Below are 144,179 nucleotides of genomic sequence, written 5' to 3'. Positions count from 1 at the left end.
TTCCTACTACTACTACTACTACTTCTACTACTTCTACCAGGGCCGTGCAGTGGAAAATGAGCGCCCGGGGCGAGAGTATACGACGGCGCCCCCATACATATATTCCAAGCAATTTTCCTCTTTTTTTTTCCTTTTTCTTCCAAATTTTTCGCCCCCTTACGTCGGCGCCCGGGGCTGTTGCCCCGCTCGCCCCCCCCCCACGGCACGGGCCTGACTTCTACTCCTACTCCTGCTCCTTCTACTACTTATATTATGGATCCGTATAGAAAAACTACATGCCTAATAACGTAATCTAACGTAACGTAATGTAATACAACCAAATATAACCGAATGCAGTACATTTTGGTACTTTTTTTCGATTTTCAAATTGGTCCGGCGATACAGCAGTAATGCCAAAGATTTATGTATGTGTGTATGTTCAATAACAACTAAAATATGTATGAAGTTCGTATTGTAAGTTAGATTATAATTAAGGAGTAAACAGTTTCTGAACGGGACGTGTTATCATCTCCATGATCTTCAAATACACTTTCAATAATTAGTCAGATTTTTAGCTCAGCAAGCCACTATCGCACTTCACATCTCTCAACAACTGGCGTTTCATGCTTGAATGAATTTTCTCTTTTTCCTGAAATCAGCATTGCAACCTTCTGTCTTAAGATAAAAAGTTTTAAATCTAAATCTTTAACAGAATAAGAAGATATCACTAATAAGTTTAATTTCGAGAGTGCACTAAGTAATACGAAGTACATCGCACATAATCTTATTATTATCTACCTAGTAATGATAGGAGACAAGACTTGAAACTTAAGGCTTTTATAAGATTGAGGGGTGGTAGTTTACTCTTGCGAGTAACATCTTTCTGGACTATCTTTTCAAACGTGAATCAGTTTTTATCAAAAGTGATTCAGATGATTCTGCTTATATTTCATAAATAAATATTTAAATCCAATAACACAAGAATAATGTGTAAAACAAATTATTATATAAAAAATATACAGGAAAGGTAATTTCCTGTTGGGGCTGAGCTTTTTTTCTAATACGGCATGTGATTTTATTAACACTTCGTTCAACTTGCAGAAATAACTCTGTTTGGGGTTGCAATACACCAAGTTCACGTGAGGTAAAAGAGGTAAATTCGCCCCATGGTGCACATTTGAAAATGCTCATACAAAATAATTTTCCATTGAAACCTACCTAATAAATTATTCGATTTTATTAAAATATGTGTACATTTATCTTCTTTATCGCATTCAAACAATCCTTACTTGTTACGATTGAAAATAGTAAAGTAAACGGGAGCAAATACCCCAGACTTTGGGATTTCCATAATTTAAATAATATAATAAGAAAATAATTTTCTGTGAAGACGTTCGCAAAAATTGCTCACACACACATATATGTATATATATATTGCTTGCGATTTAAATTAGTGAAGAATGGTGAAAATCATAGGTAGGTTATTCCGCTTGCACTTAAAAGTCTCTTCAATGGTAACTTGCGTAAAAAAAAAAGTGCAATATGTGTATCGTAGTATATAATTTCTGATGCCTCAAAGTTGTCACAATTTATATATATGTAAGCGAATACATACTTTTCACGAAAGTTATCGCGGAAATAACATTCAGAATATAGGGAGAGTAAGAGGGTCTTGATCTATTTTAACTGCATCCATTGGGATGTTTGTTAAGCCATAAACAAACTATACGCTTTATTATGTCAAAATCTAGCAATTTTTGCGAACGTCTTCACAGAAAATTATTTTCTTATTATATTATTTAAATTATGGAAATCCCAAAGTCTGGGGTATTTGCTCCCGTTTACTTTACTATTTTCAATCGTAACAAGTAAGGATTGTTTGAATGCGATAAAGAAGATAAATGTACACATATTTTAATAAAATCGAATAATTTATTAGGTAGGTTTCAATGGAAAATTATTTTGTATGAGCATTTTCAAATGTGCACCATGGGGCGAATTTACCTCTTTTACCTCACGTGAACTTGGTGTATTGCAACCCCAAACAGAGTTATTTCTGCAAGTTGAACGAAGTGTTAATAAAATCACATGCCGTATTAGAAAAAAAGCTCAGCCCCAACAGGAAATTACCTTTCCTGTATATTTTTATATAATAATTTGTTTTACACATTATTCTTGTGTTATTGGATTTAAATATTTATTTATGAAATATAAGCAGAATCATCTGAATCACTTTTGATAAAAACTGATTCACGTTTGAAAAGATAGTCCAGAAAGATGTTACTCGCAAGAGTTAACTACCACCCCTCAATCTTATAAAAGCCTTAAGTTTCAAGTCTTGTCTCCTATCATTACTAGGAAGATAATAATAAGATTATGTGCGATGTACTTCGTATTACTTAGTGCACTCTCGAAATTAAACTTATTAGTGATATCTTCTTATTCTGTTAAAGATTTAGATTTAAAACTTTCTATCTTAAGACAGAAGGTTGCAATGCTGATTTCAGGAAAAAGAGAAAATTCATTCAAGCATGAAACGCCAGTTGTTGAGAGATGTGAAGTGCGATAGTGACTTGCTGAGCTAAAAATCTGACTAATTATTGAAAGTGTATTTGAAGATCATGGAGATGATAACACGTCCAGTTCAGGAGCCGTTTACCCTAATAAAGTCGTTACCAAATGACAGACATACGGCGTACGTCTGAATCTGCCTGTTAAAACCAGTTGTTTAAATTGCTTTAATTGCCTATATTCATTAACACTGAACAATTCTCAATGCACCGGATTATAGAAACACATTAAATTTCAAATTTTCCAAAAAATATGTAAAATGAAATTAATTAAATATTAAGCTTAAAACTCGTGAAATTGTATGAGTGTCATTCTGGCGTTGATCCTATAACTTAAATTCATAGTTTTATTATGTCATTCTTCATGCTTCATTATGTCTTAATACCCAAGGTATATAAAATAACAGCTAGCTCCAGTTCGCGATTAGCGTTCTGATTAGCTCCCTGTCCGTGATGTCATGTGGAGGTATCGGTGAAGATGTTTGTCGCTTGTTGCACTTCGCGCTTTACTCGTAAAACTGGATATACAACATAATTATAATTATACGTACGCGTACTTCCTTTTCTTTGCAAATACAAATAATGAGATTTTTCTACTCACAGATGAGACAATGTAATTTAATAAATAAATAAATATACCGTCAATAATGATTAATTATCTATACAAATAAAAATGAATATAAGGTTTGCTCGCTAACTTATCCTAGACCTTTGGGCCGATTTTTATAATTGTTAGTACATGAGTTGACCTGGCGTAACTAAGCTTTTTTATTGCATTACTTTGATTAAAGGGCGAATCCTAAAGGGTTAGAAGAGGTTCAAAATGTGTGCTTAAAATACAGTATCTCACGAGCCTATCAAGTTAGAAAGATGAAACTCGGTATAGAAACTCCTCATTAAACCTAAGGGAAAACATGTTCCATTGTTTAGAAAATTTCCGTTTTAAGGGGGAAGAAGGGGCATTTTCTATTCATAGAAACAAAAATCAGTGTAACAATGTTTAACTGCAAACTCCTCCTCGACCAACTTAAAGTACAAAGGGTTTTTTTTTTTTTTTTTTTTTTGTAATTTAATGCACCCAGGCCTAAAAAAGAATCATCATTTTTCGGCTAGGGGGTGAGAAGAGATAAGAAGGAGACGACAAATGATCGAAAAATGCCGAAATTATAATCCAGTCCATATTTTTTTCGGGATCACTGTCCTGATACCATTTAAATAAACATTCAACCTCTTTGGGCATGGGGAAGGGATGACACAGTTTTGTCATTACGCTTTCACTAAAACGTGAATTATAAGGAGGGGGAGGAGTTCAAATACTTTCCACAAACCAATCCTCTCCATGAGAGCATTTCAAGTAGTAAAATACATAAAGCAAGCATAATTCAAAGTATTCAGAGATTCCGGGTATGTAATAACAAATTACGTTAGGTTGTGTTAGGATAGATTAGGTTACGTTCCAAATCTAATCTACCCTAACCTAAGATAACCGAACCTAACCTAACTAATTAGCGATACAGCAGTAATGTCAAAGGTTTATGTATGTGTGTGTATGTTCAATATCAACTAAAATATGTATGAAGATAAGATAAATATGATATGAAGATAAGATGTATGAAATATGTAAGATTATAATTAAGTCGTTACCAAATGACACAGACATACGGCGTACGTCCGAATCTTCCTGTTAAAAGCAGTAGTTTAAATTGCTTTAATTGCCTATATTCATTAACACTGAATAAATTCTCAATGCACCGGATTATAGAAACACATTAATTTTCAAATTTTCCAAAAATTATGTAAAATGAAATTAATTAAATATTAAGCTTAAAACTCGTGAAATTGTATGAGTGCCATTCTGGCGTTGATCCTATAACTTAAATTCATAGGTTTATTACGTCATTCTACATGCTTCATTATGTCTTAACACCTTTGTTCTCACAGACTAGAATACATACAGACGAGCAACTTCCTATATGCGCTATTGAAATCAGTTAGGATCGTCTGCACAGCTAAAGAACCAATCAACGCTCTCAGTGGACTAGATGTGTGTCGTCGTGTGTGGATGGCGCTGCCATCGGTTTTGGAACTTAACGTCATGGGTTGTCATAGTAACCGGCAGATTGTTTTCGTGTGCTTCGCATCTCTGTTAGATGTAGTGCAGAAAGATCAGATAAGCTAATTCACTTTTTCTTGTACTGTCTGTGAACTGGACGTTCTTTTCCAGCTTTTTTTTTATATTAATAGAGTTTTCTTCCTTTTAAAAAAGTTCACTTTGAAAATATCTAAGTTCCGTGAAGTACGTCAACAGAAAAACTGTTTCCCAAATGTATATATATATATAGAAATTCCTTCTGGAGATGTACTGTAATCTGACAAGTTCTTATCCAAACTTGTATCAGTATACACGTTATTCTATGTACATTAATTGACAAATATGAAAAGTATATTTCATATTTAATTATTAAATTTGTTTTTATAGCAGGAAGAATGGATACTAAATATCATAAAAATCTCATTATTTTTCTCGCAAGCAGCAATTACAAAATATTGCGTCTGCGGTGTTCTTCAGATTTTTTTTTTTTTTTTTTGAAAGGTGAGCAGCTACAGTAACCGGAAACCGAACTCATCATGATCAGTGGCGGCTCTAGAAGTTAAGAATGGGGGTGGGGGAAGCAAGAAGCCAGACTATGATAGGTGTGTCATGACTACTATAAACTTTCAAAAATATACAAGGAACAGCTGTGAGGTCAAATGAAGGCTGTTATATTGTAAAATTTAAAAAAAAACTATGAAGGTCGGATCCTACCACCAATTTGCTTTTAACCTAAGAATACATCCAACGGATATGTCGTGTAGGCTCAGTGGTAGAGTATTCACCTCTGGCACGTAAGCTTCCTGGTTCGATTCCAGCTCCAAATGAGTTCCAAATGAGTTTTGTAGTGGACATACCGAATGAGCAGGTTTTCCTAGGACACACTTACTTCCTCCTATTATTGTCCATCTCATTATCAGACTTCTGTAGCCTCGGAGCATGATTGTGGGTTGTTCAAAAAAGGAAAAAAAGTGCGCCGAAAGAGTGTTTTCATCACGTGTGGGCGTAGATGAGTAAAAGACAAAACTGATCTATGAATTAAATTTTAATGTTTCATAGTAGCCACAGTTCATTTGGCTCCACTGCAAGACATCCATAACACCAAAACGGTAGACACCAGTCAATTTACAAAGCGAAAAACCTAGAACAGTTAAGCTCAGAAGTGGGTTCCTTCTGATTAACATTTTTTGTGGCTCAGTGGTAGAGCGTTCACCTCTGGTGCTTGGGGTCCAGGGTTCGATCCCAGCCCCCGCCAAGTGAATTTTGTAATGGACAAACAGCGTGTGCGTGGATTTCCTCGGGGTTCTCCCGTTTCCTCCCACTTTCTTCATTCCACCATTTCATTCATTTCTCACCATCACCGTCTCCTTTAGCCTAACCGGCATAATTGTGGGACGTAAAACTTAAAGATTTCATTTCATTTTTCTGATTAACATTTATTAATTTCAATGGTCAATGATTTAAAATTTTAATTAAAAATACAGGTAGTGCAATGCACCTTTGAAAGTTCTTCTCAAACAATCGACAGTAGTTAGTAACGTATTTCTTCAATTTCCAGTACAGTTCATGTATTTCGGATTCCACGTTAAATTGTTGTCCCATGTTTAATATAGCCTCGCTGCTGGAAAGGACGCTAAACTCTTAAACCATCCATTTAGCAAGATGTTTTCCAACCTCCTATCGACCCACTTAGGAATGTTAAAATTTAGGGGATTAAAAAATAACCTCACACTACATTACCCATTAATTAACCAGTTTTGATAATTTAAATTAAATAGAAATGAAGTGTATATCGTCCTCAAAGGAGACTAAAATCATAAATTGCAATCCTATTCAAATCGACGGTTTTCGTTTCTTTTTAACGACAATATCGTACATTCACCTGTAACTTAAATTGAAATCAAAACTCCCACCAGCACTGAACTCGAGAACGCTAACTATTTATAAGCATAAAGGAGCATGCTGTTCTCACTCTAATCCAAAGAATATTCACACACACAATATTAATGGAAAATAGAGTAGCTAACATATTACACGTAATGTTAAATCTAACTGATAATTGAAATTTTATGTTCACCTGTTATTGTTATCCAAAAACCATTTGTGCACAATAGTACAGGTTCAAAACGGAACCTTATGACTCACCTGTCCAGTGGCTCTTAAGGAAAAGCACCACGATAAAAATTTACATATTCTCGATAGGAATTCACGACAGAAAACAAAGTATATATTAATTCTTGTATACAGTAATTACTACACATTTTAATTAAGCTTTCTTCCCTTATCTTGTAGCGAGAAAACTTTAATTTTAAGCAATGTGCCTTTCCCAAGTGCAATTCTGTACCAGCCGCTTGCAATTCACTAGGTTGAGAATCAGTGTTCTAGCATAAATACGAGGGCGGGGTGAAAAGTTCTCGGCCTGACAATGAAAGACTGCGAATTTTATTTTTCGACATAATCTCCCTTAACTTCAATAGCGTTTCTCCAACATCAGTATTCCTTCCCGGAAGTGAGGGTCTGGAAGGTTGTGAAAATAGTCATCCACGACCCTCTCAACTTCTTTATTCGATGTGAAGAGCTTTCCAGCAAGAAATTTCTTCAAGTTTGGGAACGGAAGTCCGATGGTGCCAACTTAGGGGAATATGAGGGATGGCCGAGCAAATCGTACCCCAAAACCTGCAGTTTTTCCATCGCCAACGCACCCTTGTGCACAGGTGTGTTGTCCTGGTGAAAGATGATTTTCTTCTTTTTCAAGCCAGGCGTCTTCTCGCGAATTTTGGCATCCAGCTAGTCAAGAAGGATGGAGTAATATTCGCCTATCAATTGTTCTCCCTTTTGCAAGGTAATCAATTAACAGGATCCCTTTCGCATCCCAAAACACACTCTCCATGACCTTTCCGGCCGAAACGATTGTCTTCGCTTTCATCGGTGCTGCACCACCGCCTTCCACCCACTACTTGTACTGCTGTTTCATTTCTGGTGTGTAGTGGTAAACCCATGTCTCATCCATTGTCATAAATCGCCGCACAAAATCGGTCGAATTCCTTTTGAATTGGTCCAAAGATTGCTGCAAAAATCGTTTTCGCATTTGCTTTTGGTCGGCAGTCAGCAAATGCGGCACCCACCCATCTTGCTCAGAGCTTTCGCATCCCTAGTTTTTTGTGCAAGATGTTTCGTACCCGTTCCTCCGATATCCCCACACTCTTAGCTATCTCAGTCACCTTCACTCGCCTGTCGTCCAACACGATATCATACACTTTTTCGATTATTTCCGGTGTGGTTGCGGTTTTTGGCCTTCCTTCACGTGGGTCATCTTCGAGGGATGTGCGACCACGTTTAAATTCAGCTGCCTACTTTTTAACGGTTGACATGCAAGGAGCAGTGTCCCCTTAAACTTTTGTCAACTTAGGATGAATTTTCGTAGGGATTAATCCATCCAAAAAGAAAAATTTGATTATCGCACGATATTCAAGTTTATCCATTTTCACACCTAATACGCAAGACGTCTAACTGCAGCAATGCCTGTACACAAACTATTTGAGAGAACAAGTTGACACTTGTTATACGAACAACTAAAAAGCGCCCCAGGCAAAAACAAAAAAATTTTGCTGATTGGAGTGCCATCTCTGGGTCAGGCCGAGAACTTTTCACCCCACCCTCGTAGTGAAGAAATAATATAGCACAATTTTACTTTAATTTAAATTTACTGACGAACAAAAACAAAGGAAGAAGAGAAACTCAGATCGGTCATTGTTTGTTACCCACAATCCTCTATTCCATGGATTCCAGAAAGTCGAAAATAGCAACTTTGCTTTGCAAAACGAAAACGCTTTTTGCATTGTTGAGTCTTGACTCAAGCTCAGCATATAGTTTATTGTGCCTTGAAAAACTGCAATGTGCATAACTAGCATCTTTCTAGGGGAAAAATTGTATTCTCATCATTTACATTATTAACAAGTATAATTTTTGTTTTCTGATTACAAGAACACTATAAGAATTCCTATATAGCAATATAAAGAAAGATCCAATATAACTTTCGTTTCGTATTGTAGCATATAACTCATTTTCGACGAAAATGTCACATAGTAATTTGTCGAAGCACGGCGACGATATAGTGTAGTTAGGGAATAAACAATAATAAATAAAAAAAAGGAACATTTTTTAAAACGAATTTTCGGAACATGATAATTCAAGGTAGATACTAGTACTTGTTATTTACTCCCCCAAAACTATATTATTTTTGTGTGCGCTGTATGAAAACACATTCAAAGTTGATTTAGAAAAAGTCTGCACAACTCTTTATAATACAACAGTAAAAGTTAAATAGGATTTCACATATTTCTTCATAAATATCGAATAAATCAAGAAAATGCCACACATCACTGCTATTCCAACTGCTTCCATATTAACACGGCATAGTAGCAGGAGGGATAATAAATCTATTACATGATACCAGTAATGTTTACCATGTATTTTTTTAAATATAAAAAACTCCACTAGGTCAAGTTATATGCAGAAGGTGAGACTGGGGAAATGCAAGACTGGGCTAAGTTTTGAACCTGGATTTCCAACTTATCGAGTCGATGCGTCAATTACTATCCTACTCACTTTTCCCGAAAAGTCATACATTCTATCACTCTTGAAGTCGGTGCTTAAATAATTAGACCGTACTGACTGTACCGCAACTTGTGTAGTACGTGGAAGGACAGTGTCTACACTACAGAACACCACTGATAGATTTATATATATCCTAAATGGAGGAAATAACTAATTTCATCTTATATCGCGTATATTTGTGGAGCTTATTATCAAAACGTCTCTTGTCCACTTGTTTTGAAAATCGAGATATCAATATACACAAAATCATCGAATAATTATTTACATCTTTGCACTTTTATTTCTGGTCAAAACGTCCCAGAACGCGAGAAAAATGGATTTGAAATGTGCACTTTTATTCAAAACGTCTCTTGTCCACTGCAAAATGGCGGACACCTTACAGCAATAAAGTTTCGAAGCAAAACGTCCTATTTCCATTCCCACTTGAACATGATTCTTGCTGTTTTATTTCAAACTGTCTCTTGTCCATGGATTTTCCTCAGCAATTACTTGACAAAAAAGTGCATTAATTATTGTTTTCTAGAACATTTAATGGATATTTAAGTCCGGTACCACTGGCTCAACCGAGATAATTGACAAAAGATTTGTGCGATAACTTTATATTTTATGGTGATTACATTGTTGAGGTCATATCAACCATATTGTTCCACTTATTTCTTAGCAAAATTGGTGCTTGAAGTTTGAAAGCACTTAGAAAAGTGATTTGTCAGAAGTCTGTGTAGTATCGAAGTTCATTTTCATAGATATGAGTGGTAATCAAGAAGTAGAAAATAATATTGGATAGTAGTATTTATATTATTTTAAGCAGTGGCGGCGGTTGGACGTTAAAAGTGTGGGGGGGGGGGCAAGACATGATCTGAATATTTGGATATAAATGTTAGTTTTCCTGCTTGTTTCTAATATTTTGTTTGACAAAAGGTTGTATATCTAATATGATACTATCTTTTTCAGTTAAAATACCAATAGAGATTTTCATTATTTTGTCCGATCAAATTGTCTCTTGTCCGATAAATTTGCTTTCAAAATGTCCCTTGTCCATTTTTTTTAGTTTCAAAATGTTTCCTGTCCAAATTAAATACCTTTATTATTCATTACTTGTGTCTTGAATAGTGGAATTTGTTTATAAAATAAGGCAGTAATGGTTTAAAGAATTTCTACACCAAATCTTACAATATTTAATAACCTTTTAAAATAATTATTAGTTTTTTCGATTTGCCAAATTTTTTGTTGGATGGACAAGGGACGTTTTGATAATAAGCTCCACATTTAATGTGACAAACAATCAATTATTCCCTCCAGTTATCAGATATAGCAGTGAAATTAAACCGTCCTTCCTTAAAATCATGGGCGTCGATTAGGGGGGCAAAGGGGGGCAGTTGCCCCCGCACTTTTCTGAAGTAACCCATTAATGTATATAGTTTCATTTAGAAAAGTAAAGTTTTTGTATGTATTTACTGGTACATAGAAAAAAATGGTGCCATATATTTGCCGTTCAGTGAGTATGTATTGGTTGTCTTCCCGTGGAGTAAAGAAAACTACAGGAATTGCGTTTTAATTGCCACAGATTATAACTCCAAAATTAATCTATTGGAGCACAACAATTTCAGCATACTCTCACTTCTTACAAGGGCTCGATATATTAGTCAGCCGCTTTGAAACTAATTCAGGGAGCATTTCGCGAAAGAAAAAAAAGTCTTTTACAAGTTATTTTTTAATTGCACAAAAATTGACAATTCCTAAAATGTCTTTTCTTCTTTCTAAAGTAAGGGCAAAAAGCGTAATAAGAAACAACTTCTATCTTTTCCATTGTTTTGTAGTGCAATATATGAGTGAAGTTGTGTGTTAGGAGTGTACGAGTGTATATACAATTAAATTTAGTGAATTCAACATAATTCTAGGTTTTAGTGTTATTTTGTATAACTGGAGTATGGAGTAATTCTAAGTATTGTTGTGTTTTGATGTGCTCCCTGAAAGTGAAAACTGCACCTAATGGCAACGAACATGTTTCGGAAAGTTGCAAAAGCAAATATTTCTTCAATGTCGTAGCATACGCTTGTAGTATTTACTACTGTCTTTCATTTTCTAAGAGTAATAACATACATTTAATAGCATGTGTGGAATTAAAAATTAAGTTGTTCATTAATCCCTGTTTCAATATGACTTTTGCAAAACAAGCATCACTATTTATTACTATGATTAATATTATCCTTTCTATTTATTTGTTTTGCAAATTTGTTGTTCAATAATGTGATCCACAGTTTTCCAGACAGATTTTTAAGATGTTCATGAGCAAGGAATCAAATCTCTTCTTACACTTTTGTTGTTTAATAGTAGAAAGGGCTACTACCTACTGGCGTTGCTCTTGCTCTTGTCAATTTACTTAATAAAATATGAAATACTATATAGGTATTTTAACTAAAAAAGATAGTATCCTATTAGATATACAACCTTTTGTCAAACAAAATATTAGAAACAAGCAGGAAAACTAACATTTATATGCAAATATTCAGATCATGTCTTGCCCCCCCCCCACTTTTAACGTCCAACCGCCGCCACTGCTTAAAATAACATAAATACTACTATCCAATATTACAATTGCATAACAAAATGGAAGAAAAATAAAGGAACAAAATTTCAAAAGGCAATGCATAAAATAAAATCCTGTACATTTATTGAAAATGATAGCAGTATTTACTCAGTTTTACATTTCTAGTACACAATATATTTAATGCGAATACATAATTAACAGAAGGCTACACTAATTTAATTTTATCGTATTTTTAAAGAATGTGTCATCTATTGATCCAATTTACAAGGTGAATGGCATTCTTTTATTCTTCTAGAAGACATTTTCCTTTGTAGATTACAATGCTAGTAATTCCAGTGGCGGATCCTGGGGGGCGATCGCCCGCCCCCCAGAAGAGGAAACTTTATTTTATATATAGAAATAAAACCCATCCCAGACTTTGGAGCTCTTAAAAGTAGCTCCAAGTAGCAGTATTACAACCCACCGCCCCCCAGAAGTCCATCCTGGATCCGCCCCTGAGTAATTCTAGTAAGAAGTTGCATATCAGAGGAAAAGACGGAGGCTGTTTATCCTTAAGTGTTAAAATTTAATTTATTCCCATGTCTTTTGTTCTTTCCTTCTTCTCTCATTTTGTTTAGCTTTCCATACTTTTTCGGTCTCTGTATGATGCGTATTATTCTTTTCGTTTCCTTTGCATTAATTCCTATCTCTTTGAACTTAACGTGAATGGAATTTCTGAGGATTTATCTCGTGATTGTTTCTCTAAGTGATGCTCTCAGATAGTAATACTTTTTCCTCCAAGTGGAGGAATATCCTGGCATGTATTTGCTGTCATGTTGGTTATCCAACTATCAGACATACAGTGAAACTATGCTGCTACTGGAAAAAGCTATAATTTCTTATATATCCAACCTCCACTTTCTAATGTTCGTGCCTGTACCTAGGTATAATAAACATGGCTGGACAAAGCAAGCACAGATAACACATAGATAGACAGAATAGAGATATAGAAAACAAACCTTGGGTAACCTTTCACACGATTTTCCCATTCCAGAAGGACAAATAGACTTTGCAATATTATGATGACACATTTCTCATTTTCCATTGCATATTGAAGGATTCACTTGACTTATCAGACTTGGTTGTTCTCAGGCCGGTTACACCCGGCCCGTTCTCCGCCCGGCTCGAGATTCGGGCCGGGCCGGGCACAGAATACAAATCCATCCAGGCCGGGCCGGGCCGTCTTCGGACCTGGGTTTGCAGGACTCTGTTGCTTGTAAAGCTCAATGACAATAAAATGTGGGACACCTAAAAATCTTCAACTAGGATTACTGTATTTATGTTTTATTTTGATAAATACTTGTCTTTTTGATAAGCTTGTTGTGCACAATTCTCATAATTGCAGGAGGAATGTTCATTTTGGATATTTTTCTAGTAACAATTATAAAATTGCCGAGTCGTACGCTTTTTAGAAATCACTGTCAATATTTATTTATCCTGAGTTTTCCAAACATCTACTATTAATGGTCCGATTTGCGTCATATATTGATGTTTAATTTTTTCTGAATCCCATTATATTATGTGGTAGAATTTGATTGTGTTGAAGAAATTGATAAAAAAAAAAAAAAAAGAGAGAGAGTAATAACCCGTCGCTGCCCAGTCCTAATTCACAGCCTGGATAAAAAGAGAGGAAGACTATGTCTTTTTATTTCACTGCCTATTATTCTCTGCTGTTATGCAAGCCCACAGAACAAATAACTAATATCGTCGCCTTCATGGCAGAAGGGCATAAGTTGCATTTTTATTTTTTTTACAGGAGAGGAAAAAAGATTTTACTTGATTTGAATCTCTCAGTACTCTCTCAGACTAGAAGCAATCTGAAATCTTTTTTGTTATTTTGATATTTAGAGGTCAAAGGTTATTTATTATGCCTTTTATCATGTACATTTTCATATATAACATTTTTTATTCAATTTCTACATGTTAGTGTCGTACATACGCCCTTATGTCATAAACAATTTATTTCCAACAAAGTACTTAAATGAATTTCTACATACCATTGTTGTTCACTTTAAAAAATAATAAAACGGTATAAAACTAGTTACATATTATAAACAATGAATTAAAAGCATAATTATAACAGCAGTCCTTTCCGCCAGTATTTTTTTCTATCAGAGGAATAGTAATTTTTCTAGATTGGATTTACCACGTTGTTTACAAAACCAAGATAACGAAAGAGATTGCAATACTTATATATATATATATATATATATATATATATATATATATATATATATATATATATATATATATATATATGCACTAGTGAGATTCAATAGTGCTGATTATTTTTTATCAATAACAAGATTAATTCCAATCTTCATTAGCGATTTCAGATTACGCACGTACTTTTACTGAGTGCCCGAGTAGGAAATTATGCCCAAGTAGTCCATAGCGTCATCGAATGTAACGGGACTTGCGAAAAAGCTGTGATACTCTTACAGTATTACTTTAGTGTTACAGAGTTTCATTAAATCATTCTTTATTTCCTTGGAAATTGGTAGCAGTCCTGAGTACAGCTGAAAAAGATTGTATTCCTTTCCAGGTATTCGCAAGGATCTTGAATGAGAGGATTCTCTAAAAGGCTCTGTCATCCTTTCCTTGAAGAGAACCTTATTTTCGTATTTTGTGAATCTCATCCATCGTAACTTTTGCCATGGAAAAGTAACACCGTTCTGATCTTTAAATGTAGCTAACTTATAATAGCTTTTTGCGGCATCAAAATTATAGAAATCTTCTGTTGTTATCGAATGATCCGTGAATGGCTACGGCTTTCGTCTTGCCATCTTAGCAACTATACACCAATCAGGTATATAAACATCTATGTTCTTCTTTGCGCGTTCTATGACGCTGTGCATGGAATCAGCTTCCATCTGAGTATGTTCTGGTTCAAGAAACATGTGGTCGATACAGGTTACACTTGTATTATAGCTGCATACATACACATTGCTGCAATGTTCTTGTTCAAATTCTGTCCACCACAACAGTCTAAATACATCGTCACTTGTTTACTCGAGGAGGTAAATTTCGCGAGTAGAATGCAGGAGGCAATTTCATCAGAACCTCTCTTACCCCTTGTTTCATCCCATATGTAACAAACCCCTTCGCGCGTGGCTAGATTGTAGATGGTGAGGTTGTGAACATTAAGTGTACGAACATAATACACAACACCCGTTTTACATGATGGCGTTGTCAAGACTTGTTGGAGATCAAAACAGATAGCTACATGAGTGTCGTTCTTTGTTGCTCCTTCTTTGTCTTTTTGCTCTACTTACCTTGCTTCTTATTTTCTTTTCAAATGTTATTCATAAACTAATTTCTCTTTCTTTTTCCTCAGAAGACAAATTTTTAAACTGACAAGTTTTATATTGATCTTTCTTCGGCTTGTGTATCTTGATATTTTTTTCTTTCAGAATTTCCCAGTACGAAGTAAGCCCTATTACACTTCCAGGTGAGACTTTCTTCTCCTTGCAGTATTCCTTATAAAGGTTGTAAAGCTCCACGTAAGACAGTTCTGCCTGAACATAGTAATAGCAGGTTGAAGATCGACAATAATAAGAGTCAACTCCGGACATCGATAGTACATACTCTTTTACAATATTCTTGACTGCTGATGTTAAACTGTATTTTGGTTTGTGTTTCCCTCGAAGCTTATGACCTGTACTTCCGGAAGAAAGCCCTTTCTGCAAAACGAAACGACACACTTTATCACTAACGTCAAGAGTATAAAGGAAAAACTGCTTGCAAACTAGTATCATTTTCCCATCGATAGTTAAATGATAGTCAACTGTGTATTACGTTCTGGACTTGGTGTTATATTTTCCGCGTAACTTTAAGCTTCGCTTAAGATAATTTCTCTGTCTATGAATGTCTCCTAGTTTCCAGTACAAACGATGCACAAATTTCCGTTTTTCCCCAGATAGCTAAAATGACTTGCAACGAACTTGCAGCAGATTTGCAATTCAAGTCTGGAAAACCTGCAGCAGGCTTGTGATGCAAGTCTGCAAGTTTGATGCAAGTTTAATGCAAACTTCCTAGTTGACGCTCTTTTAAGTTGCAGCACGCCTGCAGTGCAAGTGTATGGTAAGTTTGCAAAGCAATTTTCTGCAAGGGGTTTACTTGCAAAACAAGCCTACTGCAAGTTTCCACTAGCACTGCAAGTGCACACAGCAAGTCGGCAGCAAGTTAGTGCAGGTTTGACGCAAGTTTTTGCAAGGATACCACTTGCACTACAAGTCTACAGCAAGTTTGTAATAAGTCTTCTGCAAGTATATACTTGCACTACAAGTCTACAGCTGGTCTTCAACAAGTGAGTGTAATAAATCTTGTGCAGGTATGTACTTGCATTGCATTGTATGCCTTTTACAAACCGAACATTTACTGTATACGAACAATCACACAGTATATTTTTCTCAACAACTTTGTCAAACAGTACACGTTTAAAATATAAATTATCTCTTATACTGGATACTTACGTAATTATCTTAATTATTCACTTGTTTTAATGCTTCATACACTTCGTACCTACCACAAATGGCAGCCTGGCGGGGAGATTTTTAAGATTAGACTTTTGTGTCACCTGTTGATAGAAACTAAACGGTGTGACAAACATCTTGGCATTTGAAGGCGGCGCTCCAAGTTACCATTAAATGCTGCTAGCAAATGAGAGGCCAGCGGTATTGCCACGTTTATTTTGTACACATCCACGTCTATCCCTTGTCACCTGATCGCGCTGTAGTTTATCTGCTTAGTCATAGCCACACCCCTTTACCACTTGGCAACGTCGCGCGAGAGCTTGCGTTTTATTCATTCAGCTGAAATGCCAAGATGTTTGTCACAGGGTTTAGAACTGACACACGTGCTACAAAGCTGCAGCAAGCCTCCGAGGCAAGTAAAATCTAGCAAGTAAAAATCAAATTACGACATTTGCGGGTAACTCTTTCAAAAGGCCTGCAACAAGTGTACAGTGCACGGAAAGTCTAGCAAGTTAAAATCAAATATAGTGAAAGACTTGCAGCAAACCAACATGCTATTAGTGTCTTCTTTGATAATTTCTTTCCAACCAGAGGCGGATCCAGGACCGACTTCTGGGGGGGCGGTGGGTTGTCATAATGCTACTTTTAAGGACTCCAAATTCTGGGATGGATTTTATTTATATACATAAAACAAGAAATATTCCTCTTCTGGGGGGAGGGGGGCGATTGCCCCCCTGTTTCCAACTATATATGCATCTACATGAAACATTGGGTACTCTGCGCGAATCACGAATTTTGCCAGCACTGGTAACATATTTCTTACACAAATTACGATTAAGTTTGGCTTTCTTCTTCTTCTTCCAGTTCATAGGATTCATGGTATGTTCCTTGCTTTGGATGCATGTGATGATTTTGTGGCCACATTTATTTCTATTAGCATTTCATCGTTTGAAGTACTTTCATCTTTGTCCACCTCAAAATCCAGGTCGGCATCACTATCGTACGATAGTCTAATATCAGTAACGGAGTGTCCAGAGTCGTTTTTCTCCAAAAGCCTGGATATTTCCTGATCAGATAGCGAAACACCGTCCATCCTGATCACTCTCTTCATCTCAACTGCAAGATCCATACACACTACAAAACTAAAGAAAGGTCAATAATGCCACAAACTGCAACATTATTTAGTTTACTTATTCACCGCCTACAATAAAGCATTGGAGAGAAAAAATATATAATGTAATGCAGCTTCTTTTGAAGTCCCAATTGCTTTAATACGGATCTGAATGCAACTTACGCTCATCCATTGTATGTACGCTCAGGTATACGTTTCCGGCAATGTGAATATTATATTTCTGACGTAAGGGCGTAAGTGGACATAAGCCTTTCTGTCATGAACAACTTTGTGAAACACTCTGTTATGTCTTCCGAACTTTAAACTCTAAATCCGTTTTTATTGGGAATTAACGTACATCAATTTACCAGGTGCAAGAACGTAACATAATTGATTCAATGAGCGAAAAAAAATGCATTTTCAAAAAAAAATGTCACTTACGCCCCTCTGTCATGGAAGCTACGATATGGGGTTGTATCAAGACAGGGCATACTTAGAAAATTGAGAAACGCAGTTTTGGGTACCTCAAGGTGAAAATCGAAAAAAAAAAAACTGCTATTATTAGGTAACAAGGCTTGTTGTTAGATAATAAGTCAAATGGACTGCGCTTTCTCTATCTAGGTCATTTTAAAATCATTTTTGATCCTCTATATAAAGGGAAATATGTCCGAAATTGTGAAAACCGAGTTATCTACGAAGAAATCCAATATTTTTATGCACCAATGTGTATAGAGCAGTATTTTATGTTGTCAGATTGAGATTAGTGTCAGATGTCGTGTTGTCAGCCCACTTGAGATTAGTGAGCGCGAACCCAATCGAGAGAAGTGAGTGCGAGCCCAGTCAAGAGAGATGAGTGCGAGCCCGAGTGAGTGCGAGCTCAGTTGAGAAAAGTGATCGCGAGTGCTAGTGAGCGCGAGCCCAGTTGATACAGTTGAGAGAAGTGATCGCGAGTGAGTGCGAGCCCAGTGAAAAGAGATGAGCGCGAGCCCAGTTGAGACAGGTGAGCGCGAGCGAGCCCAGCAGAAAATGGCCATCTATTGTGTACAAAGAACAAACTTTAAATTTCATTTAGCTCGAAATCGTTTTTAGATTTATCTCAATTTACACACTTATCCCATATACTATATCAATATCGATTTCTTCATGGAACAGCGGGAGCTCATGCGGTTCGGATTCCACGTTAATCAGTAGGTCCACGTCTCATATAGCCTCGCTGCTGAACGGGACATTAAACTCAAAATCAACTCAACTCTTCATGGAACAGCTTGTTTCATCCCTTCTATACACCTCTAAGTACGATTTATATTGCTCTAAACCCTGCATCTTGTAGGAAAAAAATCCTTCGCTGCCTTATTGCATATAAGCGACATATCGTCTGTTCTGCAAGGGTGCGACGCCGTTCAACATTCAGTTGTAAGTGGTGAGGAATCTTTTCTTCCGAATGAACTCAAGCAGACACGAATATAGCGAGGAACGGAGGAAGCCAGAGAAAGCTGTGCGTTTGAATTGTTCCATATACTGTATTGGACATAGTGGAATTTAGCGCTTCATAAGTTCAGTCTGTTTATGTAATTTTAATTTCCCAAGGAATAAAGTGTTTTGTTCATCTTTTGGTATGTCATTGTGTGATATAGTATCACTTAAAAAAAAAGTAGGTGTAGGCTTCATATTCCTAGTTAAATCTGCGCAAATAAGATGACAAAGGAATAGACTAATGCTGTGAAGGTTCACGGCTTTGGAAATTTTCTTGCACAGAAATGAACCAACCAGTGTATGATTGACCACGTGAAATTGAGTTCTCTTGGTACACTGAAATTTTATGATAATGTAAGATTATAATAAATGGCAGACTTACCTCTCACCAGGCCTGTAGCCAGCCCAAAAATGTAGGGGGGGGGGGCGATCCAATCATATTATAGTTCATTTGCAAGTCTACCGTGAAAATTTTAGGGGGGCGGCCTCCTGTATACGGGCCTGCCTCTCACCTTACATAACTTGGAAAAACAAAATCTTACGGTAGACCTTTCAAAAGTAGTCATTATAATTCTACGAGTCGGTTAATTGGGTGTTCATTAAGCGATACATTTCCGTATTAGTTATATTTATAACTGAGAAAGAATTTGCAAAGTTTCAGAATTCAGTGATAAAAATATTTTTATGTAAGAAGTCGGCACCATGAATGGTGCCAACACTATCTCCATTCAACTACTACGTTAAAGATATTCGATTTAACAAGGACTGACACTCAAGTGAATCAGCAACATCAATGTAACATAGTTAAACGCAATGAAAATGTAAAAACGAAGAAATAAAGAAAGAGAATGTTTAACTAGTACCAGAGGTTTTCTTTAGCAAAACAAAAATTGGAACTTAGAAGACAAAGAGAGTAGCGAGTCAACGAACAAAAGCAACTACGTTCAACTGTTGAATTTTCAAAATATTATATGAAACTTACAAACCATTTAACGAACACAACTACGTTTGCTAAAGCATACACTTATCATAGGTTCGGGTGCATTGAATAACCACAAGAGGGCTGAACCGTGTGCCCACAGTCAGAGCCGTAGCTAGAGATTTCGGCGCCCGGGGCGAAGTAGAATTCAGCGCCCCTTTACACTCACCTTACCAAGCTTTTTTTAAAAAAAAAATGTAAGAGAAGCACCTTTTGTTGTTATGCTAAATTTTTATCAATCTTCTTGGACAAACCATTGCAACAGCCAAAAGCGATCATTATGTAACCTTTTACAAATAAGAGCTGCTTTCAAGATGCTTATTTTGTACTTTCTGCTTAACTTGACAAAACTACTTTTGGTTGTATACAAATCCATTTGCAGAACAGTTATGGAAAGAGCATGGAGCCAATTCTCCTACTCCAGGGAAACCGTGTTAGACATTTAGTTGGTGGACGCGGGTGGTGGCGTTGGAAATATCCGGTTTCCCCGAGCATAGCAGTAATGTAAGAAATCGAGCCTAGGCCCGGAGGCCCCAGAAATGGCCAGGTTTTGGGCGCGGGTTTCTTCTATTCGACTATTAAACATGGAGTTCTTGGACGCGGTAAATGGCGTTGGAAAGGTCCTAGATTTCTGAATACAGTGAACCTCAGAAATCAGACTCTGGCCTCGAAGCCTCAGAAATGGAATCTAGAAGTTTTGAGCCCAGGTCCCTTCTATTCCTCATTTAAACATAGAGTTGTTGGACACGAAGGGTGGCACTGGAAAGGTCCTAGACTTTTGAGTACAGTGTAACATCAGAAATCGGACCCTGGTCTCAAAGCTTCAGAAGTTTGATTCCGAAATATTGGATTCGGGTCAATTCTATTTGCCTATTAAAAATGGAGTTGTTGGACGAGAATGGTAAAGTAGGAAAGATCTGGGTCTTCTGAGCACTGCGGTGATATCAGAAACCGGGGATTGGGCCTCGAAGCCTCAGAAATGGGGTCCGGAAGTTTTTGGCTAGGGATCCTTTTATTTGCCTATTAAACATGGAGTTGTAGGATGAAAGTGGTGGCGTTGGAAGTCTTTGTCCCTTGAACACAACGTTGATAAGAATTGGTTCCGGGCCCCCATTTTTTTTTATTTGTGTCGTAAACCTTTTGTCTAATTTGATCTCAATACCTGATTGTGCAAGATAAAACCATATTAATAGATGAATTGATGGTTTTATCTCTCGCGATCAAGTATTGAGATTGAGCCATTGCAAAGGTTTACAACACAACCCAAACTTCGGGACCCGGACCTGATTTCTGACATCACCGCACTGCTCAAGGGACCTAGACCTTTCCAACGCCACCACCTGCGTCCAAACACACATTGTTTAATAGCCGAATGTAAGAGACCCGAAAGCAATATTTCGGAACCTCATTTCCGGGACCTTGAATCCAGGGCCCGATTTCTGACATTACCTCTGAGAGACAACCAGAACCTTTCTAACGCCATCACCCTCGTACAACAATTCATGTTTAATAGGCGTATAGAAAGGGCTCATGCCCATAACATCGGGACCCCATGGTGGGGGGGGGGGGGTTCCTGACCTCCACTGTGCTGAGGGGAACCGGATCTTTCCAACGTCACCATCTGTATGCAACAATTCCATGCTTAAACGAGAAATAGAGTGGACTCGAGCCCAACATTTCGGAACCTCATTGGGGCTTCGAGACCAGGGCCCAATTTCTGACATACCGCTTTCGTTAATATACCCCGACCTTTCAAACGCCAACACCCTAGTACAACACCATGTTAAATAGGCAAATAAACGAGACCCGAACCGAAACTTTCGGGACCTCAGGTCTCGGAGCTTTCCAACACACAATCTGTATCCAATAACTTCATGCTTAAAAGAAAAATAGAATGAAGCCGAGCTCAAAATTTCGGGACACCATTTTTTGTCCTTTGAGACAATTTCTGACATTACCACTATGCTCAGACGACACGAACGGTTCCAACTTCACCACCCTCCACCCACGTACAAATCCATGTTTAATAAGCGTATAAAAAGATCCCGTGCCCAAAACTTCGGGACTCCATTTTTCTGGAGCCTCATGGCTGGGGCCCGGTTTCTGATATCAGCACTGTGCTCAGGAGACCCGGACTTTAACAACGCCACCATCTGCATTCGCTAACTCCATGTCTAACACGGTTTCAGTATTGTAGGAGGATTTTAATGGAATTTTCTCCAGGCTCTTTACAACTATTAACAACGTTTCAAACTATCCATAAAAGGTGAAATTTCAATACATTAGACACTATGTTCTTTTAAAATGTTCAAAATGGGTGACAGCATTGATTTCCAGTAATAATTATAAACTTTCGTATTTTTATTCTCTATTTGAATAGTATTTTAATTTCGAATCTTTTACGGTAAAAAATATTTTTGTGAAATGTAACGGAATACGTTCGGATATATAATGTGTGTATATTTTGTATGTATGTAGATAGGTAAAAATATCACACAACTAGATACATATGCAGAAAAAAAAATATCCATGGAGAAATGATTCCAATAAAAACATTCAAATTGGAAGCAATTCATATGTCAATTGAATTTTAAAAAATCACTGGTAGTGATCAGTCTTTGGAAAAGACAAACTAGTTAGGTAAGTTCTGACCTTTTAAGCCCCTATTTTACAACTTCTTCAAGTTCGAAAATATTATTATTCTTGTTTACTTTCACTTTTAATATTCCCGCGCAAACAGCAGCTTGCATGTTCTCTTTACTCTACTTTTCATACCTTCATTCTCACCATCGTGATTAACCCGATTGGGTAGAAAGGTGTGATTAACTAAGCAAATTCATCACCATCAAAACACATTTCAGAATTTGACCGTTTGACTTTGAAAATGCTCCTGCGTAATCTATAAGACATTACTCGGCACATCGTCATTAATAAATCATATATAATAACTTTCTTTAATAAGTAAAAAACTTGTGACTGTTATTGAAACATTTGGGTTGCCAGCGGAGCGAGCAAGAAAATTTTCAACAAATCCATTTCTTTGCTAACCGACAATATCGATTTAATAGGGCGCCAGAACTTTTACGGGGCGACGCGTCGTTTATTCATTTCCAACACTTTTCCTTTCTTCTTGCTCGTTCGGCGCCCCCTTGCTATCAGCGCCCGGGGCGAGCGCCCCGCTGGCCCCCCTCTAGCTACGGCTCTGCCCACAGTCACTGGCGAGTCAAACATCTTACGGCTATTTTAATAATACATTTCTTATTGACCTTTTCAAAGAAATTTGTTGGAAGACAATGCTTACACCGGATGGTTGCAGTGAGAAAGAAATTACCTCTGCACTGCGCTACTTTTAATGTACTTTATCTATAACCTAATAAGATATTAAATCATGCACATGGTACAATACTTATCCTTTCCAACTAGTAAAAGAATAACACTAGAAAATATCTACAATAGCACTATTAACGTATTATCACTTGATTAAAAAATAGCATACGCAATAAATATTTTTAGTTTATATATTTTGACTTTTAAGAAATTAGGAACACACTGATACAACACAATATAATATATTCTGATTTTAAAAAATAATAACGATGATGGCCCTGGAGCACGATTTCGACACGCACGAATATTATGATTTCGATAATATACCGAAAGACAGTATGGGCCTTATGCAGAGTCGTTCTGACGTTTGATTAGTGCTATACTAATATGTTCGACTAACATATGTTTCCTGCTGTAGTCAGGCTTTTAGTATGATCCTAATCATATGTCAAAACGACTCTGCATAAGGCGGTATATTTCTTGAAGAGAGAACCAGTATTCTTCTTTTGCTGGCCATGTGATGAATTGTTTTCTCCAAAGGGGTCCTCGGATGCTCCTCCCATTTTCCAAGGCATACAAAACGTCGCAAAAGGACAATTTATTCACAAATCCTTTAATTTGTTGATAATTTGATAAATGTATTTTATATATGAACTAACTAGTAAAATCTATGAACTTTTCTAGGAATTTACATTCCTATAGTTAACACATATAGTTGTACTATACGAACAATAAGACAAATCAAGTGTTATTCCGTTTGTGTTTAGATCACGCGCCTCTTTTGCGCGTCACTTTTCTTGATGGATCCTTTCAGAGCGTATGAATATACTAGTGGAATAAAAAATAGTTCGCACAAAACATTGTTTTTATATAACTGTTTCGATAAGAAATAATTGATTATCACTTGATTGAGAGCACATTAATCATATTGACGCACTTAATAGTGTAAATAATTAATAATTTGCAAAAATGCACATTATGACGTATAATCCACTGCTGTTGCTCAGAAATTCAGCTTTGCGTGGGTGTGAGGGAACGAACAAATACCTTCCCAAATACGGTCCAGCGAGAGGTGCTGAAATGTCTTGAGAAAAGAGGCACCTTCTGGGTAGAAAAATTCCATTGTTTCGCTCTTCTGCGAACATCGACTGGCTAGGCGTTAGTTCCAAGAATTGGCATTGGAAATACAAGGGTTGGTTAAAAAGTACATATAACGATATCGTTATAACACGGCTCTTCCAATAGAGAAATATACATTTTTCGAGTCGAGACATCACTTTTACAGCACATTTTCGAGATGAGACAGCCACAAATCTTGTCTCGTATGCATCCCTAGGAAAAAAAGGAGGAAGAAACAGCCACTGGGATGGGGTTCTTGCCTTACCACCCTGTAGTGCAGTCATTGATTTTCAAGAACAAGTCAGGAGGCCATAGGGTCTTGATCTTTTACTTTTGATCGACCACTTCCAATCTGTTCAACTAGTCAAATGTCTTAGTCTACGCTAAGAAGCTTTGGAACCCGTCACGCGGCTTGCTGAGTGTCTGACTTCCGAGTTTGCTGCCTCCTTTGCTTCTTGGTTGTGGAAAGAACGAGTCATGGGTGGATCATAGAAGAATCGCCGTAGCCGCCTATTGCAGGAGGATAATACTCTCATTGGATCGAGACGGAGTATACAGCATTTGCAGTCCAGGTAGAAGAGAACCAAGAGTGCCAACTTCGAATCCAGATAGAACCAGCGAGACCACTTGACCCAAGTGACGTAATTTGATCAACTATTTTTGGCGCCACCCATAGGTATATGGGAACGCCACAGGATCCATCAAGTATCGGGCAATCCTTGTACTCCTTTCCCTCAAACAACCCATGTTTGTCTACTCACCTATCTTCTGCATACACCGTAAATTTGATTGTTGAATATAACTTACATGTTCATGATAAACTTACACCCTATCTATTTCACACGTACAGTTTACTAAGTTTAACGCTCTACCTCTACTACTGACTACATCTTCATTGAGGTAGAGAATTGGTTCCCTAGCTTCTTGCTAACCAGTCTCAAAACTTTCGTTTTGAGTATAGCTAAATGCTGAAGATGCTGGTCTCAACTTCAGTCGGGGTAGTCCCAAAAATAGCTACAATATTCAATGCAGTACAATTCTGTGTTTAAAAGTTACAAAATAATATATTTTGTCAGCAATCTCATTGAGTGATTTCAAATGCATTGATACAGGAACATTGAAAATCGATAATTCAAGTGTAGACCGATTACATGAGAAGCTAGTAAATGTAATCACGATTGATGTTTGGTTTCTTCATGAACTCTCAGAATTTCATTTGATAGCGCATTTGAGATATTCTCATTAAACGTGAGGAAACTGACCCTTCTTAGAAGCAACTGACAAATGGTAAGAGCGGATTATTTATAGAAGTAACAAAGGAAGTTCTGTCGATTTTTGTGGAGATTGTGTTCCATTGGACATCACACCATGAGTTGAATGCAAATGGAGATAAGGCGAAGGTTAGTTGTTGGTGTGCGTATATCTGAGGAACTATGCATTACCATTACCATTTTATGCATTACCATTTGTTGCCCAGCAAAAATCCCAGCGATTTCACATGCAGTGAGAATACGTTGTTCCTTTTATGCTTGTCACTGCTGCAGATTTGCAGCTGCAATTTGAAAAACCAGCTGTGGCATTTTAGAAATCGTATTCGACAAAACCATCGAACGGTGTGTGTGTTCAGCATGGTGTAATAATTGGATTCCTCATTGAAAAAAAAAAAAATGTTCTTAAATTGTGTATCCCGAATGCTCCAATTGTCTGGTGACTGATGTAAAAGCCTCTACAGTATACTCGATTATTTTCACAATAATTGGAGATGAAATATGTCAATACTTCAGCCCGTGTTAGTTTGGAACAACGCCAAACAAACTATCCCTATGAAATAATACAATGTTAACATAATTTACACTGCTTACGAGCCATGGTAATACTAAAATAACTAAGCTAAATCTGCCAATTTCAATTACATAGAAATCAATTAAGACCTTCATCTAATTTTATCTATGCGTATTAGCTAGTTTTCAGTGTTACACGGACACGATGAAGCAGTGGTAGATCTCTGGTTCTGTCCTACGCGTTTGTGGAGGACTCAAAACACTTAATATTATTCGAGATATCAAATTGACGGGATACTTAAACAGTTTCGAAACTCTCCTGAAGTTATGGTACAGGACTCGTAGTAAAAACCCAAACTCATTATTTAGAATAAAACTTCATCTTCCATTAAAACTTCTCTACTTTTTGATTTACAAGGCATCGGATTTTCTTCAAGACAAATTAAGTATTTGTCGGAAACTTGACATACACTATATGATCAAAAACATCCGGACACCTGGCTGAAAATGACTCACAAGTTCGTGGCGCCCTCTAAAGGTACTGCTGGAATTCAATATGGCGTTGGCCTATCCTTAGCCTTGATGACAGCTCTCACTCTCGCAGGCATACTTTCAATGAGGTACTGGGAGGTTTCTTTGGAAATGGCAGCCCATTTTTCATAGAGTGCTGAACTGAGGAGAGGTATCGATGTAGGTCGGTGAGGCCTGACACGAAGTCGGCGTTCCAAAACATCCCAAAGGTGTTCTATAGGATTCAAGTCAGGACTCTGTGCAGGCCAGTCCATTACAGGGATGTTATGATCGTGTAACCACTCCGCCACAGGCCGTGCAGTATGAACAGGGCTCGATCGTGTTGAAAGATGCAATCGCCATCCCCAAATTGCTCTTCAACAATGGGAAGCAGGAAGGTGCTTAAAACATCAATGTACGCTTGCGCTGTGAGTGCCACGCAAAACAACAAGGGGTGCAAGCCCCCTCCAAGAAAAACACGACCACACCATAACACCACCACCTCCGAATTTTTACTGTTGGCACTACACACGCTGACAGATGACGTTCACTGGGCATTCGTCATACCCACACCCTGCCATCGGATCTCTACATTGTGTACAGTGATTCGTCACTCCACACGACGTTTTTCCACAGTTCAATCATCCAATGTTTAAGCTCCTTACACCAAGCGAGGCGTCGTTTGGCATTTACCTGAGTGATGTGTGGCTTATGAGCAGCCGCTCGACCATGAAATCCAAGTTTGCTCACCTCACGCTGTCATAGTACTTGGAATGGATCCTGATGCAGTTTGGAATTCCTATGCGATGGTCTGGATAGATGTCTGCCTATTACACTTTACGACTCCCTTCAACTGTCGGCGGTGTCTGTCAGTCAACAGACGAGGTCTGCCTATACGCTTTTGTGCTGTACGTGTCCCTTCACGTTTCCACTTCACTATCACATCATACACAGTGGACCTAGGGATGTTTAGGAGTGTGGAAATCTCGCGTACTGACTTCTGGCACAAGTGACACCCAATCACCTAACCACGTTCAAAGTCCGTGAGTTCTGCGGGGCGACCCATTCTGCTTTCTCACGATGTCTAATGACTACTGACGTCGCTGATAATGGATACCTGGCAGCACAATCCACGTAATATGCAAAACGTATGTTTTTGGGGGTGTTCGGATACTTTTGATCACATAGTGTAGATCGATTCTACGCTATCAACGAGATGATACTTTGATATGAACGAAAAGATTGTCTGATAGAATGCTTTGAACTTACTAGGGATATAGGCACTAAGTAAACATATAAACCTTTAATTCTACAAACAGCAGGAAATAAAACTCCTTGCTATTGGGAATAATTATGGACACAATGGGTTACGGAATACTTGCACATACCTCTATACATAATGTTAGTTGTTATGATAGATTCTGTGCACACAAATCATGATGGATAATGAATTATAGGAATCTCTTGTACACGCTCTTTGATGGGATCTTCAATTATGTTCATGTGTAGTTCAGGCTTGGTTAGATCACGATTGAAAACAGAAACTGATGTGGAATTTGGAAGTATAGTGCAATAAATATCTCATTCGTAATCTGTGCATTTATGATGGTCGTTATAAGGTTGCTTACGCCTAACTTGGAGTTAAGGAACGTACTCTCTTGAATGCCTAGATTTCTCAGATTAAGAGTATTGAATAATATTAATGATACAGTTACAGTTTATATATTCAATCTGCTAATATAGGCTAATCAATTTTCAAATATTCACAATACAACCACTTTATAATAGCAGTATCACTTTTATTTACATAATCATAATCATTGTTTTTATTTCAGCAATTCTGGATCTGGAACCAACACTGATATTTTAACGATTTTAGAGAGAATAAAAGACCACTTTCTAATTTTATACATTTTATTTTTCACAAAATTCTTTGTGTCTGTGTGTGTGTGTTCGTGTTTTGTTTCGGAACTTATATAACACACTGCAATTCCAGAAAACAATGGATGAATAGGAATCTGATCAACGATTACATCTCTATTTCATTACAAAGCGACTTCTTTTAAAATGCTATTTACTTCTAATATATCTTTAATGTAAACACAGCATACAATTACAAAATAAAACAATTAACATTCATTTACTTACGATAAGAAAGTAAGTTTTGAGATACAAACTAAGCTCGAACGTAATACTTACCACGAAGTAGGTTTCGAAAATGACTTATTTCTCTCATCTTTATCCTTTTTCTGAGTTTTACTCTTATTTAAATATTTGTCTATATCATCAACGTTGTTTCCGGACACATCTTCCCCTTTATCGTGATTTTTAGCGTCTCTTCCAGGAGATTCACCATCTCCGTCTTTATCGGCCCATTTACCTTCGACTGCATAGTCAGGGGAGTCGCCGTCCCGGAACTCTCCTTCCTCTTCGTCCACTTCCTCACCTTCGCTCAGAGAACCGCTGCGTCGAGGCTTTCTTTCTACTTCCTTCTCCTTGCTATTACTATCGGCGATGTACTTGTTTATCTTCTCCTTTGCTTCGTCCACCTTCCTCATAGTTTCATCCTCCTCTCTGCTGTAGCTTCTACGGTCATCACTATCCCTTGATCGAGAACGAGATCTGTACCTTCTGTGGTAATCTTTATCACGGTAATTAGATTTATTGTAATTGAAGTAGCGTCGGCCTCCTCGACCTCTGCCCCTATTGAAGTACCTGCCTCTACCTTGCTGCATTCTATTGTAGTTTCTACCTCGATTGTTATAACCACCTCGAGGGCTTTTGTAGTTACCCTGGAAACGAGGACGGTAATAGGTGCCACGCTGTCGAGGATATCTGTTTTGATACTTTCTATAATCGTACTTCCGTCTTTCGCCAGACCTGCTACGGCTTCTGTACGAGGTTCGCGACCGACTTCGACTGTATCTGTCGTATGATCGGGAACGGCTTCTGCGTCTATCGTACGAGCGAGAACGCGAACGGCTTCTAGATCTTGATCCAGAACTGCGATATCTTCCATACGATCTGGATCTAGAACGACTGCCATATTTACCATAGGAACCAGACCTCGACCGACTCCTGCGTCTATCATACGATCGTGACTTAGATCTACTCCTACGTTTACCGTACGACCTCGAACGCGAACTGGAATCAGACGACGCTGAACGAGCCCTGTTGCGATCACGGCTGTACCTTCCACGCGACCGTGACCTGCTACGTGTCGAGCCTCGAGAAGATTTGTCTCTTGACGGTGACTTCTTTTTCTTCACTGAGCTATCACTATCACTATCAGTCTTAGGTCCTTTCGATGGAACGTCGCCATTGGCTGCTTTGGTGGTCGGACTACTCGGTGAAACTAACGACTTCTGTGAACTGGACAGTTCCTCCACTGCTGGTTCATCATCTTTTTTGTCCATGCGTGAACCAATTCGAAATCCACCTTGGAACTTTTCGTAGAATTGTTGCGTTTTACTCACACTATCATCATGATTCTCTTCAAATGAATCCTTTCTATTGGATTTCTCTGGAGTTACTTTGTCAGGAATGTCACGTTCTCGACTAATTTGCTTTCGAGATACAAATTTCTCTTCTGATTCCTGGGATTTTCTCTTCCTGGGATCATCGTCGTCTTCTCCTTCTTCACTGCTCTTACTTTGTGGTTCTTCCTTAATGTATATAAATCGTTTCTCCTCCATTTCTTCCCACGGTTCCTTGTCTCTGTCTAGGAGCTTTTCTTTCTTCTTTAGTCTGAAATGGTACAAAAAAATACTGAAGAATATTTCATACACTTAAAATGCATCGAAGTCTTACAAATACTAGAAACGACTCATCTTTACGTTTATTATTTTGTCTATAAATTAATTACACTCAATGACTGTGATTATCGTTAGCAGTGGAGGACGAAAATATGAAAGATAAGGAGATTAACTTTGATATAAATCTGTGTTATCTGAACGAACTCCGAATGTCAAAATTACCGAGAAATCAATATTCCTTTATGACAAGAGGTTGACCATCTACGATATCTCGGACATTTACTTAGTTATTCATTTATTCATTTTTATTTACTTATCTTTATTTTTTAATTGATAATTTTAAAAATAATATCATTAAGAGTATAAAACGACAACTCAGTACTTCGGTCTTTTTGAATCTGTTCAAATCTCACATGTATACAATTACCCAGCAAAACTCTCCTCATACCTTCACTTCTTCGTCGCGCGTGCTTCGTGTGGCCAGTTCAAATTATAAAGTAATTCTTTGAACGGTTCAAAAAATAACATGTTTTATCAGTATATTCAGCTACAATTACAATGTAAGTAATGGAAAATTCAGACTATATGCTTTGAAAAACTAACATCACGTGAGTAAATATTAGTAATAATATAACTTTAAAAGAAAGCATACAAGGTTATTTATTGCAAACTAATCTTCCCCATTACACACAACTCACGTTTAATGACACTCAGACACACAAATGTTGTATGCTGGAGAAGTTTCTACAAATCACTACTTACAGCAGAACTAGTGTTTTGGTATTATAAAATTCGGAAGAATCAATCTTTATATTTTTCAATTATTTTTGATTATGAGAACATCAATAGGAAGAAGTATCTCAGAGACATCTGTTTGGAAGACAGCTGCTTCAGCCAACACAAACCGCTCACCACGCATTTTATTTTTCATGCGTGGGAACATAAAGAAGTGATTAGGTGTTAAATCGCGTGTCATTAACTCGACATTATTACTGAAAAATTTAACAGTTTGGTGTGCTGAGTAGCAACTGGCATTGTGGTGGTGAAGAAATGTGTGATAATTTGAGTTTATTTTACGCAATTCATGGAGAATCTCTGGAAAACAAATTGTTATCTACCACTCAGCACTTACGTTTACTCATAGCACAGTTTGGATATCTCAAAAACGAGGCATCGAAAATGGAGTTAGTTGCATATACGCAAAGTTTAATGCTAATACGAGTATAGTGATCATTGGTATTACTCGGCCTAACTGTATAACTGTAAAAGTTAAGAGGACGACAATGACAGTGATTAAGCTTGTATGGGTGCAGATTGAAGGTACAGTAGATTACGATCTTTTACAACGTATATGGTAGGAACCTGTCGACGAACTGTGTGTGTGTGTCAAGTGACAAGGGGTCTCATATTAACATCTGATGAGAAACGGAACTAAGTTTCTCTTACCAATGATAGCTTCTTTTATGCATCCAAGTGACAACAAATGAGAGTTATGAGTGTTTCTAATCAGGAAGATCATTTGTAAAATCTCTGTACACAACAAACAGAACTACCTATATACTTGCAAAGTACAAGAAATGGTATAAATAAACAAATACATTCACAACAACAGCAAATGCTTACTTCATCTTGTTTTAAAAAATGCGTACAGCGAAAGATTTTAAGTGTTATCATCCGAACTGATCTTCTCCAATATATTATTAAAATATAAGAAATGTTGGTAGTCTAAACTTTCGATAACCTCAGCTCTATCTAAATATGTACACTAAATATATATCACGTTAAGCCTTGCCAGTTATCATTAAAGGCCTACTCAAGACTTACTTTAATGTTTCCTGAAATTACACGACTCAACAATGACTTTGTTAAATACATAATTTCAGCTTTTTCTTATGTATTTATATCTGTTTATTCTAAAAATTAAGTCAGAAATTTTCCATTACCAACTAATTCTTTATATGAACCCATTTAAAACCACATGTAAAAAACTATAAACTTTCACTTACAGGGTTCCTATTTATTTGGCAAGCACGAATTTTTTAACTTTTCCAGGTTTTCCACGTCACAATTAACAAATTTCCAGGTTTATATATAATGTAAAAAGCAACTATATTTTTCCCGAGTACTTAGTTCCTAACTTCTATTATGCATATACATGTATATAGCGTATGTGTAGGAATACAAGTTTTGCAAAACAAACTATTTTATATTCCCACCAAATAGCCGAGTAAGACAAAAAAAAAAAAAAAAAAAAAAAAAAAAAAAAAAAAATCGATTCTGAGAATTCAACATATACATTGAAAATTTTTTGAATTTTCCAAGTTTCTTCAGCTTTTCATGAAATTCACCGACTTTTCCAGGTTAATGGGAAGCCTGACTTAGAAAATTGCTCGCACTCTACTTAGACTAAAAGCAGTAGCGTACGCAAAAATTTATTTCGGGGGGGGGGGTCCAAACTCAATATGAGGGTATTTTATATTAAATTTCCTAAAATTGTCCGTAAAAATAGGCTAAATTTACACAAAAATCGAAAGTTCGGGGTGGGGGTGGGGTCGGGACCCCAGGATCCACCCCCTGCGTACGTCTGACTCAAAGTACTTCTTCAAAATTAATCAAACTTAAAGTGATATCATACAAATATGTCATACATGCGTAGAAATCTGGCAATTTTTTAGAAATTTTCGTGAGAAAAGTGTTTCTTGAGCGCCCGTAATGGGACCCAGGTTCCAGTTCCCTCTACGAAAGGTACTGAAGCTCAAAAGTTAATGAATGCTTTGAATTGTGTATTGGGATTTTTACTGACATACAGGTAATGTGTGATATTTTTGCATAGTACTATTGGTATTTAACGACTCTGCAATTCCTTAAACTCTTAATAATTTTCTTTACTTCTTTAAAGTTTAGTTCATATACAAGACTCAACTATTTTTAGTTTATTGTCACTGTATTTCTAGGCATTTTCTGCCCATCACATTATTCTACCTATAAATCCCATAATATCTAATTTCAATGATGATATAATTAACTTTTATCACCCCTTTTATTCGTAGTTGAAACACTACTATAATTTTAGGAACACTCGAAGTCTTTTACATGAAAAATGTCTTCCATTCCTCATCACCGTTGAACATTTTTTGCTCGAAACTGTAGTCTTACATGTGTAACACCTTAAATTTGCAGTTAGTTCGAGCGTCCTGGATTCGATTCCCGGTGGGACACACGGTCGAGTGTAAAAGCTTTCTCAGGCCAGCCATCCTGAATGAGGTTTTCCTGGATTTTTCTCATTCACACCAAGCAAATGCCAGAAATGGTACCTAACATAATGGTTCCAGGTCCCTTCCTTCGTAATTTCTCTTTACCTCCCCATTTCCCCGGGTAGTGTGTTTGCCGAGGGACGTCATCCCTCATACATGAGGCTACCATGGTCATAGCTGCCGAAAGTACACACACACACACATACCAAAGAACTTTAATCCTTAAATTTACGATTTTAATTATGCAATGTCCACACATATGCATACCTTGAAGTAGATGCAATATGCATTTTCCACTTGGCAGTCATCAATTCGGATGCTGTTACTTTCGGTTTCACATCTCTCCCTGGAGAAGGTGAATCTGCGAACATGTCGTACTTCTTCTTGTCTAAAAAGTAAAAAAGGCCAATACATTAATAGAGATCTTCCATTCACACTATTGTGTGTGATTTTACAATAAAGCGTATACACAAACCCAGAAATTGTAACTTATTTTTCCGATAGTTGAAATATATTGAATACAATACACGTAAATACCAACAATCAGTTTTGAAAGGCTAAGTTGATGCCATCCTCCACATACACAATAATCAATCACAGAACTGACCACCTTAAGATAAAAATTACTGAAAAGTTGTCCAACCCACAATTGATCTGCAAGAATTCTTCAACATCTGCTAAAATTTAAAGAACGGAAAGAAAATATTTTCAATACTATGTCTTACCTGACTTATTAAAAGGCTGTACAAATTAAGAATGTCTGTCTGATGTATGGTGTCCCACGCTATGTAGATGGGCGATGAATGTTGTTGTAGCCTGGGCTGGCAGCCAGGTGAATTCTACTACCATATCCAACATGTGCTTAATAGTGTTTAGATTCAGCAACTGAGCAGGCAGGGCCTTATGTGTGACTTTTTAAAAGAGTTCGGCCCATCACTTTTATAAAGGTGTTCGTGATAAAAACCGACGTAGTTTTGTGCATCAATGCACTTTTCTCGAATAATTTTATGACTGTTCTGGGTTTTGCTACAGAAGGAAGCTCTGAAGATTCGTAAGATCGAAATAAATGTTGAAAATCAATGCTGCTTATTTCTAAGTACATGTCCTATCCCTAGTTTACACAGACGAATGACAAGACACTCGTCATGTACGGCTGCACCAGGACAAAGCTCCTAGTTACACGACCGAAACACGGCTGGCTTTCTAACTATGCATGGCAGGTGCAACTAGTATCTATGCTATTTTGTTCGGGATATTCTCGTTGAGAATTCAGATGCTACTTCCATAGATTACTCTGCTTTTAAAATTCTCAAATGGCGCTTTCACCACAAGTGGTTCGCGCATAAATGGTACCTAGAAAGCCTGCAGCAGGAATGGGATAATGTACCCTTGGGTAGTTGAAACTAAGTCTGCTGCAGTGGAGATGCGATATCGTGCAACGATCCATATCGGTAGCCATCATTTCGATCACGTATGATACTGGCGAAGTGGAATCCCCTAGGTAAGCAAAAACTTCTTCCGCTGAAAACGAATCGGCCTCTGTAGCTATTATTATTATTATTATTATTTAGTAAAACTGTAGATCAAGTTTTTTGGGTCAAGTTCTCCTGGACTTTCCTAAATTCTACAGCAGTAATAATTCAATTACAGTAATATTACTGACTTAGGATAACTATCCGCAGGACTTATTAAGTAATTACTTAAACTCGCCCGGTTTTTCATTACAATTACCACTATCACATACAAATCAAAGAAGAAGAAGAAGTGTACTTACCTCTTAAACTTAGTGTTTCTTCTACTTGAGGATCATCCTTATGAACAAAAACCACTTTAGGCGAGACACGTTTGCCTTTTCCAGGACTCTGAGAATGCCTCTTCTTCTCCTTTTCCGCTTCTTTCTCGCTTCTGGAAAATAATATTATTGATAAATATAACTAAGAGGTTCTTATCATCATATCACTATTAAATATTTCCATTTGATTCACGGGGATTCAACCATAAAAGTTAAACTGCCAGCTATTCACTAGATGTTCTGTGTTAGATAATCTTAAAAATAATATACAGTCTTGTTCAAAAGATAACGGCTACTCATCATGCTTTAGAAGGTCATATTCTATAAATCACACGTGACGAATGTCAATACTTTAGTTCTAAATAAAACTCTCAGCTGGCCAAGGAAAATCTACATTTGTTAGACTTAATTATAACTGCAAATAAGTGTGAAGATGTTTCAAAGAGAAGGGGATAACCAATTTTTTAAAGCCGTTCATATCTCACAAAAGGATATTAGATACACGGTACATATACATCTAGATGTAAAATAAATAGCTTGTCACCTCAAAATGTACATAATCATAACTGTACACACCAGTCATTTTCAACTGGATACGATGACATAGTTTATTGCTCTAATTCTCCGTAACCACATGGAGAGACCGAGCAAACAGAAAAGCTGGCGTTTAAACATGGAGTGTCTGTCCATGGTTTCGCACATATGCTACATGTGGATTCACGAATAGCCAACATTAGTTTGCTCAACTTGTTCTCCGTCCTGTTTCATCGACAACGCGTTCTCTACGTCATACCATGACCAATTGGAAATGACTGGTATAAGCAATGAAACTAAGCTAATACTGCCATGTCTGTAGCAAAAGGAGATCCCAGAAATAGTCTCTACACAATAATTATACCAATTCAATTGACGCATAAATACCACCTGTTTCCTTGAACACTTCTTTATTTTGCTTCTATCATCATCTTTGAGTAGCATACTATCTACTACACGAGGGTTTCTCAAAGTGCGTTCCACGGAACCCTGGAGTTCTGCAAAGAGTTCCTAGGAGTTCCATACAAACTGACCTCGAAGAAGCAAATAAAAAATTCGCATATCTCTCTATCTCACTATATATATATATATATATATATATATATAGTTTTAAAAAATCGAAAATGACAAAAGCTCCCTTCGAGCTCTTCTTCCGAACCATAACGAAAAAGATTTCGAAATTCAAAAAAAAAAAAAAAAAAAAAAAAAACTAAAAATTGTCTGGAAGGGCTTTCCTCCTTTTTTGAGTGGGAAATTTCAACTTTTTTGGGCTTTTTTCTCGATCTATAAACCAATATCAAGGAAGCGAATATAAAAACGGAAGTCACTATCTCATCTAGAAGTGGGTTAGAATTTAGATATGTCACTTAGTAGTATCGTCTTCTAATGTGGCTGCAGCAAAAAATGTGCCCGATGAAGAGGAAACGAAGACTCAAGATCCTAATGTACAACAGAACGCATCTTTCAAATTGTGGAGAGTTCAGCATCCAAAACAATACATGTAAGTAAAAAACGTAAATATTATGAGTTATTTAGCCATGGGCTTCATAGATACTCAAGGCTGCCTACAATGTGTAATATGTGGTAGAGTTTTACATGGCCCATGGCTCCTGCAAAATTACGGCATCATTTTGAAACCAATAACCCTGTTTCAAAACAAAAATGTTGATTTGGTGCGAAGGCAATGGTAGGAAAAACAGCTGAAGCTGTTACACGAATAAAGAAAGTGGCGAAAAATTGAAAAAGTAGTCCTTGTGTATTGCACTGTCAAGTACTGGTCATAAAGAAAATGCCACAGCCCTTAAAAAACATCCTTGATGTAGCAGTCACAATCATAAACTTTATCAAGTCAAGAGCACTAAATGCAAGGCTCTTCAAAATATTTTGCGACGACATAGGAAGCCTTCATCAATCCCACCTTCTCCATACAAAAATCAGATGGCTTTCTCGAGGAGAAGCTTTCAGCAGGCTTTTCGAATTAAGAGATGAGGTAAAAGTTTTCTTCATCAATCACCATTTCAAGCTGGAAGAAATTTCAGTTTTGGAGCAAAAGTATCACTCAGTGTGAATATGACGTGTTTCCGGCATTGAAAGATTTCCCTGAGGAGCACGAAGGGAATCTCGAAGAATTCGATGACATTAATAAAGAATTCATTGAACATTTGGAGAATTTACAGAATAAATCTGTATTTGCCAGAAAAAGAAAGTGATTATCATCAATATCAGTGAGTCAAAAATCCATGACATCCAAGGAAGCCTCCTCGCCTCACCGTTGACGAATACAAGAAGATAATAGGCTTGACGTCCGATTCATCCCTGCAACTTCAGTTCAAGAACCTACCGTTAATCGACTTCTAGTGCCAGTTGAGAAAAGAATACTCGGAGTTATCGAAGAAAGCTACTGAGGTGACACTTTTCTAAGTATCTATTTATGTGAAACTGGATTTTGTATGTGCGTCTACCAAAAACAGCGGAACCAGATATGAGACTGCAGATTTCCGCCATAAAACCTGATATTAAAGAGCTCTGCAGGCGAAAAAAGTCCACTCCTCCCACTTCAAAATAAGAAACTATTATAAATATGATCATTTTTACACTTTTATATACACACAGGAGCTCATGTGCATATAAATGTCTAAAAGTAATCATATTTACAGTAATTTAATATTTTGAAAAGTGTTTATGAAAACCTAATTTCTCGTGTGCATACAAAATTTCATATTTACAATAATTTACTATTTTTGAAGTACTTATAAATTTTCGTATAATTTAATACCATTTTCGTGAGTTCCGCCATTTTATTTCGGACGGAAAAGAGTTCTATCAATGAAAAAGTTTGAGAAACATTGTACTATACTATACTTAGCTCACATACACCTAGAAGTATCTTGTCTACATCCATATTTGCAAACACCACGGCCTTCTGCTTCAACTCCATTTTTACATTTCACGACAAATATAAACTTCTCTGTGCTTACTGGAAGTAATGAGACAAGTACATCTACAGGGTGTTTCAAAACAACACCGACATCATTTGGGAGATGATTCCCGACACCGAGATAAGGCAAAAAGTATAGACCAACCTGGGTGCACAAATGCTTTCTTTCGGAGTTATAGGCTGCCGAAAACTTGAAAAAATGAATTTTAAAGGTTCATAGCACCAAAACTATATGGACCCACCGTAGTCGGGTGAAGACTTCACTTAGGAACTAGTATGTGCCCTATCCAAATATCAGAATCCTGCGGTAGTTCCTCAACAATTTTTATAGAAGCAGTTGGTGAATATTTCAAATTAGACACCCGTAGCCAAATACCCTCTATAAAAATTGTTGCGGAAGAATCGCAGGATTCTGAAACTTGGATATTTAGATAGGGCACAAACTAGTTCGTAAGTGAAGTCTTCACCCGACTACGATAGCTCCAATAGTTTTGAAGCTGTGGACCTGTTCATTTCTTCATGTTTTCGGCAGCCTATAACTCCGAAAGGAAGCATTTGTGCACCCAGGTTGGTCTATACTTTTTGTCTTATCTTGGTGTCAGGAATCACCTCCCAAACGTTGTCGGTGTTTTGAAACACCCTGTATAAGTTATTCCTGCCTTGCAAACTCTAAAAAACATCTAGGATATCTTTAGGAAATAATTTCTGTTGTTTTCTATACACTGCATCCTGTAACGTACTGACAGATCTCAAGTAAAGACAAATCATAAAATAGATTCTCTTGAAAGATGCTCACGCTTCACTTGTTACCATCACTATTACTCTTTTCTTGGGACTTCTAGTATTTTTTTCTCGTTTACATGAAAATATTAGCCGGAACTTACACTGCTTGAAGACTGTTGCGAACTTTGAATAGACTACAATTGCACTTTGATCTACCCAAACAATGATCTTACTAATAATTAACATCATATTTAAAATAAATTTATGTAGCAAGAAGACTTTTGTAGTCTTCTTCAGAAATGCTTTTAACAGAAATTAAAATCTCTTCCAATTATGATAGGCAGTGTTAAGAAAACGTAAGTATCTCACAAAAGATTCGTTGAAAGATAGGCGGAGTGAATACTTGTTGATGAGTTCGCTGCTCTAAAATTGACCATAACTATTCAGTAACGGAGACTGAATGGGCCAACAGAGGTATTGAAGTTCATCCGAATTTTCAAATCACGCCATAACAGCTCTGGTTGTATGTATTGGGCCATTGTCTTTCTGGAAGAGTGCTCGAGAGCAATATGCATATCACAGAATATACCTAGTGACCTAAAATGTCAATGAAATCACTACCAGTAATTGATTAACGAAACACCACGAAACTGCGGCCTACATTAACAGAGTAGCTGCCTTACCGTTACGAAGTAGGCAATTCTGAGCTTATTTCTCTTTCTTTTTTTCTTCTTTCATTTGTTTTCTCGGCACCAAACTTCTCGCGCAACAGCGTTAACGCTGGTGGCCACAAGTTTAGAAAATTGCAACTCGATCGCGGACGTTATGCAACTTTCGTCGGAATGTGATTGTAAAAACAGATGATTCCAAATGCTGATTGAGTTATGCAGTCAGTGGTGTCGTATTAACTCTCCGGTACTTGGTAACAATCCTCTTCAATCATATGCGATCCCACTACCCTAGATTAGGCTGTTATGAGTTCTGTACATCATCACCTTGCTTTCAATAGAACTAACACACTTGGTTCAACTAATCGAGCCCTCAAATCTTTCCTAGTTGAAAATGTGAGAGGTCTCCCATTGCAAACTACGGTCTGGCCTACTGCACACATGAATTTGTACTATACAACCTCGAACAATCCACTATCATGAAATCTGTCAGTACGTTACAGGATGCAGTGTATAGAAAACAACAGAGATTATTTCCGAAAGATATCCTAGATATTCTAAGTGGTTTAAGAGTAGGGTGCTATTGAAATTAGGAATGACTTTGAAAAGAACTGTAGTTTTCGGTAAAGCTTAGTGGTAATCTGGTTCCTACAATTTAAAAGTGAGGAGGCAGTCCCAGACTTTTTAAGGAAGAGGTGGAGGATGTAGAAGAGATGAAGATAAGATTTTCTTTAGAGTTTGCAAAGCAGGAATCGGTTATAGATGCACTTGTCTTATTACTTCCAGTAGGCACAGAGAAGTTATTATGTATTTGTCGATTCTTTCACGACATGGCCGAGGAGTTAAAGCAGAAGGCCAGGGTGTTTGTAAATATGGATATAGGTGTATGTGAGCTAAGTACAGTACAATATAGTAGATAGTATGCTACTCAAAAATGATACTAGAAGCAGAATAAAGAAGCGAAGGAAACAAGTGGTATTTATGCGTCAATTGTATGGGTATAATTATTGTGTATAGACTATTTCGTGGATCCCCTTTTGATATAGGCATGGCAATATTATCTTAGTTTCACACTGTTACTAACTCTCAAAGAATACATATTGCAGAATATATCTTCATTACTTTCATTAACTATCTGTACCTTCTCATGAAATGTCCATGTACTATGTAAAGTATATACATAAGCACGGGTGGAAACGGAATTCTAGAACTAAGGGGACAGTCATTAATAAATGCAGTCTGATCAATCCAAGTTACTAAAACACAAGTCCAGAAAGTTCTTCCTGTGTGCAGATCTTTGTATGCTTCTAATTTTTCCTTCTTTTCCTCTTTCTTAAACTTTTACTAAGGGGACGCCGTCACTTCAACCCTGCCCGTAAGTAAAGTGTGTATTTTATACTAAAAATAAACTTTATAACAGGCTCTTCGCTACACTCACCACCACAAAATGTTATTAGATAAAGTAATAACTGTTTTCAAGACCTTTCCTACAGTGCATAAATTTGGTGCGCAGTTTCTGACGCCATAGTTGTTGGGCACCCGAATTCTTACACTACAGAAGGTCTTGGAAACAATTATTAGTTCATATAATAGTATTTTGTACATATTGCCTGTTTACTGTGTATATTTTTGACATTCTTCGTTGTCTTAACAGATATTCACTAAAATTTAGCGAAAAATCTTAAAGGACCAATCTAACAAGTGATCATACCTTCTTGGTGATCTTCCCTCTTTATCCACTTTCATGTAATATGACTTCAACTTGCTTTCCAAGTCTTCTAAACCGGGAAGGTCTTCCAGACCAAGCATGCTGAAACAAAAATTGTGTTGACTGAACTCCCTGCCAATAAGAAACCAATCCTACAAAACTAGTTAGTTAAAATTTTTCAAACTTAGTTCTTATATAGATCTAAGATGCAGGATGATCGTAACATGAGTGTCTTCACAAAAAAGGATGATATAAAAATTACACACTTATCCAACATTTTACCGTTCACTATACAAATCCATCACTTACCACAGCATGAAGCCAATTTTCTATATTGTATTTGTATTCCGTACCAGCCAATGTTTTCAACCATCTAGTGACAGTGTCTTTGAGGTCTTCAGAAGTACAAAAGTGCTTTCGGAAAGAAAAATCTTTCAACCTCGGGAACAAGTGATAATTTGTTGCGCAGTTGTTTTTATATGACACGATGGAGCCTTCGGAGTGTTTCGCAGTAGGTCTGTGAATTTACTGTTGTTCTACATGGCAAAATATCAACGAGCAAAACCCTTTCCCATCTCAAAAGACAGCTATCATAACCTTTCGTATTCTGTTTGCTAGTTTTTTTTTTGGCCTAACAGGCGGCTGCCACTCTATTGATTGGCGCTTGATATTAGGTGTTAATAAGGAATTCATGTCTAGCGCTGGTGAGAAATGTCAATATAGCCGCTATGCGTTGCGTTTTATGCTCCTTAGTAAGATTGGGACTCATCTGCTTTTTTTTTTTTTTTTTTTTTTTTTTTTTTTTTTTTTTTTTTTTTTTAATACGTAAAGTATACTGTAACGATTTCGTGAATAAAAGATCTTGAAGTTTCAGTAAGGAAAATAACGTCAAAAGTCTGTCTGCCTATATATTGCTTCATCGATAGCGGACTGAAACGTACGCTATTGTGCGTACTTGTTCTTCCGGCATTCAACTTGGTACACCTCATTCTTAGAGATGCTACTTCATTACGTCAGTACGGTCATCATTTGCTTATGAATTTCACTGAAACGAACGTTCCCTGCATACAAAAACCTTACTATTCCGCAAGTCATACTTCGGAAAATTTTCAATTTGTTGCACGTAAATCAGTGAACACCTCGACGACTCATACACGTCTGCACAGTCTCACTGTTTCGCTCAACTGAAGCTCGTACGTAGGTACAGTGTGCTGCATCCTATAATAGAATGTACCTTTTCGGAAAACCTTTCTCACTGTTGCTGACCTCAAAGACACTGTCATTGCATACAGGAATACACTGGCGGCAACAGAGTACAACGACGGTAGAGAAAAACTGGTTTTCACCCTAGGATAATTGCTTGAATGTATATTGCGATTTTATTGAAAAGCTGAGTAAGGTATGTAGTTTCAGTATTAACATTTATTGCATCCATCATTTGTTCCATATGTTTTAGAGCAAAACTTTTTTTTTTTTTTTTTCACGATGACCCTCGTAATTTCATTGTTTAGCCAACCTCGATAATGTATCTATATCAAAAAGGATTTTTTTTTTTTTTTTTCGCTGCAGAAAGACAATCAACCGATGAACCACCTCTTAAACATTTATCATCTTTAGCTTCCCACTTACTTATAGTACATAGTACTACTATTGGTAGTTAATAATAATAATAATAAAAAAGTAAAACGTGTGAAACTTATTTCTAAAGACAGGAATAATATGTTAGTATACAGCACAACTAAATGTAACATTATTTTTGTTTTTACTTAAATCTAACTTACAAAGTAAAACACTTACTTGCATATACAGTATTTGTTCTATATTTCACACATTTGTTGTAATCTTTTAAGAACAAGATTAATCAACGGAAATCAACGAGATAAACTGTACAATCAGGTTTAAAAGTACATTTCTTTTAACAACATTCCCATTATGACGTTCGAATGGATAGACCATTTTTAATAATTTCGACGTAATTATTCTGTATTCATTAGTTATTCTTTATTCATTTATTTATGACCTAAATTTCAGAAACTGTCAAAAGGCCATCTTATACTTGAATGACTACAGCTAAAGAAAATTGTTCGTGACTCAAAGTTGATTTCCTATTAAATTACCTTTTACATCATCTTGGCAATCACATCTGAAAACCACCAAGCAAAATATACACACATAAACACGCTGAAAATTTTAATAAAAGTGCGCCGAATACTTTAATAATTTATTGCAGACCAAATATGCAATAGACACGTGTACGCCTTGTACGTGAAAAAGAAATGTTGCAGAGTTTTAACCTTACTCTTTACATAACAATTCAATTTGAGAACAGTGGCAGGAAAGTATCCACACGGCAACTGAACTCTTAGCAAACCTTCAATGTTACAAGTGTGAACAGTATCACCACCACCAACTAGCGAACAACGAAATTAGATACCTTGGAAGTACACAAGTACTTTTCTGAGATACTCGATGTATCAATATTGCGCTTACAGCATGTATTGTAGGTTATTAGTTTGTACCTTTTATTTATATATACACACTGTATTGTTTCGATCACATCAAGAGAATCAAAATTAACTTTAAGACTTACTTCGCCTTCATACCATAAATGATCCTATTTTTAAAATTTTGAAGATTATTTTACTTAAGCAATACATTATTTTTTTTCTTCCGATTTGAACCACTAACACTGGCCGCTATTTTAACCAATTCGAAACATCTTTTAATGTAACATAATTTCATGCTTCTACTTCTTCACGCATCGAACTCAAAGGAATCACACGAAAAGTTCAAAAAAATAATGGTATGAAGTGTACTGCTTTATTTTTCTAAGACAAAATTTCCCAAAAGTGAACTGAAAGAAGGCGACAAGTCATTGATTTAGAGCCTATTCCGAAATTACCTGTATTAACTCCGAAGAAAATATTTCAGTCTAGATGACCGAACTCACCAGTCAAATTTTAGTAGGAAAAAAAAGTTCCATCGAGACCTGTCTCGCTTAATATTCTTTTCAATAACAGAGATTTACTTTACAGTTGCCACAGTTATTTACTTTACAATTATTTCACTGCAAAAAAGAAAATATTTACATGAAATGAAGTTTTACGTCCCATGGTTATGTCGGCTAGGCTAAAGGAGACGCTGATAATGAGAAATGAATGAAATGGTGGAATGAAGGAAATGGGAGGAAACGGAAGAACCCCGAGAAAACCCATGCACACGGTGTTTGTCCATTAGAAAGTGCACTTGGCGCGAGCTGGGATCGAACCAAGAACCCAATGCACCATAAGTGAAAACTCTACCACTGAGCCACCGCGGCCCCTTATTTCACTGGATTGAAGAATATTTTCTGAAGGAAAATGAGAATGTCCTGCTTAAATTATACTGATTCAAGTATTCTTATATTGTTTACCTCCCTCTATGCTGTACCTGTTGTATTATTTGGTATCTCCTTAAATCTAACATATTTACTATGATATACACCATGCACACCTTACACTGCCTCTCCGAAAAACTAATGAAAAGTTCAGAAAAAAATCGACAAAACAATAAAGTATATATATATATATATATATAACACCTCATGGAACTATGTGCTGAAATCTCAGATATCAAAGCCATACGAGTGCTTTATATTTCGCTTAACAATATTTTCTATGCGAAGTTCGAAATATGTGTTCTGCATATCTGATATGTTGGATAAAGAGAATTTTTATAATACATTAAAACAAAAATAGTTATTAACCGAAGTTGCTGCAACAACTCTATTAAATTCATTATGTTATTTTACATATTAAAACATTCACACAGATTTTCTATTAGAATTACTGAAGGGTAAAAGAAGAGAGTTTCACATTACATAAAAAAAAAAGTCTCCAACTGTAATGAAGTCTGCACTATTTTGGGATTCCTCTCAGTAACTATAGTTCTTAAACACATTATTTTAATGAGCACCTACAACCACTGCCACATACAAGATATTTTAGAAGGAACAAGATTTTGGTGTGTGGTAATACATTTTTTTTTCTTTTAATCAATCAAGCATCTCTGTGTGTTCAATTCTCTGGCAAAGGGATGCAATATAAAATGAATTACCAGCAAATAATGAAAGCACAATCACACTGAATATGCGAATCACTTAGTAGGCGCCATGCTAGAATGGCATTCTATACATTTCCTCCTCCTATATCTTGTGAAGCGTTTTTGCGAAATGCTTATAGTGTAGGTTTTCAGAGTGTATGATTATGTTTTCACTATTTTCTTGTAATATTTATCTGCCTACACCATTGAGTTTCTCTTAAAATTCTTGCCTTGTTTCACATATCATATCCCATTTAAAGTTCCCCCTTCCCATTTAAAGTTCTTGAGCGAGATTCAAAATGACAGACAGCAAGATGACGGCCGTTCATCTGACACGCATCATAAAGATTTCTCTCGACCTACATCAGACTTTTGGCTCAATTACTTGAAGAAGCGATAAATATGCGATACAGAAAAAAATCTAATAGTTGCACTCCTCGGGACACGAACCCCATGTTCAGATAGATACAAGCGACATGAACAATTAACTTTGTATTTTTGGAGCTTTATATAATGTCCTATGTTGTTGCATTATTATTCCTCACACCTTCAGGTGTATTCACCGCATTATAAAATGAAGTAATAATAGTTTAAGTAACGTACATTATCTCTATACTTTCAGTTAAATTATCCTCAAATCGAAATATCAACCGCTGTTGGACTGATTCTACAAATTGCTATCAGATTCTTTTAGTTGAAGATCGAGAATTAAACGCTAAAAATTAACTAACTGGAGTTCGTGTCTCCGCCAACGGAGTGCCATATTTCTGTATTACAAGGTAACCGAAGAAGTTCTTGCCGTTCTAGAACATTGATAAACAAAGAGCAATGCAGTGGACAGTACGTACCTTTAGGTTTCAAAGTGATATTCATTAGTATCAACACCTTTTCATTTCCTCGACAGAGAAAGATTTCCCACGGAGGTGCTTGCCGAAGGAATGAAACAGGTGGTAATCTGTTGGCCCAAGGTGCGGTGAATATGGTACATGGTAAAATGTCCCCCAGCGAAGTTACTGACGGGTCTCCCGGGTCCTCCATGCCATATCTGGCTTGACATTGTTCGTGCAGGAACAGCACACACTTTCCGTTCACCTCTGGCTCCTCCTACCGCAATGCATGGTACACACTTTGCAACTGCTGGGAGTAAGTCAGCAGTGATGGTCTGACCAGGTGGAAAAAGCTCGTATTGGTGACGACCACTTGCCGACAATTCCACCATAAGAGAGCATATTTCGTGGGTGCAAAGGTGGTCTTGAGAAACAGGGTCACACGACAACAACCAATGTCTGGAATGCTTGAGAGTGTCACACAGGACTCACTTTTCGTCATTAGTGAGCAAAGGATTGAGGATTGGTGTGTTTAGGTGCCGAGTGAGCAAGAACAAACAAGCTGTCACTCGTTGTTCCTTGTTGGCTGCTGACAATGTGTGGCTACCAACTTCCTTCACTTGCATGACCTTCCTACCCCATACAGGTGTAGCGTGACTGTTTCAGCGGAAACATGGTACCTTTCTGCACGTTCATCACACGTTAGACCAGTGTCCTCGATGGCTGTTTTCAAGGCCTTGTCATCCAACATATGTGGTCGTCCACTGCAATGGATCAGATCTCCCAAATGCAATTTCTGGAACCAATGCCTGGCGGTGCGTTTGTTCACAGCATTCTCCCCAAATGCCTGGCATGTGCGGTGACTTGATGCGGCAGCTGACAGGCCTACTTTAACGTCATACAACAAACACCGCGAACAAGCTGCTTCGATACCTCCATTTCTCTTCGACATTGGACGAGTTGATTGCTGTGTGCGCGCTACGTGCCTGTATCAGACTAACTCCCGACTACTTGGCTGTCATTTTGTTTCCTCTCTGTCAGCGCTTAATGGGACGTCAAAAATGGCAAGAACTTTCTGTGGTTACCTTGTATTCTATCACTGCTGCGCATCTATGGTATGAAAGTATAGATATAGTAATATAATCACTGTCTGTATTATTGCTATCAAACGCTTCTTGGGCATTATACAAGTACACTGATTCCACATATCCTTCACGAAATGTAACAGCATCTGTTTCATTTGCAAGAAAAAGCAATATTTATCATGCAGAGGATGTTAAACATCGTGGGTAGCATAAAAAATACGAAGTCGAGAAAAACACATCTGATCTAGTGACTTCCCACAGTAGTTTGGTCACATAAAACTGTACGCCATTTTGACAATTCATTAAGTTATATTAACCTTATTCCGGCTTCTTTTCTTTTGAAGATACTTTTTAGCAGACAAACGAAAATATATGGTAGGTTAGAGAATCATCGCTTATGCACATATATATTCTAAATGATGAAGTACATTTCCATGCTTGCTAAATTACTATCACACTCGTTCCAGATCAGAAAAACAGTAAATTCCACGACTGCGTATCCCCAAACAAACACTTAAATCAAGTTAGATTTATTAATATTATTACTAGTTGCTCCCCCAAGCCTTCGGCTAACTGCACACTGCATACAGAATAAAATCGTGCTTAATTACGTGCTCTAACTGTTTACACTACTACTACTTTATTATTATTATTATTATTATTATTATTATTATTATTATTATTATTATTATTATTATTATTAAAGTAAGTAAGTAAGTTTGGCCACCAACCAACTTGTGGTTACACAAATATTAGTGCTCAAATCTAAATATAGGCTTTGTCCTACTTTGAAACAATTAAAATGAAACAATGACATTATTATCCTCACAATAGTTTTAAATCTGTCTGCCACACTAGCGTGCTAGCGAGATCTATTAGTATCAGGTAGGTAAGCAGCACAGCCAGCGACAACTATTAGTCTGATTGTTAACTATTAAGAAGTACTGTGCAACAGGTTTGCATTTATAATAAAATTATTATTATTTATAATTTGAGTACTAATTATATCTATTTGGAGTCTATTACTCTAAGTAATTATTTGGCCAATTGTTTGAACTATGTAATACACAAAACAAAAACAAGTTTATATCGGTGAATCAAACAAAAAAGTTTGCATCCATGTTACTGTAAACAACAAATTCTCAACACTTTATTAAGCAAGTATTATCAAATTCTTACAAGGCACGAAATCGTTCGCAATGTTGCCTTTACTGTTTCCTTTGATTACAAGAAACAAACACATGTCAGTATGCTACACATTAATGTAGCCCTTTACTTTAAGTTTTTCACTTGTAATTTGCTCTTTGTACTTTTTAGAATCTAACTTGCTTTTCGGTACCAAGTACACGAGACATGAATATAACCAGAACCGGAAGTACTTCATCCCACAGCGAAATGTACCAAGATTTTCTGCACCAAAGTCGAATAAACTAATCATTTAGTTTATTTATATTCTGCATCAAATAGCCAATATACAAACTGTTATTATTTATTGATCTTCAATATCTCGAATATCTATACTTACACGAATTTCAAATAACTGCATGTCCGGATTTGTTAAGAACTTTTTTTTTCCTGCCGCTTACCAAAACATTATCCTTCTGAAACACCCTGTATGTATTACACCTTTTCTTCTCAAATTTCTCCTTAACTGTAATTCTGACAGCATTATAACACAATACCTGAATCTTAATACTGACTGCATTCGCACGACATACTAACAGACCTGAAACTTATCTATGAAACAATGCCAAAAATATAAAGATATTAAGTACATACAACACGTTACGAAGAATAGCTGTTCTTCATTCCTCATGGCAAACTAAAAGAGCCTTTGGGTGAAGAATGTCAACAAGTAATCATATTACTTCCGTGCGTCACGAACGGGAGTTCAATATCTGGATAATATCTTTAAAAGTCCTCCATTTCCATGCTTTAAACAAAACTATACTCTGGAACTTCATTATATTCCATTCAAATAACGCACACAGCTCTTACTGAATAAATAAATTCTTACTATTTGTAGTATATTTGGCTTTTTATATAGATTTTTTGAAGACCTGTGAGAATAGACAAAAACAGTGTTAAGATATGACCAGAACAATATGATTGAGCACTTGTCAGCACTTAACTTTTTCAATTCGCTGATAGCTTTAACACATGCCAAATCTAAGCATGTCTAAGCAACAAAGAAAAGAAAAAATACGCTTTCTGCTTTATGGACATGGAAAAATCCATACAAAACACGCTTCATGTTTATTCTGGTCACGTTCTAGTCAATAATCGAGGAATGTTAACATGAAAGATAAGAATTAGAAGTTTGGCATTGAAAGTTGAAGGTAAAAGTACTCATGAAATGCATTTAAGTAGTAAAAATCTGTACTTTTGATAAAACTTTATAAGTGTTGTATGCCCGAAACTTACTTAACTAATTTAATAACAAAAATAAAACAAAAAGTACACAGCAAGTACTAACATAACATATGAAATATTAGATATTAGATTGTTCTTATGGATTTTTTCTTGAACTGCTAAGTTTTTGCCTCAAATTCGATGGATTTTGCAATAAATGAGAAAAAAAAAAAGCACCAGCACTATGACTGCGTAAAGGAAAAAAAAAATAATTACGATTTTTAAAAATATAATTACACCATTACTATTTCAAAATCCAATGTGATCTATAAAACAAGAGTATATAATTATATGATGCCTTTATTACTAAATCACTCAACTAAATGATTAATTATCATGAAAATAATACGAATTACTATTTAAAACTTACTGATGATCATCTTTGTCTTCTTTTCGATCACTAGGACCATATAAGAACTCCTCTTCTTCATCTATGCTCTTTCTTTTCTTCAGTTCTTCCTTTGAATTATTCAACTCTCTTTTCAAAGCTTCTTTCAACTTCTTGCTATCAAGTTCATCTGACCTATCCACGTCATACTTGGAACTTCTCCTACTCTTGTCCTTGTGTTTCTTCTTTTTTTCATGATCTCGGTCCTCTTTATCTTTCTTCTTCTTCTTTGCTAAAGATAACACGAACCAGAACAAAACATCCTGATAAGTATTCACAACATTTATTATTGTCCAAAGAAATATCATATAAAAATGCCAAGCAAGAGTTTTGCGTCTTCTAACTATATATTAAATGAATCAAACTTTGGATTATCGCCAGTTTTTACACACACGAGGTTCGGCTGGAAAGTTTCTGGGCTAACTCAAAAGGAAGCACTTCTGATACATGAAAGTTTTTTATGTTGGAGTGTAGGTCTTATACGGATTTCCTACGAGGTTACATTCCTTTGTAGATGGAATTGTGAACCAGAGTGGTGCCACCTATCAATGAGAAGCGCATAGTCGATCGTACAGTGATTTAATCTCTCTTTCTAAAGAAACGGACGGCCAAATAAATTCATTTGGACAAACTACCTTATGGGACAATGTCCCATCCTATGCAGCAGTGAAGTTGTGGGTAACTGAAGCAAAACGTGGGCCAGTCCCTCAGTGATAAACCTCAAAAGACTGGGCGCCAGGGGTGTTCCTGCCGATATAAAACACGAAACTGCATAACATGATCATGTCGGATCACAGTTCGACAAACTATTACATCAATTCTAGGTATCTCCCGGGAGCGTGTATATATCATTCTTCACGATTATTTGGCAACGAGCAAGGTGGCTGCTCATTTAGTTCCCTTAAACTTTGACAGTTGACTAAAAACACGAACGAGTGGTTCCTTAATGTAAATTTGCAACACATGAATGCACGCCACAAAATTTTCTGAACAGGCTTGTAACTCAGAATGAAACATGGTATCATCATTTTGATCCAGAGACAAAGCAAGAGTCACGTCAGTAGAAACATTCCCCGGAAGAAGTTTCGTATCTAATCTTCCGCAGGGAAGTGACGGTGACAGTTTTCTGCGACGCACGTGTTATCATCGATTTCCTACTCGAAAAGGACAGACCATTACTCAAACCTGTTTCAGTGTCTGCAACAACAGATTCCGTCAAGACCCTAGTAGATGACTCACTGGTGCAGTACTCACCTTTTGTGTATGGGGTTTCGTGCTAAGTGAGCTTTGTGGTGGATAACCATCGTGTCTCGGGATTTCTTCGAAGTTCTCCCGTCTCTTCCCAATTTCTTCATTCTAATATTATTATCTTTCATTCTAATATTATCCGTCTCATCATCGTTTCCCTTATCCTCTGAGCATAATCATACTAAATAAATAATAATAATAATCGTGTGACGCCGAAGTGGTCTGACAAAGCGGAACGCGGTGTTCTATTTCCTGGTGACAACGTGCCGTATCACACTGCTCAACTGTGACATTTTAGCAACTCCATGTCTATGGTTTTGAACTGATCCAGCATCCTCCTATTAATATCTTTAGAATGTCATCTGTTTCCTGCCATGAAAACATACCGGAAAGGCAAGAGATGAAGCTGTTATAGATGCTATAAATGATTGGTTACACACCAAGAAGAAAAAAAAATCATGGCTGGCTATACACCTAGAAAGATATTTGAACAGTTGGTTAGAGAAACTAGAGTACCGCTAGAATAGGTGCATGCAAGTACAAGTGGACTACGAAGAACCTAATAGATCACGTCGGTTTTCATGTCAAATTTTCCAGTTGATCCTCGTATATACAGAAGTTAATTTTGATATCAATTTGATTTCCGAGCCGTCTTATGGTTAAATAGATTCCATTTTCACCTGTTCATATGATTCCAATCCGCGTTATGTTATAGGTCTACGTCTCATAAAGGGCACTAAGCTCAAAAACACTCCAACCCAATGGATTTGACTCCCAACTGGTACACACAAGTTTTAGTGTTCACTCAGCATCATGTCCAATTGGGAAGATATAACTCCAGTACAGAAAGTGAGAATTAGCAATGATGGAAAATCCAATGTCTTATTTACATTATCTTACTCAGACCACCTAAGAGATTTTGCTGAAGCTCACTGTGAACTTTAAAGCTACGGAATTCTAATTTTAAAGTATAGGTTGTCGCGTCCTGTTACAATGTATATTTCTCCCCTTAAACAAAACAAAACAAAACAAAACAAAACAAAACAAAACAAAACAAAACAAAATATATTTTGAGAGAATTAGGGATATGTTTGCTTTTCCATTGTGATATTGTAACACCAAAGCACAAGCAAAATTGTTTAAGAAGCTATGACGTTAAACGAGTAGTAAGAATAGTAAAGCATTCACATCTGATCTGTAAATTCGTAAGTTTACTCATGAAGTAGCACATACATGCTTTATCGGATACTTTCGTTTCCTCCCGCTACAAGATGCAAATACATTTTCAACAGTACAATCAGTTAAGAACTACGCTGATTTCATTACACTGACACAAATGTGTAAAAACTGTTTAGACACTAATGAAGTTTTCGTTATATGGTGACAGTATCACTTAATTTTCTTCATTGTACATACCTTTATCTTTGGACTTTGACTTGTCTTTCTTCTTTTTCTTCTTTGATTCTTTCTCCTGGCTCTTCTTTTCCTTTCTCCTACAAACAAGAAAGTAATGTTAGCTGCGGATATATCTATTTGTTCTAATCATTTATCAAATTTATTATTACACATATTATAGACTATGTAATTTTATTACAGATACGTGGTACACAAACAACTATCGTATTTACCAGCAAATAAGATGCATATCATTTTCTCACTATATATATATAATACAAATGATATTTTAGTAAAAAAAACAAATGCAGAGGTAACAATGGTTAACCAAATGTAGAAATGTATGCGCGTCTGGAATATCTATAGAGCTTGTGCGTCCAGCGAAAGGCATACATATATATATATATTATGAACCAGTAAATAAATCGATTGTATCCGAACTACATTCACCGAGTCTCTAAACTGTTAGAAGCTGAAATGATGTAGCCCACCGTAATGAAACAACGAAGACATCAAACAACACAAAATCCGGAATACTTATTAAAATAATCGAATGATCAAAATTTTTGTATCAACGAGTACTTTAATAAAAATAATTTTCTGCTGCTCTACATTAGTGAGTGAGTGAGAGTGAGAGTGTGAGAGTGTGAGAGTGTGTGTGAGAGAGAGAGAGAGAGAGAAATTGAGACTAGTAATTCGATGCATTCCTTTTAAGAGGATATTCTACAAGTACTTTAGAACATTTTCACCTATATGAACCGGGGGTTGCAAGTCAATAGTTTGTGAGTAATTTGGACTTGCGTGATTTCTTTGAAATTTGCCGGCTAACGAGAAGTGCACGAGAAAGCTTTATTCTGACCCACTTCCAAATATCGTAGAGCTATGAAACTTTACATGTATAATCCTGCATAAATATGTAGGTCATGTGATAATGTATAGCTCGTAACTTTGCACCGTTGCTGTGTTGTATGTCCGAACGTGAAGTAAGGTGTAGTGGTCCAAAAATCCATTACTGCACCTCAGAAAGTAGCTTGACAACATCAAAGAAATACTTGTCCCTAGGAAATGACTGCATTATTGGGAAGGGGTGGAATGGAAGTGATGTGCGGTCAAGAGAAAACGCTAACTATGACGGATTTCATACCCAGGGTCGTGCATCTGTCTGGTCAACATTCGAGCAGTGAACGGGTGCGTTGATTTCCAGAAGGCGAATAACTTTTGTCACCATGCCACGCTGAGATTTCACAGTATACCGCAACGCACGCAGCAATGAGGTATAGTATTTCCTGGTAATGGTGGTACCCTTTGCCTGGAAAGCAAGTAGTAATATATCATGCTGATGCCAAATAAACGTGATCGTCACTTCGGTCGCTCAGAGGTGAACACCGCCTTTGTTTGGTGGTGGTAAGTTGGCCCACTTTCATTGGTTTTCTTCACTCACATCACGCGAAGGCCACGATGGTACCTTCTACGAGGCCAGGGCAGTTCCTTTTCAAATCCTAGACCCAACTAAATACCGATGTGACCCCGGGGCTGGGAGGTCAGAACCCTTCCTTGAGTCATTCCTTTGCATAAATACGTAAATAAATAAATAAATAAATAGCAATCGAATACATCGCTTTCATAACTCAAAACAAAATTACATGTTCAACTCTGAGCGACCAAAGTGATGATCACGTTTATTTGGGATCAGTGTGGGGTATTACTGCTTGCTTTCCAGGCAAAGGATACCATAATTACCAGGATATACTATCCCCTTTGTTGCGTGCGTTGCGGGATTATGTAAAAATCCCTGAGCATGGCGTGCTGACAGAACGTGTCCGCCTCCTGGAAAACAACGTACCCGTTCACTGCCAAACAGATGCACGACTCTGGGTATGAAATTCGTCATAGTTAAGAGTTTTCTCTTGACCGCACATCACTTCCATTCCACCCCTTCCCAACAATGCAGTCATTTCCTAGGGACAAGTATTTCTTTGATGTTGTCAAGCTGCTTTCTGAGGTGCAGTAATGGATTTTGGACCACTATACCTTACTTCACCTTCGAATCTATAACACAGCAACGGTGCAAAGTTACGAACTGTACATTACCACATGACCTACATATGTACGCAGCATTACACATGTAAAATTTCACAGCTCTACTTCACATTTGGAAGTGGGTCAGAATAAAGCTTTCTCGTGCACCTCTCGTTAGCCGGCAAATTTTAAAGAAATCACGCAAGTGCGAATTACTCACAAATTATTCATTTGAAACCCCCGGTTTATATAGGCGAAAATGTTCCAAGGTACTTGTAGAATATCCCATTGCAAGGGATACATTGAATTACCAGTCACCCTGTATATACAAAGAAGAAATCTGTAGGCAAACATCAACATATGCAAGGAACACGATTGCTCGATGATAAAGGCTAATATTAAAGCTAATATGAAAGCTAATATTAAATAACAAAAGCATGTCGAAATACAACATATAAGCTTAAAATTAACGTTTTTTCCAAGCAAACCAAAAGATGTAATAAATACTCCACAAATTAAATAACATAGATAGATTACACAAACTACAGATAATAGTATGCTTTGAATACTCACCACCTTGCAGTTTCTTCCAAAAATTTTCTGACCTTCTCTTCATACTCAGAGTCACCCTTGGTTTGCTCCAAAAATCTTCTCACTCTCTGCTCATAATCATCATCCTTATTATGAGATTTCGAAGTATTCTCATGCGAAGTAACAAACAAAGACGACCCTAACGGCAAAGTAGAAAAGTTGGCAAGTCAATCATAATTCAACATTTTAAATAATACTCATTATGCCATTATGCCATTGATGTATGTGTCTTGCATGTATTCAATTAACTAAACAGACAGATGCTTAGTTGCGGGCTTAAACCAAAGACCAATCTCAAAAATTAATCATGGAAGTCCATGAACTACGTAAATGAAATCAAATCTTTTTTTTATTTTCTTTTCCTTTTCTATTTGTATTTATTCATTCCAACAATCATCTAGCTAATGGTACTTACAACAGTAACCTGTGAAGTTAATTGAATACATCAAGAAATATATTCGATACCCAACACCAATTTGCCCAAATGCTTAAATAATCAAGTTATCCGATTCAAATACAAAAAGTGTTAAGAAAAGAAGGTTACATACTTCAAGGCGTATATCTATGTTATGGATCTAAATAATAAAAAAACTACACGGAAAGTTTCGTTTGATATGCGGAGATCAAGTTATCGCGTAACTTGAATAAAAATGTGGCGGGGCGTTGGTACCCACACTACTAACGTACTAGCTAGAAATTCTGGAAGGAAGCGGAGATAATATATTGCTTTACCCACGATACTCAAGGTATTTGCTATCTTTCTATTCTTTTATACGTACTCTCGCACGACCCTTTTGTCTTCGAAGTCTGAAAAAATGAAACGAAATCTAAGAGTTACGTCCCACGTTTATGTCGGTTAGGCTAAAAGAGACGGTGATGATGAGAAATGAATGAAATGGTGGAATAAAGGAAGTGGGAGGAAACGAGAGAACCCTGAGAAAACCCACGCACACGGAGTTTGACCACCACATAGTTCACTTGGCGCGAGCTGGGACTGGACCAAGGACCGCAAACACCAGAGGTGAACGCTCTACCACTGAGCCACTGCGGTCCCTCTTCGAAGTCTGAATGAAGAATAATTTCTATGATTATCAATATTCTTAATTAAGTGCCTGGCTGATGATAGCAGCAGGATTGGTTACAGATATACTGTCGGAAAACAACAATCAGGACAGGAATCACAAGGGAGATAGAAGAAAGATTAGGTGTTGTTAATATTGTGCTTTTAATTAATATTATCATTAATTCCTGATTTTAACATTCCGCACAGTTTATGTACATCTCTTCTCAAGGTTCCTGAACTCCCATTGTTTTTTTATTTATTTATTTATTTATTGTGAAAATTCCAATTATGTAAAATTAGTATCTAAATTTTATCTACTAGGATGTTCCAAACGCTTCCTCTTTTATATTGTCGTTTTTATTCTGAAATTGGACCATTATGAGAAGTATTAAAGCTACCTCAATTAGTCAGCTGAACTTGCCTATACCGATACTCTAATTTCATTTTAAATATTTTACGGAATTGTGTCGGTACATCGGATCTAGAGACCTTCCTTTATACTTCTTTTTAGAGATATCTTATTAGTGTATCACTTCGGTCAGCTCGTGTTATCTTAGCCATTATTACATCCGCTTGTAAAACTTGGGGAATTTATTCCGTCATTTTGATGCTACTGTCCTGCTAAACAAAAACGAGAACAAGTTTTCTGAAATAACAATGTATTTGTTACTTGGTGACTACACAATATCACACTATTACAGGATCATTTGTTTTTTATATATCCTCCTTTCAAACATTAAGATACAAAAACCGTGGTTGTCGCTCACGAAGTTTGAATGTCTGGACCGTAAATTTAAGTAAATTTCATTTCCTGATCTGAAACTATTTATTTATTTTTAAACTTGAAATTATTTCCTTCTTCAATGTGTGTAAACATATTTTAAGTGCTTTCATTTTATAAATTTTTGGGGTGAAAAAAAAAAAAAAAACTATAATTTCAAATCACCAAATTAAGTTTACTTGAATTTATTTTGTGGATAGTCAAGAGCACGGTTTTTGAATGGGAGAACCACGGTTTTGGTTCCTCATAAGTTTGATGACTAAGGTTATACAGAGCTCACGGAAATTATACACTAATAAAAAGATACTCCAAAGTACAAAGGTAGATACTTACATAATGTGTACCCGATAGCCTCAATCAATAAATGGATCGGTATATATCTGTATCTCGAATTCACTTATTTTGAAAGTTCGTAACCTCTTTTCTTATAGTTTTCCCACATTAAATCTAGTTCCAAGACAAATCATAAAGAACATTCATTTTCTTAAACCCAATCACATGCTTTCCTTCATCACTATGCCTTTGTGCACTACAATGCATTTTCCAACTAAGAACTGGGACATTTAATCAACAAGCTTCCGCGTGTCTAAATCACCACTGTCTTTGTCTCAACAAGGAAAGACAATTTTCCCAACATTGCATTCCAAAGAAGAATATTTTCCGGTGAAAGAACAAACACAAGATGCACAACATAAAATAAGTAACAGATTTTTGAAATTTATTATTTACGGATGCACTAAATAATGAAGCTGGCAATGTATACTGAAGAATCTCGATCAGTTTTCCCATTTTAAAAAGAAAGAAAGAAAAAAAAAATAGTTATCGATCAGATTTTGCTAAACAGCCCACAACGAAAACGCGGTAGTTAATCTGCCACTTTGTTTTCATAACGTCCAAGTACTGCGTTAGACTTTCGAGCTGTAACTAAGCTACAACTGGGAAGTTCGTTACTTTCCGGCAATATCTTAAGTTAATTCAGACAATCACAGCCAAATACAAAAATTCACTTATTGTTTCAAAAACCACACTTACGTGTAAAAGTAAATGGCAGAGCTGGTGGATTATATTGTGGTATTCGTCCAAGCATTCCTCCAGCTGCTGTAAATGGAAGACAATTGTATGTAAGGCTACGAGTAAACTCAACACATTAGGAAACATTCTCAGATTAGTACGGGGACTGTTTTACAAAATGGTAACTTCATATTTAAATTCTGTTACTGCGTGGACACGGGCGTTGAACATAAATAATCTCCTCCCGTTATTTAAGTTTGCAATATGATTTTATAATAAACACATTGCGCACAATCTGAGTACAGAACACCGACGGAAATGACGATGCAAAGTATTGCCTGCTCTTCGTACCAAAATGCTTATTCAATTTCCCAGTTACGGTACGTTTGCTACATACGAAGTTATGTACGTAGGCCTGATGGAAACTTACGATACAGCATGCCAGGATTATACAAGATTATGAAGAATATACACGCGATAATCATCAATACTTGTACAAAAGGAAATTTATTGACACCAAAGCCAAAGCATGATCATCCTATTTACTTGTTTTTTTTTTAGATCAGGATCAGTAACCATGAAAATTGGCCGTTCCCTACAAAAAGAAAATTTCAGTGCTCTGCTCCTTTAACTTTATTCAGAATCAATTCTATCAAATCAAAGCAGCAAACTATACGTCAGTCTGAATATCAGTGATCAGAGTTTGTGAGAAGACAAAATTCAAAATTTTGTAAGTAACTCTAGAGTTACAAATATTATATCGAAATATATTCAATGTTAAATTCTGACACATACTGCCATATGATTCTATCTTTAAATTTTCGAAACTGCAATTTGAAAAGTTACCTATTTTTTCATATTTCACTAACCTGCGTATTAACTTCAAAACGGTATGTTCAACGATATTGTCAGTAGAAATTCACTCCTATTCGAACAGAATAGAATCAATAGTAGAAATTAGAGGTATTTTTGACAATTTCACAAATTTTAACTAAACCTTATAACAACACTTTTATATAGTTTAAGAATGCTTAAAAGGAATAAGCCTAGTAATTCTCGAACATGCAGTTGTTCTTACGCCACACTCGATAATGAACGTTCCAAAGCTAACTTTCATTAGAGCCAAACTCTTGACATCACATAGGAGCTTATTTTTGGTATAACTGTGCTTACTCGAAGTCATTTTAACCGTTTAGAATCAAACACAACAATATTGGATAACAAAAGAAATGGATATTTTCATAAATACAGGCAAATATAGTTGTAAAAAAATTAACACTACTTTCCCCGCTAAAAGTCTCCATTCATACCGCACTAAATATATTATGTTATGAAGTTGGTACAAAAGATTTTCTAAGTACTAAGAACGCAAGCTTCTGTTAGCTGCAGCTCTATCTGCAATTAAGCTGCCGCTCACAAGTTAGTTTTAGTTTTTCTGAACACAACTATACATATTTATACTTGTGCAAACGTGTATTTACTGAACTATTATCTTCTTTGAGTTGCGAAATTACTGTTCGTTAGTGTCTTGAAATAATGGAACGGCTGCCCATTTTGATAGTATGTATCCCGTTGAACTTTGCAGTTGCTTTTATTATTATTATTATTATTATTATTATTATTATTATTATTATTAATAATAATAATAATAATAATAATAATAATAATAATAATAATAATAATAATAATAATAATAATAATAATAATATCACCGAAAAACATTTTGTCAGCTTTGATTAAGTAATGCAATTGTAACATTTGCATGAGTAATGGATGAATGTACATGAGTACTGTATGAATGAAACTATGCTCTCTTCATTTTTAGCTTTTACTGTAACAATTAAGCACAATTTAGTGTCAAAATTATGCAACTTTGGCATAATAGTTATCATAAATCTGTGCAAACTTTTCACACGCTTTTTTTCTCCCAATTTCGTTAAATAGGATTTACTGTAATCCATTTCTTTTACAATCCCTTACTGTTGTCTCAAAAAATCTAAGTAATACATACATGAAATTGTCTCTCCTTCTTTGTTTGGATCCAACAATGCCATTCTCTTACTCAGTGGGGACAATGATTTTTCCTTCCTGTCATCTTTATTCTTACTCCTACAATTGAAAAATATTATTAATTAAAAAAACAGTAATTTAATAACCAGCTCAGACTCCTACGAATTAAATCATTCCCTTTATTATAAAAAAAAAAAAAAAAAAAAAACAAACAAACAAATTTATGAGACATGTAATGAGAGAACAAGCTTACCTATATATTCTCTAAACTGATCACTTACAATAACTTACAATCTTTTATTTATTTTATCCAAGAGCATAGTTCAAGACTAAAATAAAGTGAAAGACCACATGCTCACCCTAGTCATTTAGAGGAAGATAATCTTCGATTATTATTATTATAAATTAGAATGAAAAATTCTCAGCTAAATAGAGGTAAAGATATTATTAACTCATCTATGGTGTGTTCTATATTACTATTACGTTACTTATAAGTTAGGTGACAAATTCATATCTGTTCCGACTACTTCGCGTCAACAACAATCTTGTTTGCGTGGCCAACTTTCACGAGCCAAGTGATACGAGCATGTCAACTTATGTTCAGCTCACCGCGCAGCAGATATTTCATGTTAAGTTTAAAAACATCTCTATTGTGTTGATTGATTTTATCACTTTGTCCGTTATTTCTTTTTTGTTTCATATTTCATTACCATCAATCAAGTTGACCGTGCGCAGGAATCTCCACTCTCCTTAAGTCCTTTCTCAACTAACGCAATTACCCTCAGTCATCAGACTTTAAGAGGCCCTATCACGGCGAAATTAAAACACCGCTAATATTATTTTACATGAGATACCACTATCACGACTCATTGATCTGCATTCGATTTCCAACTATTTAGAAAATCTACTTTTATTTTCGCGTTTCTAAATGGCTGTAAACAGAAAGCTACTAGGTGACTCAGGATGATAATACCACATGCAAAATAATATTGTCTAGGGCGATCTTGTTCCACATTTTGATTTTCTTTTATCTATTTGAAGATATCACATAATTAATGTAAAATTAGCGGTGTTTTAATTTCGCAGGATAAGGCCTCTTAAGCCAGATGACCGTTGATGATGCGCTGTGATTGGTCGAGGGCTGTCCCCTAAAGAATCAAGCTCCCATTAGCAATAGCTCATCTGCTTTATTATTTTCTGAAGCAACATGTACAATTCTATATGAACCATGATGATACAAAATATGGGCTATCATGTACAAGGCTCGAACTCTACATATCTTTTTGGATATACAGTATACCACTGCAAGATTATCAGAATATATGACGATTGTATTCTTGAGGTTAAAACTTCACATGCTTGAGGCATGAGGGAATATAAACCCTAGAGTATTTTTGATTACTAATAAAACTCCAACTGACCAAAGCAGTATATATATTTTAAGATTATATATTTGTGTAATCTATAAAATATATAATCTTAAAATATATATATGTACTGCTTTGGTTAGTTGGAGTTTTATTAGTAACCTTGAATTTTCCAAAACTACAATGAATAATTTACAAGCATTTTTGAGGTTCAAACGCTTCAATTACCAGCGTATATTCACTGATAACTTAAGATTCGGGAAGCCTCTTTACTGTCTATACCAAAGTCTATTATTGTATTTTTTTTAAATTTAAAATTTCACTTTTTTATACAACGAAAAATACTTTTTATAGAAATTCAGAAATGTATTTTAAAATCAAATACAATTTTCTTATGATTAGCGTTTATGGATGATTTTTATTATTATTATTATTATCCCAGTCTCTATCTAAATTATCTTTCTCCCATGCAACTCTATCCATCACGACTTTGGAATTCACTAAAGAAATAATAAACACTTCTGACCATAGAATGTACACTTATCTATTAAAAACTAAAATACAGAGTTAACTTTTTCGACAACTTAACGTTATCTTCATCAGACACTAACTGAAAGATATATCTTCAGAGCATAGAAATTTATACTAAAAATGAAAGTACTAAAGTTCATTGTTTGCATGGGAAGCCATCTGTCATACTTCCCCGGGCGTCATCTGTAGGCCACTTGTACTGACTTAATTACCCTCCCACCCTAGGCAATTGGTCAAGTATAAACAACAGATGACGCCCAGGGAAGTATGACTCAGGTGGCTTCCCATGCAATGAAGTTTAGTTCTTTCACTTTTAGTATAAATTTCTATGCCCTGAAGATATCTCTTTCAGCTAGTGTCTGATGAAGATAACGTTCAGTTGTCGAAAACGTTACCACTGTATTTTAGTTTTTAATAAAAAGTGTACATTCTCTGGTCAGAATTGTTTATTATACCTTTCTCCTTGTTAAGTTTCGAGTTGTTAGTCCCTATGTAATATGCTTCAAATACACTTCTTTCGACTTCAGACTACATACTTATAGTGATCTTTATTATGAAGCAATCATTGAGAACATTCATTTTATTTTGTACAATGGACTTAAAGAAGTGCATTTCGTTTTATTTCTGCATTTCCTTTCTTCTTACAATACAATGTGCTCTTTGTTCACGTTTAATCCTCACCCGTGAGAAAAGAGATGATAACGTCTGCTAATACGTCAGGATAAGGCTCCAGCCAATGAGAGTACATGTGCAAACGAATAAAAAATTGCATGTACTGACGGTTCCAAGATTATGTTTATACCTTGGTTCTAGACCTGTGGGTGGGGTTTCGGGAGAAAAGCGAAAAGAGCGATACTTTATTCTTCAAGATGGACACGAAATAAGAGACCTGTATATCTTTGTCCTCAAGTATCTAGGAGTAATCGGACTTGTATCACGTTTTATAATTACCGGTAATTACTATTCAAGATTTTTTTTAAATGTAGCTGTTATAAATTTGTCAAATATACTCAAATTGAATTGCAGATGCATTGGATTCATTGATTCTCTCATTGCATATTGTGTGCATAGTCCGCCTATTATAGGTTACCTTATGTTCTTTCCAGCGAACGTATCTTGCTGAAGTTGCTACTTATTCTGTAACTTCTAATATAGTGGTTTATTGCGGTTGTTTGTGGTGAGGATGGAACAAAACTTAGTTTTGTTCGAATCGCATCACAAGTAGCAGGGAAACATCATTTATGTGTAGACAGTTTTGTATGTATTCAGGTTGATATTAGCGAAGCTATCAATGCACAGGTGCTGAACGGATTCCAAGTTCGATTCCCGAGCTTGGTTATTACGTTGGTTTCTTTTGTCATCCGCAGAAATCATTATATACTATGCAACATGGTAATGTAACTGTATGCTTAGAACTTCTCAGATACTTGGAAAGGCCGATCGAAATACATAGTTGATACCAATTATTTGACTGTTATAAGAAACATGAAGGAGGGTAACGTTGAATTTAATTGCTTAACATATTAATACATTTTAACAACTACAAAAATCAGCATTCGTAGCTAAAAGAAAGCTTTTATTTTACCTCTTTCCACGCTTCTTCGACTTTCTTGTTCTGGATCCTGACCTCGACCGGGAATCTGACTTTGAAGAGCGTGAAGATGAACTGCTGTCTGAAGAGGAAGAGGAGGATGATGAAGAGCTTCTCGAGCTGGCACTTGAAGAACTAGAGCTCGAAGATGAAGAACGGCGTCGCCTTTTGCGTGATCTACAAATGAAAAGAACGATAATTTACTTCTTTAAGGAAGTGTCAGTAGTAAGATATAATTCCACCAAGCAAAAAACAACGCTAGCACAGAAATTAAATTTAGATTAAAGACGAGGAAATTGTGCTATTACTTCACGTAGAAACTATTGGTTTGTTTATCGTTCCTTTTCAGTACAAACAATATGAAACGGGACCTACTTTTAAAGAGGGATCTGCAAACCTACTCAAGTCTTTATTCGAGGAAAGTTTCCCCATGGGGAACTAAGCCTTGGACCACGTGCACAGAAAACATGAGCGTCAATTATTTGGCCGTTTAGAGGCACTGCAGAGCGTCATGTAACGATTGCCAACAAATAAACTAAAAGTAATAAATAAATACATAAAAATAAAAAATAAAATCTATAAAAGTCTAGTTTTTGTCATTTGATTTACATGGACGTGAAAGGTGAGGTATTAATTCGGACAAATCAACACAAACTGAAACTTTACGAAAGAGTTTCGGGAAAAATATTTACATCAAAAAAAGGTGAATGAAGAACGATTGTAGAAACGGAACAGCATAATATGTACCAAGTCAGTGTATTGTGAATAGTTAAATCAAGACGTGCAGGTTTGGCAGGACATGTCGTTCGAAAGGGCAATAAGTTCGGAATGTATATAGTTTTGTTAGTCTTTAGGCAGCCCACTCAGGTGGAAGAATAATACGAAATATTAGATGAGGCAGATAGCAGCTGTCTCAGGTGGAGGAATGAATCTTCAGTTGGTTGGTGTTCAGCGTCTCTCTTCAGCACTGAGGCTATATGAAACGTAGATCTAGTTTAAGGGGAATTGGAACACCGTAATGTATCCTAATTTTCTAGGCTCTCCTACTAGGACCTGGGCATAAAAATCGAACCAGGAATCATGTGCATGAATGGACTCTCAGACTTCTTAGGGGCACTCAGCTTTGTCCTCACTTTTTTTCTCAGGATATTACAGAAATCAAAAAAATAATATAATTTCTTTGTGTAATCTATCTATATTAATAAACATGACTATAATCTTGTTTGTGATTGTATGACCGAATAGCTGAACCGAGTGACATGAATTTTCAAACGTAGTTAGTACCTACCTCGAACTTGATTTTTTATCATGTAAACTTTCATTAAAATAGTACAGTAAAGGAGCTAATGTTGGATCAAAAAAAAAAAAACTATTTCACGCGGCAATAACAGACTAGTTATTACAGTTAAATCTGTACTATCCGGTTTTCATTGTTACACATAATAAAATATTTTCCGTAGTTTCAACGGACAATCCAGTGAGTCACACGGGAATGTGAAAAACAGGGTAATAGCAATCAAGAAGAAACTATAGAAGAGCATAATTCAAGATTTGACGCACAAAGAAGAAGAGACAGGGCATTAGCAAACATATCGACTCAACACAACTTCAATACTTTATGCAGTTTCATAATACGCTTAACCGAAATGAGTATTTTAAAGGGGGAAGGGAAGGGAAATACATTTTTCACCACCGTGCACCGTTTGAAAGGTATTTTTGAACATATTTAATATCTGAGTCGAGCTAGGTTTTCACATTTCATCAAGATTCAAATACGAATCGTACGAGGGGGAGCGAGGTAGCTTCATGTATATTTTACAAATATTCTCATAAACCAGATTACCTCTGTGTGAAGAGAGCATTTCACTAGTTCTTATAATTACAAAATATTACTCAGTAAAGGAGTCAATGCTTTTGAGATAGTCTTCGGTCTCACTCATTTCATTATCAAGCCTATTACACCACATTGGGTATTAAGACATTCTTTAATAATGGATTCTATCTCCAAAACACAAACTACTTAACAAACAAGAATTTTCTAAATGCAGTGAAATTATAGTAATTATTCTTTGATTTCCGCATGCAATAGTTTGAAAAATAATGAAGACAGAAGTGACTGATAAGCACCATGAAGCTACTTAAGGGATGGTTTCGTCATGCTGATACAGGTATTGGTAACCCAGTTTGTTCTCCCAGCAAAGCAGAAATTTTTTACCTCTTCTCCTTTCTTTTCTTCGACTTTGATTTTTCCTTCTCCTTCTCTTTTTCTTCCTCTTCGCCTTTGAGGAGCTGCTTCAAAGTTTCTTTCATTTCCAGTGTCTTGGAGGGAGTCAATCCTGGAATAACCACTTCCGTGTCGGACAATTTAGTTGCTGTTACCTTCTTCGTTTTCAGGTACTCGATAGAATTCTGAGCTTCCTCATGAAAAGGAACGACTGCTAAACAGTTTTCATACGCCTTCAAAGCTTCATCTAATTTGTTTTCATCCTCGAAGCTGTAAAATAAAAGTATCACAAGTTCAGATTATTTTCTTTATATATTTGTTAACGAAAGAGGAAGACACGTGATAATTCTAGACGAAAACAGTCAGAAAACCAAAGTTACTATCCTGTTTTATTTATTTTTCAACCTTACTTTATCAATTTCATGTGAATAAATGTAATATCTCCTCAACCTTGGAAATAGTTACATTCGGATCTTACTTTTTATTGATCTATTAAACGAATGACTAAATTGCTTGTTTAAAAATTTCTAAGTGACCTAATTTACTTTGGAATGCCCTATACTTTCATCCAATGGAATTGTATCGAACAAAGACGGATCTTTATATTCTTGTACGTTCTTATATCATCAGATACTGAAAATAAGTAAGTAAAATGAAAGATTACTACTTATGAAAGTAAGTAAAATGTTTTTAAGAGTGAATTAACTACCTAAGTTTTATTTGAAGTAGTGCTTAGAACATACAACATTATAAATGAGAAACAGAGTAATAGACAAGCTATTACAAATAGAGGAGTGATTCGCGGACAGGACGATAATGACAAGTCTTTCTCTCTCTTTCTGAGGCTCTGAGAGAAAGATTTTAAGGATATTTATGCGTAAGGTTGTCGAATGCACTACTGTGATGATGCGTGTGTTCTGGGCCAGGTAGACGCAGAATTAGAGCGCTGGAGGAGTACTGATGATTGTTGATGAGAATCGGTTCGCCAATAGAAATTGGGTTGTAAAAATTACAATAAAAAAATGGTAGGCAGTCTGTATTATCTTTATGATGGTTGTAAGAACGAACTGATATCGAATATCGGACAAGATTTACATGTGTTGTTTTGGTATTTCTTTGGTTGAAATGATAGTTCTTTCAGGGGTAATTTCTTATAATGAGAATGCGGATGTTCAATAAAATTTGTTTTAAAATGTTCTTAACATGCCAAACACTATTTCATTTTTCCCTACCAAAATTCTCCCAACCTCACTTCAACGCTGGAAATGTGGTGAGAAGTTAAACCCACTGTAATTCTCTTATTCAAACTGAAACCAAACTACTGAGTATTCACTGTAAAACATTCGTTCGTATACCAACCTTCTGCCCAATGCGACCAACGTTTCTCCCATGTACTTCCTTGCATTCTGGTGATTGGGGTTCAACTTCAGGGCACTCTCGAAGTCTTCAATAGCTTTCTGAAAGCTACCACTGTTAGCGTACCTAAAACAAAAATATTCTTTATTAGTTTAAGGCCAGATAATCATGTACGCAATGGAATGGCGGGAAGAGAGAAAAGTAATTTTGTTGAAGTAATTATTGAGAAAAGTAATTTTGTTTCCAATAATTGAAGAGAACAAGATAAAGGACGAGAGAGAATGATCCAGTAATTAATTGAAAGTAGGTCAAAACGTAGTTTTAGCTATCAAAACAGCTCTTACTAGGAAATTTAGCATGTTGAAATCTCTGATCAACCAACTTCTGACTAATATTCTACAACAACTGTAGAATTGTCGATTCCGAAAATATAAGCTCCTTTTATTCCCTTAAAAGTGCACGTTTATATGTTTCGAAAGATCAACGGAAAGTTTGAAATCATTTATATGAAAAACAGATAAATCGATCGCATTTTCTTTATCCCTATTTCCTAGATGACAACAATGAAAATTTATATAGTGCACAAATACGATCAGGTCGCGACCCAGGTTCGATTTATGGTCCACTCTATTAAAGTTTCATTTATGGAATCTACCTAGCATGATTTCCAAATTTAGCATTTACATATTTGTTCTGAAGTAACTATAATTTCAGGAAACGACAAATTAATACGAAAAACACTGTAACTCTTCTGCCTTTCCCGGTAGCCCATTTGCCGCCAATTGAGGAACTTCAACACACTACAGTCCTCCATTAAACTATTCGTCTTCGTCTTGACGTAGAGAAGAATTTTAAATCACCCAACAATTGTGTATTCTCCCCTTCCTCTTTTACATGATTCCCAACCTTGTTTATCTGGCATCCTGCTTAGTAAACCCCTCATACTTCACTCCCCCCCCCAAACTTGCTGGGAAGAGAGGGAAATGGTCTAATACATATAATATATTGATATATATTTCTGAATCTAAGATGAGGTTTTTTCTTGCAATTTCATCCCCAAAAGTATGGATGGGATCGTCTTGCTTCTGCAACATGTGATTTGGAGACGAGCTTCCATTATGCTCGACCTTAACCTTCTTTCTCGCCTACCGCGTCACCCTTGAACGTTGCAGATTCAGTGGACCCTTCCAGTGAGATGTGAGACAGACTAAGGGAGGTCTATATCTGATTCGAGTTTTAGTGTACTTTAGTAGTAAGTTCTGAAAATATACCCATTATGTGCTGTAGATATATTTTTAGTAGTACTTTTTATAAAAAATGAGGGTAGTTTTGGGTTCATTAAAACAATATGATAGTCGTTTTGGGTTCAGAAACATGAGGAATATCGAAAATATTACTGTAACAGTGAACTGGTTTGATCTGGTGTTAAAGAGTTGTTAGATTTATTTGTTTCAAGTGGATGTAAAAATCTTCGATTGCATATTCTTCTCTAGCACATGTTGCGTGTTCTATTTTCTTTCCTCCTACTTTATCTATTTAATACAACTTGCTTCGTTCCCCGTTGCTTATGATTTCTTTGATGCTCCCGACAATGTTCTCTGGCAAACTGAAAATTCGAGTTTCTCATCTCCCAACTGCACAAATAACGCTTTCATCCAGTGTGCTTACTATCGTGTATATTTATGCTTACAGGATTAGTTCATAAAGTCTCATAAGCAGGTATAATTCCCCTGTGTGGGCTGCAGCAATTAGCACAATACACACGGGGAACTGCAAAACTCTCTATTTGGTTCAATATTCGTAAAGTGCCTGACATTTAACATGTGACACCTTGCAAACGGCACAAGATACGGTAAAAATCACTACACCAGTGAATTCTCGAGAAAATTCTACGTGAATTTGATATATCACTTGCACCTATTCCCATTTGAGAAATCGAGAATTGAATCCAATATGGCGGATTCAAGATGACGGACGAGGTGTGTAACATGTGTCAGAGAAGCAGGACTTGATCCAGTTTGTTTTACATATACCCACATTCATATCTTGTCACATCTGAAGAAACTAAAAGCAATTTTGTGTCCGAGCGATATAGTAGTTTATGATTTAATTTTGGATATATAATGGCTCATACAAATGAGAATTACACATATGGGCCGCTAAAATTAGTGCAATACACATTGGACTGCGGAGAACTTTGCATTTCAATCAATTTTACACGAATCCCGAGGGGACACTTCGCGAATGTACCTTGTTAGTCATATAAGGTCTATGTTATAAGTATTATTTTCAACTCTTTCACGCGAGTGCTCCCAGTGTAAAATATACTCACGACTTTATAATGAAAGACATTATAGGCTTGTCGCAATAGATTTCAGTAATTAATTGAATTCTACATTACACATCACAATATCTGTACCTCGTAAATACATTAACTAGTTATTGTACTTACAAAGCTCCTCTTGCGACAAGACCCTCCACATTCCGTGGATCTATATTCAGAGCCTTGTTCAAGCACTGAAATGCTTCTGAGTGTCTTCCAGACTTGAAGTGTTCTATGCCTTCAGCTACACTTCTGAAAGCCCACTTACTGGCTTGAACCTGGCGAAGTTCAGACGCATACTCTTGTTCAGGAAATCGACATCTAGAAAAAACAAAGAGGTAACGAAAAAGATCATTAATAGTTTGTTACTATCAATCAAAAACTATCTTTGCTCTAGCACTACGGATGTAAATGAAATAAGGCCATATTATTTTACATAATAGGTATTTCAAGTCCTTCTAAAAACTTTAATCATTTTTCTAACTTTCACATTCAACAGTATTCATTTTATAACTTTTCACATTCATCTAACAATACTTACCATTTTGTTCCTTACAGTGAATACCTTCCTTTCCTCCATAATTTTGTACATTAGTTCCACCTCTAACAACTATTCAAAAGTTTGTTACATAACACATTATAAAACAAATAAAGAAGAAACATTAACTTTCTATTTTCTGACCGCACATATCAAACTGTTTCACTCCATGAAAATCAATATTTTTTTTTCCACTTTTATACGCCAGGTAAATTAAGTGAAGTATTTGACACTCACATATGCATATATTATGAGCAGTTAGCAAATAATCAAGACATTTTCTACTTTTGACATCAGATATGTCGTTCTACAGATTAAGATAAATTTAAAGAAACAAAAAGAGGTTATCTACACTTCATGACAGGGATTTTTTGTTGGTTTGGTTCATTCTTACGCAACTTTTCTTCTAGCTATTGGATAGCTCATCAATCCAGGCTCAATATCCTTTTCGTTCTTTTCCTCCAACTGTTATCGCGGTTTTACACATATTATAACTATGCTATGATCACTTGTTCCATTTGGAAATTGTTTTTTCTTTCACTTATACTCCTATTCGTGAAAACTGGAACACCAACACACTCAAGTCCTTGTATGGCTAGGTATGATGTAGAGAATATTACAATTTCAATGCGCTGGTGCATATAGGGCCCAGCAACGATCATGATGCACTAACGAACAGGAAACTAGTAGCACGCATCATTATGGCTCGTTGACGTTAAAATGCCCAACGTAAACAGACAATTGTGTTCAAACGGGGTCAAATGATCGGACCAACGGAAGGCGGCTTATCGTACAGCGAAATTTTGTGTGCGTATCGGGCGAGTAGTGATATGCGTGAGCAAGCAATGGACGGAAAAGAATACATAGTGACGATCGGGCAGTGAATAACACAATATGGCCACATCACAGGATCAGAGATATCTTTGTCCTATTGCATGACGGATCGTTTAGCATGGCTCTATGTCATAAAATGTATCGAGTTGGCTCGACGCTGGAACACGAAATTTTTTATTACCTGTAATAACTGCAGAACGTGAGGCAGGAAGAGGACGAGAGTTATCCTCCTCTTTCGAGTTTCGGCACGTCTGTAACGACGGTCTAACGCGTCTGCTGAACTTTAGCCTCGTGGTACGCATATTTTAGCGTCAGCTTTCATTGCCCAACAACCACAACCGCCTCAGGCTACAATGGATGAGTAAGTATCGTGGTTAACGCACCGATAGACAACTGTTTCCGCTTTCACCTATCCTACAGTAATGGCCGTATGCGCGTTAAGCTTTATAGCAGTACGCACAATCTGAAAGCAGGATTTGTCAAGCATCATAACGGCCGAATGGCGGGTGAGGTTACTGAAGAGCCAATTGGCACAACATGCTATCTCACTGAAGGCAATTTCACCAGTGGCAGCTACATCAGGAATGTTTACAAGACCAACCAACTACTCCGGAAGCCATATTTCACCAGGACGATGCCCGGCCGTATGTATTCTGAAATGTGTATGTCTTTTTCAAAAACTGATACTGATGCTTCCGTGGCCTGAATAGGCACTTGATGCGTTGCCATCGAACACTGTGCAATATACTTGTTTGATACTCTGTCATACTCTTCCTTCCGACTACTTCAAACGCCAAATTTCAGCAGAATAATGCCCGGCCACATGTATTCCAGAAATGTGGAGGCCTATTTCAAGGAATGACGGATACCGATGTTTCTCTGGCCTGCATGGTCGTTTAATATGTCACCCATCGAACGTAAGTACAATCAAGTTTTAAGCTACATTTCCTTCCGACAACTATGAACGCCATATTTCAGCAGGACAATGCCTGGCCACATGTATTCCGGAAACTGCGGTAAGCCTTTTTAAGAAATGACAGGTACTGATGCTTCCCTAGCCTGAATAGTCGTTTGATATGTCGCCCATCGAATGTTTGTACAACAGAACTAGCTGTTCGATACCTCCATTGGAGTGTATCGATGTCTTGTAGACTCGCATACAAACAGCATGGTAGAGGATTCCTGAGGGATGCATCAAACGCGTTAGATTCGATACCACGATGTACACAGGCTCTGATCGCAGCTAGTGGAGGTTTAACATCATATTGATTTATCAAGGTTATCAGTTTGTACAGTTCTGAAATTGCAGTTATTTCTGAATAGCCAAGCACTAAAATCTATAGCATAAATTTAATTCCACTCATACCTGTATTTCTTGGAGCCTATAATTTTTACAAGGATCAACGTACATGTTTAGCGCCAGAGAACAATTTGACTGATGTCACAGTGAAATTTCTTTTTCGTTTTTTTCGTAATAACTTACCAATTAAAATATCTGTATTTTCCTTACTGTGAAATAATACTTTTACCTGACAAAATTATATACATACATACTTTCTTACTCATGTCTATACACATTACAAAGAAACACTGGTAAGTAATTAAATGTAGGTTTATCCTTGCACTTACAACTCATGCATTTCTGTAAACAACGGCTTGTTGCTTGCAGAAATATATGATATGTGAAGGTAATCCTACATTTAGTTACGAAACATTATACGTAATATAATGATGAAAAGACTAATAAGGCTCATGTCATAAAATACATCCAATCAAAAATGCGCGCATGCGCTTGAAATAAAATTAACCTTCTTTCATGATAGTCCAACCTACATACTTGTGCAGTACGAGAAGGTTCCTTTGATGTAAACAAACAAAAATGTTTTATTTCCAGAAGCATACTAACTCTCCGTCTTAACTAGTTGCATTAAAATACCCAATATGCTGCATTTAACAATAATGTACACAATCTCTCTAAAAAAAAAAATAAATAAATAAATAAATAAATAAATAAATAAAATAAAATAAAATAAAAATAAAAATAAAAATAAAAATAAAAATAAAAATAAAAATTACATCAATCAATCAGAAATTGTGCTCCATTTAATAAGTAGTTGTCCCTATGTCTGAAAACCGAAACTTAAAACGTTTAGCGCTCTTGAATGCGAAGCAACAAATCTGAAAACACACGGATATCGACAGTTATTTACTGCTGCATTAGGATTGCCCTATTTTGAAACGATAAAAAGGAAAGGAATATATTTACTGACTAGTTACCATGTTTAAAATGAATAAATCAATTGAAACAGAAATAGGGAACAGACAAGACGATGGTGTTTTCGATAAACTGACATTCATTAAATTTAATATGAAAAACGGAACATTCATTAAATTTAAGAATATGAAAAACAGAACAACCACACACAACAAATCATCTGTACTTTTAGATTCAACTACATTCTAAGTGGAAAATGCAATTCCGACTCTTTTATATTACAGAATGGTACTTGTAAATATACACCCGGAAATCGGAATATGTTTATAGTTTTACACTGCTACGTCAACATAAAAAATTATGAATCCTCGCCAAGAATTGAACCTTGATCTAAGTGCAACAAAAGACATTGGAATATACCCGACCTAAATACAACAGATGTTCTAAACGTTATACTACATTTAAATAACAAACTGGCTAAAATAAGGAATAAACGGTTAACTGTAGCAGGGACTGAAGAATATCACAATTAGATATTCTGTACAAGGGACAGGTCCGTTGTCTAGTTTAATACGTACAAACTAGTAAGGCTTCAGCCAGGATGACACGTTTCAAATCAATGGAAATCACATAGCCCAAGTCTGAACAGTTTCATCTGATACCGTATACAACAGAACAGCAGTTCCTAATCTCTTTTGATTGACGACGCACTTTACTAAACGCCATGACATTGCGACACATTTGTGACACACTTGTTAGATTTTTATTAATATATAAATTATAGTTGTGTAAGACAAAATTTCTATAAAGTAGTAACTCTATGTAGTACTGAGAGTTGTTGCTGCCATTGGAGGCATTCACGGTACAATCAGTCTCTTTTTTTTTATTTAAAAAAAAATGCCGTATGAGACTGCACGACACACCGCTTGAGAACCACTGCAATACAAGCAAGCGAAGAATAACTAAGTTCAGCAGTATTCTATGCTGGGTCTGAATTCATATCCTTGATCGATCTGAACTCCAAGCGATATGAATGATAAGTAAACAAAGGAAAACACAAACTATGTTTGTCCTCCTTACTGGTCTAGTGGCTAATACCTTTAGTGCATGTGGTTCCGGGTTCAATTCCCGGTGAAAGATTACTAAGAATTTACTTTCACGATCATCCACTATCAGAAATAATCCGTCTCCTTTGGTCTAAAGAGCATAAACAAGGCAGGTTTAACTAAAAATTTCATTTAATTTCTCAAAAGTCCTGTTTAATCACGTGTGCTACCAAAATTCATACCTTATATATATTCATACCTTAATTAGTAATTAAACAACATCCATTATCACTATTCAAGACAATTTAGCTAAACGAGTCTTTTTAATTTAATAGATTAACTAATTAAATCGTCGTTAACAGTGTGTGCGTGGGTTTCCTCAGAATTCACCCATTTCCTCCCACTTTCTTCATTCCACCATTTCATTCATTTCTCATTATTGTCTCCTTTAGCCTAGCCGGTATATCCGTGGTACGTAAAACTTTACGTCCCACCTGTTCGGTATTGCAACAAGACGAAACGCAGACCTACAGCTGAACGTGGTACGAGCTCTCACCGGGAATATATATAGCGTGAGCAGAAAACAAGAACCTACTGAAACCTGTTCATACATTTTGTAAATATTAACGGATTTTTATGAAAAAAATATTGGGTTAAAAATCTAACCATAGTGTTATGTTTATCTTCTCAGCAGTAGAACATAAGCGAAAATGATTCAACACTCTGAGTTTACTTGGCCTCATGGTATGACATGTTGTGTTCAGTAATACAGATGCCGAGATAATAGCGAAGCGCGCATTGATTTCGTGCTGCAGGGACTCGAGGAATAATAGGAATTGCCTTTCAAACTGATCTCTTCTCTATGCCAACCCAGAATGATCTCCATGTATTGTAATCGATGGTGTCTTCCACACACACATTTTGATAGTAATGCACAGACCAGAACTCAGCTTCACAGTTAGATCGTACGGCGGGTCAATCCGCTGTGTTTAGCAGCCTGGCATGTTGACTGTTTTCAACTTCCTGTATTTCCTGAAGAAACAAAAAGAGAAACAAGATTTTCTTCTGGCCTGGGTGTGCGAAGGGACGACTAGTCTGGAAGTGTATCTGATACCACGTTGTCATTAGTTGGCAATGGCAATTCCTCATAGTTCTTTGCAAAAAATTAATGTACGCTTCGTAACTGTCTCTGCACCTGAACGCCACACTTCGCGCCATAAGGCTTAATCTCGCTCACGCAGTGTTAAATATTGCCATTTTCACGTCTTCTACCACTGGAAAAACAAAGTGATTATAGTACTATCATTTTAAGAATGAAAATACATTTTGTTTCACGAAAATCCATTCAGTTAGAAACAACTGCCATTTAGGCAAGAATTTTCAGCTCTATTCTGTACATTGAACTTTTTTCGTTTCTTTCTCCTAATCCCACACACACCTTCAGATCCTATCTATCTAAGAATTTCGTTCATTCTTCTAATCTTTTAACGAATTCGACTTGGCAACTAGTTTTTAATCGAAATATGGTGTTCTAATCACAAACATCCTGATGTCATTAACCTTTTCATATTTTATCCATCCAGCAATTCTTTTCGATCAGTTGTACCGTTTGATTTATCTTTCTTTAAACAAGAACACGTCATTGTATTTAAACAAAACAAAGCCTGACAAATCCTTATTTTTTATTTTATTTATTTATTTATTTTTAATGAAAGCGATAGGACGAAATTAACTGGGTTTAACGGCAGTCATTGAATACAGCTTTCGATTTATCAGTCATTAACCCTTAAGGAATCCGGGGTTTTTGGAGTATTTTTTAGACTTTCAGTCAAGCAGCTACTGCATCGTCACTATTTATCCTAGGATCATGGTTCATACCTCATTCTCTTCAGAATGGAGCTGCCTTTCAAATGGTATCACTTGCATGCTCATACCATATACCAGGAGAGGGGAAAATGATGTCAAAGGGAAAATTTCAGGGGATTTTTTCACACTTTGGGCCCCTCTGGAGCGGCCCTGTGTGAACGTAGAGATCTCAAAAAAAATCTGATAAATAGTACTTGGTACACTGAATGTGTGTGCCAAATTTCAAGTTTCTATCTTGAATACTAAGGGCGGGAGAAATTTTATCAAGAATGCCCACAATGCCCCAAATTACCGCAAAACACCATGATCTCAGGTAAAAAAAATTCCTGAGACATCTCTATTTACCCTAGGGCTATAATCCGCCAATCATTCTCTTCAGAATAGAACTGCCTTTCAGCCGGTACAATTCACATGTCTCCATCATGTATCTAAGGCGGGAAAATCCCGAAGAAAGAGGTTTTTTTTTTTTTTTTTGGTAAAAATATCCCTTTTTTCAACTTTTTGCCCCTCTGGATCCCCCTCGGTTTTAACGCAGCAATCTGAAAAAAAATCTGGTAAATACTACTCGGTGGACTGAATGTTTGTGCAAAATTTCAATCTTCTACGTGCAAAAATAAGCCCGCCAAAAAATAATGAACATAGGCTTAATAGAAGAAAATATATTTTAGAATTATGACGTCATCACCTCCTATGTTTCGACGCAGGAAGGTGTGAAACCATACGTAAGGTCTTCTACAATGCCTCTGGACTTGGAAAACAAAAAACGGACGCAAAAGCTCAAATAGGAGACTTATAACGCAATGTACCATGAAACACCCGTATGGTACAAATTGTACCATCGGATCCCCAAAGGGTTAAAGTTTGATTCTTTACGATAAAGTGCTAAGAAATAATAATACTAAAAATTGGCAGTAAACTATCTTTTCTCGATCCGTTAAACACATTTCCCGAGATAAAATTCAAGGATCGTTTATCAAGTGGACGAGAATGCATAAAATCAATGAAATATTCTCATTATAACGTATCACAACAGTCGCCTGATACTCTTCGCTACGAATGCAATCCACTAGATACCTGAAAAACAACAGCATGATATTTATGGTAGAACTTCCTGTTTTTATTGTAAATGATTAAAAAAAATTAACATATAAAACACTTTCGCTCAAATTACTAGGTACTACTTGATTTTTAAAAAAATAAATAAAAAAAGCGAATTCTGTATAATACTACCGACTGCATAACATGCCTGAAACATTTAGGCACTGATTATTTTCCCCATAAAATTTCTGTTAATTCAACAGAATGAAACTGGACACTAGCTGACAAAAACTAATGCAGAAAACGCAGCCATACTTACCCATACTTTGTCAATAAGTGTTGTGATGTACTTGACGTGCTAGATACACATACTACTGGTCTCAGTAAATACATTCAATTCTAAGTAATATCCAATATTAAAAATTTCATATTTTGAAAATGTTTAACAGGTTCATAGCCAGGATTCCTTAACTTTGAAAACTACATATTGATTTCTCAAATAGGCAAGTGTTGTTGAAACTCTGTTGATGTACAATAAAAATATAAGATAATAGCATATTCCGTAATACATACACTTAAAAAAATAAATCAATGTTAAGAGTTTTTAGAAAAAAAATGCTGTGGATTGGAAAAATATAGTGGGAAAATTAACTTCTTTGAGCTATTCATGTAACATATGGATACATTATTACTTATTTATATGCATTCATACTCTCAGTTTGTTTACATTCATACACAAGCATAATGCATTAAAAAAGAAAAAAAATATACACAAGAAAGCTTATCAAGATTTTTCTTAATTTCTTTAAGTTTTTTTCTTACTTTTCTGCTGTCGCTTTCACTGCGCTGAAAGCTTTCACCACTCAGAACTGTTTAATTCAGTCGGGTGTGAATGTGAGGAATTCATTAAAAGTGTTTCTGAAGGATAAGAACATTAAATTCACCTAATAACCTGAATGGAAGATCTTGGAGGTTCCCGCCAACCATCTCCACACCGACTGAAGAAAACACCCGTGGGTATTAAAAGTTCCTGTAAACTGAAATAGCAGTGGTAAGCAAAAAAACTTGAAGAAATTAACAATTTCTCCCCGCGCTATTCTTAATATCTTTATACCTAATAAAAACTTGTAAACAAAATATATACAACTAATTTCATCATATAATTCAACACTTACACAATTATACAAACCTTATATCATTCTACTTAAAATAATAATAATAATAATAATAATAAATGTTACAGTCTTCCATCAAACCGAAAAATTTAAGAAATTCTAATATTAAAATCACACACTAATGTCTTTTCTTAATTCTTTTAGCCAAGTATTAATTCTCAAATTCGCAAGACAGGATTCCGGTATAGCAATTGATAATTTTTTACGAGCCCCAACTTTCAATTCCTAACGTTTCTACTTTTGCTTCCTGAAGAAAACTGTTATTAATCCACGAACTCCGAACTTTTGTTATTCACGAGTGAGGAAAAGTGGTAAGACGATGAAGTATAAAATCTCCGAATTTCTACAGCAGTTTGATTTAGGAAAGATTTACAAAATACACCGAGACCATGGTAGCATACAAATAGAATTGTGTGTCAGTAAAATTAGTTACGTATTTAATGAAATGCCTATCTTGTGATAATGACAGCACAACATAAAAAGAAAACAGTTACTGCGATTGTAATCAGCAAGCAGAAAGGTCCATTAACATTTTGGGCACTACTCTAGCCATGAACGGTAGCTATGTTATTTGGTAAGGCATCTCTACGGGAACAAAAGTATGAATGAAAACAGTGTAGCTGACCTCAATCATGAATTATAGGTAAAAGCTCATTAGCTACAAATCCATTTGATCTTTTCCACGGCAATGGATTCATCTCCACACCACGTTAAGTAACAAGGCAGAAACAGTTTGCATTCGAATTTATGAATGCTTGAAACACGCGAAAAATTCAAAGACCCTATTATGGCGTGAAGGTAATTCAAAACGTAGACAAATGTTTTCTTGAAAGTACTCAAGCACACCGGTTCGCTATTAGGTCTACGTAACAATGTCCTAATAGATGCATTAAATCTGTTACTAACATGCGGACGCATTCAATCAAGACATCAGGAAGACACACGATATATCTTTGGCATCCTTCCCGATCGGTGTTTTACGACCTCGCAGCTTACCTAGTGACCAACGCGTGTGCGGTCCTAGATTCGATTTCTGGTGGGAGAGCACTGAAATTTGAGCACGTTGCCATAGATCCAAGTTTCATAAGACTTGGTGCTGAAAACAGACACGTACAAACAGCAAACGATGGTTATAAAGACGACCTAGATGTTAATGTTAGTTACTGTTGTCAATACAAGAATGGTTAAGCATTCCGATGTCACATCAGTGATCTTATACTTATCATATACAAAACACCAAAAACATAACTCAATTTAAACAAGACATCGCCGGATGTTTACAGTGGAATTACAACAGGTTTTAGCATCTGATCCTTTACATAATGATAGCTTACGCCGTTACTGCTGACAGTCAAAACTGCTCTCCTGTATCCCTCAAAGGAACGAGTAATTTAAATTCGTACATTATCACATGAACATATTTTAGAAAGCTTGTAATCTTGTATTCGTCCCCTACCTTACTAATAAGTGCTATCATATTGTAGGTGTTACACATATACGGTCGAATGTTAAGCTCTCGCAAATTACCACCAAAATATACTTGTAACATACATTTAAGAACCAAAATCATCCTGAAAACTTAATTTCAATGCAAAGATACGACTAAGCTGATTTTTTAATAATCTAATCTCAACATTAAACTACCAAAGCTAGATGGCTTACCGATAATACACCAGAATTAGAGGTTATTTGTTCCTGGAGTTCACATTTGTAACGAATTCAAACATAACTTTCATCAACGTACTATCTAAAGTGCTCATGGTCTCTTGGAGGGTCGCAATTCATTATGTTTAACAATTTAAAAATTTATATGTGATTTTTTGCATTAATCTAATATAATTTTAAAAGCATCCTTAGTAACGCTGCAGTGAATTCTAAATACAGGATGTCTAGATAAATATCTACCAATAAGAAATTAAAATATCTCGGCAGCAAGCAACAGAATCGTCAGGTTTCGTTTGTCAGAAAGAAAAACGAATCAAGTTCTATCAACAAGAGCAAAACGACGCTGTTCACTGTGTGACAGAACACTAAGTGCTCTTTACGGGTTTGCTACGATAGGAACGACAGGATCGTCATTTTATTGTTAGAAACAGGTTCTATGTTAAGGAAGACGGTAGCAAGAAACCAGTGAATGAGAAACAAGTGCAGTTAGCTCATGAAGATATGCAGCTCATGAGAATCGATTAGACAGGGAGTACATACACAGCTTCAATTCCTTCAATCAGCTGTGCACATAATCTCATACAAAATGTTATGGCTTAGAACTTCAAGATACAGCTTGTTGAAAAACGCCAGCGTAATGACATACTACATAAAAATGAATCCGTTATTGAAATGCTGATCGCACATTGATGCAGCCTTTTCCATACCGCAGGTGAACTGAATATATACAACTGCAGGTGATGAGGTAAAGAAAATAGAACATGAAGAGACATGAAATTAAATATGTGGTGTGTGTTGACCTATTTGGTCTAGGAATTAATTCGTGCGGTTGGTACGCACACATTGAAGCTGTAGTACAAACACAAAATACATAAATACCTTAAGAAAAATATTGTCCATCGCTAGCCACCACTTTCGCCCATCTGTCAGGCAATGTACGGATTCCGTGGCGAAAGAAGTCCTCATCCTTGGAAGCGATCCAGTCAGAGACCCATGTTTCGATATCTTCTGAAGTAAACCGCTGTCCAATCAAATCGTTGTTCATGCAATCGAACAAGTAGTAGTCCGAAGGAGCAACGTCTGGTGAATACGGCGGGTGGGGTAAAACTTCCCATCCGACATTTTCTAAATAGGTTTTGACCGGTTTGGGACATGTGGGCGAGCGTTATCATGTTGAACAATAAGTTTATCATGTCTGTTCTCCCATTCTGGTCGTGTTCTGGCCAGAGCTTGCTTCAAACGCATTAATTGTCGTCGATAACGTTCTCCATTCATAGTTTCACCCGGTTGCAGCAGCTCATAGTACACCACACCTTTCATATCCCACCATATGCACAGCATAACCTTTGCACAGTGAATATCTCGTTTTGGTTGTGATGGACCTGGTTCACCTGGTTTCACCCAGGCCTTTTTTCGTTTAGGGTTCTCGTAATGGATCCACTTCTCATCACCCGTAATAATTTGATGCAGAAACCCCTTTCTGCTCTGTCGTTGAAGCAGCAATTCGCAAATGGTTTTTCGTCTTTCAACGTCTCTCTCTTTCAATTCATGTGGAACCCAATGTGACATCTTTTGAATCATTCCCATGGCTTTCAAGCGTTTGGAGACTGTTGTTTGATCAACGCCTAATGCTGCTGCAAGTTGTTCCTGCGTTTGACACGAATCCTGCTCGAGCAATGCTGTGAATTCTTCGTCTTGAAATTTTTTTGGCTGTCCAGCTCGCTCTTGGTCTGCCAAGCCGAAATCACCACTTCTAAACCGTGCAAACCACTTCTGACACGTTCGCTCAGCTAGAGCATGGTCACCATACACTTCCACCAAAATACGATGACTTTCAGTCGCACTTTTCTGCATGTTAAAGTAATGCAGCAGGACACCCCGCAAAAACACTTTATCAGGCACAAATTGCGCCATGTTCACTTAACTACAAACTGGTGTTGTTGACGCTTTAATCCACTGCCCTATACTACGAACGATACGCGATGACAGGGGTTTGCAACACATGTGTGGATACACGGAACTGTGGGACGCTCCGTTCGTTGCGCCATCTCTTGTCCACCCGCACGAATTAATTCCTAGACCAAATATGATTGTGTGAATGAGTCCCCTTTTCTTTGAAGAAGATATAGTTAAGAGGGCCAAAATGTATCTGGAAATGTTTGAACGTTTCAACACGGCACCCTTTCCGTCGGCAATGTCAAAACTTTACTCGATAACCATTAATCTTGAAATGCATTTAAAATCAATAGAAAATGTGTATTTATTAAATAATTTGTATTATCTTTAAGATAAACAGCATAGATTACTGTAGCAAAAAGCCAAATCACTGGTTTTAGTTAGTTTCTACAACCATGGAGCTGGACTATTTTTTACGTGGGCACGTCAGTGGACACCCCCCCCCCCCCCCCAGAAAATCTGAAATGAAGCTAATGGCCTTTCTCTGAGGTTGTGGACCTGGAGACTAGCATAACTGTTACGTTAGTCTCGGGGTATTCAAAGGTGAAAATGACCGGCTGGGATTTGTGAGTATTGAATAGATATTACATTAAACATATAAAACGTACCATGTGACTAAAATGAGACTATTCAAAATCGAAATACAAATAATTGAAAGGCCCTCCGAGGTCGCTTAATTTAGCCCGGGAATACATCAATACTTTTGTATAACAAACACTAGAACAAGGGTAGAAAATCTTCGACAACAAATTACCGCTGTGTGTCAATCTGTTGCCTCAAATTTTACGAAACACATAAGTGTAAGCTGAATATCGCCTTGACGTAAGTCAAGCAAGCAAAGGAGTACTTGTAGATTTGTTGAGAAATATAACTTTTGTTTTTGTTGTTCAGATGATAATGACAGAGCTACATATTTTTCTCTTTTTGGAAAATGAAACACAGACAATTGTATCACTATTGATTGCAGAGATATTTTAATTTCTTATTGGTAGATATTAATTCTAATAAACGCACAGAGTTTGATTCATTTATATTGAGCCGAATTTGAATGTGCCACTTACTTACGAAACGGTATCTTTTCACCACCGATAGTGTTCAATCTGCAGGCCATCTCTACTAACTATTGCCCGGCATCGGAATTTCGTGACCTTTTCTTTACCAAATCATAAAATTTCCTAACATTTTCAAGAGCAAATTTGGGTGAGAATTAGGGGGAATTTTCACCCATGCGATAGAAACGTACTTTGCTTGCGATTTGGTAGAGTTTAAAGCCGACCATAGACAATTTTGGTGGTGAATTTTGAGGTCTTATAGAACAAAATTTTCCAGTCTGTACTTACATTTGTAGTTTAAAAAAAAAAATGACCCAAAAGCTAAATTTTTCGTGACTTTCATAACAGTTTTCTGATTTCGTGACATTCGTGATTTTCGTGACCGATAGGCACCCTGGTATTGCATCCCACTCCCCTTTACAGGCTCTCCACAAGTCAGAGACGGTGCGGGCTCGATGATGGGACAGCCGCCCCTTGAGGAGTCCAAAAGCACAATAGAGATGTCAGAAAAGAGAATTGCCAAAATTTTTAGTTTCCTGTTCCATACAACGATAGAACTAAAGCAATGTTTTCGCCGTAGGCTTGATGCCACGTCTTGGTGCAGTTCAACCTGGTTCACGTCTTGTCCGTACAACAATGGGATTTCATGCTGATATATTTCAGTTAGGGCAAATCTGCTAGTACGCAGCATTGATTTTGACTTCTGCTCCACCTTTCGGAGGCCCAGTTTCCCCTTGTAAGAGAAACTAGTCACAATCATGTACCCTTTGGGAAACTCTATGCGCCCTGGAAGAACATGCTTCGGTTCATGGTGTCAATAGGTCTGTAGGTAATGACACGAAGTTTACCACAGTCTGCGAGGTAAATTCATGCCTCATTAAGGGTAACAACAAATTCGACCGACCACCCGCGAGATGACTTCATACAACTTCCAGCAGTTCCTTTCTGGCTGAGTCACATGACACTGTTTCAGTGTGTGCACACTGCTCTTGCGAACAACCGTGAGGCGTAAACCCTTATGAATGGCGCGGTTAACTGTAGACTCTGATATGCGTTATTTGCTGGCTGTCGGATTTTCGGAGGTCACCAATGCCAAACCACACGCAATACTGGCGGATCTCCTTGACGGGAGGCTGTTTCTAGCTGCTCGTGTCAGTGCAGGACTCAGACCCCAGAACTCTGTGCCCCATATTTCCGTATAATAATATTCACAATAGCACGACCTACACGAAAATTACGCACTAACTACCCATTTCTACGATGAACTCAGCGTCACAAAAGGCCACAACGAACTCCTTCCACAATCTATTTTCGGCGCCATCAGACTACGCTCGACCACACGGTTCTATTATGTGTCTAACTAAATACTGTTGCTTGCTTCGTGGCCATCTCACGGCGATGGGTTGCGCATGCGTGGTACAGCTGCACACTGACATTGGCTCAATATAAATGGATCAACCTCTTTACTTTATATACTTGTATAATTCAATGGCAATAGAATCTTAGCGATTATGATTTTTTCTGCCTCAAAATATATTTTCTAAGTTATAAATCTAATAGGTGTTTCGAACGAATATGGTTTCGGCAAATTATAAGGGGAACCATACAATACACATGTAACGTTAATATATAACACCACGCAAATAATAATAATAATAATAATAATAATAATAATAATAATAATAATAATAATAATAATAATAATAATAATAATAATAATAATAATAATATAAAAATTAAGATTAGGAATTCGAACTACTGTATCATGGCTTTAATACAGAAAATTTAACTATGTTTGGACAACTATATATATTATGAGAATGTTATGTATTTTGAATATACAATACTAATTTTCAGCCTCACATAATTACACAGTTTCAAGAAGTTTTACGCAGTTAAAATACTATACCTTTGCAAATTGAACTAAGAGTTATGGAGAAAATTTACTATGTACCTCAATCCTTTCATGTGGGAATATGTTCTTGAACCGTGTCCCATAATGTTTGCCAGATGATTCGTATTGTTCGGATTGTTAAAGCCCAGGCTCCGCTCCAGAATCTTCTCATACGAGTCACCTTTATGCTCTTGAGCCTTCCTGAAGTGTAGAAAGAAATTACCAAGTTAGCGCAACATAATTAGATTAATATAGGTATCCAAGGTGAACAGAAAATAATCAGCAGGTTACTTACCAGTACTTACATTTTGTGCGAATTGTAGTACCAATGACAGTGTAATTAGCTTTCTATACTTACACAGCCGGAAAGCTACACGCCAAATCATTAGATCAGAGAGTACAATTTAATTTAATAATGAAAAAAATTCAAACCTGATAGTAAGATGCGTATCGATTCATTTAACATGATCTCCAACCAATTTCATTGGTTAGTTCCGTTGAGTGAAAATTCAGGTCAAACCGTATCATGTACTAATAATCCAAGTATCATTTATTTGCACAAAACAAACTGTCAATAATAATGCGAAGTCAAAATCCTCAGTCCAGTTTCTGTTACGGTGATTTCCTGATTTTCATGCGGAATTGTGGAATTCATTGGATTAAGACAGTATTTTCTTTCCAAATCACTGTGGTCTTGCATTCTATAACAGCTTACTATTAAGATGATTAAATATTCTCAGTCAAGTACAGTCATTTAATATCAGACGTTTCTTTCTTGTTTTCTTCCCTAAGTGAAACGCTATGCATATATTATCTATTTATTTTCTTCAGTGTACCATAATATCAATCATACAATCATATATGCAACTATGGGTACTCTCTTCATACTTTAATTTCCCATCAAATGTTGAAGATCACCATAGTAAGGAATCCTGAAAATTTAATTAACATAAAGAACTCACCATATTATATATATTGCTTCAAATTTCACAATATTAGTACCACAACTCAATTGCAACAGAACTATGGTACAGATGATAAAGTCTGTAAACGTCTCTTTAGCTTAAAGTCAAAAACACGACGTAACTGATCTCTGAACATTTCAAAACTAAATTCAGAAACGTATTTTTTGTCCTCATCTTATATATATATATATATAAAAGACTCATAGATTAAACATTAATTAATATAATACAAAACAAATTAGTATTTTTTTCCTGCTGAAAACGAAGATCTCTATACTGAAATTTAAGAGTAATATTCTGAAATTCATTATGTACAAAGATACAGGGAAAGAAATAAAACCTTAAAGAATGCTTTCAAGACATGTCTAATACATATACCTACACACAATTTATGAACTACTACTTATTAGGTGTATGTATAAATTTCCAGCGTTATGTTTAAGCATCTCCGTTCAACTGTCTGAAAGAAAGTAAGTAAGTAAGTAACCTACTCAGGGCTATATAGTTTGGCAATTGATTTCTGAATAAAACGAGTTCATAGTTAATTTATCGTGGGTGCCGACAAGATATGCGTTCGACATTGGTACAAGTAGGTAAGAGAATGGTTTGCCTATTTCAAGAAGGGAGAGATTGGCCTGAAAGACAAGCCAAGAAGCGGAAATCTTCAAAATTTCGGAAACTACGATGTGGAAGCGCTACTCGAACAAGATCTGTACCAAACCACCAAGGAACTGGATGAAACGCTTGGAGTCGACCATTCGACGATCATTAGACTTCTCACACATTTGGCAATATCCAGAAAGCAGGCAAATGCATCCCACGCGAGCTTACAGAGTGCAACATGAAGAGTTGTCTGAACACCCGCCTATTCTTACTCACCGTAAAGAAAAAATGTTTTCTTTGGAAAACCGTAAAAAGAGATGAAAAGTGGATTTACTATGATAACCTTAAACGCTGAAAATCGTGGGTAAATCCTGGTCAGCCGTCAACTTCCGTCGCTAAAACAAATATTCACAGTTTCGTTGTACATCTGGTGGGATATGTAGGGCGCGCTCTATTACGAACTGCAGAAGCCTGTTAGAACTATCAATGCGGAACGCTAGAGCAATCAACTACTCAGTTTGAGCGAAAAAATCGAGAAGAAACGACCTTTTACTGGCCATGGAACGCGACCGGCAGTTTTCTGCTCAGCCTAGTTTTTAACCCTTAACGGTTCACTACCTTTTCTGTCTGCTTCCGGCACGGCTTGCAAAACAACAACATATCCACAGACTACTTCCCGCGTAAAATTCACCAGAGTTGTCACCAGGATTCAAAAGTTGCTATACCATCGCGGAATGTATGTACACAAATAACCACAACGAACAATTACTGAAAATGATAATCTTCAAACGAAATAGGCAAGATCAAAAAATGTGTAGCCAAATGCTAACGAAAACTCGTAAAGGGTTAAAGTAATTATACGCTCTAAAGATAATCTTGCAAGTCTGCGTAGCACTTTACATTTACTACTATCGCTTCCGTTATAAATGAAAAGAATCCTAATATTCCACGTCTAATTGCAAGAGTACGTTAAAATAATCACATTTGAGCTCCGTGCAATACGAACACCTATTAAAGAATAACTGTGATAGGTTCCAGTAAGAAAAAAGAGGGAGCGGCTCTCATAATTTGTACGTGAGAGATACTGGCGACCATCATTTCTGGATTGGCGAGTGCGTCTGACTTTGAAATTTTGCGCCCTGGTCTACTACATAAGTAAATTGAGTGCCTAACCCTTTCGGGATCATGGGTTTTTGGGGTATTTTTTTGACTTTCAGTCAAGCAGCTACTGCATCGTCACTATTTATCCTAGGATCATGGTTCATACCTCATTCTCTTCAGAATGGAGCTGGCTTTTAAATGGTACCACTTGCATGCTCATACTATATACCAGGAGCGGAAAAAATGTCAAAGGGAAAATTTCGGAGGGAAATTTTTTTTCACACTTTGGGCCCCCTGGAACGACCCTGTGTGAACGTAGACATCTAAAAAAAATCTGATAAATAGTACTTGGTATACTGAATGTTTGTGCCAAATTTCAAGTTTCTATCTTGAATACTAAGGGCGGGAGAAATTTTATCAAGAATTCCTACAATGCCCCAAATTACCGCAAAACACTATGATCTCAGGTAAAAAATTTCCTGAGACATCCCTAATTACCCTAGGGTCATGTTTCGCCCATCATTCTCTTCAGAATAGAACTGCCTTTCAGGCGGTACCATTCACATGTCTCCATCATGTATCTAAGGCGGGAAATTCCCGAAAAAAGGGATTTTTTGGTCGAAATATCCCTTTTTTCAACTTTTAGCCCCTCTGGACCCCCCCCCTGTTTTAACGCAGATATCTGAAAAAAATCTGATAAATACTACTAGGTAGGCTGAATGTTTATGCACAATTTCAATCTTCTATGTACAAAAGTAAGCCCGCCAAAAAATATATATACCGACAATGTACCATATTCCCGTATACAGAAGGATATTTTGTAAAAATTCCCTGAGACATCCCTAATTACCCTAGGGTCATGTTTCGCCCATCATTCTCTTCAGAATAAAACTGCCTTTCAGACAATATGACTCACGTGTCTCCATCATGTATCTAAGGCGGGAAAATGCCGAGGAAAGGGATTTTTGGGGTAAAAATATCCCTTTTTCAACCCTTTGCCCCTCTTGGATCCCCCCTGTTGTAACTCAGAAATCTGGTAAGTACTACTCGGGACTGAATTTTTGTGCAAAATTTCAACCTTCTACGTACAAAAATAAGCCCGCCAAAAAATAATGAACATAGGCTTAATTTGAATAGTCTTGTATCTTCAGTTGAATTTTATTATTATTATTTCTACACTTTCACACAAAATGAATTATGGGTTTATTTTTACGCCACTTTACAATTCCTCGAAATATTCAATTTTAGAAAAGTGTAGGAAAGTGGGTACAGTGGTTCAGCAGTGTAGGATTCATCTGAATCGAAGAATACATGGTAAGACCATTGAGCTTACAGTGACCAACGTTTCTTGGAGATCTCCCTTTCATCCATTTCTTCACTTAAATAATATTATCATCACTCATTTACATTTATCATCAATCTCCTCTAGTCAGCAGTAGATGACCATAGGATTAACTTATGAATTAAGTTTTAAATTAATTAATGAGCAGGAAAAATATGACAAAGCATCTCCTAGCAGAAAGCGTGACAATGACTATTTGCGTAGCGATGTGATGTTTATTTCAAGTGGTTTTGATAGAAATGTCACATTGATGGTACTAAAATCATTACTGAAACATCAGCCATTTTGGGAGGGAGCCTTCAAAAATATATTTCATCCTGAATTCAACTAACTTTTTCTAATTCGTTTCTGTGATTTCTTCCGTTTTGCAATTTAGATTTTTGAGTAAAGAAAACTGCGATGAAATAAACATTATCCGTATAACAGATTAATATTATTGCATCAATTTAATTTATTGTTAGTAGTATTTTGATTGAATACTCTAAACTATATCCAGGCCAATTCTTTTCTTTAAATATAGTTTAGCACTGATATATCCGCAGCAAGAAATTTTAGTAGACACAATGGCCACACAAAAAATTCTTGGAAATTAAGGTATGACAACACTGAATACTAGCGTACAGAAAAATAGCAGACATGGGCCCCCGAAGGAAAAAGCAGCCCCCCCTGGCTCACGAAAATGTATACATAATATCGCACAATAGAGATGGCCCCTCCCCCCTAGAATTTTTCTTCGGGTGCCGATGACAGCAGCCACCACTGAATCACAAACACTTTTTCTAAAATGATTTGGTTTTTCCAGTTACGTAAGTTCATCTTAAGAACTGCAAAAATAAAAGTCATCACAGTTCAAGAAAAATAAGGCTCGTTAATCATACATTATTTTTATTCGCGGGACTATTACATACACAGCACCATCTCTTAATTTTTACGTTCATAATATTGATGTAAGATATTGCAATTTTATATGTAATTATAATATTAATGTGTTCTGTTATAATTGGTGGAGAGTAAGTTATTTTGTCTGGCGTGATGGTGATGTGTTTGTTAGGTATAAGATAAATCGATGAGTTCGTAATAGGATTACATGCACGTGGTGCAGCAGAAATATTGCGGGAAGCAGACAAAACAACTTTCCTCTTCACCAATTGCTAAACACTCTTGCGCGGATTGATACAACGTTGAATTTAAGCAGTTGCTCATTAAAGACCTAAATGCACTATCACCAGCACTTCTTTGGACAGTAAAAAAAATCACGTACATTTCCGCACACAACACATTCATCTCTTGTACAAGCAATGTAGCTGACTTTGCATGTTGAAAAGTTGAAATCTTTAGTCGACTCACTTGATAATAGGGAAACCGATCTCGGAATCTAGCAGTAGGTCAGGAGTTTCAGAAAAATTTACGAGAAAAGGAAAAATGAAAAAGTGCGACTGGACTGAGAACTGGACCGGGCTCTCGGACTTATTTTGCTGATGCGTCAACCACTACGCTATTCAGTCCACTCTCTGACAAGCCACTCTTTAAAGTGCTTAGCCATTCAAATGACATGGACAATACCGAAAGTTCTGCTATGCTTGGGAAACCCAGCACCTGTCTTTTCTAGGAACAGAACAGATGCTGCCTTGTCCAAGTACAACAGGAGTATGGATGGTTGAGCCGTCAAGGATCGACTTGGGCAGCATAGTGGTTAGAGCACTAATATCGTAAACCGAAGACCACAGTTCGATTCTCTGTACAGTTGCACTACGATTTTTCTTTCATTTTGTATTTACTTTGAATAGGCATCTATCGAGTACCTGGAATGAAGAAAGATCGATTAATTCCTCCATTTCTCATACAGAGAGAATTACTTGAGAATTCAACATCTCGGCTACATAGCCTTGCACGTAATTCCTCCAAATATTCCTGACTTTAGCATGATACTTTCTCATACGGGCAAAGCTGACAAAATACACGATAGAAATGTAAAACACCAGGTTAAAACATAGAAATCACCACACTCCATCATGCAAAATAGCCCATTATATACAAGTTTTCTTTGTTATTAAATACAGCAAGCCTTCTTTAAGGTGACTGCGTCATTTGTGAGTGCCATGTGATATTCGAATCATCCAGATTCCCTTCTCTTTTCTCATTGACCAACTCACACGCAAGTTAACAAGTTAATAGGATTATCTCACTGTATTTTTAAGGGGATCAAAAGATTTATTATCTTCGAATATTCCGGAATGTGTTAAAGTGTCCTGTCCAAACTCTTATTTGTTTTATGTACGTCATTTATGTGCTTTACATATTGGCAGCATATTGCCATAAAGAAATATGTTTAAAATGTTTAGAAACAGACTTTTCACTTTTAGTGTTCCAGAAGTTATTTCAATCTTAACACTAATGTTTCTTTTGTATTTTCAAAGTGTATATGTATTACTCGGTATTTGATTTACTGGCCAAATTAAACTCTTCTCAATTGGTTTGTAATTTTATGCTTGTCATTACACCTACTCATAGTATTTAATTTTAATTTATTTTTTACAAATGTGCTACTACTTGACGCTCCCGTTCTTCTTGATAGTTTTAAACAAGTTATTTTCTCCATCAATGCTTTCTTGTTAAGGCATGGCCTAAATGCCTTGCTGAAAATGTCTTTCCTGTTTCGGATGAGTACTTCTTCATTTTAACCTTATGTTCTACCTTTAGTCTCATAAGCTCCAATGCATACGGAAGGTGATTCCGGATAAATGAGAACAAATAAACAATACAAGTACTTACCGTTAGAAATGCTCCGTCGCCATCAGCAGTGGTGTACGATTGAGCTACAACATTTGAAACAATTTCTCAACATCGTAATTTTCCATTGTAGGAGACTACTCGAGAATAAGCATGAGTATTTGCTTCCTTTTCTCTCCGCCACCTTTCTGGAAACCGAACTCTTCGGACATACCGATACTTGAGACGTCATTTCTTAGAAGTCCATAAGCACAAAAATCCACCAGACTGACAACAAGGCCCTTTATCGTAATATCAGTACACGGAATTACATGTATACTTCTTTCCTGCCTCATATTACTGTAGAAGGAGAGGTGTTCGAATAATGTGGGTGATAAGATTCATAAGAATTACCATTTCTGGAGTATCATGTCGAAAACATAAAGTCCAATAATAGACTGAAAATCTTTACGTCTTTATCAACCTTACATCACCGACTTGCACACATCTCGCAACAACTTAACTCCTTTGGGAACATTCTACCGCTAGAGCGGTAGGTAATGGCCCATATAGCTTATTATCTAAAAACCGAAAAGTAGCTATTACTTGCCAGGTGACGGTTCACACGGCTTCTGTTCAGCAACACGTCAAGATCTGGAGTTGGTCTACGCAGGTTTTAGAATAGTATTGCAATCTCAGACGTTGATAGACGGTTTTGTTGATATTAGCTGAAGAGACAAACGATTCTCTGGGCTATCTTATCTTCCTTTGTGGGAATTGATTTTCTTGCCAAGCCAATCGATGTATTTCATGTAGCATTTTATATGTTACATTTATTGGTGACCTCTTGTAAGAGAAAGTTTCTCACAGGCCTTGTTCAGTTTGAACACACGTTTTTCCGACTATCACACCATTGTTAATTGGTTCGTGAGAAGTTAATGTCCCTTTTCAGCACCAAGGCCACATGAGACAGGGTCAGACATTTTCTCAACACACTTTCACAATTTTGTAAATAAGTGGTTATTACCTGCAATACACATGATATATCTTTGTCAAGAGCGATTCAGTTTCGGCTGCTACACACATTTCATTCCGAATCCCAAAACTAGCACGCGGCTCTTTCGCTAGCTTTCAGAAGATGGCAGTCTCGCATCGATTCGCACGTATCCGAGAAACCTTCCGTATTTAACAATATGGAAGGGTAGTAGTAGCTATTGTTGTTTCAAGTTAATAGATATTCGGAAAAATTTTACATCCAGAAAGCTCAAGTAGTTTTTGAATAAACATCATACATTATTTGGTCCAGTCGTATCAACAGGACCAAATTCAATTTATCTATTTTGTTACCACAGTTCATAACTGTACACCACTTAGTCCCTAAAACAAGTCTGCTTAAATATACTACAATACCTTCATAAACTCAAAACTACTCAACTTCATTAAAATTTGTATAAGACAATTTCCAACACAGAACTCATCAAAATTATGTAACCGAACTTAGATACGCTCATGCAGTGATGAAAAAATCCAGTATAAGTTCTGTTCAAAACTGTCGATCCATTCTATTTTCTTACGAAAACATTATAGAGGGCCTATTAGTGCCTGTAATACTAATATGTACAATGTACAGTTAGTGTGCTGTACACATTTAAAACCTTTTTGTATATATATGTACAATATATATATATATCTGGAAAGGGAAGTGACTTCAGCAAATGGCTCTACACCCAAACCATCACTATATTTCCTTTTATCTCACCTGTATTGCCGAAGAAAATTGGTTGTTACTCAAATTTCAATAAAAATGTGTAATTCCTTCAGCGTTTGTTACATATCTTCGCTATGTGATGCTCATACAGAAATAACATGAATAGATGAGTGTTAAATCAAGCACTCTTAATGCAGCTATCGAACGGTATCCAAAAATGGCTTTTCCTCAGCGATAACGTATTTTGTTTTTTGGTTCTTCTGCCAAACATTTTAACTGAGAAAGATATCACATCTTATCTATTCATCGGCATCGTTTACATTAATTCAGGCTGTAATGTTAAATAAAGATGTAATTAATAACGATGAATTTACTGGATATAGTGGGAACATACCTGCAACGAAATGCGCGTTAACCAATTGCAATACTCACTCCCGTTGGTGTGTTGACAATAAATACTAATGATGAACAAAGAAGTAAATTACAAAAAGTGAAAAATTAGTGCTGCACAAACGTGTGATACACAAAATATTGAATATGTGCTCACACAATACAACTTGCCATACGACAATTAGCACCCTTCAATCTTCTTTATCAGGAAGAAATAGGCGTTGTCAATTATATGAACAAAAATTAAAATGTTTCAACGTTTATTTTCTTTGAAAATGAATTACCTTTGTCCATTTATGGAATTTAAGCCTGTCTATCTTGGAATTTTATCTATCTCGGGGTGAGAAGAAAGAAAGAAAAAAAAAGGAACAAAGCAATTCTTACCCTGAAAGAAACCTGTTTTGAGTTACCCCCGGAAAGTTTTGAGCCCTACACTGATCCCATCAGAACCTCATTGATGTCAACAGTTACCTTCTTCTTCTACAATAGTTGTACAGAACTATGTTCCTATCTACTGCATACACTACTCTTGACCTCAGATACTCTAAATCTAAATCTAGCTATGATTTGCTATGAAATTGATGCATCTTGACAACCAGTTGTATTAATATGGGAAGTGATTGTGGCCTCATACCTACGAATACGTCTCTAATGATCTTACATTCAGGATCTTACTGTAAATTTTATATTAAACGAAAGCGCAATTCATATTTCGTTTTAAAATGCACTTTACCTTCGTCTTGCTCGATGAGAAAAGGAAATATATTTTAAAAACCATACATATAAAACTGACAATAAAAATAATAGTTACTGAAATAAATCATCACATGAAACTGATACATAGTATATGCTGAATACTTACCAGAAATTTCAAATCAAGATTGTCACCACCGCAAAAGGGTTTGACATAACATTGGTCTAAACAAAAATCTTGGTATTTTCTTTAAAAATCAATAGTTTTCTCACATTTTCACTACTTTTTTCATATATTACTTTGATATTACTAAAGATTAAAGAAGCGTGATAAATAAAGAAACGTGTGGAAGTATTTCATTAGGAAGTCAAACGTGTTTTTGAGAACGCCAAAAACGGGAAAGAAAAACTTACTTTAAGGTCATCTTTTGGTGAACATAAGGAAACAAAAATTTTATCAGAATCAAAAGGATAAAGACTACTACTTATTTTTGTAACCCACTGTTAAAAAAAAAATAAAAAATAAAAATAAACAAATTGCCGAAACTAGTATTACAAAATGTTCTCGAATGTAACTTCTAGACTGAAATATACAAATTGATGAATTCCACGCTTTTTCGATACACAAGAGTGATGCTTTGGGGTTTTGCATCTACTATACCGGACCCAATTTACGCTATACATTGAACATCAACTCTATTCATCTGCGAGTATTTCGTGAGATTTGTTTTAAAAGTAGTAATATTTCTTTCTTACCTCGATCTTATAAAAAAGTAATGAAGTTCTGTCAAATAGGAACTGCAGCACAGCATTTTTCGATGAAGACATTACATTACTCCAAATTTGGATGTTAGGTTTACCATATCTCACTGGTTTATTCTCTATCAACCCTTGAAATGTGATTTCTCAGGTCCATATTTTCATATTGGCATCAAGAACCTTCCATCACACCAATTAAAACTGAGTTTAGGTACTTTTATGTTTTCCTATAGCTCCTTATATCTCTCTGTAATATATATTACTACTCAATTCAATGAGCACATTAGAGACAAAGCGTTATTTTTAAAAACTGTAAGCAGAAAAAAAGGCCTCTGCTTAAATTTTCCAAATCGATTTATCTTTTAAAGTCATTTTCTTTACTTTGTTTGGATGTCAGAACAAAAAAAAGTTACAACAGTAAAATTCAAAATAAAAAAATCACAGAAAAACAGCATGAGTGCGTTTAGTGAGCAGATAAAACAAATTTAAGAAAGAAAATTCGCACATACATTACACAGCTTTAAATATCAAACATTGACTGTAAATAAATTAAACATATACTTACTTATAGGTTAAAGGCAATTCCTCTTGGCAGATAAGACCGAGCCGAACATTCTGCTCTGACTGCAGGGTGATGCCTTTCATGCCACAACCAACCTTCTCGGAGTCTGGTAGCACTTCCAACACTTCGCAACGAACAAGATCATTCACCATGTAGTTCCTGTTTGCGTTCTTCTTGTCTTGTGGTGGAATAATGTTTGTAATGGGGCAAAATGCCTACGAACAGAAACATATTTCAGGGTATACTAAGAGATTATTAGGGGATTATTAACTAATGAGAACTATTTAAAAAGATTTTTACAATAAAAATAATCAACTTGTACGTCCGAAAGACGCATTTAACTCTTAGGGCTCGATACACTGTTACCTACAATGGGATCTTCACTCGAAAACAGTGTGAGCTGAGCACGATCCGTGGAACGGATGAGGATAAAAGAGACAGCTTTCTGGGAGGTGTTAGTACGTGGACTTTCAGCTGTCAATTACAGCCACTCAGCAATAGCGAAGCTATGCAAAGAAGAGGGTTTAATCGCCAGTAATACTGGTGTAGTCTGATGATGTACCTAAGAGGCTCCTGTAGTACGTGATAGGCCGGAAATTATGACAACAAGGGCTCAGCCTGCTCGAAGCCCCAATACAGTGGAGTTTGGCCATACGGCACGGTATCTCAAAAGAGTTTCCAATCATTCGGATGATACGAACACCGTATCACAGAGCGCCATATCCAGGAGAGGTTCCCAAAGGGAATATATTATGTGATATCTCATAGGAGACAAAGGGAAATAGATGAGAGCTCTGGATGGGAGATGGCTTTACCTAGGTAAAACCAACGGTGTTCGATCCATATTCTACCGTCAGACAGCAAGAGCCGTTCTGACTGTACAGCAGCGCAAAGGAAAGTTTTCCAAGAGATTTCTGGTAGTGGTGGGATATTGCAGCCGGGGAACGCTGTCATTCGTCCAAGTACCTTTCAACACGAAAGTCAACGCTTCTTACTTCCTGGAAAACTCACTAACCCTCTGTATAACATATAAAACTCCACTAATATGGTGACGAGACCAGTAATGTATGGATCCACATTTACGGTCTCCAAGCATACCGTTCGATCATCCTAGTCGTTCCATATAAGATAGAAGAGATGGAAATTCGAGTGATTCAATTTTCGTCCATCTCTCCGAAATCCTTGAACGTCTCACCAATGGACTGCTGTGGATTTGGACTTCTCATACACTTGCTCGACGCTGTCTGTACCTTGCAGGATCTTTGAAAAGTTGACAAAGCGGTGTTGGCGAAACATTCTATTCAATGCGGAGACTGCTACAGCGAAAACCAGTGTCTGGCGATCGTTCGGGTACGTGGCCGTCACATCGAACACAATCGATGGTGCAGGAAGGAGATCACTAGCCAGGTAAGTGATTCAAAGTCAACTATTTTTAGGGATAACATTTAAGTCCATTCAAGCACTTCTCTACCTCTCCTTAAGCTGTATTTTATAAATCTACGAACTTCAGATATCACATTTATTTAAACCTCTGTCGCTTACTCAGTGACTTCTCACATTAACCATAAACTAATGTTATTGCAACTACTGCCGTTACTCGAATATCAGTTTCCAATATTTAAATTTTAACAGCACTAGTATATACTACCAGGGACATTCCGAAAGTAAGTTTCGTAATTTTTTTCACACGGAAGCTTTATTAGTCAAAATAAAATTGTCTGACTGTTCTTTCATAGCTGCCACCCACATCTGTCCTACAGTAAAACCAACTTCAAGAAACTCTCCTGGCAAAAATCGGTGCCTAGCGATTTGAGTAAGTTGGCAGTCTGTTGTTTCCAGTGATGTGATGATAATGCTGACTTCAATGAAGAAAAAACGTAGAGTTTTGATAGGCAACATCGGACTATAGGCCGGGGATTCAACCTCTCCCATCTCAGATGACGAATGTGTTCTGCAATCTTCCTTGCTGTGTGTGAGAGCCCTGGTCTCTTGCGTCGAATGGCAGACTTCAGTTTGCTTAATGTGTGTCAATACCGTGTAGCATGGACGGTTCCTGTAGAAAGGAAATCAAGTAATATATCACCCTTCTTGTCCCAGAACACTGTTAGCATAATCTTCCCTGAGGACTGCGTCACTTTTTCTTTCTTTCGTAACAGGTGAGGTGGGATATTTCCATGTCCCTGAGGTGGTCTTGGTCTCTGGACTAAAGTTGTGCATCACGTTCTCATCGGCTATGATGATCCTGAATAGAATTCCTTGCCTCGTGCTCAAACCATATGGGGTATTTGAGGCTTACTCCCATTCCTCCAGCTTTGTGACCAGAGGTGAAGTCTCTCAACACCCCTCTTGCCGACACCCCTCTTGCCGACACCTTTCGACATCCCAAGTTGTGACTCATGTGATGGGCATCCAACACAAATGTAAATGCGACTCAGACACAGTTATGCGCTTGTTCGCTATCATATACCCTGTCTATGTTTCTTGTAGTCGTGGAAATGTAGGAGCGCCCAGATCGGTTTCCGTGTTCCACACTCTACCTTTAGTCAATGAATACTGCTTACCACGCCTAACCATTTGACGGGATATGAAGTCGTCTCCATGGACACTCTGTAGTAGTCTATGAATATCTGGAACCCAAATCCTACGCGTTTATTCATAGCGCACAACACGCAGTGCCATTTGTGACCACGTCTCCAGTACATCCTTTCTACCACACCGGTTTGCATTCAATTGAGATCGGGTACGCCGATCTACTGTTTCTCTCTATTTTTCGGGCACTGCGCATGCGCCATTGCTCCTCTGCTCTCGATCCTCCCGTCGTGACCTTAGAAACGTTGCGTTTTGTTCTGGCAATGTGTTTTTCACTTTCCAATACAACTTCCCTGTGAGAAAAATTATTTTCGGAATGTCCCTCATATACATTATCGCCACAACTTTCAATCTCGACCATAAACTATGTGTATGGAAACTAATAATAAAGTTCTTCAACTGACAACAACATACAAACAGTACATTATGAGAAGAACAAATGTTTCAGAGTCCAAACCCACTTGTACTACCGCACACTATTAACTTATTGCTATGTATTATTACTCTTGATCACCCAACACTAACGAAAGGGTGTGTAAATTCAGCACAAGAAATCACAAGTAACATTTTTTTCACTACTAAATGGATGCCCAATAAAATGAAATTAGATTTACAACTGCTGCATGATTTGATAGGAGGCATATTAATACTAACTACAGTTATACTTACCAAAGACACCCAAAACTCAATTCTACAGTGAACGTTTCGGCAAAAGGAATGGTTACCCTTTCAGAAAACTAGCGATGCTCAACGAACTACATTACTGTTGATAATCTTTCCTCTATATAATGATCTATGCACGTTATCCGTGCTGGTGATAGCAATAACCTTTCGCCGAAACTTTCACGGAAGAATTATATTCTGAATGTTTTACTTAAGTACAATTTTAGTTAGCTTCTCGTTATGTCCTACAAGCGAAGAATTATGGCAGTTGCAAACAAATATTAGGAAGATGTAACTGTGCTAACATAAGAGCGCGAAAGAATACTTTAGACAACCCACCAGAGACTATGTCTGCCTACCTCAAAATCTTATTTTGTGCGAGTAGAAATCATACTTGTCTAGATATGCTTGACAGGAAAACCATCGTGATTGGGGACTGAAGATACATGGATGAACTCTGAGGCGATACAAGCCAGCCTGGACGTATTCTGGAAGGCTAGGCAAACTAAAAATATGAGTCAGTGACTGGGTAGCGACGAGTTCACCTGACCTCTTACTCTTAACCCTTTTACGATCCATGGTACGTTTTCGTACCATAATGGAGTGTTGTTTTTAACCGCTTATTTAGGTCCTATAACATGCATTTAAGATTTTTTAATTGGTCGAGTCAGACATGGACCAAAGAACACCTCAGATGCATTCTTGAACTAGACGGTCAACTTGGTGGCACCAAATGGGGACAAGGAACGTGACATCACATTTTATTCTTTGAAGCAATTTTCAATTTTTTTCCCCGCCCTTAGCTTTCAAGATATCATATTGAAACTTTGCATATGAGTGATTCCATTTCAGATCGTCCAGGGTGGTCCACACGACTATCTCAGATTTAGTTTATTTTTTAAAATAAGAAACTACACACAAAATTATTAGACCCATATTTTTTCTTTTGGCTGAAAAAAAATTTTTCTTCGATATACAGCCTTCCAAAATGGCTGCCCTCCTCTCGGATTGCACGGAAAACTGAAAAACATGTCAAATTGAAAAATTTATTGTAGAGAAACGAGTGTACTTAGCAACATAATCGCAATAGCAGGAAGAGTATAAAGTTGTATGTTTCGGTGGAGGGCCAAAATTCGTCTATTGGTCCAATAGGAATCGCGCAATTCACTCGCAATGTTGCCAACTTTGGTGAAATTTTTGCTAACTTCAAACATTTTTTTTTCTGTCCTCACGAGCAATATCAACCATCTGCTTCTAGCATCGAATTCTACTCCATAAGGTCTCTTGAAAATGTAAAGGACTTACGTTTCTGATTATTACATACCACGTTATAGCATGATAAGAAGCTGAAAATTTCATTATTAAGACGCCATGTTTGGACGCCATTTTCTCAAAAACCCCCACCTTTTAAAAATCTGAATTTTTTACATGTATTGGAGAAGTACCTAAGTATTTAATATCCGTTAACCGTTCATGCGGCTGCAGCCCCTAACATTCGCAATTAATTATTGAAATTTCGATTTTTGTACTTGAAATGTAAATATTTCCTATGGGCATTTACATCCTATACACAAGGCGATTTGAAAGGGAGTATGAAAATTTTGAGAGATGAATCCTGACATTAAATCCAGTAGGAAAATTCCTATAAACATGAGTCGAATTTCGCTTCGTTTGCGAGTTACAAGGTTTCCAACTCGGGACCCAAAATCGGCCCGGGACAATAGAAAATAAAATATATATTTCGCGTTAAATCAGAAACTGTGTTAAAGCTTTGATAAAGTTCAGAAAGTTGATTTGTATCAAAATTTAATTTTTACGTGCGTTGCAATTCCGTTGGCAGTGTTGCCAACTTGGTAGAACTTTCATTTGTTTCCAAATGACACTACGTGGTTTTTATCGCATGAACATCGCATGAAGCACAATTTTCCCCACATCACCACAGTTTTCGAAAACACATGTATTTTATTAAAAGGTTTTATCTCGTACGTTATTGATAGTTTGCGTGATTTGGTGTCGTGAACACTGTCCTAGTGTTCTCTGGAACCATGAAAATTGTTTTCACTAGTAACATGACATTGTAGTGCACTAGTTAAGTGTTTGTGTGAATCACAATGGGGAAGTCCTATTACAGTATGGACCGTATTAAATGTGTTGATTATCCTAAAAGCCATAAGAGGATTGTGCACAGAAAGAATTCTAGACAAAAATTTTATCTTGCTGTAAAATATATGGATTGCGTACAGCTTGCTGCGCAAACATACTATTAGGGAAGGATGATTATTGGTGTCCTGTACACAAGGCGATTTGAAAGGCAGTATGAAAAATTTTGAAAGGTGAATCCTTCACCGTAATCTAGGTTTCACCGATAGCGGCCGTTTTAATGGCGTCGCATTCATGTTTAGCATGTTAACTGTCTGATTAATGGTTTCCAAATCTACATTCAGAGGAACAAATTCTTTATCTTGCTGGTGCATAATTTCATATTTACACCTTCTTCCGTGGTCACCAATATCTCACATATATTCACGTTGTTCATGGTAAATATTCAAAGCATCCTTTACACAAATAATCATCCTCTCCTAATACGTTTTGGCAGACGCGCTGTACGCAATACATATATTTTACTGCAAGATAAAATTTTTGTCAAGGAGCTCTTTCTGTACACAATCCTCTTACGCCTTTTACAATAATCAACACATTTAATGGTCCTTACTGTATTAGGACTTCTCCATTGTTATTCACACAAACACTGTAACTAGTGCACTACAATTTCATGTTTCCAGTGAAAACAATTTTCATGGTTCCAGAGAACACTAGGATGATGTTCATGACACCGAATCACGTAATAAACTGTTTCGTGGTTACAGCAGAACTTCTTGAACAAGTTCGAACTTGATGCGTTGAGTTGCGATAGGTTTTGCAATAATAAAAAATAAATTTTCTTTTTATTATTATTATTATTATTATTATTATTATTATGACAACTTATACAGAGATAGTTTTTATTCGACATTTTGGTTTTACTAATGATTGCAAACATCAGGTCAAATTCACACTTAATGTTGAAAACTATTAATAACGCACAAGATAAAACCTTTTAATGAAATACATGTAAGTTTTCGAAAACTGTGGTGATGTGGGAAAAATTGTGCTTCATGTGATGTTTACAATCAGTAATGAATACCAAATTTGGAAACAAAAGCTCTACCAAGTTGGGAACACTGCCAACGGAATTGCAACGCACGTAAAAATCATATTGATTCAAATCAACTTTCTGAACTTAATCAAAGCTTTAACAACACAGTTTCTGATTTAACGCGAAACATATATTTTATTTTCTATTGTCCCGGGCCAATTTTGGGTCCCGAGTTGGAAACCTGTAATTTGCAAACGAAGCGGAATTCGACTCATGTTTATAGGAATTTTCCTACTGGATTTAATGTCAGGATTCATCTCTCAAAATTGTCATACTCCCTTTCAATTTGCCTTGTGTATAGGATGTAAATGCCCATAGGAAATATTTACATTTCAAGTACAAAAATCGAAATTTCAATAATTAATTGCGAATGTTAGGGGCTGCAGCCGCATGAACGGTTAACGGATATTAAATACTTAGGTACTTCTCCAATACATGTAAAAAAATCAGATTTTTAGAAGGTGGGTTTTTTGAGAAAATGGCGTCCAAACATGGCGTCTTAATGAAATTTTCAGCTTTTCATCATGCTATAACGTGGGATGTAATAATCAGAAACGTAAGTCCTTTACATTTTCAAGAGATCTCATGGAGTAGATTTCGATGCTAGAAGCAGATGGTTGATATTGCTCGTAAGGACATAAAAAAAAAAAAAAAAAGTTTGAAGTTAGCAAAAATTTCACCAAAGTTGGCAACATTGCGAGTGAATTGCGCGATTCCTATTGGACCAATAGACGAATTTTGGCCCTCCACCGAAACATACAACTTTATACTCTTCCTGCTATTGCGATTATGTTACTAAGTACACTCGTTTCTCTACAACAAAACTTTTAATTTGACATGTTTTTCAGTTTTCCGTGCAATCCGAGAGGAGGGCAGCCATTTTGGAAGGCTGTATATCGAAGGAAAAATTTTTTTCAGCAAAAAGAAAAAATATAGGTCTAATAATATTGCATGTAGATCCCATATATAAAAAAATAAATTAAATCTGAGACTATGATGGGGACCAATTGTGGTTTGCCTGGACGATTTGAAATGAAATCGGTCATACGCATTGTATACACCTTTAACTATTTATCAGATTTTTTTTCTTTTTTGAGATCTCCATGTCAATCCGGACCCGGGCGCTCCAAAATTTCAAACGGATTTTTTTCGGAAAATTTCCAGGATTTTTCTTAATTTTCCGTTTCTGGTGTATTATATGGTCATGTGATTGATATTCTTTGAAAGACTGTTTTATTCTAAAGAAAGTAAGGCATGAACCATGATCCTAGGACAAATAGTAATGACGCAGTAAATTTTTACATTATGTGCTATGTATAAATCTATAAATATATACATACTTTTGACCTTGAGCCAGATTTTAAAAAAATCCCGCTTTAGCTTTCACATCAAACTGAGATTTTGTACACGCAATGTCTACACCTCTAAGTATTTCTCAATTGTTTTTTGAGATCTCTGCCTCAACGCAGGCCCGGCCCGAGGGGCTCAGTTTTCGAAAAAGGAATTTCTTCGGAAAATTTCCCGGTTCTGATGTATGATATAAGCATGCGATAGAGACCTGCACGGGCCGAATTTTTCGGCCCGAGCCCAATCCAGCCCGAACGTACCTAGGCCCGGCCCAGCCCGGGCCCGAAAAGTTTTGGGGATTTTCGGCCCGAGCCCGGCCCGGCCCGATAAGTTTTTTAAATTTCTTGGCCCAAGCCCGGCCCGGGCCCAATAAATTTTAAAAGTTTTTGGCCCGACCCCGGCCCGATAATTTTTATAAAAAATTAGCTCAAGCCCCACTCTTTCTCAAAATTTAGTACTAAATTTGACCTAACCTTAGAAACATTTTCTAAACTCTGGTTTACAACCTAACGCTTGCCTCCCGAATGGTACCATTGCCTCCTAGAACTTTGGCTGTCATCGAGAGAACAAAAACTCCATTCCCTGTAACAAAAATCTAACTTAATTGATTTTTGGACAGGCAAACCATTCCCACCCCTTCTTGTTATATTTTGAGTTCAGTGAAGGTCAAGGTCAGAGCTCAATTTAGCGCATAATGCCTGCAATCCTCTATAGTGAAAGTGGAGCTGCTAAGCAACACAAACTGTAAATAGCTATTGCATTCTTTGTAACATTTTTCACGGACACACTTCTTCAACGTTTGGCTTTATTCCAATTATCGTTTAACGAAAGTCAATGATTATTAAAGAATTGCAATTGATCGGCCCCAACCCAGCCCGACCTGAAGAAAAATCAGTGTCGGCCAGCCCAAGCCCGGCCCGGCCCAAAGAAATAACAGTGTCGGCCCGCCCAAGCCCGGCCCGGCCCAAAGAAATAACAGAGTCGGCCCGCCCAAGCCCGGCCCGCGGGCCGGGCCGGGCTTCGGGCCTCGGGCCAGGCCCGGCCCGTGCAGGTCTCTAGCATGCGAGTGGTTCCCTTTGAAAGGTTGCTTTCTTCTGAAGAAAATGATGCATGAACCATAATCCTAGGACAATGATGGTCTAGTGAACTTTTACATTATGTGCTACGCATATAAATTTATATGCATATACCTGTAAATACATACTTCTCACCTTGAGCCAGATTTCAAAAAAATTTCCCGCCTTAGTTTTCAAAATATCACATTAAAATTTTGCACATGTATTGTGCACGTAACTACATATTTTTCAGTGTTTTTGAGATCCCTATGTCAACCCAGGTGCTAGAGGGACGCAAAATGTTTTGAAAAAAAGTTATTAAAAAAAACTCCCGGTCTCCTCCGATTTTCTCGTTTCAAGTGTATGATACAGGCAAGCGAGTGATACTGTTGGAAAGATTGCTCTTTTGTGAAGAAATAAAAAAAAAAAAAAACGAGATATGAACCATGATCCTACGATAAATAGCAATGAAGCAGTACCTGCTTGACTGAAAGTGTAAAATTTACCGCAAAAAGTCAAGATCGTAAAAGGGTTAATGGGAGCTACGTCTACAACATGTTGGTCAGCCGACTCTAATTTGCTTTTCTTCTCGGTAGCATTTAGGAGGTTCCAGCAAGATATCACTCCCGAGAAAATTTCAGCAGACGGTAGGGTTCTACTGACAAGTTCACTGGTTCAATAGCATTCAATTTGAGTAGCTTCACAGTTCACTTTTATTGATCGTTTCTACAATAAGGTGTAATTAATAAAGGTTTTAAATATCTTTAATTTGTCCGGCGTTGTACGTAATAACCTTAATAATAAGGAAAGGGCACTCGGACGGTTAGCTTCCGCATTGCTACTATCAGTGTCTGTCTTTTAATTACAACATGCTGGACTACAGGAGTTGCGATATTGTCTATTCCATATCTCACTCTCGTTTGGTGTGGAGTTTTTATGAGAGGGTGAGTCCGAACCCAATTTCATACTATTTTTGTTTATATATGGCACTACTAATATGTAAATGAAGTGAATGTATACATACCTTAATGTTTAGATCCCATATATATCGTGGTCTTCCTGCTTCAGTGCATATTATCTTCAATATAAGACCTGACACAGGCTTGCTTGAAATTGATCCTATAATAATATCACCTCGCTTGATGTTCTGTAAAGGAAAAGTTAATCGATACAGGTGAGAAAAAATAACACGAATTACTTTTATTTGATAAGCTTTAATGTTTAAAAATCAAATACTTTCACAATATATTTTTTGTGAACACTTAGTATTTCAAACAACAGCGTTAGCGGCTATGCAGAAATTTTAAGACGTACAATTATAACACAAGACTAATGGTTTGGTATATTTTGTCCAAACGAAACAGTTACTAACTTGTGTTGTGCCTCTGTAATATTTAATTTCATATACGAGGAGGTATTAACAATTTCGTGCTATCACTTAGGAGACGAACTATGAACTCCTTTTGTACATGTTCCTTCTAAGGCAAACAAATATTGATTCCTAGAAATATCTTTAAAAACAAAGTAGTTAATCACTTACGGTGCAATGATTGATAAACTTCAGACACGGCACGCTGTTATCTAGTTTCCTGCATCTCCAAAGGAAATCAACAAATTCACAAGGAAATGGATGCAGTTTAAAGGAGTGAAAGAACATATAATAAGTTGGTATGCAATTACAAACAATTTCAAACTGACACATTGCCACTTTGGAAGCGCTTATAAGTGGGAGACACTTTCACAGATGATGCGAGTCATGACGAAGAAAGTGGAGAAAATCATACTGGGAAAGAATTAGGAATAACCACTGAAAGTATTGTGGCTGGTACAGGTGCTATCTGGAATATAATACATAAGTTGCTGCATCTCCAGAAAGTGTCAGAACGATGGGTGCCACGGTTGCTTACATCTTTCCAGAAGAGAATTTGAGAAGAAGCGTTAATGGAAATACTGGATCGCTCTAAGCGTAATGAAGAGGACTTTTTCAATCGACTAGTCACAATGGATGAAATTTGGGTCTATATATTTCATAATTTGGAAAAAAAGATAATGAGCAAGAAGTGAAAAAGTCCCTAAAAAGGCAAAGTTGAGAAAGTTTGCTGCCAAACTGATACTGTCCACATTCTGGGATTGAGAGGGAATAATCGTGACAGACTATTTGCTAGAGAAACACCCTATCACTGGTCAATATTATTCTCATATCCTAGCTCAGTTACAAGGGGAACAGAAAACCTAACGTCGAGGAATGCTAAGCAAAAAGGATGTTACTGTTGGCTCATTCAGCCAATGTCCACAGCGAAAGGAGTGCAGTTATGAAACACTGCCCCACTCTCTATTTCACCTAGCACCAAATTTCTTTCTTTCTTTTCCAGAAATGAAGCGTCCACTCAAAAAATGTCATTTTGATGACAGCAATGAGGCTATTTCTGAAGCAGAAATGTGGTTTCTAGTCCATGGTGCAGACTTCTACTAAAACAGCTTACGCAAGTTGAAGGACTACTGACAAAAATGTGTCACGAAGCATGCCATACGAAGAGAAGGACAAATGCCATTATAGTCTCAAAGGTATGCACAGTTGGTTTCTCCCAGGTGATTGCACAAACATTTTGATATCCCATCATACTGCTATGCTATTACTTCCTTCTCCAATAAAAAGAAATGAACCGAGAAACAGAAGAATTCACACTGTTACATTCAAGTCTTTCTCCAGGAAGACACACGACACAGTAGTAACCGCTTCATTGTATCTAATGTAAAATCTACCACATAGACATATATCGCAAATCATCAAAACCAAAATATCAAACACTAAAATTTACGGTGTTAACAACATTCGAACATTATCACTACCGATCCCTCATAATGAATATTACCGGCACTCTAACTCCATTGGCCATGAAATGCTAAACTATTCTCAGTGTTTAAATATTTCCATTATAAACAATATTTTTAATAGTTATTTTAAAACATTATTTTCTCAAATTCCAATGTCGTAAAATAATTTTAAGAAAAATTCAACTGTATCATTTCAAACTTTTAGAAATATTCCAATGAAAACAACAGGTTTAGTTCTCCAGATTTATTAATATACAGGAAAAAAATGGCATGTCGAAATAGTAGAAAAAAATTCGCTCGATATACATATTCAATCGGCGCATCCTTGATAAATGAAAGAGAAAACAAATCTTTCCAAAGGTTTATCGGTGTTCGAGAAAAATACAAAATGAAGAAAACTATTTTTGAAATCGGGAAAAAATATAATTACTGTAATGCTAGTTAAGAAATGGTTACGGAAGATTACAGAGGCCGTAACAAAATAGAGATAAAAATAAAAGAAAAATACAAAATGTTCATGCTCTGAAATGAAATCTTTTAGTTTAACGTATAACCTTTACATCATAATGGAGGCGGATGATTAAGGCAAATTAATGGATGATGGAAGAAATGACAAAATGAAATTGTGGGAGGAAACGAGAGTATCCCGAGAAAACCCATGGATACAATGTTCTAGATCACAAACTGATGGCCGGGGATCGAACCAGGGACCCCACACATCGAAAGTAAGCGTTCTAGCACTAAGCCACCGTGCACTCCGCGTCCATGCTCTGAGTGGGATTCAAACCGGCAACTGTCTATGATCACCAGCCTAATAAATGCTATTGTTATTCAACACAACGAAACAAATGGAAACACTGTAGATGACAGTGGCAAATACCAGAAATATGTGACAATAGGAAAAAAAAAATGATCACTACATTACAATAAAAGTATAGCTTTTTAGGCCAAATACTTGTTCAAAACACCGCGTCCCTTCTACTAATACATCGTCAATGATAACGTTTTATTGCGAAAAAAGGAAGTCTGACATGTTACTACTTACTTGAAAAAATGCTCTTGTCCTGCTAGTCTTGTCTATTGGCAAAAACGTTTCGTATGGAGGCATTATGGCATAATAATCTGAAACAGAAGAATATAATCAATACGGATACATGAATCGTAAGAAGTCATTTGCAGAAAAAGTTGCAAAAAATTTTACACTAGATAGTTATTCGTTATTTTACATAAAACAAAAATATTTTTGAATGAAAAGACAATCGATATTAGGTTACTTCCATGAACAAAATAAAAAATGAATAAATTACACGAAGTCCAATTTTTTTAATTCGTTTTGCTCGTTAGGTTAAGATTTATATATTTCTGCAGTACTGGGACTATTCAAGGTGGCACTTCCAGTTACATGTAGGATCACAACCATACAGGAAATAAAACATGACACTTCCTGTTTCCCTTTTGTACTCTTTCGTTGTATAAGATCTATTCTTATACAGTTTGAAAATTAACAAGTATGTATCTGGCAACATTCTCATTATCAATGACTTCATTACTATTATTATTCAAATGCATTAGAATTTGAACTACACATAACAATTCTTAAACATTTACCTTCTTCTCCAGCAGTTGGCTGCTTCATCCCATGCCGAACGTCTACAAATGCTGCATCAAACAACTCGCTTGCCTTTTTCACTATAAACTGTTGCAGCTTCAGACGTTTACCACGATCCTGGAAACTGAACGGAAAAAAAACAAAACAAAAAAAAACATGTTAAATTCATTTGGTGACACTGTAATGCTCATCTAATGATGAGTTATTTAAGATGAGTGTAGAAAAGGGTTATAATGACAACACTTTATTACTATTATTACTTTAATAGAGTAAAGTCACTCAGTTTCAAGATATGGATGTCGAAAGTATGATCAAAGACGTAGGATAATTGGCATACTTTTTTAATATTTCGTTTTGTTCACTATAAAGAGTAATTATTGGAAGCATGATGTTGCAATGTAAAATAAAGTGTTCAAAATAATAAACAAAACAAAACGATTACAAAATATACCATTACTCTCCATCACCATCTCCTAAATAGCGTTAGAAAACTGACTGCAGTCTATTGTCGATTAGCAAATGCCCCCTTTCGTAACCAGGGATAATATTAAGTTTTCTTTATTAACATCATTTATTTCGGAAAGATGGATTTTCGGATTCTCATCACATTCTATCTTTCACCCTCCAAATAGATGGAAACTGGCTTCCAAATATACGAAGATGTCTGTACGCATAGTTTTCTTCGCTCAATTTCGAGGTGTCATACTTGTCTCATAGGATATGGTAAGAATTACATCCCTTTAAGTTTCCCTTGCTTTATAATTGACCTCATCTTAGTTTTTCTTGAGCTATTCAATATTTGACAGTTTTCTCGCTGGCATTTTTTAAAAATTACTAAACAGACTAAAAGTAAAGTAAAGACATTTCTATTACGAAAAATTTTCATTTTTTATTCAGTTAAACCGCACACGCCCTTTTACCAGTGATAGAAGCTAGTGGTTAATTATCACAGAGACATGATACATTTATCTTCAATGTGATGTGATTAAAAGCTGGATCAGTCTAAGGATTATTTTCATGTATATGTATTAGGGAATAAATTTTAATGTCATCGGTGAGGGACACACCTTCCTGAAGATGTTATCTTAAACCATGTAGATCTACCAGAGAGATCGTATTTAATACATTAAATATCAAATGAATACTGTATGTACGGGATGCAAAGTGTTTGTGTAAATATTTGAGACAGCAATTTAGCGAAGGAGGTGCGGTTATCTCTATTACGTTGCTGAGAGAAATCAACCTCTCGAATTTTATCCCTAATTATATATCCGGCTGTCTAAAAAATATTGAGCCTTTGAAGGTCAAAATTGAAGATACATTTATTGCGATTTGAAAATAATGTTACGAAACCATACAGGCATCTTTTTTCTCGATCATCTGCCATTTCTCTGACGAAAGCTTCTGTGCTTTGTGGAAAAAAGGATATGTGGTTTTCAGAAGTCTCTTTCGAAACTAACAATATAATTCAGGGAGTTCTGCAGAATAAGAAACAAATGAGTCGAATAAGCCACGTTCGGGCTATACGGTAGATGCATGAAAAGATCCCAACCAAGCTCTCTCAATTTTTACCGAGGGGCAAGCGCTTACTTCTGGAGCATGGGGTCCCTGATTCAATCCCCGGCCAAGTAAATTTGTGGTGAACAAGATCGTTTTCTGGGTAACCCCGTTTCCTCTTGTATTCTCATTCCACCATTTGTTTCATCACGTTCATTTGCCTTATTCATCCATCTCCCTTAGGTTAAACGGCATAACCACAGGAACGTTATACTGAAAAATTTCATTTCAATTTCTAATGGATGATGATGCGGGAAAGATTTATGCGGTTTGCCGCCGTCAGCATGGTATACGATACTCTTTCTATTGATCAGTTCTTTCAAATTGCTAGATGCATTCATGCTAATTATCGACAGTACATGTCCCGAGTCTATCGTTCTGCCCAGCGGCAGAATCTAGTGATGCACCTTCTAATCCCACAAAACGCACAGCACAACCTTTCTAGGCGTTAGTGTGGGCTTTTCCACAGACTGTACTACGTCTCTTCGCTTCGACCACGATTTCTCTCGCACATTGTTGTTATATGTAATTCACTTTCTGTCACTCGTGTTCAACCACTTTTAGTCAGAAATAACTCGAGTTCATTACGTTTCAGTAGAAATTCGATCGAAAAAATGATTTTGAGTTAGATCATGTGGTACCCAAATGTCGAGCTTTTTTCTGTAGCTTTTGTGGACTTTCTCTGTAAGGTTTAACACTGTTTAGTGATGGATGTAGAGGTCATTGGTGATGTCATGACTGCTTACATGTCGGTCTTGCTCGACCTTTCCCAGAATATTATTCACTTCTGCTGTTATTGGTCGCCCACTGGCAGGAGCATATTGAACATTCGAAATATCAAGAATAAACATGAATATTTGGGCTGTAGCTTTTGATAACGTTTCTTCTTCATAGCAGAACAAATTTCTTCACGGGCCTGGGCAGCATCTGCGGCTTCATCGAAATAAGATTTTAAAATGTAGTGCAGTATTACAGGGAAAAAAAAAAAACCTTCACGCTGTAATGCTTTACGCTTGATTATAAAAATTTCAATATGTTTTGCCCAGCTACTAGCTTCAACTGTCAACTCTTCAATGTTAGTCCTGACCGCCACGACTCACATATCCTGAGATTTGAGACATCAACGCCATCTCGTGCGTAAGAGGCTCATTATTTTTAGGCTACCTGATATATAGCACTTATCAGTAACATTTTAAGTTAATATTTTGCTTATTTTAAAATTGTATGTATGAGTAGTGTAGTGTGTATCATTTTGTTTTTCTGAGATGGTAAAATTTTCTTATTTAAATATTTTTGTTCTTGGACTTTCTTTTCTGTAATACATTTTTAAAATGCAACATACAGTATATAACGAACATTTATAAAATACTGATCTGTACTAAGATGTCAGAAAATATAAATAAAAGCGGGTTTTGGTATAAAAGTGCTTTTTAATGATGTGGGTGTCGCAAGAAATAAATAATTATAGGATTCCGGCCTAACTGGCTTTTATTTATTTATTTATTACGAGAATGGGAACGAAGCAAGAACTTCGGAAATATGCAAATGAAAGATCAATACATGTGTAAACATTAAATGTAGGGAGTCAGATAAACATACATATTCCGATCAGAATATTACACGAGAAAAATGAGTACAATAAATCGTTCAATTCATGTGTGTTTTTACTTCGAACTATATTACAAGTACAATTACAATTATATTCAGGCACTTCCAATCTCTATCGCGCGAGAACGTTATGTACACACGCATAGTTGCATATTGTTTGAAATGTTGTAATCTGTGGTAGAACACGTGTGAAACGAACAATTCGTTATACTCATTTTTCTCGTGCTATATACTAATCGGGATGTGTATATTCATCCAACTGTCTATATGTAATGTTCACGTATGTACTAATATTCTGTTTGTATATTTCAGAATGTCTTGCTTCGCCACCATTTTCGAAGAAAATAAAAACAGTTACACGATTTTTGTGATAACCATCGCGTATATATCAGGGTTTGCCCAAGTGGGCCCAGCCCGAAAAAACCCGGTGTTTTTTTTCGAGTTGGACCCACCTGAAAAAACCCACTTTAAAACCCACCTGGGTTTTTGACCTATTTGTTAGTATATTATTGATACAACTAAGGTGATCATATTGTAAGTGATTTTTATCAGATTTCAGACTTTCCTTGGGCGAATTTGAGGATTTCACGTTAAGATATACAACAACATTCAACATAAGACCTTTATAAAGTTCTGAATGCACTAAATGATTTTAAAAAAATTACCTTAGCTTGAGATAGTTATAGAACAAATTAATGTGTGGATTATTCTTATAGCCTACTTGAAGTAAAATAAGCAATTCTGTACTTTAGAAAATATTTTCCGTGAATAGTATTCTCGTCGACTTGGCGACACCGAGGGACATTATCACTCATACGTTTGACGGATTTAAGGTCATAGGTGCCGGTACTAATAGTACATATATAAATACATTAGTAAAACTATTAGTATTATTTCTTACCTTTGATGTAAAACACAAGTTCTTCAACTAAAATTTGGTTTTCCAACAATAACAGTTTAGTTCAGTCATTTGTTGCTACTCTTCAAGTAAGCATTCTGTAGAATCAACACCAGCAATAGCGTACAAATTCTTGTCAAATTTAAGAAGCTTAATGCTCGGGGTTTCGAAGACTACGTAATGCTTACTATTTCAAGTGCTGAGTTCAAATTTCCGTACTAGTGGAAGTTTTGATGTACACGCTGTGAAAGAAGTGCTCGGGAAATTCCCGAATTAAACGCAGAAGGATCGGAAATTAATACTTCAACAATAAAACTATTTATTTTACGCTTAAGCCTGCCATACGTCCCGTAAAAAACGGGAGTGTCCCGTTTTTGGGCCCGTGTCTCACGTCCCCATAAATTTAGTCGGGACAGGGAAATGTCCCATATTTTAACTCCGTTCCATTTCTGCTATCAATATCAGCTTATTCGAAAAGTGAAAAACAAAAAAATTCTGACATTGGCTGGGAATCCTGTAATTAGTGTATGAACAGTACTCTGTTGCATGTAACAGTTTCGAGGAAGTTATAACACCACCCTGTTCCACTTGATAGCGAGCTAAATTTGCAATGCTACTTTTTCCATTGCACTTGATGGAAACTCGGATATTCTCCGGAACATTACAAAAATGGCTTTGAGTGTTTCTACATTTACAAACATAGGGAAGATTACTAACCTTTTCTTAAGCAACACATTAGATAAGTTAACAAGAATCATAATCTTTTTCAGAGGCTAGGGGCAGAGAATTGTGCTTTGGTCCAGGTCTTAGAAAAATGTAAATCTGGCCCTGATGATTACACACGACACAAGGAGAAAAATCAGCTTTTCATCAGATTAAACTGACGAACGTAATTTTGGCAGATACAGCCATGTAAATAAATATTGCTAAACGCGCGAAAAGTATTGAAAGTAGATTGTACCACTGATTTAAATAATTTGCATATTGTTTTCCTGTAAAGCATTTTTATAGCACATCTTAAGATTTTAGGCATCTTTAGTCTATACAATTAATTGCAGGGTACGAAATGAGAAAAGCAGCTGCTGCTTAGTGAACTTTCGCCAATTATATTCTTGAAAAAAAAAATTAAATTAAATAAAATACAATCTTTTACTTTTAGTCCCACGGTTATACCTGCTATGCTCAAGGTGACGGTGATGATGAGAAATGAATGAAGAAAATGGGAGGAAGCGTGAGAATCTCGAGAAAACCCACGCAAAGGTGTTTGTCCACCACAAAGCTCACTTGGCGCGAGGTAGGATCGAACTAGGAACCCCATGCACTAGAGGTGAACGCTCTACCACTGAGCCACCGCGGCCTTTTGTTCATAACCAGACTACAGTTCATTGCATTGTGTTGCAAAGTTGAGGAAGGGGGGATCTGAGGTGTCCCGTATTCTCATGGAGAAAATATGGCAGGTTTATTTACGCTGGAAGATGTTAATTTCATATAAGACATTTTAAAACATGTATTTATTTCATACAACATGAATTGTATCTTTGTTTTAAATTAATAGACCTCTTTTGGTATTCATATTTGGCGAATGTCAGTCAGGCTTCTAGATGGCGATCTACATTTGTCCGTTTGTCTGCCGAGCTCCTTCATGGCTATGCGGTTGGTGTACGCGTCTTCAGCGTGGGACCCGGGTTTGCTTCCCGGAGGGAGCTCATATGGTTTGGATTCCAGTTAATCAGTAGGTCCCGTCTCATATAGCCTCGCTGCTGAAAGGGACGTTAAACACAAAATCAACTCAACTCGTTTGTCTGCCTCTACCACACACACTACTGGGTACAACTTTTGGCCTTTTAAGGTAAAATTTTCAGAATACAAGCACGAGACACTAAAATTCCTGTATAGATTTTGGCTGCATATCAACTTAAAATTTCAAAATGGCGAATTTTTTTTTTCAAAACAGCGAGTATCCACGCTACGAAGCACAATTTTCAGTCTTTTAAGTTGAAGTTTTGACGGTGAAAGCACGAGATCTGCCAAATTTGCTGTATAGATTTTCTCGGCGATCGAATGTAAAATTTCGAAATGGCGGCCATTTTTTTCAAAACAGCAGTAAGTAGAAAATTGTTGCAAGTTGTGACAATGACAATCTTGAAATATAAATCACATTTTAACATTTTTACCTCAAAGACATTGAAATATTTCGAAAAAACCCGATTAAACCCGAAAAAACCCATATGGGCCCAGGTGGGTTGGGCTTTTCCAAAAAAGCCCGGGTTTTTTCAAATCCTGGTATATATGTATATAAAGACACCTAATAATACGATGATTGGGGAATAGAGGAAAAATTGAAGATAGTACAAGAGTCCTTTCCAGTAGATGTAAGCAAATATGGTTTACAGATGTTTTGAAATTTGAGAATGATGAAAGTAATGAAGTGAAAGAAATGAAATGAAAATTTTGAATTTTACGTCCCACGGCTATGTCGGTTAGGCTAAAGGAGACGGTGATGATGAGAAATGAATGAAATGATGGAATGGAGAAAGTGGGAGGAAACGGGAGAACCTCGAGAAAACCCACGAACACGGTGTTTGTCCACCACAAAGTTCACTTGGCGGGAGCAGGGTTCGAACCCAGGACCCCAATCAACAGAGGTGAACGCTCTACCACTGAGCCACCGCGGCCCCCTAATGAAGTGAAAGAGAAAACTATAAAAAGGAAAGAATGAAGGAAAGCGTAATGGGCTCTACAACTATATTTAAGTAAGGGGAGGGGGATGAATGGAATTTCAATCTTACTTCTATAGATAAACGCCTATATAGTACTTCACACAAGTTATACGTATTTGTTTATTAAACAATGAATGACTTAGAGGAGGCTACCAACTCAGACCTTGTAAGTTTTCTCTTCCTATATATATATTTGGTCTAGGAATTAATTCGTGCGGGTGGACAAGAGATGGCGCAACGAACGGAGCGTCCCACAGTTCCGTGTATCCACACATGTGTTGCAAACCCCTGTCATCGCGTATCGTTCGTAGTATAGGGCAGTGGATTAAAGCGTCAACAACACCAGTTTGTAGTTAAGTGAACATGGCGCAATTTGTGCCTGATAAAGTGTTTTTGCGGGGTGTCCTGCTGCATTACTTTAACATGCAGAAAAATGCGACTGAAAGTCATCGTATTTTGGTGGAAGTGTATGGTGACCATGCTCTAGCTGAGCGAACGTGTCAGAAGTGGTGATTTCGGCTTGGCAGACCAAGAGCGAGCTGGACAGCCAAAAATATTTCAAGACGAAGAATTGACAGCATTGCTCGAGCAGGATTCGTGTCAAACGCAGGAACAACTTGCAGCAGCATTAGGCGTTGATCAAACAACAGTCTCCAAACGCTTGAAAGCCATGGGAATGATTCAAAAGATGTCACATTGGGTTCCACATGAATTGAAAGACAGAGACGTTGAAAGACGAAAAACCATTTGCGAATTGCTGCTTCAACGACAGCGCAGAAAGGGGTTTCTGCATCGAATTATTACGGGTGATGAGAAGTGGATCCATTACGAGAACCCTAAACGAAAAAAGGCCTGGGTGAAACCAGGTGAACCAGGTCCATCACAACCAAAACGAGATATTCACTGTGCAAAGGTTATGCTGTGCATATGGTGGGATATGAAAGGTGTGGTGGAGCCTATGAGCTGCTGCAACCGGGTGAAACTATGAATGGAGAACGTTATCGACGACAATTAATGCGTTTGAAGCAAGCTCTAGCCAGAACACGACCACAATGGGAGAACAGACATGATAAACTTATTGTTCAACATGATAACGCTCGCCCACATGTCGCAAAACCGGTCAAAACCTATTTAGAAAATGTCGGATGGGAAGTTTTACCCCACCCGCCATATTCACCAGACGTTGCTCCTTCGGACTACTACTTGTTCGATTGCATGAACAACGATTTGATTGGACTATGTATTTATATTACATATGGATACAAATAAGTTTGTTTCGCCTTCATGTTATTATGTAGCAAAGGGGTTGTGCTGGGAGGGGTCATATAAGCTTAAAGTAGAATCCAAACAGCTTCTCGGCTTACATCTGAGAGAAATTATTCTCCATTTGGACACGAAAGCGGGACTAATTGCCCACAAACACGATGAGTTTGCCGAGTCACTCGCGAAGGACTCCTGATAAAAATACGTTGTAATGATCTTGACATACTTGTTAATATAATTGTTAAGAGTCATTTCAGAAGGATACAAAGCTAAACAGTTGCATAAATGAAACCATTATACAGAATTATATATAAATCGAGAAACTCCCGCCTTAGCCATAGGGGAAATCCTGTTATTACTTTAAATGCAAAGCAATAATGGAAAAATTCCGTTATTACTTGGTATGTAAAATTTTATGGACAATGTACGCTAAAACTAACTATTAAATTACAAATTTAGTATGTACCTATCATTCAATTGAATTAAAACTGAAAGTCCAATCGGAGCTAATGTTGGAAGCTACATAGGCAGTCGATAAATTTTGCCAATTTCTATCAATATATTTAAGCAACCGTGGCTACTTATAAAACAACAGACATTCAGGCATACAATTTGGTTTTGTTTCGTGTGTTTAGGCTTAACATCCTTATGTAATATCAAGATAAGCAGAAGACTTTCGCTTAAAGTGACATCCGAAAGAAGGTTTACACTTGAATGAAGGGTTGTGGTTCAACCGAGAATTGAACATAACACGCCTTGATTAAAAGCTGAAAAGGAGATAATACTAATCTAGGTGGTATGATATGTGGAAACGTCACCATGAAGTTCATACGATTTAAAGCATTTTTTGGGGGGTGGGAGGGATTTAAACCAGTTGTTTAAAAAAAAAAAAAAAAAAAAAGCTGGTTTAAACCAGCCAACCCTGATAAGAAGGTACAAGAGAATACTACATTGATTTTCAACTTATTTCTATAATACATCCTTACTTATTGCAAATGAAATACAGAGTATATCAGCTTGGAGGTCATATTTTCCTCGAAAATATAGATTGCTTATCCATTACAGTGACACGAGTTTCTAGTCCTGGTAACATCATAATCTTTTCTGACTTTCATACTGGTATCTGATATAATCAAAATACTGAACACAATAAAATATAATTGACGATTAGCTACACGAGAGAAAGGAAGTAAGTTTGATATTAATATGACATAACTAACCTCAAACTCTTTTGTCGTTGTTGAAACACAGCAAAATCCAGGTCCTTTATATTCATTTTATGGAGTTCATCCTCTCCTCTTTCTGATTCCCATATCTTCTCCAGCTGTTGTCCATGAAAATTCAGAGAATGTACCACTAATTCACGATTCAGCGACTCCATTTTCAAGCTCCTTCCGAACTCAATTCTTACCAAGTATCAACAATATAATTCCTGTAAGAAAAGAAAAATGCTAAATTTAATCCTTGTATATCCAAATATACTACGTAGGATAGGTGAAATTTTAATGATAAAATAAAATGAAATCTTTCAGTTTTACGTCCCATCTTTATGCCGGTTAGGCTAAAGGAGACGCTGATGATGAGAAATGAATGAAATGGTGGAATGAAGAAAGTGAGGGAACGGGAGAACCCCGAGGAAAGCCACGCACACGGTGTTTGCCCATCACACAGTTCACTTGGCGAGAACTGAGATCGAACCTGTGACCCCATGCACGAGAGATGAACACTCTACCACTGAGCCACCGCGGCCTCAAAATTTTAATGAAAATTCTGAGTAAAAAATATACCTGAAATGGGAATCGAATCTGGATGTTTTGTTGACCATACTGGTGCAATAGGGACTGACAGAACGGATTTTGAAATACGCAAGTCATAATGGATCCGGGTACCCGATTCTCGCTCCAGGATTCGGGTACATATTTTTCGGCTCAACACAGAGCAGGGCAACTGTTAAGTTTAAGTTGCTAGAGAATTGCCCCCAAGTTTGCATGACGAAGATTGTAGCGGGGCAAATGAGTAAATTGTAAAGCAGCTATCCCAGGGAAAGTTGATTGAGTTGATTTTTTGGGTTTAACGTCCCGTTCAGCACCGAGGCTATATGAGACGTGGACCTACTGATTAACGTGGAATCCGAACCACATGAGCTTCCGCCGGGAATCGAACCCGGGTCTCCCACGCCAAAGACGCGTACGCTAACCGCTTAGCCACGGAGGAGCTCATCCCAGGGAAAGTGATCGGAAAGTGATCAAGTGCTGCAATTACAAATATCAAAGAATAAAATGTTTTGTGTTGATGCTTACATATTTAGATGTGCTACTGTCTGAACACTTCACAAATGTTAAGTGAATAATAACTGCAAATAAATAGCCTAAAAGATAACGCTTTCTTTGTCTATTCTTATTTCCAACGCTTCTGCTTCCTTTTTTGCACACTGGAATACAGCTTTGCGTTTCAGTTTCAATTTTCTGATTACATCAGCGGCAAAATTTTCAGTGATTGGCCACTTAGCCCTATCACTGCCTACATCCGAATTCCGGAATTTTAATAAATTCCGGAAAATTTTGGCCATCCCTAATTTACACCTACCAAAGAGTAATGTTGAAATGCTATCAAGGTTGGAAAAACCATGGTTTTTATTTTTTTTTTAATGTTTTCTTTTGCTTAAACACATTTTTCTTTTAATCATTTTTTTTTTAATAATTTACTCTATTTCACATATGGACAAAAATAGGTTTGTTTCGCCTTAGTGTTGTTATGCAATAACCGGGTTATGCTGGAAGGGATCACATAAGCTTAAAGCGGAATCCAAACCGCTTCTCGGCTTACATCCGAGAGAAACTGTCCTCCATTTAAACTCGAAACCAGGACTAATTGGCCACAAAGGCGATACGTCTGCCGACTCAGTCACAAAGGACTCCTGATAAAAATACGTTCTATCAATCTTTACATACTTGTTAACGTAATTGTCAAGAGTCATTCCAGGACAAAAAGATAAACAGTTGCACAAGTGAAACGATTAAACAGAATTACGTATGGACAATTTCAAAATACTGCAGAGTACCGAAGAAATAATTTAGTCCAAGTTAGTTCACTACGACTTTTTAATAGTCCAAGTTAAAGAAACAGAACGACTTAATTTGCATATCAGTAAGAAAAGTGAATAAAGATACGAATTATCTGAGTCCACTTTGGCTCTGACCCATTAATACATAAATAGATACTTTTGATTTCAATAAATGCCTCTCGTGGGTTTTGTATGACTCCCCCTTCCCCCAAGGTACGGCATTTCGATGTATTTTATCAATAGTAAACATTATTAAAACGAACAAATATTTAGAATTTGTCTTTGATTGCTATTGCATAACAAAGATAACAAACTATCACAAAAAATCACAAAAGAAACATTCATAAACCAGTAAAAAAAAAAGTTGTTTTTGTGGTACAATCTGCGGCAAAAAACCTGCAACATGAGCATATAAGTTTATTGTGAAATGACGAAGTCTTTTGCTCCAAAATAAGTGTGCCCGGGAGGAGGCCGAGGTTTATCCTAGCGTGATTCGTTCCACTTAGACGTTATGTTCATTCCCTGTGCTGTTAGGCGTAGTTTCACAATAAACTTACATCTTCATGTTGCAGGTTTTTTGCCGCGGATTGTACAATCACTGAGTAATGAATGGGAAATTTAGGTTTGAATATAATACGAACAATATACGGTAGTGAAACAAATTAACCAGCGCAAAAAACAGTAACAAGCACAGAAAACAAACCAGACTGCGCTAGCTGGGCATTAAAAGCACGAATGCCATCTAACGGATTTAAGACACGAGTGGAGGAGGAGGGATGCGTCTGTAGGGAACTGGCGTCAGCGATCAACAGGATGGGTAGACGTAGAAAAAAAATCTTTAAATCGCATAAAAATATTGCAAACGTATAGGTTTGAACAGCCGTCATAGTTTCACAGCAGTAATCCTAGTTGTAAACTAAAATACACGTTCCCTGCATTATTCAGAAACACTCCGCGGGTAGATGCACTTGCTCATTTTAACCAGCACAGCACTGGTAATAATGATTTGATACTTGCGAACATAAAATAAAGTGTTTCTACATCATCCAGAAATGCTCCATCAGTGAAAATTAATATCTTAGATAGTCTTCTTTGATATAACAAAATTATCATTTTTATTAAGGTATTAGTAATTTTGCAACTGTATAGGTACTCAAAATATGTCGAGATCTTAACAACCTCTCACATATGTAAGACCAGGGTTGGCAAAAACCATGGTTTTTATTGAAAAAAAACACAAAACCAGGTTTTTTGGTTTAAATAATTTACTCTATGTATTTATATTAGATATGGACAGAAGTTAGTTTGTTTCGCCTTGATGTTATTATGCAACAAGGATATGTTGGAAGGGGTCTCATAAGCTTAAAGCAAAATCCAAACCGCTTCTCGGCTTACTTCCAAGAGAAATTGTCCATTTCGACACGAAACCGGGACTAATTGGTCACAAATGCGATTGCTGACTCACTCACGAAGGACTTCTGATAAAAATACGTTGTACTGATCTTTACACAGGCCTAGCTGTTAATATAATTGTCAAGAGTCATTTCAGAAGGACAAAATGATAAACAGTTATACAAGTCAAAACATAATACCAGAATTATATATAAATCGGGAAACTCCCACCTTAGCCATTGGGAAAATCCTGTTATTACTTTAAATGTATTTGTATGTAAAATTTTAAGGTCAACGTATCATAATCACTATGCTATAACTGAGGTATTAAATTACAAATTTTGGTATGTACGAGGATCATTCAATAAGTAAAGAGACAAAGTCTATATTTTTAACACTAATCATTCTTTTTTTTCAGGGGTGTTAGCTGGCAACCTTGGGATATGCTCTAATCTGCTGTTTCGTAATTTTATGTCAACATAACTTCAAAAATATCAATTCAAACATTATCATGGCAAGTCCTCTAGAAGGTTGCACCTTAGAACAACAGCGCTCAGTCATTAGGTTTTTAGTCGCAGAAGGTGTAAAACCAAGTGAATTTTTTTTCTCGAATGTTGAGACAGTACGGTAACAGTTGTATGAACCGTGCGAATGTGTACAAGTGGGATGATCGGTTTAAAAGTGGCCGAACAAGTGTAGGTGATGAACCCCGATGTGGACGTCCAGTGGAAGTTTCTGGTTCATCGTTGGAATCGAGGATTGACGGACTTATTCGTGATAACAGAAGAATTACTGTTGAAATGATTGCTGAGGAAGTTCAAGTAAGTGTTGGAACTGTTCACAATGTCATTAGGAACATTTGGAAAAAGATTTGCTAACAATGAGGAAGTTAAGGCAGCGATGCAAAGGTGGCTTCGGGGTAAATCGAAAGATTTCTTCGCCAAGGGAATTAGGAAGCTGCAAGAAAGATGGGACAAATGCATAACTGTAAAGGGTGATTATATTGAAATATAGCCTTAGTTTTGAAAGATTGAAATAAATCTTTATTGAGCTATAGCAATTTGTCTCTACTTATTGAATGTCCCTCGTATATATCATTCAATAAAATTAAAGTCGAATCCAAGCTGATGTTGGAAGCTACGCAGGCAGTTAGTACATTTTACCAATTTCTATCAATATATTTAAGCAACCTTGGCTTCTTTATAAAACAACAGGCATTCAGGCAAGTAGAAATATATAATTTGGTTTCGTTTCGTATGTTTAGGCTTAACATTCTTATGAAATACAAAGGTTATCAAGAAGACTTTCGCTTAAAGGGACACCTCGAATCGCTACTTGGTTTACACTTGAAAGAAGGGTTGTGTTTCGACCGAGAATTTAACACGGGACCCCCTTGATGAAAAGGTGAAAACTAGATAAACGCAATGCAGACGGTGTGATATGTGTAGACGTCACCATGAAATTCACACGATTTAAAGCATTTTTCTTTTTCTTTTCTTGTTTAAACCAGTTGTTTTTTTTTTATTTTATTTTATTTATTTATTATTATTTTTTTTTTTTTTTTTTTTGAAAAAACAGCTGGTTTAAACCAGCCAATCCTGTGTAAGACAGAAATATGAAATGTAAAATTTACTCTTTAACATGTAGTCACAAATTGTTACGCTGAACTAAATTATTGTATGAAGCCAAAGTGCATAGGAGTATCACAAAGTGTGTCGCATATAAGGAATGGGTTTTCACTAACGCTGTTTAAGCTCTCATCCACCGGTACTGACGCGCCTGCTTCCTACTCCGCAATCTCCCCTGTTGCGCTCCTCTCGTGATCGTTTAAATAAGATTCGTTTCTTACTGGTTACGTGCAAACCAAACAAAGCCTGGTTCGTGTTTCGCATTCTCGTTTTTATAGATTATGTCCATACCCTGTATATATATACCCATAATCGGTAAGCTCTTTGAGTATAAACTCAATAATGCAACTCTTCCCTTTAAAAATACTTTTGGTAATAGTATACATGAGAACGTCGTGATCTGCGTTTCTTCTGTGTTCTATTACCACTTCTACATGAAATACCATAAATTTTCTACGTAGTACAATAGTAAGAAGTATCCATGTGCACAAGACATGCGATATGAGTTAAATTTCCACCCCCACCTTACACACACATAGTCATAGATAAAGTACAAGGGCACTACACATGCAGATATGAAGTACAGGTACGTTGTTTTATTTTCGTATCAGTCGATAAGTAAATCAAAGTCGCTTTGTTACCCCCTTGGTAAGTTCGTAGATACTCAATGAATAATCCCTGAAAGTATGAGCGTCCAGCTCCTTCGGGAACTGACGCGGCTTTACGTATACTATATCCATACTTTTTACGGTACTAAGAGTTGGCACGCACTTTTCCAAGCATATTAATAATATGTAAGTACGGAACTATATATGGTGTGACAGAATTTGAATACGTTCGTAATGATCTGTACCGGTGTAATGTACGTATTTACTGATGTAATTTAAATGGTATTAATATTGGTATCAATACAATACCGTACAATAAATGGTATCAATACAATAAGCAGTATTGTAAATAGTAACAGTAGTAAATTACAATAATGGGCTTAAGAAATTGTTAACTTTAATATACGCATCATTTAAGGTTAATATGTATTCATATATTTTTTATTTTACGTTTTCTGTAAACGTCATATTCTTGACGAAATCTATTGCTACTATGTAGTTTAATGACTAATAAAGTATTCTATTCTATTCTAATTCGTGATTAAAGAAATTTATATGTGAATATTTGGTTACCTCAACTACTACTTACTTTACCTGAAACGAAATGCATTACGAGCTGTTGATCAAGCGGTTTTCTATTTATCGTGTCAACATTGTTTACAACTCGTACATGCAACTTGTACATAAAGTTTCCTATACGAGAATTTAACATCATTGAAGTGGAAATTTACATTGTAAATACAGAAAATGAACAAATGAGTTCCCACTTCAATACGCAGACAATAGAATACGAGCTGTTTCCGACCTTGGTTGGGTAAATACTTACCAGACAAACTTAAATATACATGATTCACATTGAAACAGTTCAAGTCATGTCTGTTAAACTAAAATACACTCTATTCAGAACATAAATTTCACTAATTGCATGAAAATTTTATCTCCTTTGACCTACACAATCTCCCACTTGCCTATTCGACAATATGGCGGACGCTGACAGTGCAATAGTTAAACATGCTGAAGTACTGTTGTTAGGCGAGGAGATGGCGCAACTTGCAGCATATCAAAAAAGAAAAAAAAAATGAAAGAAAAAAAAGAAAACAGATAAGAAAATGAGAAACTCATATGGTTTTGTTTAATGTCTGATAACAATCCGAGCAAGAATTGACATGAATAATAGCATTGTATGTAAACCAGAAAAGAGACTCAACATAGACTATAAACATAACACTCGCATTATTTCGAAAACAAATCGATATAATTGATTTCCAAGTACTTAAGTCGACTTTTCCCACAATGCCTGCCTACAACACTGTACGTATAATACATCATAGAGTTAAGCGTAAGCCCTATTTTAACAAGAAAAAATATCTCGTCTGCAAAATAAAAGAAAACTGGAGTTACATGCACATAGCTATGTTCGATCATAAATCATTGTTCATGATATGCATTTTAACATCTGATTCTTTATTAAGCAAACTAGGGATGGCCAAAACTTTCCGGAATCGGAAATTTTACTTTCTGGATTTGGGAAAAACGGAATTCAGAAAATTTCGAACTTCGGAAAAATAACAGAATTTTTCCGATTTTACTTCCCGGATTCCAGAAAGTAAAAATTCTGGAATTGGCCATCCCTAGCTAGTAGCTGTTAAAATTATAATACAAAAAAAAAAAAAAAACAATAAATATACAGTATATTGTAACTTGTATTATTTTCTTGTAGTTGGAGATGTCTGATCACTTAGGTAGAGAATTAGTGCTTCAGTTATTTACTGCTTTATGAGGAAGGTATTATTTTCACGCACAAAAATGTCGCCAATATGTCTGAAACATTATCGTTTTCCCACTTGCAGTTGAGGGGGCGCGGTGGCTCAGTGGTAGAGCGTTTACCTCCCGTGCTTGGGGTCCCTGGTTCGATCCCAAATTGCGTCGCATGGACTTTGTGGTGGACAAACACCGTGCTCGTGGGTTTTCTCGGGGTTCTCCCGTTTCCTCCCACTTTCTTCATTCCACCATTTCACTCATCTCTCATAATCACCGTCTCCTTTAGCCTAACCGGCATAAGCGTGGGACGTAAAACAAAGATTTCATTTCATTTCATTTCCACTTGCAGTTGCTCCAAAGCAACAACTTATTAACCAGACGGAAGGGAGTGAATGAAATAAATCTTCAAGCAAAAATTCAACAATGCATTCTGATAACATTCGCTTATTGTCAACATACCTGCATACAGTAAATACAAATTTATAATTTTTGACTTTACGAAGTATGCAATGTAATTGATCAATAATTAACATAAGCAGGCATTCGTTAATATATATTAATATAATAATTAATAAAACTAATAAGCGGGGATTGATGGCTCAGTGGCAGAGTTTTCATATCGACATAAACTTCTTGAAAAATTGTGAGGCACAAGGGTGCAATTTGTATTTTAAAATTCATTCACTGTCTGCATTTCCATTTGAGTTATTTCTCTGAGGAATTAGCTGCTATAAGCCATAAACAGGGTGAGCGTTTTCACCAGAACATCTTGCAGATGGAAAAACGTTATAAATGTAAATGGGACCCGTCCATAATGAAGGCCCATTGAACATTCAACAATTTTCTCTCTGGACAAAGTAGCCATGATTTTTTTTCCTACTTAAACTGTGATTATTTAGCTACATATACAATGTACAATATTGTCTCTATTGATGTCCTACCTAGAGTAAATTACATTTTACGAAAGGTCTCCGATCTGTACCAATCTTCCCCATGTAGGGGCAGATTGGTACTGGCTTGGAGCAGGTTGGTACGAGCAAAGTGAAATATCACACAAACTGTTTGATAATAGAGATAACATGATTTTTTGTTTTATTTTTCCATGAAATATTTTGAAATACCCTGTTTCAAAAAGAATATACGTATTTCGAATGCATATATTTATAAATTTAAGACATACGAATATGAAATTTTACACACATATTTACGAACCTCTCAAGTTCAAATTACAGTTCAAAGTTCAAATTACATATGTTCAATGTGTCCTCCATCAGCGACACGAACAATATCACATCGATACTCAAATTCCTCCCATACTCGGGCAAGCATGTCCTGCGTCACTGATGTTATGGCAGTACGGATCCGGTTCTTCAACTCTTCCATGTTCTGTGGGAATGACAGGCCGGTAGCCAGCCCAAAAATGTAGGGGGCGGCGAAGTTATGGGGGCCCGATCTAACTATATTATAGTTCATCACCATATTATAGTTCATTTGCAAGCCTACCGTGAAAATTTTAGGGGGGCCCGCCCCCTACACCCCCCTGGATACGGGCCTGGGGAGTGGTGGTACATAAACGTTGTCTTTAACGAAACCCCACAGGAAGAAGTTACAGGGTTACAAAACCGGTGACCATGGAGGCCAGCTGAGACATGCTAAGTCGCCAGCTCCTTGACGACCAATCCAACGGTTCGGTAGAGCTTCATTCAGATATTCACGCACTTGGCTACTCCAGTGAGGGAGTGTCCCGTCTTGTTGAAAAATGAAGTTGTCTTCGTGCAACCTCGGAAACAACCAGTTTTGTAACATAGCGAGATACTGCTGACTGTTGACCGTGTTTCCATTAAAGAAGAATGGGCCGTAAATAGATGATCGGGATATCGCACAAAACACATTGACTTTGGGCGAATTTCGTAATGTTCAATGACTGCATGTGGGTTCTGTAGGCCCCAAATTCGAACATTTTGATTGTTTAACTGACCACTAACACGGAAGTCGCTTCATCACTGAACACGATGTGTTGTGCAAAAGTGTTATCATTGTCAACAGCATCCAGAATCTCGTTACAAAATGCCACACGTTTGCGTTTGTCATCAGAATGCAGAGCTTGTAACAGCTGTAACTTGTACGGCTTCATAACCAACCGACATCTCAAAACACGCCAAATTGTTGTTGTCGGCACTTATAGCTCCGGACTGGCACGACGAGTTGATTTTGAAGGACTACGTTGGAAAACAGTTTGAATTCGTGCAACATTTTCTTCAGGAACACGAGGGCGGCCAGGACTCTTTCCTTTATATACATATTCTGTATCTACAAACTGTCGATACCATCTGCGAATGTTTCACCCATTCGGAGGATCAATATGGTACCTCAACCTGAAACGTCTTTGCACTGTAATCACGGAATTGCACTTCGCAAACTCGAGAACACAAAATGATTTCTACTGCGGAGTATCCATTTTAAACATATGACGGTTACCAAGCAAAACAGAAGACAACTTGCATATAGCGGCTATTAATATAAACTAGACTCCGTATTCGTTTCTCTAATAGCCGAGCCGAGGCGCAGCGATCGATAGTTTGGACAAAATAATTCGTCGTAATACATATATTCTTTTTGAAACATAATATTCTATTAAACTTCCACAACGTCAAGTATTTTAACAATAGATTTAAGGACCTATAGCAGCAAAAATGCAAAATAAAAACATGTTTCATAAAAAGAATGTGAAGATTTGTCAGAATCTTCAGTAATTCAATAGATCTAGTTCAATCTGTTACCAAAAATAAATAAATAAATAAATAAATAAATAAAATGTCCAATGCTTCCTTGTGTTCTCATCAAAATTTAAAAGTTCCGCAAACTATTTACAAAGATGAAAACGTACTATAAATGAGGTCCATTAACTTGGAACGCCTCCATCCCAAAATTCATTCTTTTATATCTCATCGTTTTGCACCCATTTTGCACCGTTTTGCACCTTGATTTAAAAATTGTGTACCCTCACCATTACTGAGAAATTCGAAATTCAAAATGGTGTTCCAAGTTAATGGTATTTCAGCCAATGACTCGTTTTCAAGATTTAACAGTATCATCATTATCTCCTAGTTTTGCGCCGTTTTGCATCCTCTTTCAAAAATTTTGAACCATCACCCAAACCGAGAAAATCTTCTTTCTTCTTCTTTATGGCACTACAGCTCTTTGACGAGCCTTCGCCTCCGTCAGAATCTGCCTCCACTTCTTTCGGTCTACCGCACTAGCCTTCCAGTTCCGTATTCCCATTTCCTTCATGTCCTCTAGGACCGTGCCCCACCATCTCCTCCTTGGTCTTCCCCTCGTTCTCTTTCCTTCGATGTTAGCGAAGATTTTCTTCACTACTCTTTCTTCCCCCATTCTGACAATATGTCCCACCCATTGCAAACGGCTTAGTTTGATGTGCGTTACTATATCTACGTCGTCGTACTTATTGTAGAGTTCAATATTATATCTTATTCGGTATGTATTTTGGTCTATCTTCACACCTCCATATATTTTCCTTAAAATCTTCCTTTCAAAGTTCCCTAGTAGTTGCATTTCCTCTTTCCGTATAGTCCAGCATTCTGATCCATATGTTACTACGGGCCGGATTAATGTTCTGTATATTATGGTTTTTGTAGTTTTAGAGGTGAGATTTGATTTTAGTCGGGGTAGCAATGCAAAATATGCTCTGTTCGCAGTGGTGATTCTTCTTTTGACTTCCTCACTTTGGTCATTATTTGATGTGATTGTTGTTCCTAGGTAATAAATTCATTAACTATTTCGAAGTTGTGCGATTCTATGTTTATGTGTGTCCCGATTCTTTTCAGATGTCCTGTGTTCTTACCAGGGAACTGTACGAATGGGGCACTCGAGTTGCCGGACGAGGTGCATCACATGTGAAAGAGGATGTAAAAAGATGTCCATATGCAAAATTGTAGCGGCTGAGGGCAACATGGGCGAGCGTGAGAGGCGGAAGAAATGGGACCTCCAGTGGGACTTAATAACACAGAAATATGCAGAATCACACGTTTCGCTCCCGAATGGTGAAATAATCCAGGCTCTGTCCATAAGAGCTGTAGAAAAGTCGGGGATGACAGCAGATCTCTTCAGAACCTGTTAGAGGGTGACCAATTAATGAAAAAAACCGAAGGTAACACTTCCGCAACCGGGGCCTTCATTGTGAAATTCAATATTCAAAATGGCGCCCGCGCGCAAGTACCGAATTATATTTGAACTGAAATATCTTCTCACAGAAACAAGTTAGAAACTTCGTTTTTGTACCAAATTAAAGATAATTGATAGTAGAAGTAAGAAAACTGGATATATTGTTTACATGTTGCCGATATATTTAAAAATAACGGTTATTTGGGCCAAAAATTAGTTTCTCTCGTTTCTCTTTTTTCATTTCATGACAAATAACTATGAAGTTATTAAAAATATGAAAATGCAGCCCAAACTAATTAAAGAAGCATAATCTTAGCTTTCTATCGTTAGCAATATCTTTAGTAGATCTTAAAAAATGAAGGAGCTATTTAAATTTAAGTGGCGCAGGGTGTAGCGTTTTTTGGACTGTTTAATAAATTACCGAAAAAACACTCACTACGCGCAAAACTTTCAAAGCTATTATTTTTCAACAAATTAAAATAGTCCATTCATTTTATCGATAAAATAAAGGTAATAGGTTGCTGTGTCGTAGGAAATGAAATAATAATGTTATTGCATTTGTCAAATATTATTATTAACATGTTTGTTCATATAATGTGTAGCTAATGTAATTATTATATTGTTTTATTTTGCGGACTTTGATGTCATGAAAATTTACTTTGTCAGATCTAGTAATATTTAATTAAGGTTTTCTACTGTTTCAAAATTTTTACGAATATATTACTTTAGCTGTGCCTTTGATAATATTTACATATTTCATTTCAGAGCGTAATGTAAAATTACTGACACCAAACATTTAACACTCGCGTAATTTTTGGAACAATTGAAGAGGCAGTGACAGATATAACAGGAATTGCACCATTTTCAAGCAGTAATTCACTCAGATACATTTCAAAAACGATAAACATTGCTTTTGTGCATAGGTAGTCTTTAAGGCATCTTGAATTTCAATTTTGTTTTCCGAGAAAGCCCAAAATCTCTCCATTTGCACTGGTAGGAATGTGTACATGACAGATTAGTATAGGTAAGGCGATTACCCTTTGCTGTCTTTCCATATTTTTGACCGAGGTGATTAGATAGTCACATAAAATCCCTGGGGGTGCGTGTTTAAACATTGCTGCATCTCCTGAAGAATACATCAAACAGATCAGCAAATGTGTGTAAACCTTTCATTCGAGTTTTACGAAGTTTGTTCATAACATCAGCAATAATTGCTGTATTCATTGACGAATGTCCTTCGAAAACGTACTCAGACGGTCCTAACAACTTTTGCAAAGTAGACAAAGTAGACTACTTTATTTGCTTGACGAAATAGTGGAAGTTTTCGTCTGTGAATGGTCTTCGACAACGTAGTTGTTTTGTACAAAAATCGCTCGTTTCGGAATGCCACATATGCTTCATGGCTACATGTCAGATAATTCAAGATTTCTTCTGCATTAGAACTGGTATATCTTCATGCGACATGAAATGATACAACTTCACAGGACTGTGAACTTTGTATGGGACTTCCCTGCGCTCCATAAAATTCTACCATTTTGTTAAGAGAGTTACGAACTTCATCAAGTACATTACCAAGGAACTCATGGTCTGTTTGTGATATACCAAGAATCTGACTGAAGATTTGGCATGTCGAAAGAACTTGGTGGTACGACAGTTCCCACTCCGTAACATAATTAATTCTTTCTGCGCGTCTGAACCATAATTCTTTCCGATGATTTCTTAGATCTATTTATAATCTGTTCACGTATCATGTCAGCACCAACTGCGCTAAATATATTGTTCGTTCTTCTGACTACGAAGTGACCATTCATGAACTGAGCATTTATTTCCGGGTGTTGAGTCTCCAAAATTTCTAATTTGTTCGAGACAGAGGGACGCACACCACTGGAAATTGATTCGATTGAATGCCATGAATACCGAAAGCAACTGCTGTACAATATACAGATGCAGCGGCCAGTATCCTTCTCGGTCAGCTCTTTTAAGGCTTTACAGCAGAAATAAAAGATGTAAAAACTGTTCAAGGCAGCGGCACTGCTCTGAGATTGAGCTGGGTTTCTCTGAAAAGTTCTGCAAAGCTTCGATATTTTATTTTAATTAATGACCAACTCCATGAACTGATAAGAGCATGTTAAGCTTGTCTTTCTTTCATAATAGTCATAGTGTCGAACGCTGGATGACAGACGTATAATATTCACCTTCTTCTTAGAGGAAAGCCTTCCCTTTAGCATAAACATATCTGCAATCATAAACATACCTCTCACTGCCCTAACGTAGATAGTTCCGTTTAAAATACTCTCGGTCACTTTGGACCCAAACATCTTCTATGAAAAGAGACTCCAAACCACTACCGGAAATGTACTTTCCTGTGCAGACAAGAAGGTCATGTGGAATGATCCTAGCATGATGACAATGTTCGAAAATTCGTTGCTCTTAAGTTGAATTTCGGCAGCAATGTGATATACCCCTTCGTCATATACTACAGGCATTGAAGATTGGTTTAAGTGTATAGGTAGGCTCTGGAAGTTTTTTCATTGCTGTGCATACACTATTATATTCCGTTACTGGATACGGCAGTACTGGAAGAAAGCCAACTTGTTTCTTGGAAACATCTGAATCCGTTATTATCGCATTCACAGTACCCCGCGTTATAGTGGATTCTTTAGTTTCTAGTTCGTAAGCAGCATGCATTATATCTCGAGTAAACTCCCTCTGACGCAGATTATCGATGTCCAAATCATACAGTCCGGGAGAAATTGTCAGCGTATTTTGAATCGATATAGGTTGTACTTTCCTTTCTTATTTCTTCAATTGCTGAGATGGAAGCAAGAATCGAAGATGACTGGAGGTCTTGCTAATACCGACTTCGACACTTTTGGTTTCGATAGGACTTTTGGTGGCACTTCCCAGAAAAGCACCATGACTGTATCGTGGCTATCACGGATTCCTGACAGAGTAGCCTCTTCATGGTCGAAATTGTCCATAGTTCCTACCTTGAAAGTGGCTTGAAAAAGACAAGGTGGAGGAACAAGTCTTTAGTGTATATTGTGCAAGGTTGCTTCGTGCTTGCATGATATCTTTATAGCCACTGACACCCTAATTTATTCATAGTTGAGATCAGCTATCTGATTTTGCATTTCTCATGAATTGAATGTGTCACCATCAAACGCATGGGGGTTGCTTTCCTACTACGATATATATTATAGAATAAAGTCTGGAAGATTGACTTCAATAGGTTGTGAAGATTTAGATTTTGTTGGTCGGAAAATTCTTCAATATCATTTTCACTGTTTTCGTCAGTGATATGTAGATCTTCGCTTGCATCCCAGATATGATGTTCAGCTTGACCACTTGTAGCACTTCTGCTAGGAAATCCAAAAGAGGTTGAGGAATTCTAGTTGTTGGCCAGGACTTATGAAGTTGCTGACTGTCCCCAAATTCTCTTTCAATACCGAAATCTGTGTGAAGGAGAGCCGTTCATACTTCTTTCGCTGCACTCGTAAGTATGTTAATCGATCTCAGTTTGTCAGCTACTTCGGCACTAAATAATGAGTTGAAACCTAGAATCGGTTTATTTCTTTAAGGCTTCGAAAACCTTATTTTTTCTCTCCGAAGTTTAATTTCGTTGTTATTAAGTCAGTTCACTGTTTCCATTAATGAAGTCTCTAATTTCCGACAATGTCAATCCACACCTTCATCCAATAGTTTCTCGATAATTGGCGCCACTTTATTAACCACTGCACTTTTATTAGTTTTCTTAGACTCGGTAGTTGTACTATCTGATTTCTGAGAATATTTATTGAACTTCAGAAGATAGTGCTCAAGACAGGCCTTATGATAATAGAGATCTGCACCGAAAACAGGTAATTCATCCTTCAAGTCACAAGTTCTTGTAAATCTGTCTCTTTAAAGAACATGGTTGCGGATAAAAATATAGTTGCACGATTTGATTCACATATTTTGTACTTTTGTTTAATTCTGTTGTGTTTCTCTTTCCCACATACTACACATAAAATATTTCTTGCTTCCTTGTTTGAAGGTGATGATTATCGAACTGGAATATCTACTCTCATTTTCTTTGAAATTGGCTCAGATTGAGATTTTATAGAACGTTGATCCAGCTCCTCAGTTTCACTACGTTCTCTTTTCTTTTTCTTCCGTAACAACACATTCTTGTTTGAATATAACATATAGAATGCGTCATTACAATGATTCACAAATTCTGCACCTCGCTGAAGATCCTTAAGTCTCTTCAGAACACCATCCTTGCGAATTTCAGCTGCAACTATGACATCTTCTCTCCCTCGGAAAGACAACATTGTTTTACCTGAAGATTTGCCACAATTCTGGAAAATGATGCAGGCATTTACGTCTAATACGGATGCAGAGGAAGAGGTGTCTTGTGATAGGGAGATGAAAAACAGGTTTTCTATAGTCATTGTCTAGAATATTGGTGCCAACTATGGATTTTTATTATTACACTGTCCACATTAGAGTCTGCAACATTAGCTACACATTATATGAACGAACATGTTAATATTAATATTTGACAAATACAATAACATTATTATTTCATTTCCTACGACACAGCAACCTATTACCTTTAATTTATCGATAAAATAAATGGACTATTTTAATTTGTTGAAAAATAATAGCTTTGAAAGTTTTGCGCGTAGTGAGTGTTTTTTTTCGGTAATTTATTAAACAGTCCAAAAAACGCTACACCCTGCGCCACTTAAATTTAAATAGCTCCGTCATTTTTTAAGATCTACTAAAGATATTGCTAACGATAGAAAGCTAAGATTATGCTTCTTTAATTAGTTTGGGCTGCATTTTCATATTTTTAATAACTTCATAGTTATTTGTCATGAAATGAAAAAAGAGAAACGAGAGAAACTAATTTTTGGCCCAAATAACCGTTATTTTTAAATATATCGGCAACATGTAAACAATATATCCAGTTTTCTTACTTCTACTATCAATTATCTTTAATTTGGTACAAAAACGAAGTTTCTAACTTGTTTCTGTGAGAAGATATTTCAGTTCAAATATAATTCGGTACTTGCGCGCGGGCGCCATTTTGAATATTGAATTTCACAATGAAGGCCCCGGTTGCGGAAGTGTTACCTTCGATTTTTTTCATTAATTGGTCACCCTCTAACAGGTTCTGAAGAGATCTGCTGTCATCCCCGACTTTTCTACAGCTCTTATGGACAGAGCCTAGACTAAAAGAAATGCATGTCAAATGTATAGGAAGTGGAACATGAGAAGAGGTGCTATATTGTGGGGGATATGAACATCATGGGAGCCATCTTGAAAGTAGCCATCTTGAATTTGAATTCAAAATGTTAAATGAAAAGTGGGGCATGTGGTATATCAATTAAGACTGAAATTTTACCAGAAATTCATTGGTGTGAAAACTGCTATTGTAACTGTCTTGTGAATTAGAAAAAACGAGCATGTAAGAAAGAGCACAGAGATAAGTAAACAAATGTCACATACCCATGAAATACCCGTAAACCTTAAGAATAAAAAATCCAAAGGTAATTATGGTGAGGCTGACGACAGTTTCTGATTCGTATGTATTGTTTGTTGCATTACAAGCCTACAATGATGGAATTTTGGCACATAGGGGTTTGAACATTGGACAACACAAAGAATGTCGGTATAAGTGACTGATATTATAATGCTGTACTCTTCTTATAGAGGTGCATCCAGTGACTACATTCTGCGAATGGTTTAGATAATATGGTTTTCCACACGAACACTGTCACACGCGTACAGTATAAATGTTTGTCATGTATTCTTTGCTGGACAATTGACTTGTACCTTAACAGGATACAAATGAAACATTTGTTATGTTGCCTATGTCCATATATCCCCTCCAGACGTTGTTGCATGTTCGTATTTCTCAACTTACAATAAAGAAACTATAAAATTATTCACACCAATGAATTTCTGGTAAAATTTCAGTCTTAATTGATATACCACATGCCCCACTTTTCATTTTACATTTTGAATTCAAATTCAAGATGGCTACCTTCAAGATGGCGCCCATGATGTTCATATCCCCCACAATATAGCACCTCTTCTCATGTTTCACTTCCTATACATTTAGCATGCATTTCTTTCACCATTCGGGAGCGAAACGTGTGATTCTGCATATTTCTGTGTTATTAAGTCCCACTGGAGGTCCCATTTCTTCCGCCTCTCACGCTCGTCCATGTTGCCCTCAGCCGCTACAATTTTGCATATGGACATCTTTTTACATCCTCTTTCACATGTGATGCACCTCGTCCGGCAACTCGAGTGCCCCATTTGTACAGTTCCCTGGTTAGATACGAATAGAAGTTTGGTTTTTCCTTCATTTATTTTAAGTTCTACTTGTTTCGCTTCTTTCTCCAGGTCTATAAACGCTTCTTTTACTGCGTTCAGACTTCTTCCAATGGTGTTAATATTGTCTGCATACCCTAGAATTTGATGGCTATTGGTCGTTAGGGTCCCTGTTCTTTTTATGTCTGATCATCTTACTGTTGTTTCTAGTACCAGGTTAAATAGTATGGGGGCTAGTCCATCTTCCTGTCTGACACCTTTCTGCACTGGGAATGCTTCTGACATATCGCTTCCTATTTTCACTTGGGCTTTCGATTCCTTTGTACTGATTTTACATAACTGAACTAGCTTTCCGGGTATCCCTAATTCCTGGAGTGCATTCCACATTTGCTTCCTATTTATCTTGTCGTATGCTGTTCTGAAGCCTATGAATAAGTGATACGTGGTTATGTTTTTTTTTCTTCAGAATTTTTCAAGTGTCTGTCGGATTGTGAATATTTGGTCCGTGCTTGATCGTCCTTTTCTAAAGCCACCCTGATATTCTCCTACCAGTGCTTCGTAGTATGCTTCCAGTCTATTGCGTATGATATTTTATATGCTGTTGTCAGTAATGTGATTGCTCTATAGTTATCGCAGGATAGTTGGTCTCCTTTTTTATGTATGGGGTTTATTATCCCTGTTTTCCATTCTTCAAGTATGTCTCTCGGGTCATTCCAAATTTTGCAGATCAGTTTATGTAGAGCAATCACTATTTCCTCTCCTCCTTTCTTAAGTAGCTCTGCCGCTATTGTATCAATTCCCGGTGCTTTGTTGTTTTCAGATTTTGTTATTGCTTCTTTAACCTCTTGAAGTGTTGGGGTCTATGTTTGCATCTCTCTAGTTTCTTTGTTTTCGAAATTTGTCTGAGCTGTTTCATCTGGTTCATCCGGTTCGTCGTGAAAAGTTCTTTGGTAGTATCTAGACCATCGGTTCAGTATGTCTTCCTTGGAGTTTAGTATACTGTTGCCTTCATCCCTAATTACAGTGCAGTATGCACTAGCGTCTCTGACATGTAAAATTTGGGGGGGACATCGAAGAAAGTTATTAAAATGGTGCTACCTAGCCCAACCTATTTATTATCTTCGATTCCATTTGTTACTTTCTGCTTACCTTCACGGATCCCCTAAGGTATATCAAGAACTCTGATATAATCGTTCCACAGACTGAATAATACATTCCAAATAAATATGATTATTATTTATTTATTTGTTTGTTATTCTGTCGTTAGTAAATAAATTAAATTAGAATGAAATATTTAATATTTTGTACTTCAAAATATTGGGGGGACGCGATCCACTCGTCCCCCTGCCAGAGACGCCTATGGCAGTATGGCTTAAACCCTCTTTTTAGTTGCTTAACTTCCTTGTAAAAGAACCTTGTTTCCCCTCTATATCGTACGTTCTCAAGTTCTGCTATTTTGCTCTCTATACTGGATTTTTTCTTTTGTCGGAGTAGTTTTTTGGCTTTTCTCCTGGCTTCATTGTAAATTTCTTGTCTTTCCCTTGTTCTGTGAGTTAGCATGTTGTTCCTAGCTACATTCCGTTCCTTTATTGCTATCTCGCACTCGCTGTCAAACCAGTCGTTCCGTTGAGGTTTGTTCCTTTCTCCGATTGTTTCTTCTGCTGCTCTAACTATGTTGTCTTTTATTGATGTCCATATATCGTTGACGTTTTGTTTTCCTGTCCATTGTGTTTCCTCCATATACTGAGTGACTTTGCTCCTATATTCGTTGACTCTTTGTTCGTCCCTTAATTTCTCTATGTCCCATTTTTTGACTTGGGGCATGTTGGGCTTCCGTTGTGTGCTTATTTTTGTGTCGGGTTACTACCAAATAGTGATCGGAGTCTATGTTAGCTCCCCTCCTTGTTTTCACGTCTTGTATATTGCAACTGTGTCTGCTGTCTACTACAACATGGTCAATCTGATTTTCGGTCTTCCCGTCTGGTGATCGCCATGTTACCTTGTGTATTCTTTTATGTGGGAACCATGTGCTAAATATGGTCATGTTCTTGGAAGCTGCAAAGTCAATTAACCTTATGCCGTTGCCGTTTGTTGTTTCATGCGCGCTATATTTCCCTATCGTTGGGTAGAAGCAGCTTTCTTTACCGATTTTTGCATTCGCGTTACCAACAATTAAGTTCATATATTTCGGATATTCGTCATATGCTTTTTCCAGCTGGTTATAGAACTCTTCCTTGACTATATCATTCTTTTCTTCGATTGGTGCGTGGGTTGTGATAATGGTTAAGTTGTATGGATTTGCTCTTACTCTGATTTTACATATCCTGTCGTTGACTGGTGTGAAGCTAATTATTTTACTACATATTTGACCTCTGACTATGAATCCCGTTCCAAATTCTTTCTTTTTGTTGTTTCCACTGAAATAGATGGTTTCCTTTTGTCTTTGGTGAATGCCTTTGTTGTCCCATCTCATCTCTTGTATGCCACATATGTCTATGTTATATTTCTGAATTTCGTTTGTTAGTTCTTGCAGGGCCCTCGGTCTATGTAGTGTTCTAACATTCCACGTTCCAAGTACCAGTTCTTTGTCCTTTTTTCGTTTCCGTCCGGTTTCCCCTTGATCCGTCCATTCCGAGGCGATTATTCCGGTCTTCTAACAGTAGTTTTTTTTCGGGGCCAGGTTGTCGGCCTGACGCCCAACCCCAACCTGGAGGACCAGGCTCGACTTCTTCCGTCCCGTTACTTTCCACAGCAATTTTTTACTACAGAGGTTTTATACCCTGCCTCCAGTAAGGGTTAACAGCACCACAACTTGAAGGCGAAGTCGGACTTGGATGGGAGAGGTGTGAGGCTTCATTTCATAAACAGATCTGCCATTCGGTGCACTTCACCACCCGAGTAGGTGCCAAACTGAGAAAATAACATTTGAAAATTCAAAATTCAATATTTGAAATTTGACACAAAAGCAAAATTTAAGTTTTAACCTACCATAAGGTAGTGCACGTTTTTCACCCTCAGAAAATACCAATATTTCATTTTGTACTCTCACAGTTACCGAGAAATTTAAAATTCAAAATGTCGAATTACCATTAACTTGGAACGCCACCAACTCGTTTCGAAGAATTAACAATATGAGCGTCATCTACGAGATTTGCACCTTTATAAAATGTCGATATTTTACTTTGTACCCCCACAGTTAATGAAAAATTTAAAATTCAAAATGCCGAATTACCATTAACTTGGAACGCCAATATTGTGTACTGAAGAATTAAAAACACCAGCGTCTTCTACGAGTTTTGCATTCTTAGAGAATGTCGATAATTCATTTCGTACCCTCACAGTTAATGAGAAATTTAAAATTCAAAATGCCGAATTACTATTAACTTGGAACGCCACTATTTCGTATTGAAGAATTAACAACACCAGCGTCTTCTACAAGTTTTGTACCCTCAGAAAATGTCGATATCTCGTTTTGTACCCCGACAGTTAATGAGAAATTCCGTATTTAAAATGCCGAATTACCATTAACTTGGAACACCAATATTTTGTACTGAAGAATTAAAAACACCAGCGTCTTCTACGAGTTTTGCATCCTTAGGAAATGTTGATAATTCATTTTGTACCCTCACAGTTAATGAGAAATTCGAAATTCAAAATGCCGAATTACCATTAACTTGGAACGACACCAACTCATTTTGAAGAATTAAGAACACCAGCGTCTTCTACGAGTTTTACACACCAAAATCACTTCCAGCAAACAATTAGGTGTAAAAGTGAGGGAGAACGCAGGTGGACGCCGTTACCCCGCTTCCAAATACGCTATCTATGGCGTTAAAAGTTAATGACAATATTTATGGCATTCCCTACTTCCTAAAAAAAATTACAATGGGCAAAGATAGGCACAGGGAACAGCGAGACCTCATGCGTCCCCTTCCTTTTCAGATCCACTGTGTCATAAAATAATGTACTTTATCAGTATATTTAGTCATATTTTAACATAATTAATTGAACTATCTTATAACAAAATATCTGCGTATTAGTACAGTTTAATTAATTATTCATTACTAAAGTATCCTACTGCTGAAATATGTTGTTTTACTGTAGACAACCGTGATTTGTGGCATGTTGAATTTGAATTCCTCGTTAACTGTGAAGACTTAAAACGAATTATCGGCATTTTCTGACGAAGCAGAACTCATAGGAAACGCTGATCTTATTTCTTCAAAATGAGTTCGTACTGTTCCAAGTTAATGATAATTATTCACTTTAAATTTAGAATTTCTCATTAACTGTAAAGGTATAAAGTGAAATAACGACTTTTCTGAGGACGGAAAACTTGTAGAAGACTGTAATACCGTTAATTCTTCTAAACATGTTGGTGGCATTCCAAGTTAACGTTATTTTCGCACTTTGAATTTGGAATTTCTCATTAACTGTAAGGGTACAAAATGAAATATCGACAGTTTCAGAGGATATAACACTCGTAGAAGACGCTAGTGTTCTTTGTTCTTCAATACGAGTTGTGGCATTTCAAATTAATGATTATTCAGCATTTTGAACTTTAAATTTCTCATTAACTGCAAGAGGACACAATGAAATATCTACATTTTATGAGAATGCTAAACTGGCAAAAGACTCTAATGTTGTTATTTCTTCGAAAGGTGTTTGCTAGCGATCCAAGTTAATGGTAATTCGGCATTTTGAATTTGGAATTTCTCGGTTTGGGTGATGGTTGAAATTTTTTTGAAAGAGGATGCAAAACGGTGCAAAACTATGAGATAATGATGGTACTGTTAAATCTTGAAAATGAGTCAGTGGCTGAAATACCATTAACTTGGAACACCATTTTGAATTTCGAGTTTTTAAGTAATGGTGATGGTACAAAATTTTTAAATCAAGGTGCAAAACGGTGCAAAATGGATGCAAAACGATGAGATATAAAAGAATGAATTTTGGGATGGTGGTGTTCCAAGTTAATGGACTTCTATAAATGAGGTTCTGTCTCTATAAGGAAAATAGAAGTAAATAATCGAAGGGCTACCTACTGTTTACAAAATTTTGAAATCTTTCGTATCTCAACTACTAACTGGAAAAGATGTTATAATTTTGGTACGAGCGTACCCTTGTCTCGAAAGGAGGCGGAGCTTTGTTATTATAAAGGTAATCAAGAAAGTTCTGTCGCTTTTTCACCCACAACCTTCGAATATCGATGCACCTAAGACGTACCTGGAAGATCAAAAATAGTCCCATCAGCATCGACGACCAACGCTTTGGAAGGCCATGGATTCCATCGTGGTAGAACAGGTGGTAATCGGATGGTGCAATGTCCGGGGAGTATGGCGGATGCAGTAGTGTTTCCCATCAAAGGCATAGAATAGTGTCCCGGGTCTTCCTAGCCACATGGGGTATAGTTTGTCTTGTAACAGGAGGACCCCTTTGCAATTCAGATGTGCTGGCTCTAAAGTTTTGAGTTGTTCTTAAATAGAAACCAACTGCTCACAGTACACAGTTGCATTGATCCTCGACAAGCTCTTAGCAGTTCCCGATGCACGATGCCACGAGCATTCCACCAAACACATAGGATGACCTTCTTTTAGTGCAGTGCTGGTTTTGACTGTTTTTAAACCGGTTCATAGGATGCTAACTAATGATGACGGCCGATGCCGTGGAGCTTCGTGCATGACCCACATATCATATGTCAACACCCTTCCAGAAATTTATCCTTCCTCAGACAAGACAGCAAAGAAACACAGGTATCTGCTCGCGTTGCATTCTGACTCAGATCCAATCATGTGGAACCAATCGACCCAACTTGTAGTGCTTCCAAAGTTGATGGAGGTGCTGCAGTACGGTTTCTTCACTCACACTGAATTGAAGGGGTAATTTTGATAAGGGCGTATCGACCTATTTCCGGTAAAATGAGATATACATATTTTCTGCAAGTTTGAGCATATCCGTATGTGTCTAGGTGTGCTAAGGTAATATTTCTGCTTCGTAGCGAACTCCTGTCTCCAAAAATGGTGTGTGAATACGTTGGTTAATTGGATAAGAGCGTTTGTTTTTCTGCTCTCCTGAAAAGCTGAAGAATTGCTAGTTACGTCCTTTTCCAAATTTACTCCTCAATTGTAGTCTCATTTTCTCACATGTTTGGCCACTGTTCGCCTTAATTGCTGCCTGAAGATTTTCATTTTGTACATGTGTTGGTCTTCCGGCACGTGGTGCGTCTTACAGTGTTTCGTCACCGTTTTTAAACTTGTTAAACCGCCGTTGCGCTGTCCGCGTAGTCACGACATTCTCACAAACGGCCTGGCATATCTTCTTCCTTGCTACAGCGGCGCTTGACCACAGTTTGAACACGACCCGCTCGGGGAGTAATGCTCCTGGAAGTACGGATTTTTCGGGCGCTACTCTAGCCAGCCGTTTCACGTGCTATCCTAGCCAGTTGTTTTAAGTTGGTCACAAAATTTATATCATGGAGTACAAGGGAAACAAAACGACCCCTATATCATGGAGTACAAGGGGAACAAAACGAGCCCTGCGGGGCTTTTAACCCGTTCCTACTACTACTACTACTATTTATCTGCACAAAAGTTAGTAAGTCACTTTTTTGACTATTATTTTCATATTATTTTAATTTAAAAAGTGTTATAAAATTGTAAAAAAAATCCTCGGGCCGGGTTTGAACTCATGGCAAACGAGATTTTCGTTACTAGCATATAGCGCTAGCCCAGTCGGCCACGAAGACCGACAACAACAATCGTTTGATTTCTGCTATTTTAAGGTAACGTGGCAAGAAATGGATGACGCCAACCAATCAGAACTGTGTTTTTCGTCCCTACTTCCGGGAGTATTACTCTCCTGAGCTAGTCCTGTTTGAACTTGTACACCATACTCGCCCTTAGAGCTCTCAGTGGAAGCCCCATGTTTACTCTGTTCTTACGCAAGTTCACTGTGTAACTGAACTGCCACAATCAGGTAGTAGTTCGGTATATCCACACCAACAACTGACCCTTACCTTATCTCCATTCGCATTCAAGTCAGGGTGTGAGGGCCAATTGAACACATACCTCCACAAAAAGCGACAGAACTTTCTTGGTTACCTTTATAGTATTAAAGTTTCAAGAAGTTCGCCGAATAACTTTCAAATAGGTTGCTGAAAGCTGAATAAATATGCCGCTTATTACATGCTGGCTTTTAGCGTCCATGTACAAATATATACTGTATTTGAAGTTGATTTTGTTAGACATATGCCTATTAAAATCACTCGCATGTTATGACCTGGGGAAAAAATCTTCACATTTTTGCTATCATAGCTCCTAAATGGTTAAACAATTTTCCATTCGAAAGTTTGTGTACCTATCGGCTATACCTATAGTTCCGCAAAGTCGGAAATATAATAATAGGAAAGTTTTGCATATTATTTTGGTTAATGTATTTTTATACTTTGATTACGGAAATCAAGCGATCACACAAGAGATAGCCTATATTATTAGTAACTTTTTCTACTTGATGTTAATCACATCGAAAACTGTGATACATGGGAAATGCACAAAGAGTTGTCTACCCGTATAATTACAAATGGAAGGGGTAGATTGGTACAGAGCAGTGGGGGCACATTGGTCCGTACCAATCCACCCCACATGATGTGTACTAATGTGCTCCAACCGAACTTCAGGATCATTAATTCCTATAACTGAAAAATTACTCCACGCCGGGCAATTGAACATAAATGAAATTATTTGTAAAGAATTACGCTTTCATGCAACATACATAAGTTTTCAATAATCTAGTGCTTATTACAAATATGAGCTTACAAAGACATGTGAAAACTTATGTTTGCTCTAAGAAATCAGGTTTTTTTTCTGCACAGAGAAAAGAACGCTGCGTCCATCCATCAACTGTGCCTCACGATGTTCGTTTGTCATCAATGTTGCCAACACCAAACTGTTGTCCATTTACCTCTTCACAGT

The 144,179-nt window shown here is 36.8% G+C and overlaps 2 protein-coding genes across 5 annotated transcripts; both read right to left on the bottom strand.

Annotated features, from left to right (window-relative positions):
* Positions 1 to 28,516: 28,516 nt before the first annotated feature.
* On the bottom strand, positions 28,517 to 125,076 carry LOC145692929 (uncharacterized). 4 transcript variants are annotated; one of them, XM_081768506.1, is made up of 20 exons: positions 124,763 to 125,076; positions 118,465 to 118,676; positions 109,198 to 109,322; positions 108,635 to 108,711; positions 105,779 to 105,901; positions 95,908 to 96,119; positions 85,133 to 85,273; positions 69,923 to 70,114; positions 67,474 to 67,596; positions 66,106 to 66,384; positions 63,885 to 64,067; positions 60,403 to 60,500; positions 58,413 to 58,478; positions 55,519 to 55,675; positions 52,948 to 53,024; positions 50,266 to 50,515; positions 41,495 to 41,593; positions 35,404 to 35,534; positions 33,897 to 34,017; positions 28,517 to 30,367 (listed from the first exon to the last, which is right to left on the bottom strand). In XM_081768506.1, exons 2-20 carry the CDS (start codon positions 118,623 to 118,625, stop codon positions 28,816 to 28,818), a joined length of 4,167 nt encoding a protein of 1,388 aa, XP_081624632.1. In that variant the 5' UTR covers positions 118,626 to 118,676; positions 124,763 to 125,076; the 3' UTR covers positions 28,517 to 28,815. The 4 variants fall into 4 exon arrangements, with proteins under 4 accessions (XP_081624632.1, XP_081624633.1, XP_081624635.1 ...); XM_081768507.1 differs by lacking the exon at positions 58,413 to 58,478 and having other exon boundaries at positions 124,763 to 125,074; XM_081768509.1 differs by lacking the exons at positions 95,908 to 96,119; positions 105,779 to 105,901; positions 108,635 to 108,711; ... (1 more) ...; positions 118,465 to 118,676; positions 124,763 to 125,076 and adding an exon at positions 93,552 to 93,819.
* Positions 125,077 to 137,968: 12,892 nt separating this feature from the next.
* Positions 137,969 to 138,682, bottom strand: LOC145692140 (protein CFDP2-like). The gene has a single exon (XM_081767440.1). It carries the CDS (start codon positions 138,680 to 138,682, stop codon positions 137,969 to 137,971), a length of 714 nt encoding a protein of 237 aa, XP_081623566.1.
* Between the last annotated feature and the right edge of the window lie 5,497 nt (positions 138,683 to 144,179).

This window comes from Thermobia domestica, chromosome 8 (genome assembly GCF_964235325.1).
Source record: "Thermobia domestica chromosome 8, izTheDome1.hap1.1, whole genome shotgun sequence".
Classification (NCBI taxonomy): domain Eukaryota; kingdom Metazoa; phylum Arthropoda; class Insecta; order Zygentoma; family Lepismatidae; genus Thermobia; species Thermobia domestica.
This window is presented reverse-complemented; position numbering and strand designations above follow the sequence as displayed.

Bases quoted from the DNA above. Each gene is read 5' to 3' on its own strand.
- LOC145692929 (XM_081768506.1), bottom strand. From the start codon at position 118,625: ATGGAGTCGCTGAATCGTGAATTAGTGGTACATTCTCTGAATTTTCAT. The intron at 105,902-108,634 runs GTAAGTAGTAAC...TTTCCTTTACAG, and splicing joins GGACAAGAGCATTTTTTCAA to AACATCAAGCGAGGTGATAT. The intron at 55,676-58,412 runs GTAAGTGTGGTT...CTTTGCCGTTAG, and splicing joins TCTGCCATTTACTTTTACAC to GGTCGTCTTTGTTTGTTACT.
- LOC145692140 (XM_081767440.1), bottom strand. From the start codon at position 138,682: ATGAGATGGGACAACAAAGGCATTCACCAAAGACAAAAGGAAACCATC.